Here is a 144,179-nt window from a genome sequence, read left to right on the forward strand (position 1 = left end):
CAGATCATCTGGAAATTGCATACCACTTTCATGACAATTCATAATAATTGTTTTATGTTACAATCTCAGTAACATTTTGGGAAGGATCATAATGCTTTTGTATCATGCTACTAAAATAAATAAATAAAACAAAATAAAACCATACATTTTTGTGCAAATCAAATTCATATCATATTACCAGCTAGTAAAACAGATTAAATCAGGTTAGAATCGATAAACATTCTTTCCACAAAATCCAAAGTTCCGTCATGAAACTCTAGATGGCGCTGTCTGGTAGATTCTAACTCATCCTGATATAATCACATGATCATTCACATGGCGCAGCTGACTGGTTTGTTTTTATATCAGCAGCCAATGAGCTGCTGCTCAACATTTAAATACTCAGTTGCAGCGCAATTCAGAAACCCTCCACCTTCCCCAGCTCCACCTGTATAGATCTGCTACAGGGTAATTTCATGCAAGTTGTATATGGGGGTATTTCATATATGTTATATGAGCAGCAGCATGTCTGTGGATGTAACAGCGGTAGCAAGTATCCATTCTTACTCTGTCGCAGCAGTGTAGCAGATATATTCTGCCCAAACCAAACACATTAACATTGTCATGTACATTAAAATGAGTTGTCATGAAAGAACTGTATTTATCATGGTATTTCTATGATTTTGTCACATATCTCATGTCATATTTTATCTCAAACATGCTCTTCACTGTTTTCTTCTCTGTAAACTATAACACTAAACATAATAAGTAGTTAAACACTGGTCTTGGTGGAAGTGACTCCATAATTAAGGGACACAAATTTAAATTTTTTATAAAATTGATATAAATAATTATTATTAATAACTAACGAAATGGTTTAGGTTTATTTCACTCTTCTTCCATCAACAATAAATGGATTGTCTTATTTACAACTTAGTATAGTGTAAAACAGTAAAGACAGTTTTAAAGTGATCTTTATGTACCTAAAATAAAATAAAAAAGTAACTTTTAATAAAAATCAACCCCTGGGGACATAAATGTAGTTTAAACACCCACATATCATGAAAAGCATGCCCTATTTATGTTGACTATATGTTGACCTTTCCAAGATTGCCACATTCGGATTAGGCCAATGCAAATAGTCATTCATTTCCATGTGAAGTAAGATGCAGACTAGTTCACCCACAAATGTACTGTAAATTCTGTCATAATTTACTCACTATCAGGTTGTTTCAAACCAGTGTGAGTCATCAGTCTTCTGATGAATATAAAAGAAGATTTTTTGAAGAATGTTGGTAACCGAACAATAGCATTTGTAGCCATTGACTTCTATTGGAATAAACATACTATGGAAGTCAATGGCTACCATCAACTGCTCGGTTACACATGTTCTTCAAAATATCTTCTTCCATGGTCAACAGAAGAAAGACACACATACAGGTTTGGAACAACTTGAGAGTGATCAAATAATGACACATTTTTCATTTTTAGGTGAATTATCCATGGTAAGTCACACACGTGTGATTGTTCACCTGAGAGCATCTCATGCTAACGCCGTCTTTGTTGTGTTAATCACTCTCTCAGCATCGAGAACAACCACTCTTCAGGACAACACACGCACACACACACACACACACACACACACACACACACACACACACACACACACACACACACACACATTCTCGTATCACAGACAGGCAGAGCAAAAATTAGCCTCAGTACAACAGCAGAATATTGACGTAGGGAAGCAAACATCTCCCATCCTTTCAGCAAATAATGAGCATTTCCCCTCACAGCCACCTTTTCATTTGAATGGACTATTTTTATTCAGATACAGCAGCAATTTGGGGGAAATTATTTTTTTCTCTCTCTTCTCTTTGCTAAATAACTTGTAGTATTAGCCACTTCACATCGAATCCTCAACCCCATTTGCATTTGCACATCACGATAAGCCGTTTTTGCCAAAAGCTAATATGAACTTGTTGAGAGCAGCTTGTTTTCTTTCTATCTTTGGATCGGAGTTGTTATATTATATTATTGAATGGCTATCGACAGCATGTTGGTGGTTGAGTCATCGCTGACGCTATATAGCATATGCTATTGTTTTCACGCTATTGAACCTAACAGCTGCAGCGCCTCCAATAAAAACTATTTTCCTGGAACACGACTGTCGTTGAGGTTGTGGTGCTGTGCACACTGTGCACAGCTGTGAGCTACGAGCTGCTCCAGTGTTTTCCATAGAAGAGGAGACATCAGGGCTTCCTGCTGCTGATGATCATAGCAGTAATAATCAGCGCTTCGTGCTGATTCATTGTATTCCCCCTTCCTGGTGAGTTTTGCAATGTTGTGTAATGAAAAAGAAGACACTTTGCACAAGTATGGCCCAGTTTGTTGTCCCATTCGTTTTTAGAGAGTACAATTTCCATGTTATTGTTCATCTGACATAAAATGAACCCAACAAAATGACTGTCCAACTTTGGAAAGTATTAATGTATATAGTAGATCTATAGTGATATTCAATTGATTGTAAAACTATTAATTATGCATGGTGCAACACTTATGCAACACTTTCTAGCATGGTGGGTTAATATTAAAATAAAATAAACAACATACAACACACATTAATTAATTAATTAAATATTTTAGTTTTTTAAATTAATTTAATTATTGTTATGTTTTATAGCATTAACATTCAGTACAACCCTTTTAACTGTTCTATTTAAGAATTTAATTATGTGCATGTATATATATATATATATATATATATACACTATATTAAATTTATGCATTTAGCAGACACTTTATCCAAAGTGACTAACAGTGCATTCAGGCAAAAAATTTTACCTAATGTGTGTTCCCTGGGAATCAAACCCACAACCTTTTACACTGCTAACGCAATGCTCTACCACTGAGCCACAGGAACACTAGATCTCTCTCTCTCTCTCTCTCTCTCTCTCTCTCTCTCTCTCTCTCTCTCTCTCTCTCTCTCTCTCTCTCTCTCTCTCTCTCTCTCTCTCTCTCTCTCTCTCTCTCTCTCTCTCTCTCTCTCTCTCTCTCTCTCTCTCTATATATATATATATATATACTAACTACTATATATACTAACTACTATATAACATATAGATAGAGGGATAGATTGATTGTTTCTTTATTTTTTTATTTAATGTTTACTGCTAAAAACACACACACAAAAATAATAACTAATCAAACATTTTTAATACTTCATTTGGTCTCCTATTCACAATAACACTTTCTGAAGATCAAGCACCACTTTCTAGTTTTATATTTTTACATGTGCCAGAAACTTATATTCTTATGTGTAATCCCCAAAAGTGCCAACTAGATAAAGAAAAAAAAAGGATTCAGTTTTAGCCGCATTCATAAAGGGCAAAACTATTTCTCCAATGTTGTCTCAAATGATCTGGCTCAGGGCAGCAGGCAAGTCAAATCAAATGATAGAGCAAAGAAAGGCACCTCAAGATTTCATGTATGAGATAAAAGAAAGTAAAATGCATCGAAGAATAGCTCACTCATGATAAAGAGCTCAGAGAAACACCTGTCGCTCTCCCTGGCTGATGCAGTGGAAGTTTTCATCTATATCGTGCATGACGTCAAAGCAGCCTGTCACAAAAGTGCCCGAGCTACAAATAAATCCCATTCACTGGCTTCTCTTCAACAAACCCTCAGAATCCCAGATGCATTATGGACTGATTCACACGACTGCAGTTCTGTGCTAATTTAGCACATTATTATGGAAATTCTACATATTTCAGTGTTGATTATGTATGTGATATCAGCAATAGACAGTCTTGCTACATACAACCCACCTAGGCAGCTACGTCCTACAGGTGTTGTCACATTAGAAAAGTTTTAGTGTAATTTCTGAGACAAAAAGGTCCATTGTTTATTGTCCATTGTGTAGCGATGCTTGAAGCACAGCTCACATAGAAGTTGCTTTCAAACCAAGTGTGCATAGAGTTGCCAGAGTAAACTGTTAGCAACTCTATGCACACTTGGTTTGAAAACTGCTTGGTTTAATTTTTACAAATTGGTACCACCTCACTCGTATGATTCTTTACAATTTGTCTAGACCCAAGTGACAGGTAGGTTTAGGGGCAGGGTTAGGGGTAGCTCATTCATACAAATTCATATAAAATTAGAAACTTTAGCAAAAATCGTACGAATTAACCACCTCATAAAATATAAACAATTTGCCATGATATCATGTTGGATTTGCGCTAATTGCAATTCCCTTCACAGTCTGCGTTTTAATTTTGGCAAATCAGTTTGTGACCTGAATGTGACCTCACCTTCTAACCGGAAAGAAATCACAAAAACTATCCATTTCAAACACTACATTGGCAGCAAAATCTAAATAATCCCTCTCACATGGCAGACACTGAACGTGCATTTCGACAGATTTTGCTGTAGCATGTTGCTAATAACGGCGCAATGCTCTAATAAGCATAAGCATGCACACCACACACAAATATTGAGTAAATTAATTCATTTGAAAACTAATCAACATTTTCTATAAAACTTCTCAGAATTGAATTATTATAATATTTCTCTCACTTCGTCCACCATCTTTGATTATTTTACTGATTTCCTCTCATTGTATTCTGGGATTGCCTTCTCCGATAAGAATATATGAGATGGTGCTTCAGAATATCGCTAACAAAAGGTATCTTAGCATGCTGCTAAGCTAATGTTAATGTCTTGATACTCTACAAAGCATAAAATATATAGCAGAGGTGCAAATATTAAGTAGTCAATTTTAAATTAAATGAAATGTGATTAAGAGTTTTTATAATCAACAAACTTTCATCATCTTGGAATAAATTTTTGTTTGACGCAATGCATTCTTGGACTGTCTTCTTCCCAAAAGACACATGACATAAAGCCTTAAACGAATAGTTCACTCCAATACGACATTTCTGTCACTATTTACTCACATTCGTGTCGAAAACAGGTATTGTTTCGTGCTTTTTGGACCTCAATGTTCTTCCATTCTTTGCGTGTTCAACAAAAGAAAGAAACTTATATATAGGGTGATATATATAATATATATATAATAAATGATGACACAATTTTCATATTTAATTTCATATTTATCCCCTTAATACCCCCTTCAAATCAGACAGCTGTAGCTCGCTAGATTGGAACACAGCCATCAGCTTCACACAGACTGGAGTGATAGAAGAAACAAGATAAGAAATCAGAGATATCTAAATTGACTACGTCTCAAGTCGCTCTTAATATATCAACTGCAAACAGACACCTGGAATTTAACAGAGATGTTATAACAGTATATTGTGTGAGTATTTAATAACACAAAAGATTAAAAGGATATAGCCTTGGCACTTTGAGGCCATGGACACCTGTTCAATTGTGAGATAATTCTCTTTGATTTTATGGAAGCAGTGCGTTAAAAGGGATGCCAAAATACGTTTTGCCGTTCATTATGCCCCCCTCCCCATACTCTAATTAAAGCTTGGGCTGTTGTTGCTCGCCGGCAGGAGGTTATTAATTCACAGGTGTCCGCGTCGACTGCGTCTCCATGGCAATGCCGAGGTGTCCCATTAATCCCTCCACATTTTATCGATGCTGATTAATCCAGAATCCAAACAATGACTGCAACCTCACCTCACCAAAAAAAAAAAATGAGGAAGAGTTAATTGCAATATGAGCGCTTTCATGTGGAAACAGTGGAGGGTTTGAATACAGTTTTGGGCTGGATTTTGATTTGCACCATTCTCGTTATGATGTGTCAAATGGAAATGCCTTGCAAAGTGTATTTCAGCCAAACCTGATTTGGATACGCAACGGTTCGTTGAGCTCAACAACGCGCCCCATTGAACCTTGTCAAATCAAGTGGAAAGTCCAAACATCTCTTACTTAAAAGGACAGTTGCCCAAAAATTCCCATAAGACCCATAAGTCAATAGGGCATATCTTATAAAAATATCTTAATTTGTGATCAGAAGATGAACAAAGGTCTTGCAGGTTTGGAACAACAAGAGGGTGAGTAAATAAAGACAGAAATTTTGTTCACATTTTTGGGTGAACGCTCCTTTTAAATGCCAAATATACATATAGTCTGTCTTAAACTCTCTATATCAGTATTGTTCTTCCAATGGTGGAAAAAAAAGTAACTGTTTTAATGATGCCCTAAGACTGACTGAAAAATTTAGTATTCGGAGACCTTTAAAAAATCCAAAGCAGTCAAGATTCACAAAAAGTTTATAATAGCAGCTTTAACTTTAAGTGATCAGACAATGAATTTGACAGGCAAAAGAAAATCCCAGCCATATCTGAGCATGGAAACTTAAGAGTGGACTCTTTTGCCTAGTCTAGACCCTAGCAACCACATAAATAAATATTCACTCGTTTCTCAGCATCATTCACTTTGGATGTGCATATGGTGCAATCTTCATTAACCTGAGTGGAGTATTTCACAGAAAGTCCACTCCAGGAATTGCCAATCAGAAAGATGTGCTTTGTTTGCCCCCACAGGCTGTGCAGCTCTGAGTAATTCCTCTGAGAATCTCTTTTATCATGACAGACAATGTTTCCTTTTACTTTTTATACATCTCCGCAGCAAGTGTAAGGTTCCTATGATACTGTACTCTTTAAGTGGTAAATATATAATTCATGACAAAACTGTTAACATACCTCTCAACCCCTCTACTCACAATCATTTTTCATAAAAGAAATAAATGTATTTGAGCACATAAAAATATGACCGTTGAACATGTATTTGAGTTTGCTGCCACAATGGCTGGTTGCTAAGGTTAAGGTAATGTATTGAGTGATTGCTAGGGTTTTCTGGATTGTTGCTAGGCTTGTCTTAATGTTTAGACACTCTGCCTGGTAAATGATAAAAATAGTCTATCTTACAATTCAGACTTTTTCCTCACAATTATGAGCTTTTCTTTTTCTCAGAATTCCAAGATGTAAACTCAGAGTTCTGAGAAAAACGTCAGAATTGTAATATCAATTCAGAATCGGGAGATGTAAACCTGGAAATCCAAGAAAAAAAAAAGAATTCTGGGTTTATATCTCACAGTTTTCACTTGTTTTTTTCCCAAATTGTGAGATAAATAGTGGCAACTACTTTTTGTTTTGTGAAGTGATATTCAGTCAAGTATGGTGACCCATACTCAGAATTTGTGCTCTGCATTTAACCCATCCAAAGTGCAAGCACACAGCAGGGAACACACACCCGGAGCAGTGGGCAGCCATTTATGCTGCGGCACACGGGGAGCAGTTGGGGGTTCGATGCCTTGCTCAAGGGCACCTAAGTCATGGTATTGCCAGCCCGAGATTCAAACCCACAACCCTAGGGTTAAAAGTCAAACTCTCTAACCACTAGGCCACAACTTCCCCTTTGATTTTTGTTTTAATCCTGTTCCAGAAACCCAAGTCATAGCTAAAGACCGTAATATTATAGCAACACCTCCTCCAACCCATACAACCTTATAGTTCCTTTATCAATTTCATGAAACATAACCCATAGGAGCATTTACTAATTTAGCGCCCCTATACAGCAGGACATGCCACAGAACCTTTTGGTATTAATGTATTGAGCCCTTTTATCTGCATTATAATTTGGGTCATGGGTTTGATCCTGGATACCCTTTACCTTTAATGCACTGTAAATTTCTTTCGAAAGCGTCTGCCAAATCCGTAAATGTATATGTAGATTTGTGAATTGAAAATATTGTATGTAGTCTATATGTAAATATGCAAATTGAAATAGGAAAAATTATGAGGGTCCATGTAAAAAAAAAGTCCACTAATGTGGACTTGTGTTTAAACATATCTACATTTTGATCAGTAAGAAGTGCACCTGACATGCATGGGGCAAAAAAACTAAATTGTGCACACGATTTACTAATTAGTTCCCTCGTTTTATTAATCCGTGCACACAATTTACTAATTAGTTCCCTCATTTTACTAAATCATGCGCAGGATTTAGTCATTTGTTTCCTAATTTTACTAAACCGTGCGCACGATTTATTAATTCGTTCCCTTGTTTTACTAAACCGTGTGCATGATTTACTAATTCGTAAGTTCCCTTGTTTTATTAAACCGTACGCATGATTTACTAATTCGTCCCCTCGTTTTACTAAACCGTGTGCACGATTTACTAATTCGTTCCCTCGTTTTACTAAACCGTGTGCACGATTTACTAATTCGTTCCCTCGTTTTACTAAACCGTGTGCACGATTTACTAATTCGTTCCCTTGTTTTATTAAACCGTACGCACGATTTACTAATTCGTCCCCTCGTTTTACTAAACCGTGCGCACGATTTACTAATTCGTTCCCTCGTTTTACTAAACCGTGTGCACGATTTACTAATTCGTTCCCTCGTTTTACTAAACCGTGTGCACGATTTACTAATTCGTTCCCTTGTTTTACTAAACCGTGCGCATGATTTACTAATTCGTTCCCTCGTTTTACTAAATCATGCGCAGGATTTAGTCATTTGTTTCCTAATTTTACTAAATTGTGTGCACAATTTACTAATTCGTTCCGACATTTTACTAAACCGTGTGCACGATTTACTAATTCGTTCCCTTGTTTTACTAAACCGTGCACACGATTTATTAATTCGTTCCGACATTTTACTAAACCGTGCGCACCATTTACTAATTCGTTCCCTCGTTTTACTAAACCGTGTGCACGATTTACTAATTCGTTCCCTCATTTTACTAAACCGTGTGCACAATTTACTAATTCGTTCCGACATTTTACTAAACCGTGCACACGATTTACTAATTCGTTCCCTTGTTTTACTAAACCGTGCACACGATTTATTAATTCGTTCCGACATTTTACTAAACCGTGCGCACCATTTACTAATTCGTTCCCTTGTTTTACTAAACCGTGCGCACGATTTACTAATTCGTTCCCTCGTTTTACTAAACCGTGTGCACGATTTACTAATTCGTTCCCTCGTTTTACTAAACCGTGTGCACGATTTACTAATTCGTTCCCTTGTTTTATTAAACCGTACGCACGATTTACTAATTCGTCCCCTCGTTTTACTAAACCGTGCGCACGATTTACTAATTCGTTCCCTCGTTTTACTAAACCGTGTGCACGATTTACTAATTCGTTCCCTCGTTTTACTAAACCGTGTGCACGATTTACTAATTCGTTCCCTTGTTTTACTAAACCGTGCGCATGATTTACTAATCCGTTCCCTCGTTTTACTAAATCATGCGCAGGATTTAGTCATTTGTTTCCTAATTTTACTAAATTGTGTGCACAATTTACTAATTCGTTCCGACATTTTACTAAACCGTGCACACGATTTACTAATTCGTTCCCTTGTTTTACTAAACCGTGCACACGATTTATTAATTCGTTCCGACATTTTACTAAACCGTGCGCACCATTTACTAATTCGTTCCCTTGTTTTACTAAACCGTGTGCACGATTTACTAATTCGTTCCCTCGTTTTACTAAACCGTGTGCACGATTTACTAATTCGTTCCCTCGTTTTACTAAACCGTGTGCACGATTTACTAATTTGTTCCCTTGTTTTACTAAACCGTGCGCATGATTTACTAATTCGTTCCCTCGTTTTACTAAATCATGCGCAGGATTTAGTCATTTGTTTCCTAATTTTACTAAATTGTGTGCACAATTTACTAATTCGTTCCGACATTTTACTAAACCGTGCGCACGATTTACTAATTCGTTCCCTTGTTTTACTAAACCGTGCACACGATTTATTAATTCGTTCCGACATTTTACTAAACCGTGCGCACCATTTACTAATTCGTTCCCTTGTTTTACTAAACCGTGCGCACGATTTACTAATTCGTTCCCTCATTTTACTAAATCATGTGCAGGATTTAGTCATTTGTTTCCTAATTTTACTAAACCATTGCGCATGATTTACTAATTCATTCCCTTGTTTTACTAAACCGTGCACACGATTTACTAATTTGTTCCGACATTTTACTAAACCGTGCGCACGATTTACTAATTCGTTCCCTTGTTTTACTAAACCGTGCGCACTATTTACTAATTCGTTCCCTTGTTTTACTAAACCGTGCGCACGATTTACTAATTCGTTCCCTCGTTTTACTAAACTGTGCGCACGATTTACTAATTCGTTCTCTTGTTTTACTAAACCGTGCGCACTATTTACTAATTCGTTCCCTCGTTTTACTAAACTGTGCGCACGATTTACTAATTCGTTCCCTTGTTTTACTAAACCGGGTGCACGATTTACTAATTCGTTCCCTCGTTTTACTAAACTGTGCGCACGATTTACTAATTCGTTCCCTTGTTTTACTAAATCATGCGCAGGATTTAGTCATTTGTTTCCTAATTTTACTAAATTGTGCGCACAATTTACTAATTCGTTCTCTCATTTTAAGTAAACTGTGTGCTTGAAATAACAATTTGTTCCCTCGTTTCAAGTAAATTGTGCACTCGACAGTCTCTGTTTGACTTAAGGTATAGTCATGTTTAACGTTGTTCAAGTGGTATCCAGTTATTTCAAAAGAATTTGCACAATCAAGAATTTTGCATGATGTCAAACGGTCCCAATGCAGACTTCGCAACGCTCTGACCAACAGAAAGCTGGTTGGTTTTAAAGTGGATTCTGCAAAATATTAGAAAAATGTTGACTAAGTTGTCACCACCTCTTTGGGGTTGGGCTCAGTATGAGCAAAACATTTTGAATGTAAAAACTTTATTTCAACAACCCAACATGTTTGGATTCAGAAGCCCAATGTGGAGAAGAGAGACCCAGCATAATCTCCACTGCTGTTAAGATCACATATTCATGTGCTTCCCTTTTTCTGGGAGCAAAAGGTAAGGGCTCTTATTGGCTGGGGGATTGCTATGGCAACAACAGAGTCGGGGAACAAGTGAAGGGGCTGCTGCCTGTCCATTATACATGTGCTGGAATGAAATCAGAGAGAGACGGCCATACAAGACGACGGTCTGACATATCATCCAGGATGAACTGCGACTGGAACAGTTTGTTACATCTTGGAGAAATGTGTAGCTTTTCTTTGATTGTTTACAATGAGTGTGAGTCAAGCATCCAAAATGTCATTGTCTCATAGATAAGTTCATTAAAAGATACTAAAATAGTTTTTAATATATATTACATAAAATATATGTTCAATGAAACATTTATTCAATAAAAAAAATACACAGGTCCCAGGCACTCAAAAAGAATTCAGGTGGAGAAGGTAAACGTTAAGAAGCCTTTATTGTGGTATGGCCAATATCAAAATTAAAATGCCGACATGTTTCGACCGCAATGGTCTTCCTCAGGGCAAGGTGATAATCACAATTGGTGTGCTCACACATAAAAACACTCCAAACCACTCCCATCATCAATAAGCAATTAGTGGACTAATTGAGTTCAATATCAAGATACGGGTAATCAGGTGTATGAGATCAGGACCTAAAAAGTAAAAGACAAAAAAGGGACAATGCAAAAAGAACAAAAATTATAATATTAACATACACATATATACATATGTGTATGCTCAATTTACGAATCCTATCACCACCTCTATTTAAAGGTCTAACATGTTCTAAAACCTCAATTTTTAGTAGAGAATCATTTTTGTTATGTTTATGTAAGAAATGTGTGGCCATATGGTAGTCTGGATTATTGGTACGAATAGCATACTTATGTTCAGCTAATCGATCACGCAAACGTCTCTTGGTTCTGCCTACATAAAATACATTCTTACATGGGCAAGATAAACGATATATAATGAAGGTTGTGTTGCAGTTAATAAAATCTCTGATTTTGTATACTTTATTGGATTTAAAATCCACAAAGTTTTTAGATGGGATAATGTTACTGCAATGAGGACAATTCATACATCGATATAAACCAATGGGTCTCTTGAGCCAATTTTCTTTTTTCTCAGGAGGAAGATAACTATGAACCAATTTATCACGAAGTGTCGGAGCTCTACGATACGACACCAAGGGAGGTTGCAGAAAAATCTGTTGAAGTACAGTATCAGACTTGATAATGGCCCAGTTATCTAAAATAATACGTTTGATATGTCTAGCCTCCATACTATATTGTGTGAAAAAAAAAGGGCGAGATTGAGTGTCTGTTTTGTGTACCTTCTTAATAAGGGTGTCGGCACGTTTTAATGATTGGGCTCTAGAACGTGCACGAGCAACAGTGTCTGATTTATAAGCTCTTTTTATGAACCGTTCTGACATATTGTCCGCCTGTCTCTCAAAATCAACATTATCATCACAAATACGGCGTAAACGTTGGAATTGGCCAAATGGTATGTTCTCAATAAGATGTGGAGGATGAAACGAATCAGCTCTAAGAATAGTATTTTTAGAGGTCTTTTTTCTAAAGATCGTGGTGTGTAACATACCATCCACATCAATAGAGATGGTCAAATCTAAAAAGTCAATTTTGTGTTTAGAATATTCAATAGATAATTTGATATTACTATTAATAGAGTTAAGGTATTGGTGAAACTTCAATACCTGAGTCTCAGTTCCATTGAAAATGAAGAGTAAATCATCTATATAACGACCATACCAGGTAATGCAATGATGAAAAGGATTAATCGGATTGAGTACATGTAATTTCTCCCATAATCCCAAATAAAGACAAGCATCATTTGGTGAAAAACAGCAACCCATGGGTACTCCAATTTTTTGTCTGTACAATTTATCAGTAAATGTAAATACATTGTTGTGAATAATAAATTCAGTAAGTTGTACAATAAAATGAGATGGAGGTTTTGTATCAGTTCTCTCAGATATGAAGTGTCTTAGCATGCACCTGAATTCTTTTTGAATGCCTGGGACCTGTTTATTTTTCATTCTATATTGCTTCCCCATTCCCAGAGCACCTACTACAAGTTCTTATCTCACCGGAGCGCCGGGTTGAATCGTTTTCTATTTGAAACATTTATTCAATTTCATAATAATATATACATTTTAAATATTTATTATAATTTTTTTAATTTTACGTTAATTTTTACGACATTTTCAGTGTCTAGGTTGTTAAAAGAGATCAATGTTTATCATTAATACTCTTGCAGACGGATCACTCACATAGACAACTGTGATATTTTCACTTTTCTCTCAACAGTTTTGACCTTTTAAGATGACCTGTACTGTCTTAGATTGTCTTCTCCTGTCTTTCCATCCAGCGTAAGCAATGAAGCTCACTCCAGCGATCACAGGCCTCCTCTCAGTTCAGCTTTATTGCACCTACAGGCAACAACCGGCCAATCCAAATCAGAGTGACATGCGCTCCCATGGAAACCCCAGGAACATCTGCCCCTGATGATAACAGAGGGGAAAAAAACATATGGCAGAGGTTTGATGATCTGATATAAAATTCCAGATTTCTTGTGGACACTTAACCAAAAACAAGTAAACAGAATAAAGACGAATTCAGAAAAGCACTGATTTCCATTCCCTTTCTATCAGTCTGTTATGAACAACGTGAAAAACTAATTCCAGCAGATGTCAAAGAGTTCATGCCGCAACATATATTACCCCAGCTTCCAAAATAATACACAAAAAAATCAATTTCTGAACTGTGTGAGAGGGCATTTTCAAAGAACATCATGTCAGAGGTGGAGAAAGGCTGTGGCGAGTGTAATTCGACACAAAGGCGACTTTAATGTCACGAACAAGTCTTGAACAAATCACCGTGCTGATAGGGACTGAAGGGCTTTTAATCACAGCAAATTGTGAGGAAGTAGTTGTTGTTTGGCCCTGAATAATGTGCCATTTCTTGTGATAAATGAAACATTGTCTTCGGAGACGTTTTATCAAGATGTAGACACAAATAAAGTATCAGTTAGATAAAAAAAAAACACACATTATTCCAAAAAATGCATTTTTGCTACTCTTATCTATCGGATATATTAAAAATAGAAAAATAGACACTTTACTATGCATGGGGTTTATTGAGCGTTAGGACTAATTGTAGCTACATTATTCGGGTACATAGCTAATTAAACATTAAATTCTGATTTGAGTTGAAATGGTTTTATAGCCTTATCTGTGAAGTATTTTAAAGCGTATTCCACAAAAAGTCCACTACAACGTACAAAATCAACTAGAAAAACATTGCAACAATATTAGTAATATTCATTCTATATACTAGCCCTTATGAAAATTTACCATATGGTTTTACTACAAATAATAATAATATTAAAAAAAGAACCTGGTTAAGCTCTTTCCGCGGTTGAAACAAAATACCTTCTGATGTTCATTCATGTTCATCTTACACTTTAAAGGGTTAGTTCACCCGAGAATGAAAGTTCGTCCATCTTCTACTCACCCTGGAAGCATCCTATGTGTATGTGACTTTCCTCTTTCAGAATAATCTAATCGAAGTTATAATAAAATTGTCCTTGCTCTTCCAAGCCTTTCAATGGGGGTAAGGGGGTATTTGTTGTCAACAGTTTAGAAGACGTGAAATAAAGTGCGTGCATCTGTAATAAAACATACCTCACACGGCTTTGGGGAGTGAATAAAGGCCCCCTGTAGCGAATCCATGTGTTTTTGTAAGATAAATATCCAGATTTCAAATGTAATTATTATAACTTCGATTAGATTATTCTGAAAGAAGGAAGTCATATACACCTAGGATGCTTCGAGGGAGAGTAGAAGATAGATGAACTTTCATTCTTGGGTGAACTAACCCTTTAAGTAAATATGAAAAGATGATAGGTTCACGTGGGCCTCTTTAACTGAGGCAATACAGTGATCTGCCACGAGTCATGAGTCACAACACATTAAAAAGCAAAAAAATAAAAAACTGTATTTTTTGTTTGAATTTCTTGAAAAAAAAAAAATTTGAAAGCTGACACCTCGTCTCAAACCAGAACCTGCTCTGTCTTGTCTGTGAGCATGTTGTCAGATTCCTCTTTGCTCTGTAATGTATTTTTTACTGCATGAGAACATGATGTGTAGTGTGTGAGCACAGGGACGTGCAGAGTGTTCCTCAGGGCAATGTGAAAAAAAACTATTATTGATCAAAAGTTTGGAAACATTACTATTTTATATTTTTGCAAGTCCCTTATGGTTATCAAGCCTGCATTTATTCAATCAAAGTTTTAATATACTTTTCAAAACATATTTTATGCCATGCTGATTTATTATCTATTTTTCCAGGATTCTTTGATGGATAAAAAGTTTAAAAAGAACAGCATTATTTAAAATCTAACTTTTGTAACAATATACACTATGGTTTAAAAGCATGAAGTCAGTTTTTTTTATTTTTTTTTGGAAATATATATATTTTTATTTAGGAAGGATTTGTTAAATTGATAGAAACAGTGATAGTATTGATATTGTTAGAAAACATCTCTATTTTGAATAAGTGCTGTTCTTTTTACCTTTTTATTTATCTATGAACCCCAAAAAATATGTATTATTGTTCCAAAAATAAATAAGTAGAAATTTAAATAAAAACAATGGCAAATGACTTCTGAGGGTGTTGTTGAAAATCATTACAGCATAACAATTAAAACTGAATTAAATTAATTTTGTCTGGTGTCACCAGATGATTCTCGTCGCATAAAATGTTATTTTGTACAACCTTTTGATCATAAACTTTATTTACATTTTAGAATAAGCCAATTTGCATGTCTCCATTTAACACAACGTTTAATTGGATTCTATTTCATATGGAATATTTCTGTTTTGTCTCCTAAAATGTTAATAAAAAATAAGGAAAGTATCAACTATGAGAAAATGCACAATTATATGGGGTGTGGTACAATTATATATATTTTTATTAGTTAAGACCATTAAGCATTTTTCACTGACATTCATATTTAAAACATTTTGAGTTAACACAGTGACACAAAACATTTTAAAGAGAAATATCACTTTTTTTTTTAATTTCTATATTAATATATCAGTTATCTTGATTATTAACATCTGGATTTGAGTTTAACAATAAATTGATGAAAAGTTATGAAAATCCTATTTTCCTTCATTATAATAAATTCATTATTCACACATGAAACACTACATCAGATCATGCGTGGTGAATAATAATGAGTCATCAATGCCACTTTCACCCTCACTAGTGAACGTAAAAATGCACCACAGTGGAGTTAAAATGAAGTAGGCTATAAAACACAAAAATGGCCACAAATGTGTTTTTATTATTTTACACCAGTTGAACATCCATGCAGAGTTGCAGAAAATTACACTCCATCAAACAGCTCACACTTCCAAAAAAGGATATTATAGGTTGATTACCACAGTGAAAATATTATCCATGCACACAAGTTACAAACACCATAGCTGACGGGATCCACTATGAACAAATGACGGTAAACGCCAGGTGAACTTCTACATCAAGTACATAGGATTGGCACTTTTTTCTTTTCGCAAAATACACCTGTTAAAACAGGAAGACTCCAGCATTCGAGTGGTTTAGGAAATTAAAGACTTAATGAAACACTTGAATATAAATGAAAAGCTTCATATGCTTTTTGCACTCAAATAATTACTGCACAATCCACAGATCATAAATATAAAAATGTTCTTGTCCATTCCCTGCATCGCCTTTGAAACCAACAAGCTATTAGTTAGTTTCAATGGGGCCATTTTTGATGCTTTTTTTTAGCATTTTAATGAGCACTTGCTGCCTCATTACCTCAAAAATGCCATTTCTGCTCTTTATCTATAAAGCGGAGCCAGAAAAGAAATAAACGTCTACTAAATTTATTTAATTTAATATGTATCAAAGGAGGCTAGATACTCTTTCCAATAATTTAATAGCTATTTAGTCTTGTGTTATCAGAAAATTACCAATATCTCAAGCCAGAAAGGAATGATCCATGCATCCATCCATTCATGATCATGTCTGTGTCCAATTTTAACCACTTTTCTATTCATATGGTTTCTGTCGGTTGAAAAAGCTAACCATTTGCATAATGACACATGCAGCATATACCCTTCAGTTTCCTTTCCATATGATTTTACTGAATTTTACCGAATCATTTTTGGCTATAGGATTGGAATATAGATCTGGGAAGGTGAGTAGATAGTTTACTTGGTACTTTCCTCTGGATAAGTAGTGTGCATGGAAAGACTTTCAAAGAAAGTATTTCATATGGACCCTGTTTCATAAAAGGCTTTTGACAAAGAGTCCAAGCCAGATGATGTCCAGCAAATAGATACTGATAACGAGGCTCTGTCCAAAAATGTTCCAATCTGAGCAAAACTAAACATACAAAAATTGCTCTTTAGTAAGGCTTCCGGGTTTCACCAAATGACATTCTGCACATTTGCAAGAATACGTCATCGCATTTACAAGTTTACGCCAAAGTCTGACGCCGACACATGCAGTGTGACGCAACATTGTTCAGTCTGGTTATTTGTCCTCCAATTAGCCAGCAGATTCATCAAGGATCAAAGCTAACATTAGCACAGAGGGCCATTGTGAAGGTTCAAAGGACTGCGATCAAAAAGGTAAACGCGTAGGCTAAATGCGTAGACCAACCAAAATACGGAAGGCAACATACAAAAAGAGTTTGCCATAGACTTTTCTATATTTACAGGCAACAGATTTAAAGCTATGCTAATGCCTTGATCTGAAGCAGGTGGTGGTTGTTGCTTCTGAATCTGTAAATACTAAATTAACCACCGCTACATGAAAGACAACAAAGCAAATATATAGCACAGAAGAACTTATTCCACCTTTGGAGACACTGTCCCATTCTGTAGGCCTAAAATCCAGACAAGAGCTTGCACAAAGGGACCTCCCGTTCACCTAACAGCATGTCTCTTTTCAGGCTGGTGCCTTTATTCACAACCTTGATCTTCAAAGCTAGGTTCTTAACCTGAGCTGAAGTCACCGAATCAAAAAAGAAGTCCTCGTTGAAGACGGGATTGCGGCTGTTCTTGATTATAGTGCTCCTCTGCTTCTGCAACTTGCCCGGATTGAGGTAGAGCGAGACACAACAGTTGATGCTCTTAATATCAAACACGGGATCATACAGGTCCTCGGCCGCCATAATGCGGATTCGCAGACGGGCCGTACCTGCGTCATAGTCTGCGCAAAGTCGGATGGTGCCTCCTTTGTGCATGTTGATAGTGTGCTCCTTGTATTGACGGTCCGCGCCATGGAGATGGTCCAGAGCCCCACCAGCTTGCAAGGAGGAACAGTGGCTCCTTCTAGGAACGTTAGGGCTGGGCTCCGCCGAGCTGCACTCATCCGTGGATAAGGAACTATGCCTGGCGAATGTCCGCTTGCTTTTGGCAACCCTGGCCTGTGTCTCATGGGTGAAGATCTTCAGTAAAGAGGCGGAACGAGAGAGCAGTGGTGAACTGAAGGGGGACGACTCTGCCGAAGAGCAAGTGTCGCTCTCGCCACCGCTGAAGTATCGGTAGGGGTTTATGTGAGAGGTGCTGAAATCTGGAGGGTTGAGGTGGTTTCCCTCGTTGCTGCTCTTGCCTTGGGACTTGCGTTGGGTATTGGGGGAGGTAACTGGACTGGTGTGGTCGCAGTGGAACAGGGACTCTTTTCGACGGGTGTGAGGACTCTCCATCAACGTGGCAAATCCGTAAGAAGTCTGAGTCTTTGGAATGTAAGGAAGGGACATGGCAGTCTGGGATTGAGGGTCAGCGTTGGTGTCGCCCGCTACGACGTCGTCCGCACTCTCGATCTGAATGATGTGCCGGTTAGCCGCCCTAAGCAGGTTCTTGGTGTCTCCTGCCAACTTGCTGACCAGTCGTGGGCTACGAGGGCAGCTGATCTTCTTGTTGCTGATGGTTTGCTCTGAGGTCGAGGGTCTCAGGCTATCTTTGGACTTGACGTCAGAAGCTTCAGTCTCTGGTGGGCAGCTTACCAGCTTTGGGGGGATGAAGAAATCTGGAATCTTATCGGGTGTGAGGACGTTGCTATAGACAGGTGCCTTCCCCTTGTCACCCACCTCTCCTTGTCGGAGCACATTTGTTTCGACGGAGTCCCGGATCTTTTCCAGAACCCACATGATCCTTCTGGGCTGAACCTGCTGGGTGATGCCTGTAATCACAAGCAACAGAACGTTCACCAATGAGCACCAAGCGATTAATAACTTTCAATTGACCATTGCAACAACAATGTACCATTGTCACACATATGTAAAGTTGTAGGATGAATTGTGCAGTAACCTTGAGGGGTGGACTTTGAGGATTGCAAATAAATCTTAAGTAATCCGAATTGTATTTAAACATTTTACTAACAATACACTAACCTTTTGATGCTATATAAGTGGCAAGCAAATGAATAATCAAATGTTTTGTCAAAAAGTTGTCAGTTTTCTTTCGGTTTTATAATGATTCTAATGAAAAGTGCTTCAGCAACGCACTGTTGCTATGGTTATCTCTTCAGGCAAATACAAACATTCCGTTTCTGAACATCTATTTTCCGCTAGGTGAAAACAGATTAAGACCTAAACCCTTTTTTTTTTGAGGTAGGAGGAGGTTTAAGTCTTAACACTAAGGACAAATCCCCTTGATTTGCATGTGTGCAAATCATTCTAGACTTGAATAAAACTACATACTAGCACATGAAGTTCATGTACAGTTTACAGACTTGGTATGAGATGGCATTTCTTTTAGAATGTTAGAAATCAGTAAGTCTATATTTTATATATATATATATATATATATATATATATATATATATATAAAATTGTTTATGGATTAGGAAACTTTGGACTAAATTGCATTTAAAGCTTATTATGCAAAAATAATGCAACACAAATATAAAAAGTGTACATCAACAAATTATATGATATTTAAAACACTTTATGACTGCAGAGAAAGACAAATGCTTTCTCGTTCTGGTCCTAGATTACCCAATCATTGGACATTTTGTCCTTATGTAACACACCTGATTAATATCATCAGCTTATTAATATATGCTCTGAAAAGATCTTCACTGGGTACTTCAGATAAGGGAGACATCCAAAATATGCAGTCTGGGGTACTCCGGACCGGAACTGAAAACAACTAAATTAGTCTCGCCAAAAATGTTTGATTAAGAAACTGTTCAGATTAACACATAAATGACTAAATTATTATTATTAATTATTATTATTTATTGCATATCCAAACTGAGACTAAATTCACAGGAATGGCAACAGCTTGCATAGAACTTCTCTGACAACTGACACTAATTAAAATTAAACCTGCCATTTCTTAACAGAATTCATTTGAATTTACACTGTTGTCAGTGGTGTTTGCATATAATAAAAAGACACAATCTGAATCAGAATATTTTTTTTACATTTAATATGTAACATCCACATCAGCCTTTCATTTACAAAAAAGAGAAAGAAAAAAGGGTAACCATATAAAGTTGTAACAGTTTCAAATGTGCTTGTAATGAGCCCACACACACACACAAAACGAACAGAGAATGCATGTTAAATGTGTATTTGAACTTGTTGTCTTTGTCTTGTTTTCCAGTAAACCTAATGTAGTTACAAACATCTTAGTTTCAATGTGAAACCTTTTCCTAAATTCTGCTGTCTTCTTTAAAATATAAAATAATCAGTCATTTCTCATTAATATTCACCGTCTACTATAGCTTACAAAATCTCAACAAATCTCCATCCCAATGAAGTTTAAGGAAAGTAAACTTTTAAACCTGTCACATTGAGAGTCATTTACTCACTAGATTCGCAAATGATTTTCCTCTTCTCAGTGAATCCTCCTCACGCAGGCACTTCAGTGTTCATTAGGGTGAGCTGTGCTTCTTGTCCCCAGGCTGCGGTAAGAGAGGTTCAGATCTGCAGGTCGCCTGTTGCGCTTATATAGTCCTCCTGCAGACGCGCGCGCCTGAACGAGCCAATCAGAGGAAACGATGCTCGAGATGTATCGACTCCTGGAAACCGAGTACTTTAAACAATCAACACCGAGTACTGGCTTTAAAACACACACACACACACACACACACACACACACGTCGTTTCAGATTTTGTAAACGAAGATATGTCTGTTGTAATACCTAAAAATAAAGTCAAGTCACGGTTTACGAAAGCTAGAAACGGAGAACCGTCTCTTTATTCAGAATCTTCTCCGTTAAAAACACCGGAACGGAACGATTTTATATGAGTGTCTGTTCCCTTTAATGCGCACAAGTTTCCAAAGTGTTTAAAGTTTATATTCGGTGGCTCTTCAGTGACACAGCTAATAAATTTTTTTGTCTCTACAACTACAATTGTGTTCCTGGTCAAGTTTGTTTCTTTATGGTGGTGAATCAAAAACATATACAGCGCGACAGGTCCGAACGAATGACTCCTTTGACTCGGTTAGTTTTAGTGAATCAAAAACATAAGCTGGAGCTTTTGAAGAATTATCTGGCTCTACTCAGTGTTTCTGGTTGCTCCTATGATAACATGTAGTTAAAGATGTACTTAGTGACTTGTAGTCATTGATATTTAAAAAATAAAACAATTCTAAAATATTCCCTTTCCATACTTTACGTATGTTTTGTATGTTCTATTTTTATGAATAGTCGTTGCCAATTAAAAAAAAAAGAAAATTCCAGATTATACATTTTGAAATGTATTCTATTTATTCTTTTCTGAATCTGAAATGTTCTCATAATTTATAAAAGAAACGAAATCAGATCGTTCAATTGCCCATGATTAATTAATGTATTATTATTGGCCATTGCTGTAATTGTCTTATATAATTAGCTTTAGCTTCAATCAGACAGTAAAGGCTGCAGTTGATTAAATCTGTACTCACAGAAGAGGATGCACGAAATGAGTGCTCCATCATCGCTTGTTAGTTGCTCAGTCATTGCTAAAATTGACTGTTCTGAAAAAGTGAAGTCAGTAGAGCACAAAAGCACTCGACTTAATTTATTTTAAATCACTTGCCCATCTTCTGCTGCGATCTGACCATTGGTTTCCCTGGAGACCTTGCCATATCTATGGCAACAAATAGATTTTTACAGGAGTAGAAATAGAACAGGTTCCAAATAGTGACCCGAGAAACCCCGGGACGATGCCGGGTCTCCAGGAATAGAAGACATTGAGTTATAGACATGTACTCTCAAACTAAAATAAAAATTGTCATTACTTACGTCATTCCAAACCGGTATGACATTTGACATTTGTTGAATAAAAATATAGAAATCAGCAGAGCTCTCCTTGGCAAGTTGAGAAAAGTAACGATTTTCGACCTGTGAATAAATCATTCCATGAATCTGAATGATTCATTCAGGAATCACAGGGATCAGATTATTAGCTCCACTTACTGATTCAGTTGCAACAGAGTTAACAGCTTGATTTTGGGTGTCTCTCACAAAACTATACTCTTACTTCCAAAGACTTGGAGTAATTGCCACATGGATGACATTTGCGACATTTTATGGTGTTTTGTGTAATTTTTAGGCTTAAATCCAACCGCATCAAGGAAAAAATGGTAAATTAGTAGGCCTATGCGTTTAGAACAACATAAATGGTGAGTAAATGTGACTGATGTTTTTTGAGTGCTAAATAGGGTATATATGATTAATTAAGTCAACAGCTGTGTCTCTGTATTGAAACCCTGCTGAAAAAGACAATAGAAATCATCACAGAAATTCTAATGGTTTCCATTACAAACCATCAACTTTTAACCATTACAAATGGTTTCCTACCGTGAGTTTTGGGACATATTCTATTAGGATGTAGCACTAATCAAACCACCAATAGAACAGAGCCCAACAGGCACCATTACAATTCCCATTATAACCAGTAAAACCATTACAAATTCTGTGATGGTGTCTGTTGTTGTTTATTTCAACAAGGAAGCATTTGGTTGGATGGCTCTGACTGTTGGACATATATAAGAATCAGGAATATCGGTAAAAAAAAAACATTAAAAAAAAATTAAAAATGACCTTGAAAATAAATAAAAAAGGTCAAAAGTGAGCAGCCAAAAGGCCCAGAGTACTCCATGTTCCAACAAGTCAACAAGTTATGTAGCGCTCACATGTATTCACAAGGTGTGGAAGTGAATAAACACCACTCACTTATTTCACAGTAGGGCTTTTTTGTTACGCTCCATTCCCCGTCATCGGTTTCCTTGGAGACAACACCACATTCATACCCTCCTGGGAGACTTCAAGTTTTTCCTATCACCCTCTTGTCTGAATCGCTCGACCCACCAATCTGCAACAGTCGAGGAGTGGTTGAGAACAACACTCCTGTCTAGAGGGCAAGGCCTTGTTATAATGGGTTAAAGATGCTTCAAATGCAGTTGTTCTACCTGTAAAGAAACACAAAGTCTCAGCATAACACAGAATGTGGTTATACCTTGAGTTTATTCGCCCTCCAACTGTTTGACCAATGCAGTGATATGGGAATTTTAGCAACGGATCTGGGACGGACAGATCAGAGACTGTAGATCATCAGTGCTTTATGCTGTGGTGCCTCCTATCAAAGAGCTTTCAGTTTAGCTGACCTTCAAGCCAGGTGTGTCGACAACATAATTGAGCAGCAGAGCTCCAGACTGCAATGACATCCTTCAAGGACTTTCATGATAGATCCTGGCATACGAGTGCTGTGGCAAACTCCATTCAGTCTTCATTCAAATGAAAGGTCAACCACCTATGATCAATGCCCTTTAAATGCAAATTATTCCTTCACATCCATTTTTCCGAGCGTGAGCCTATTTCTCACTTACACGCTATGATGAAGTAACTTCATGTATACAAGGGAAGTACATCATACGCATGTTGTGAATTTGAAAGTATAACAATCACACTTTATTTTAAGGTCCAATTCTGACCAGTAACAAACCTTTAACTAAAACTTTTGGCTCAAACTCCTGATTGGCTGCTTATTAATAGTAAGGTAGTTGTTAAGTTTATGTATTGGGTAGGATAAGGGATGTAGAATATGCTCATGCAGAATATGTGCTTTATAAGCACTAATAAACAGCCAATAAGGTAATTAGAGGCATACTAATAAGAAACTTGTTTATAGTGAGAATAGGTCCCTTCACTTAATGTTACCATTTGGACTACAGGCCTGTCATGATCCATTTGGCACACTTAAATATAAAAAAAGCAAGGAAGGACATAATGGCATTACTTGTTTTCATGCTGCTTTACTTTGAATAAAATGCGGCAACTTTACTCGGTTTATAAAAAAAAAAATAAAAAAAAGGAGTATTATCTATATGGTTAGGTTAGATTTATCAGCCTAACAACACCATAACAATAAGGAGGAAGTCCACTGCCGCCCTCTTGTGGCAAAATTTGTATTTTGGGAACAGTTGGCACTTTGCAGTCTTAGCAAAATATACAGGAACTCAATTCATATTATATAATATATATACACACACACACACACACACATTTTGTTACTTCATTCAGTTTAAAATATTATACTCCGTTACCTTACCGTTTTATTATTCATTATATCGCTGAATTTTATTATTCATCAACAATTGCATTAGTTATAAAGATCTTTATTCAGACTTTAAATAGATTTACAAAGCATAGCAAAAAGAAAAATAGGAGATAAAAAAAAAAAAAAAGTACAAACAAGGAGGGTAAAGTGTCCCAAAATACCCTGTGTGCATGAATTTGCTGAAAGGGTTTAAAAAGTCTGTTCGGGGTCAAGATCTCGGCCACAAACACACCAAAAGTCTTGTGTCCATTTTCCTGAGGAGGGTTTTAGGTTAGAGTCACCACAGAGGCTTAAAATAAAAAAAAAGGATATAACTAAACTAAAAATACCAGCAAAATGTCAAAGAGTAGCTAAATATAGTGAAGATTCAAACGCACTACCTCGCAACCCCATAAAATCGAAAACAAGACAAATAAGACCGGTTTGTTGATGGATAAAATGAAACATTAAAGTCCAAAAAGCGGATGAAGCTTAGAATGGTGTGAACTGTATGTGATGCATCCATTTATTAAACCTCTTTCCCCCTTGCCTTTTATCTGAGAAGCATGTTCATTCCTTGGCTACAGAAGCAGAATATGATGCATTGTGGTGTAAGAAACAAACAGCCCTGAGAATGTGTATTAGCTACTTTCCCCCCCCCACCAAAGACGCCAACACTGTTGAATCACAGACACTGAAACCTGAGATCAGGTGCCTCTGAAAGGCGAGTTATCGAGAATCAAATAAACATGAGCTGGGCTGTTTCGCACTGATGGGGCGAACTCAACCTGCCCCCCCAAAACAACAAGAAATAAAACAAAAACAAACCCCCCCCCCCAAGCGTCTCGGCTTGGAGTTGACTCCAGCATTTGGTTGCTACTTGAACAGACTTTCAATTAATTCATCGGGATCCATAACCTCTAAGCAAATCACCTCTCGCCCTTGGTGATGTCTGGGATCTCAGATCTACAAAAACTGAAAAAGTCCTTTTTAACTTGATTTAAAAGCTACAAAACCAAACTGAAAACCGGAAGCGGAGAGCTCGGCTGCTCCTCATCAAGAGTCCTCAGTCCCAGAGTCGTCTTCATCATAGCAACAGTCCTCATCTTCCTCTTCATCATCATCTAACTCATCATCATAGTAGTCATCGTAGAATAAGGTGGAGCCCTCGTCGGCAGGTGGGGCGCGGGTACGGATGCAGTATTCGGCTAGTGTGGTGGGCACTTTCACCCCGTCCCGCTCCGAGTCGGCTTTGGTGGCTAGAACCTGCTTCCTGTGAAAATGACCAAACCAAGCGGTTGAGTGCAACGCACAAAATACAAAATCAAATGCTATGTATACACCTAGATGCATTTTATATATGCATGATGCATCATATTCGCAAAATTAAATCCAATACTTGTTTCACACAAATTTTTGGATGCCAGAACTAGTTCCCGTTTTGCTCTACAACACACTTAAATCACAAAATATGATGTGCATTTTTTAGCATTTTTGCTTTTGATAACCATTTGTATGGTGAAGTAATCTTGTATTATCACTTAATCATCAGCAAAACCACCACAAAGACAAAGATTTCGGTCTTCCTCGGAGCCGGATTACAACTCTATTTGTTCATTTCAGAGCTGATTTTGAATGTATGAATGATTCTGAAGACAATTTTTTGCCTAATCCTGATTTCAAGGATAGAATTATGGCAGCGATAGAAGTTAATGTAAATATTACCCAGATTTTTTTCTGCTACATCTGTGGGTGTTCTACGACAACCAATCAATCAGTGACAGAAAATGGTTATTTATAAACTAGTTTTTTTACAAAGCTATTTCATATTACTTGGAGTATTTGAAATTTTTTTCCACACGTTTGGAGACTGTAAATTAAAAAAAAAAATTGTATTACTTTTTGATAAGTACATCATAGCCAAAACGTATATGATCTGAAAAATCCTCAATTTGTGAAAAGGATGGGACAATTTTAAAAAAAAATAAATTTAAAACTTTTTTTATGCAGGGTTTTGTAACAGACGTGAACAAATGGATGAAAAGGTTTTCCCTCACACCTGATGATCTCTGCGTATTCGCGGTCCTTCCCCTTACTGTCCCTCCATTTGCGGTACATGACGGAGGCGTCCACGTTGGCAGGCGAGGAGGTGTTGGGCTCATTCAGCAGCGAGATAACACTCAGTAAGATTGTCCTGAAAGGGAAGCAGATATCAGCTGATTAAATTAAACTAATTGCAACCGTTTGGCTTAATTCTTGATCTCAAACTGTCGAGGCGTAACAGAGGAGAAAAGGTATCGTGCAAAGGGAGACTGCTATTAACATTGGGATTACGAATATGTAGATGATGGCTTAGGCCGAAACGTGTCTGTGTAAGACATAGTACTAATAAATGTATAAAAGGATATCTTGAGAGTGCGTTTTTTTCCCTCTTATCTTTGGATAACTTTATTACTCGCACCGATTAAACGACTTGGGAGTTGAGCGCGCCTTCTCCACTATAATTACGAATATGTAGAACATTGCAGTCTAAATTTATGAGAGAATGTGTTTTTGTTTTTTAAATTCTGTTGTACCTCACATTCTGTGTTGGGTTCCACCTCTCTGACGGCAGTTCCCCGCTCTGGGGATCGTCCACCGGGGGGTGCAGTATGGAAATACATACATCGCCATTCTGAAATAATGTTAACTTGTTAAACATCTGTCACGATCATCGCCTAGAAATAGTTAATTACTGTCAGATTTAAAATGCCTGATTTTCAACATGGAAATCTGCATATAAGCATATACATATCCAAAATATAATGCATTCAATTTACTACATTCAGTTCCTCATTTAAGGTAACAGATTGTTTTGTAAAGTCAAAGCAATTATGATGGTCAAATTAGGTTTTTAATTTTTTTTTAAAGGTAACACTGATAATGAAAACACTGTTATAATATATTTTCATAATTAAATTAATTCTAGTTTAATTAAGTTATATAAATGTAAGCGTGTTATTTTAAGCCACACAAATGTTGCTCCGGCTTTGTGTAGACTAACCTCATAGATGTTGGGATGCCACATCTTGGTGAGGAATCTGAAGGCAGGGGGAGAGTACGGGTAGTCGATGGGGAATTTGATACGTGCCTGGAAGAAATAACATGCATTAGGGAATGGATGCAATGGCTCATTGTCTTCCAGCGATACGTGATCAAGCACTGAGCCACTCAATGAAGCAATATAATGCCAATATCCACGATCTCTCCCGGTACTGTATAGCTTTGTCAGTCTACTACTAAATACACCTCCATGACACATTTTAATGACATCTCCATTCTTTAAGTGGTTGAAACATGGGTTTATTAAAATAATACCTCATGCACCAACAGACAAGATGTGCAGGAGGTACGTTTTTCATTTGAGAATCTGATTTAACTGAAAGCTTCCATCTGCAACACAGCCAAACAACATATAAACGGATTTGTGGCACAGGCCATTATTTGGACAGAATACTCCAAGCATGTAGAAAAACACATCCTCAAGATGTAGAAATACTACTAGTTGAAAGCATGAACTCTACTGTAGGCTTCATTTGGGTGTTAACGGACAGAATTGGCAGGTTCCAGGTTGTATGCACCATCTACTTTTTGCAGTTCAATATTCACAGGTCCCCTACAGAGCAGGGGTTCCCAAACTTGTTCCAACTTATTTATTTGTAGTGCTAAAATTGTCTGCAGTGCTTGCCGTGCAAAACTTGCTGCCACGATGCCAAAGCCTTTGACCGTTTCATTGTTGGGCTGATCCGGTGTTTTTGGTGGTTAAAGCAAAAAGAGGGCCAACATTTAAGTCTCTATGGTATTTTAGTCCCTAGATAAGACTAGACATGGATTAGCATTAGCTATTAAGATTTTTTTTATAAAAATCAGAAGTAACATTGATTCATTTTGAAATAATGTATTTGTATTATCTTGAATAATCATTTAAACCTTACAGTAGGCGGCACCACATTCGAGGTCTGAACTTGTATTGCTGAATTCTGAACCCAAACAATTACACACTGAATCTGTGACATGCACATCCATATACATTTGAGCATAAACAAACCTTTTATACATACATCCACTCAAACCCTTCACAATCTGTAGCAAGCCGAGCCTGGTGCCTTTCAGTACAGTGGGTGGTGGGCACACATGCATACGGACCATTTCACAACCCCCACAGCACACACATTTGCTGATTTGGCACGGTCAGCTGGTGTGTGCTTCAAAGGCCCAGCTCTCGGAAGGGGTACTGGGGGGTTGGGTCAACCAGCAACCAAACAAGCACACAAACACAGGGGCACCTGTACGTATCAAGTGCTACTCAATTCCTGAAACCCAAGTAGTGTAGGGCAACTTTCAAGCAAGTCAGCCTATTAAACCACAAGTAGGGATCTGTGTGAGAAGGTAACGGTGTTAAGTTTCACCAGGGGCAGCTTACAGGAGTCCTTCGCTGCTGCACATGACCCGACACACAAGAGCTCTTGTGACAGCCTGTCTGCATACTGTCTCGCTTTAGCTACGTTACCTAATAACTAGATGAGCCTCAAACTTTAAGGACAGGGATGTGCAAAGCTACAGATTTTTTTTTTTTTAAATCAGTTTATATTTTTAATGGTTGCATCTTTAAATTTTTTGCGAGTGCAGCATTAACGGTCTTTCAGATTGTATAATATACACCATAGCCAAGATTTTGGTACCAACTGACTGGTTGAGAACCCATCTAGCCATGTAAATTTTAAGTCATATTTTTACATTTAGTGCTTGTGCAGCATCAACAGTATATAAAATGGTACGATATACATGACAGCTTAGACTTTTGCACCAACCGACCTGTTAACCGCGGTCATATTTTTGCAATCAAATACAACATCAGTCTATCAGACTGTACGATATACAACGTAGCCCAGACATTGGTACCAATCAGTCTGCTGAATGCTGAAATGGCAGTTTACAATTTTTACAACATGTTTGAGCAAGAGTAGTCTACCAGAATGTACAATAAGCAACATAGCTAAGAATATTGCACCAGTCAAACGTATTGCTCCTTGAACACAACTGTAAGAATTTCTGACGCTGAAAAAACTTTATTAGAGGCAAAAATTTTGCGAACTGATACTATGAACAACAGATCAAGATTAACACTTTCAGAGTTGAGAGACAGGGACAGCCCACAAGGTAATCATGCCAAAAACTACAATTTTTTTTTCTCAAATTCTCCCAAACTACTCGCAACTCTTCAAAACACCAAAGTCAATTATTTCAAAGTAATTTTTCCCAACCATGACAATAAAGAAAAAAAACAACAATGTGGCTTCACATCTGAGAAGTTATGTCTCTAATCTAAAATTAAAATTCTTTACATTCAGCGAAAAGGAAGTGGACAGTTAAATATGATTCATCAGGATGAGTGCTGTATGATGCATTACTGCTCAATGTTTCTGTACCAGCCGATTTAGCAGATGTTAAACTTCACGAATGAGCCGAGCACAGCATTTGGTTTACATGAGCAACTCATTCTGGAATACACTCATATCCACGTTACGTAATGTATTGGTTTTATGTAAAATGCTAATGACAATGTGGGCCACATGGAAATAGTCGTTTTTGCTTGAAAATCCCCATCTCGGACTGCAACCTAAAAATAAAATCGCTCTCCTACGATCCCATTTGAGAGGAAGAGAATCCCATGGACATTATGTTGGAAGAGGAAATAAACCAGGTCACTGCTGCTCTCCTTGAACAAACGGTCCTGTTCTCCTATACACCCTTTATTCTCCTCATCTTTTAAGTGATCTCACTTCCTCCGTCCCAGCTGAAACATTAGAGAGAACTGGGAAATGGTGTCCTTCAGTGTAAACTACATTAGGGAGAGATGGTCCCTGAGGGGCCAGAGGTAGTATCTTGTTCTTTTAATTCACACCATTGCTTCATCGGACACCAAAAGCTAGTTAAAAATAAACTGGGATCCACCAGAAGCAGGAAATTAGCCTAATTAGTGTGCCATAAAGTTCTCTGTGAAGAACTAGAGCACCTGTCGACCGATCCATCAGATACATTTGTTCAGACTGTGTAGTCTTGTATTTTGGTGTAGTGGTGTTTACATCTGTTGCGAACACCTTGCTGATACCAGTGACAGCTGCTGTAACACTGGAGTGATGATTGACAATAGACTGGGTGCCGCCTCCTGGCTCAGTGGGAAAATCAATAAGCCAATAGATCACAGGAAAAAGAGACAAATTACACATGCACTTATCAATCATATTGTAATCATAATCTATAACCACCATGCATTTATCAATTTTTTCAAAGTTATATTTATGGGCTTTTATGGCTTTAATGGATAGGACAGTAGAGAGCAGACAAGGCGGCACTGGGTTGAGAGAGGCGAGCGAGATCAGCAAAGGACCTCGAGACGGGAATCGAACTCAAGTCGCCACAGTAATTCATTGCATTATTTCCTAAATTCTTAGACAAATCGATCATCAAATTGTGACTTGTACCAATAGATTTCACAGATAAATTCACAATCTGATATTTAAAAGTTGAATATGAAAAAATAAATAAATCAATAAATCAAGGCAATCTGATGGTCAAAAGTTGATTTATCATTTGATAGATTGTTTGATTTAAAAATTTTCATAGTCTAATTTTGTTTATCAAATTGTGAATTTACCAGTGTTTATAATTGACTGTTCAATTGGTCTATGGATTTTCATAGACTTTGAATTTATTGATTTTTTTTTTTATCCGAGTGTCACATTCAGGGCTACACAATTTCAAACTAAATGGTCCTAAATATAATTTCTAGCTTTGAACTGGACATTTTCTCTAGTTTTTCCCAGGTATTGAACACGGAGGCCAACAACTACATTTCTTTAACACACTTGATTCTCACAAAAGATTGTTCATTAGTGGTTCTGAGTCATACCAGACATCTTGAAGTTAAACGGAGTTATTATGGGCTGACTCACTCCAAACACCTTCCAGATACTAAAGGAAGCTAGAACAGGCCTAGTTAGTGTGTCAGTCTGTGGTTTGTGTGACACTCTGGGGTGGGGGGTAACATGACTCAAGCTGCCAGGCCGAGTCAAGCACGGCCAAGCCCAGCTCACCTCACCTGCCACAGGGCCTGGGTGTGTGCACGCTTCACTGGAGCGACCTGCTACCCGTCAGCCCAGCGCCACGTGTAAGAACTTGAAGTCTGCTTACAGAGATCCTACTCATGAGAACTTAATGACTGCACCAAATCTCTCTTAGCTGGAAAATTGAAGCTAGATAAAGAGTGACGCTAGGGGTGGGTGACCAAAATCTGACAAATCGCGAGAGGAGTAATTTTGTATTACAGGAACAAATTGTCAAATTTAAATTAAAAAGCCTTATACAGTCTTATAGATTGTTGATTAAATTCTGATTGGATGAGCGGTGTTTAAAGTTGATGTAAATTGCCTATAAAACACACACCATACATTCTATGCTAAAATGTGTTAAAATAATGAACTATATTAGATATAGTTGTCTAATTCATTGTACATTGGTGTCTGCTATTGCAGTGTATAAAACAAATGTATTAATAATAATAATTATAATGTTTGGAAGCTTCTCATTTCCCATATGACCAAAAAACAATAAATGGTATACAATTAAGTACTATACCATTTTGAAAAAAATAAATAATGTTTAATACAATTTAAATGTTTAAATTCTAATTAAAATTTAGACACCACAAAATAAATATGTAGGCTACGACATGAGAAACTAACAAACAAAAAGGATATTAATTGAGAGATTTGAAAAAAAAAAAAATAAGAATAATAAATATATATATATATAAGCATTTTTAAAGATTAACTTTCGATGACAGCAAAAGTAAAATAAAGTCAAACACATTTTTAAAAGAGATTAAATGGGGAAATTGGCAGTGCAGTTTTAATTAAAAATCCAGTGCTGACTATACCAATTGATAAATGATAAAGAATAACAATAATTATATTAAAACAACAATGTTAAAATACTATATGGGCCATTCTACGGAACTTGGGTAAAGTCAGAGTTGGAACCAACTTGCAAATTTTTTGCACGCGCAAATTGTATAATACCCAAGGTAAACATTTCTACTAATTGTGCAATTAAATCTTCATATTGTATCTTCAGGAAGTTTTGTAATATTTGTCCTCTCCAAATTTGTCACTACTGAAACTCAGATATATATACAATTTATTAAGGCGGCTTATATTGACCTATTAAGATCTTGCTGACATCTTCCTTGTGAATATTAAAAAATCTTTTTCCATTTTATTAAAAAGTTTTCAGAGGTAAATCAATGGCAACTACAATTTGAACAATATTTCAAGTGATTTAAAAGATTCGTTGTTGGTTGTTGGTTCCAACTTTTCTTTGTAAAAACGCGAAAAACTGACCATACTGATTTCCAACTTAAAGACTCTTTTGTTTGAATACACATTGAACAATCACAACATAAAAAAAAAACAGGAAAAAGAATGCAGAAGGGAAACCGGTCTGTTTTGGTGAAGTTCAGTAGTGTGCAGGAAGTCATGGTTACTCATCTCTTCCTGTTGGATGATGTTGAGAAGGTCCCAGACTGACCTACTTCCTTCCTCACCACTAACAAACAGACACGGTTTTCCACTTCAATGCAGGAAAACAGCAGCTATGCATTGTTTCTTAAGTTTAAACAATAAGAGAGACCCTACTGGGCCAACAGATTTGTTTTCAACCCAGGCTGTGACTCAGTAGCCAATGTTCCCAGCAAGTCGTGGCCACTTGCTAATGTCATGATGTGTGGAGGTTGGCTGGCCAGCATGCAAGCCCATGACACACAGGCAGAGCTAAGAAGCCGGGCTAAATATAACTGTTATTGTTGTGGTCTGACAGAGTGACTTTGGTTGGACACAACAGAAGTTATTTAGCAGCAATAGGGTTCAAATAAATTATATGTACATGTTTGTCTTCAGAAAAGGTGCCACTTGAAGGTCATACGGGGTTCAAAGCAAAAATCATTGCTAACTTGATCAAATTTAGACTCCAATGAGACACTGACAGATGGAGCAATAAATATGACTGAGGTTTTCCTGTTGACTAGACACGTTTCAACATGTAGAACACCAAGTGATGCAGCTCCAAATATGAAGACATAGCTATTATAATTTAGATTAGTGATAAATAAGGGAGTTTAAAAAAAAACTTGGGTTTATTGTATGGAAAATAAACTCATATTTTGAACATCCAAGTCAAACTGAGGGAACTTTACAACATTTAGACCCTGTTCCAGTGAGCTGTGTGTAAAAAGCAACTGATGGTAATTCTAGAGAACAACGAGGAACAATGGGGCAACGCTTTTTCTGAACACAGACCAAATTATGGACTATTAGAACGTTGGCGTTTAAAAATTAGAACGCAGAACGTTCTATTTAAAGAAACAGTACCATGAAAACAAATTATACACGTGTCGTTTTTTATATCCAAACCTTAGAGATTTCTTCCGTGGAACACAAAGGGAAATATTTTGTGGCAGCCTAGGCCACATCTTTTCTTCATATTATTCATGTTGTGTTCCACAGAAGATAGACGGTCAAACAGGTTTGGATTGGAACCATAGGAATTTCATTCCTTTAAAAGCGAATGACAAACATTCACGACGTTTACAGAGATCATAAAGCATTATAATAAATCCCAATCACTCGTTTTCGGATGTTGAATTTGACGTTTTCAATTAGTTTGCGCATTAAACCTCGTCAAATTACATTTAAAGATAAGATTACAGCACTTACCTTAAAATAACCCCCCTCATAGTGCGTATTAGGGGGTCCGAAAATCGCGACTTCCCAGTTGTACAAGTCCGACTCGTCGACTAAAGTTATTTTGAAGCCTTCAACTGGCTCGTCCTGGAGACCTTTCAGCTCCAACATTAAAGCTTTTTGGGAACTCGCAACACGACGGTGTCCATGCTGAGCCATATTCCGAAAACAAACGATCTGGCATCCAAAATAACCCCGTAAACAACTTTACTTCGGCCGTTTCACGGACGCCGCTCACGCGCAAGCGAACAAACCCGAGATAAGTCACTCGATGACAAATTACGCTCAGCGAGTAACAGCTCCGGCCGAGTTGCTGTTCGCGTCGGGCATTTGAAGTCCCACGTTAAGCACCTGCCGTCGATATTAAACGTGATAGATTAATCAAGCGATCCGATAGCAGATAAACACGCTAGCAGGGCAGTTTGTTTCAGTCTCTCTCCCTCCCCCAGCGTCACTCTATAGGACACTGTGCCAGCAGCTCAGCGATCACGGCCCGCCCCTTCACCTCCTGCAACCAATGAAGCTCGAGCAGATCAACCCAACGAGAAAAACACAGCGCAGGAAAACATTTCAGCCGCACTTAAATATAGTTTATATTGCTACGTAGTTTATTCCAGTCTTGTATGGTGTACTATCTATCTATCTATCTATCTATCTATCTATCTATCTATCTATCTATCACAATTTTATACGATTTTTAAGTAGGTGTTTGAAACCAAAACAACAATTTGTGACTGTCTGTCTGTCCATCTAGTTATCTGTCCGTCTATATGTCCGCCTGTCTGTTTATCTATTTAACTGTCCATCTTTCTATCTTTCTGTCTGTCCTTCAATCTAACTGTTCATCTATCTGTCTGTCTATCTATCTATATATTACAATTTAAAAGGTTTTTAAGTAGGTCTTTGAAACCAAAACCACTAGTTGTGACACTATCTATCCATCCACAATCAATAAAATGATTTATAAATAACAAATACACAAGTATTTTTAACTTTGTTCACTGCTTGTTCACACATGGTTGCTAACAGTGAACAGTCGATCAAACATTGGGTCTACATATAGATGTTTGAATTTATTGGTGCACGCAGAGAACTATAGCAGCCTTCTCAAACTCTTTTGCGTGGACCTCTCAAAAATGTTGCTTGCACATTATCGGTCATTCTTGTAGTTCATTTATTCATCTTAAAACATTATATTACATCATACAGTCAGAAAATACATATGGAGGAGTTGGACTGTACCTTTAAACGAAGAGCAATGGGTTTATATTTAATGATAAGCCAAATCCAGCAATATCTGCACTACAACTTGCCAGAGGGAAAACCTTATTAGATTAGCTGGGCCACTTCACTTGAATCACATTTAACGGCTAAAGTATTCATAACTAGAGTAGACGGACCCCCTTAATCCCCCCAAACCCCCTCTACTGATATTTATATGTATAATAATTTAATGCAAAATGCTATTTTTTAAAAACATTCCAAGACATTTTCTGAAGTTTATGTACTCATAACAAATATAAATACATTATACCATCAAAAAGTGTAATATGGTGATGCCAACTTTTATGTAAAAAAAAGAAACTAGAAAATAATTGCGACAATCAAGGAATGATAGGGAAGTTTTCTATGCAAGTGTTCATGTATTAATCAAAAACAAACAAAAAGTGGTTTACATTCCTACCCATGCAAGTTATAAATTTCAGTGTGACTTGTAGCAGAAAATTCAGACTTGTTAATAATTACAGTCGCTTTTTTACAGTTGTTTTTCCAGAAACGTTCTTTTAACCTGCTATTCATGTCACTTCTTGTTGATGAACTCACTCGTACGATGGAAAACACTTGCAAGGTACGCTCAGGACAACGTCAGGTTTCATGAGCAGAACTCCACTATTTTGGTTGCATCCTTACAACCGAGCGCTACAGCGTGCTGGATCTGACAGTTAAACACAGGAATTACTTACAGCATGTGCCTGAATTAGTCAGTACAAGTTCATTAGTGTGAAAAAGGCATTTAACAGCATTTAAAAAAACAAACAAAAAAAGATTCATTGTAATCTGCAAATGTAGAAGACTGCAGTTCTAAGAGCTGAAGAACACATGAAGCATGAGTTTGGATGCAGCCACGGTGGCGTTTGACAGACGTGATATAGACAGAGGAAGTGCACATTTAACTTGTTAGGCTCCCTTTAATAGCAATATATCCTTAAGACAGGTATTAGAAACATACAAGGAGTCATTTTACTATAATACTGTCCAGAAATATGAGATGCTGTCAGTGTGTTAAATGGCATGTTTAAGGAATATTCAGGGTTAAAATGTTTAATGATGAAATGCAATCAGAAAAGAATTTTGAATAGTACTTTAGTTTGTAAAATATAATATATAAACCAAATTAATTAATCGCATCAAATCGATTAATCGCATGCAAAATAAGTGTTTACATAATATGCATGTATGCATGCATATATATATATATATATATATATATATATATATGTATGTATGTATAGTCAATCAGATATGAATATGAATATATAAATGTGTCAGCATTTATATATACACATAAATATACACAGTTGACGCACATTATGTAAATACTTATTTTGGATGTGATTCATCGTGACTAATCAATTTGACGCGATTAATCTATTTGAGTACCCCCCCTTCCCCCCCCAACAAACTACAGTACAAATCGAAATTATTCTGAGGTAAACCGGCAACCTGGAGATTTCATCCTCATGGTGTCCATTAGGGTTGTGGAAATTTTAGTAAATATCTGGAAACACACCTTTGCAACCCTAGCATCCATTAACTCGAACATAAAAGTACAAGAATTACTATATCGGATTTGTGAGATGTAAGATAATCCGATTTTGTTCATTTTGCCACTTTCACTAACCGTCATTATCCTGAGCAAGGTTTGTTAGTGTGCGGTTTAGTTAACTATATGCAACTGTAGTTTTATCTCAGAACATCATAGTAAGCATCTCACATGAGGTCGCTAATATCACGTAGGATCACAAGTATAAACGTAGACTAGAATGCAACCCTGTGTTACCTATATGTCCTATGGCCGTGCGACTAAATGTGCAACTGCACTTATAAGTTAAATTAGTGCTCAGAGGCAGTTAGAGTTTGAGGAGGGGTTGAGTTGTTTCTGGTCCGAAACCAGCCCTGCAAGGACTAGCCTCCGAAAAGAGCAACACATACAAAACTGGTAAGGAACAGACACGCTGATGTTTAATGCAGAGAAAGGCGATGGTGGAGTTCAAGACAGAAAAAAAAAATGCAACAAACACCACAACGCAAAACAAAGAAAAAGCACACAACACAAGCATTGATAATGGAAAAAATCCGGTTCTCAAGATGGAAGTCATGGACCGTTAAGACAATGGAAAAACCGTCAGAGACGAAGAAGCATAGCAAGAAACAAAATGCACGTCGGAGGTCGAGAAGGGGAAACAAAGGCTTGAAATTTGTGATCTTAAAAGAAGAACAGCAGAACGACTGATCCAATAAATACAAAGGAAGAGGAGGGACACGAGTCTCAGTGCCATATATGATTCTGAGCGTGTGGTTCAGCCGGACAGGCTGCACTGGGATGGGGGTTCAGGGGGTTTCAGAGCGGCGAGGGGTCTCTCAGACACAATCAGCATTTCGAGAAGGTCTGCTTGAGCTCATCCAACACATTCCCCAGCAGCGATGGCTCGTCGCACTTGGCATCGATGGAGACCGTCTGATCAGACTGGATGAAAGGGAAACGTAGGGTTTTAACGAATCATCTTCGCACTCTGAATCATTACGATTCAGTTCATGTTCCAGATACTCACGGTTTTGACCAGCAAACAGACGTGGTGACCCTGGATCGACCTGCTGTACATGGAGGCGCAGGAGTCAATCCTCTCCACAACTGCAAACACAGAAAACAAGAGAAGAACAGAGTTAAGGGTGCCCATATTTTGAAAGGCATCACAGGCGTCTTTGTGAAGTCGGCGCACCGGAGAAGTGATGGTGGAAGCAGATCCTGGCCAGCAGGTGGTGGAAGGGCATGTTGATCCCCTCTAGCCGTAGAGAGCTGCCCTTCAGGTCGCCCGACTCCAGCAGCTTTGCGTATGCGTCACTGACAACACAAGATATGAACGTTCAGCTACATCAACTATCTTTGCCTTAGTTGTAAACAATTAACAACAGTCTTAAAATAAATAACAAAAACATTTTCATCATCCACAACCAAAAAAAAAATAAAAAAAAATTTAACAGTTAATAACACTTTGTTTTGGGAAATATGGGGTGGAGAAAAATAAATAAATCAGAAACACATACAATTATTTATTTATTTATTAAAATAAAAGCCCCAGGTTTGCCCAAAGTTTGAGAATATGGATTAAAATTCCTATAAAAATAATATTAATAATAATAATAATTATTATTATTATTAATTATATTAGAATTATTATAGAGTGTATATTATTATTTATATTACTACTAAATAAATTTTTTTTTACAAATGCTATTAAATATTATTAGCATTAAAAAATATTTTACAGTACAACTAAATTGCAACACTAATATTTACGGCTGTCTTTACTGATTCAATAATTACTCTATTTTATTTGAGGAAAATGTGGGAGAGGGGAAATTATAATAATAAGATATCTGGGCTGTTACCAAGCAAATTAAATCAGTACTGACTACTTTAAGTATTTTAATATATAAGCACACTCCACATAAATATCTACAGCGTTGGATGTAAGAGAGGTTTGGTAATGTGTTGCTCACCTGTAGCAGGGAGTGGTGATCAGGTATGACGTGCATGTAAAGTGCAGTTTGAAGTCCAGTTTCTCATGAGTAGAGGATTCATCCGACTGCATCAGAAAACAATCAATACACAAGACAACACTGGAAACATACAGAAAAGCATGTGCTGTATGAGAGGTTCTCACCTTAACTATGAAGGTGAGGGTTCCCTTTAGTTTCTGAGGCATGACGATACTCTGCACTGAGAACACGAAGCGGGCCTCGTTCGAAACCCCTGGAAAAAGATGTGAAGACATGAGTGAAATCTGCCTAAATGGAGTCGATGGCGCTCTCAGGAGCGTGGCTCTCCTGACCTGGTGGCAGCTGGAAGGGGACAGTCAGGCCATCGTGAGGTCCGGCTCCCTCGGGCCGCTGCAGTTTGGAGTTGAGGGAATCCAGCACATTGAACTCCATTGACTTCAGGAAGCTGTCGCTCTTGTTCTCGAAGATGATCGACACCACAACTTTGCTCTCATCCTGATGGTTGCCCTGGATGTCGTACACCTAGAGAAAAGAAAAGAGGTTTTGAATGGAGTAGGAAAGCGTTAGGAGGCCAAAACATGCAGATCAGACGCAACACTCGGATTAAAGCAGGCCAGAAGAAATGGGAATATTACTAGCCCAAAACTAGCCCAGGTCAAAGGGAGTTAATGCCTTGATAATCGTTACCATCATCCAAAATGAGGAAAAGATCAGATCAGCTTTAACGACACCAAACAGGTGTATTTAATAACTAATGTTTAGAGTCAGAGCTTGAAGATGATTGGACAGTCTCGCACTCCAAAGACTTTAGTCACAGCAAACACCAGATTTCATTTTACTGAAGTGCATTTCTGTTTATGGTGTTACAAGTTGTCTATGTACACGTTTTTATTTTTTACTCAAGGAAACTTTATACATAATAAATTGCGTGCGCGTGTGTGTGTGTGTGTATGTATATATATATATATATATATATATATATATATATACATATATATATATACATTTTTATATATACCTTTGATATTAATAATTATTACACATTTTTCTTTACATAGTTTTAGATATTTACTAGCTAATTTAGGTTTTTTCATGAATGAAACATTTTATAAATTGTATATTTAATTTCTAGGAATTTTATGTACTTAAACAGCAACACGAAAGATACATAATACTACATTATTAAAACCCATATATAATTTTATAAATTAAATATTTTGTATTATATTGACATTACACGCATATAATTGTATATACATTTATTAGAATATCTATAGTATAATTTTTATACATTCAAACATTTAATAAATTGTATATTTATTAATGATATATTTAACACATGCATTTTGTGTCTATTTTTGTTCACATTTGGGGTCTGTTGTGACTAAAGTTTGAATCACAGCAAATTAGTAGCAGCAACGGTAGTTGTGATGTCACGGTTACCTGCTCAGCATCTTCTTTCATCTTCAAACATGCACACAGAGACACATGAACAATTGATCATTCATGAACTACAGAGCAGAGTCACTTAAAGCAGTGAGAGGCTTCAGCCGTGTGTGAGGATCCTGAGATCTGGATTACAGGCTGAGCGTCACGTCACACTCACCATCTTGATGAAGGAGTTCTCCGCCAGCACAGAGTAGTTGGACATGGGCTGAAACGAGACGGAGGCTGGATTAGTACAGGATGAAGTGCTTCTACTTCCTGTTTTAGTGACACAGAGTGTCCTTCTGTGACAGGGACTGACCGGCAGGGGCTCCTCTTCCTCCACGGTGCCGTTCTGCACCGAATCCTCTCCTCCGGCCTCACCGTGATGGTGATGATGGTGGTGTCGCTTCTTCTTTTTCTTCTCCTTCTCCTCCTTTTCCTTCTTCTGCTTTTTCTTCTTGTGTTTAGAGGATTTCTGAACAGGAAAACAATAGACAGTTGCTGTAATCTGGTTTCAATTGAGCACAACCATTTTTATTATATTCTTCTGCTGACTTTTCAACAAAAATCAGTTCCCAGATGAATAAAAACACCACTACCGTTCCTTGCCTAAACACACAGAAGATCAGGAACAGGTCAAGTGACCTGCTCCTCCCATAAAGCACTCCAATTAACTACATTCAATCAGCAATCCCAGTATTATATAAAACTCACTGAGAATAAGACGAAATTTATTGTGATACATTTTGTTATTTTTGTTAAATTAAAAACAAAGGTCTATTTTTGTGCCTTATTTCTAATGTGCATGTACACAAACATACATACATACACACACATGCATTATATATAATTGTAAAAAATGTTTAACATCTTTCGTTACTTCGTTAAATACAAATAATTTTAGTTGTTTTGTTTAAAGATGCATTTATTTTTGCATTTAATAATGTTAATGTAAATTGAAAACAAAATTCATAAATTGTTAATTACGGTTTAATTTAAATTTATATCATGTTTATTAAAATATAAATACATATATAATATTGTTTGTTATAAAATGAATAATTTGTTTAAAAGATTAAATATTTTAACCGTTTAATTTTTAATGAAAATGTTTTTTAAACAGCATATATTTACAGATGATTAATGCTTAATTCAAAACTACGTCTATTAATTAAGTATAGCTTTTAAAAATATATGTATTTTAATACAAATAATGTACTGTTATTTTTTCAAAGTTTAATGTAATTAAACAGTATAACAGCTTAATGTTTAATTAAATTGTGCTATTTATGTTTCCTTAAAATGCAAATATTTATTGTTGATTAATGTTTAATTTAAATACAAATAAACAGTTTTATCACACATATTGTTACAAACGTGTTCATTTTAATATATTTAATTATTTAACGTTTAATTTAAATCAGTTTGTTTATTTTAAAAGCATTGTTTGTTAATAAAAATATTATTTAATGATCATTGTGTTTATTTTAAAAATATCTGAAGATGAACACAGCACTGCCAGTGAAACAAACAAAAAACCGGTTTAAAAAAACAAACAAAAAAAAGCAAAACTCAAAAGCAGTTGTGTAAGCCCCACCGTGTCCTCTGGCTCGGTGTCTTTAGGCTCATCAGGTTCAGATTCTGGGACGGCCGCGGAGCTCGTGTCCACAGCAGCAGCAGAAGAGGGCACCGTCACCTCCTGCAAACAAACACACATTAAAACACACACTTCTTCCTGCTTTCAAAACCGTCCAGAGACCGAAGAATGCTCAGCTACACAATGAATCATGCAGAATTGAACAATATCATGATCAAGAAGAAAAGCTGATTTGATGTGGTTGAATTGTCACATTGGGAGAAAATGGTGAAGTAGTGCTGAACCTGCAGTGAGAAAGTGACATTTTGGCTTTTTAGCTTTTGAAGCCTGTATTCATATCAAGAGGAACTGAACTAAGATATTTGGGCAGATAAAAAAATAAAATAAATACATCAAGTCCTTTCCATCTCATTTGACCTACATTCGGTTCATGAGGCAAATACTGAACTGTTTGACTGGAACCGCAAGAACTGTCAAGAGTCCTGGCTGTTTATGTGATCGAGACACATTTACACCTCCGCACGTGCACACATGCATCCTGAGCTAAAACAAGGAAACGCTAAACACACACAAATGTGCCAGACCTGTGAAAAACAGCAAAAAATAAGACGGGTGCAACAAAGAGATTGGCACGTCAAGAACAACGAGAGCCCGGAGGAGGGAAAACATGAAACAAAGGCTCATTAACATCGGGACAGACCAGAGGGGGAGGAGAGGGAGAGAGAGAGAGAGCGTGAGGGACCGGACCTGTGCGGCGGGGGGGACAGGAGCGCTAGAGAGCCAGAAATCCAGATCCGAGGCCTAGAAGAGAAAAAGCAAGGTGGGTGGAAAATGAGTCCAATCCTGTTTGACTTGAACAGAACCAAAAATAACAAATGCCCGGACAACCTCAGAGAAACAAAACCAGCACATATTCCATAAACATGTCTGTTACTGCCACTTCAACGGCTGTTCATTTAACAGAACGCAGTTTTAGTATTTTTGTGTTATATTTATTTAAATTAATTTATGCATGTATGCATGCGATTGTAAATGTGGATATAATTAGTGTTTTATGTAAGCAAATATAAATAGCTAGGTTAAAACGGCATTGTCAAATATCATTAAAATTAATGAATTTATCGTTAAGGTTAAAACTGCAAGACGTATATGGAAAAAAGCTATTAATATTTTTTCATACAACAATTTCAGTTAGTGCGCAAAACCTTAATAATTATATATGTAAGCATATGAGTCCCTCAAAGTCTAATTTCGTCGTACTCTCATTACACAGCAAAATAATAGCAGCCTATTGAATGCAGTTCGTCACAGTAAAAGTCACCAAGCCACTACAAGTTTCCAGATTAAAAGACAGATTAGAGCATAACCTAATGATAGTATAATATGATTAAAGTAATGGAGTATTCAAAGTATAAATAAAACAAATGGCAAAAGTTTGTGATGGCTATAAGACGAGCATTTTTAAAGATAATACTTTAATATTGGTCCAAAACCAATCATACCTCAGCAGATGTGGATGTGGGCGGGGCTGCCGCCTCTTTGGTCTCCTCTGATTGGACGGCCTCTTCTGGCTGGGTCTCCAGAAGCTCCTCCTCCACTTCTTTGTGTTTCTTCTTTTTCTTCTTTTCCTCTTTGCTCCTCTGCAAAACACCCAAACCACCTTTTGAATACTAACGAAGCAGAATTACATTAAACACCAATATTCGCTCACAACTGCCTTCTCACCTTCCTGTCCTTCTCCTTGTCTTTCTTCTTCACTTTCTTCTCTTTACTGCTCTTCTTCTTGGTCTCCGGTGGAACGCTCTCGCTGTCTCTGTCCTCAGCAGGGCTCTTCAGCACCTCTGGACGGTGGGTCCTCACCGGAAGCTTCTCGCTGTCTGCAAGCGGCCTGGAAAGAATAAAAGAAACCGAGATAAGATGTACAGAAAGAAGAGGAGAGAGTGAATAAGAGAGAGAACCAGTCACATGGATGTTAAGAAAAGGGTCAAAAGTCTAAAGGCCTATTCGCAACAAGTCTGATGTGACAGGGTCACAAAAGTTTAACATTTCATCAACAAAAATATTTTGCTGCACCAAAACTATTCACACCTTTGGTCTTACAACTACCAATCAGTGTTGAGAAATGATAGGTTTGAAGGAGTTTGCTTTGTTTTACTTGAAATCTTGTTTTGTGTCTGAAACTGAGATTTGGTGTGAAGAGGCCTTCAAAGCAGTACAATATGAACCTGTCCAACAACAAGCAGAGGGGTTTAAAATCTCTGATCACGAGTATCAAGGGAAAAGTCAAAGCCAGGCAAGGCTGTCAATGCTGACATATACACACTAACATTAAAAAGACTGGGGTCAGTAAGATTTTTTTATTTATTTATTTTTTTCTGAAAGATTGTGAAACCCTTTTATTTAGCGAGGATGCATTAAATGGATTAAAACTGACAGTAAAGACATTTAAATGTTACAAAAGAATTTGATTTCAAACGAATCCTGTTTTTTGGGGGGTAAAAACGAGACTTCTATAAAAAATATAAAGTCGTACAAAGGTTTTCAACATCGTTAATAATAAGAAATGTTTCTTGAGCGGCAAATAAGCATATTAGAATGATTTCTGAAGAATCATGTGACACTGAAGACTGGAGTAATCATGCTGAAGATTCATCTGTAATAATATTTCACAGTTTTTATTGTATTTCTTTATCAAATAAATGCAGCCTTGGTAAATAAAGTCTTACCAACCCCAAACTTTATAACCAAAGTGTTCAAGTTGTAGCAATATGACCACAGCCAAAACCCATTTAGCAGGTGAGCTGATCAGTCATGCTCAATGTGTTTTTGACAAATATTATTCGGTCCAACAGAGACATACTGCAGTTGCCAGGAAAAACAGGTGTGGTAATTAGGCAGTTGATTCCACTGGGTCACGTGATCGCAAGAAGAACTTACGCATGCGTGCGTGCGTGAGGGAGAGAGAGACAGATGGAGAGAGACAGAAGCAGACAGCAGCGTGTGTGAGAGAGTGGAGAAGATACAGGAGAACTGGAAAAACTCCTCGATAACAGAACATGGAAAACCCAACAGATGCAAAAGACAACTGGATTCATTTTGCATCTGTACGAACAGAAACTCTAGACTCATAAACCAGCTAAAGGCGGTTTCTAACGAATGACAGTGGCAAGTAGCATTAAACTAAAAACAGTATCTGGAGGGGAAACAAGTGGTGATACTGAAAATAAAGTGGTAATTGATGTTCTCAGATCAACAGAGTGTCTTAGACCAAACATCAGACACAAAACAACAAGAATGTGGAGAATTTCCTAAATTGGATATCAAGGAATGAGAGTGTTAACACATACAGCTAGTGATGCACTGAAATTTCAAAAAGTGAGAAAACTAAAAATTTCGGACAAATTTGTTTTGTAAAGCCAAAATCGTTTATTGAAACTATGCCGTTTTATTTTTACTTCTCTGATTTGACCATATCAACGTCAGTTTCAAACACACAACACTTCATCAGCATAAAGAGTTACATTTCCAGATATTTAAATACTGAAACTAAATACCAGATTCAGTAATTGGCTAATTGGAAAAACATTGTGGATTATTGCTGCAGAACTTTACTTCAACTGGTTTAAACTTGTTAGAATAAAGAGACTGAAACATAAATTTCTGTTTTGCTAAAAAATTCATTTCTGCACATCACTATATGTAGCACATGTATGAACTATAGGTGGTGACAATGTGGTACATACTTGTCCAGATCGATGTCTAGAGCTTTATGAGGGTCATTAGGATCCTTATCATCATCGTCACTTGGTAAGGCATTCTGGGAACCAAGACACACCAACATTATTGTTTGTAGTTTTATGGAGAACAATTTTTAGCACTTCCGAAATAACAGCTTCCCACCTCTGGCATCTCCTCTGTGACTATGTCCACATGTTGAGCGGGCGTTATGTCTTCCTCACTCTCGGGACCCGAATCCGCCTTCCTCCCTTTTCCTCGCTTCTCACGCTTTTTCTTCTTCTCCTTCTTCTTCCTCTCTGCCTTCTCCTTCTGCCGGCGCTCTTCCTCCAGCTTCAGGTATTGGTCGGACATGGGCATCCCTGGACCAAACAAAAGACAGTAAGTAGAAATAAGTTTGTTTTATTCTATATGAAGATGAAGCAGCTTTATTCAATTACTCACCTGGTACTTTGAGAGGCACACTAAGGTCGATCTGCACCACCGGAATGTGTTCTACACCTGGCGCATCATACACCTGCAATTGCAGACAAGTTCAAGTGAACTTAGAGAAGTAGTTTTGGGAGAAACTTAGTTTTTCAAAGCTCTGAATCATTAGAAGCATTTGTTTTATAAAATGGTTCACTGTTTTGAATTGATTATTATGATGTTTTATCAGCTGTTTGCACTCTCATTCTGACGGCACCCATTCACTGCAGAGGATCCATTGGTGTGCAAGTGCATAATGCTAAATTTCTCTAAATCTGTTCAGATGAGGAAACAAACTCTGTTTTAATTTTTATGTGAACTATTCCTTCTAACGAAAAAAAAAAAAAAACATTTTCCAAATTATCTCTGTTTTGCTCATATGTAATGACAATTTTTAATGTATTAATTTCTGTGGTTATCATGCCCAAAAGCCTATGTAAATTGTCCCTGGAACAGAAAATATTTGTATCAACATATAAAATAAATGTTAGTATATCTTATACTCTGCACATGCCATTAACATTGATACAGATTATAAACAGTTTGGGACCTAAGACCGATCCCTGCGGTACACCACAAGTTATGTTTATGTAGATTTATGTTCATTAATTTCTATAAATTGTAGCCAATTTCTTAAATAACTACGCAAAACCAAGGTTGCTGAACTGAATAACATATGATACAAGTTTAGAACTTCTAATCAAACAAAAGATTAGTAAATGGTTCAAATGCTGTTTCGAAAGCAGTCATCACTAATTTCGGCCTGAGGATTATGTGATCATTCAACTGAGTACCTTCTGAGATGATGGTGATGCCTTGATGTAGAACGGGTTGTTGGCCTGTTCCTGCTTCCTGACTTCCCTCCTCTGTGTAAAATCGGACAAGTGTATTAAGATGACTGTATTTTCACATTTTCTGAAGGTCTGAAGGACAGCATGGACTTACCCTGGCCAACTCTTTCTCATCAACCTCGGTGTGTCTTGATCTGGAATGCTTGGGTTCTTCTTTAGCGAACACAGCTTTGGGCTTCTCATCCTCAGACTCGCTCTCTGACGGAGGCTCATTGATCCAGGCGTCGAGATCCAGACTGGAGGGGGAAAACGACAGCTAAAACATATATTTCTATTGATACTCTTGAGATAGTGAATAAATGACTAACCCTTCTGGTATAGGCACTTTCTTCTGGGCCTTGGGGGCCACAGGATTGAGTTCGCCGGCGAAGAGAGCCGTTACTTCCTCGGCCACCTCCACATTCTTCTGCTGCAGCTTCTGGATGTACTTCACCAGCTGGAGGATGCAGGACGCCTGGGGGGAACATCATGGTTAACACTGTCTGATAGTGTGTGTGTGTCTGTTTCAAAGCCTAATAAATCATATTATTCGAATCGCAACTTATGGAAAAAGTTTGACGTTAGCATACTGCTAAGTTAATGAAGTCAGACAGAGTTGGCTGGTTTTAGCTGGTTATCTAGCCTTGTCATAGCTGGTCAACAGGCTGGTTTTAAAGGGCTTTTGACCACTTCTTTAGCTGGTCTTATTGTGTTATTCTTTGGTATTACTCAATACAAATGTGTTATTCTATGTTATTTACTCAATATGCTTTTATATTACTTATAATATTATGCATAACTATGAAAGAAAGCAATATACTGATCAATATGCTGAGTTATTCCCAAATACTGGATGTCATGAAGAGGGTCAGGTGTATAAAGGCCCTCCCATAGGGCAACAGGATTGGTCACATAAAAGACCTCCCACTGGGAGGTCCTGGTAATATTCCACTAAGTTGTATCTGTGAACTAAACTGACCTCTGAAATGCACCTGTGAACTAAAATAACCCTGTGAACTTTGAGTGATTTCCAAATGCTGACATCAGTAGTAAACAGACTTTGGGGGATGTCTCACGTGACCATAGCCAACAAATAGGGAGAGATTGTTTAATTGTTGACTTGGCCGAATTCCACCATTAAGAGAAATATAGTGATAAGGGATGGCAAACTTGGCAGGCAATGCCAATTATAAACCGGAACTACCAAATAAGGTATAGAGATAAGGGTATAAAACGAGTGCGCAGGCAGACAGAAGATTCAGATGCAGTGCACGGCATCTCGGCTTTGTTGCTTTGAACGATAAAGTCTTTATTCTGACACCTGGAACTCCGTCTCCCGAGCCTTATTAATTTGACTAAAGAAATTCATCATCTGCCCTACGACACGACAGTCTCAAACACTCAACAGACCATATCAGACCCCACTGTAAGGTTTGCTGGTCTTAGTGAGTTTAAGCTGGAATTAGCTGGTCTTTTGGTCAGCTAAAACCAGTCAACTAGCATTTTAGCACATCGCTAGCTTGCAGCTAACACAATTTAACATGTTGCTGACATGCTTTTGCTATGTTGTTGCCATGTTTTAATACACTGCTAACATGACCAAGCATGCTGCTTGCTTATTTCTAACATTTCCAGCATGTTTTTAACATGTTAACATGTTGCTAGCATTCTGTTAACATGAATTATCTCACTGCTAGCACGTTTTAACATGAATTATCTCACTGCTAGCACGTTTTTACATGTATTAACACACTGCTAACATTTTAACATGTTGTTTACATGCTTTGAAATAATGCTAACATGCTTTAGCACATTGCCATTTTTGATTGTCACGACACACTAGAAGGATACTTGTGTGACGCCATCATAGATTTGGCCAAAAATGGGACATTTCAAAGTCGCAATGAAACAGAAGTATCAGGAGAGTTTTTCTTCCATGTCGTGAAGGATTTTGAGATTATGGAACTGAATTTCCATTTCATTTCAAATAATTTTGTGGCCTAGTGTCTGGAATAGCCTTCATTCTAGGTGTGTACCTATGATGCCAAAAACACTGCCAGCTCACCCCTTACGAAAAAAATTAACCATGGTTTTTCTATAGTAAAAGTGTAGTAACTATCCTTTTTTGGGCATTTTGATTAACATTTGTACAACCACATTTTTACTATAAATAGCATGGTTAAAATATGGTCAATGTAGCCATGGTTAATTTGTGGTTCTGGTAAACCATGTTTTAACTATAGTAACCATGTTTTTTTTTTTTTTTTTTTTACTAAAACCATGGTTAATTTTCGTAAGGGACGAGATGTCAGAATAAAGCTTCTCCTCACCCTCTCCTGCACTTCCAGGTTGGCACTCTGGACGAACAGCGGCAGTCTGTCTATGAGCAGCTGGCTGGTCTCTTGTGCAGCCTGGCTGTCCGTCTCGCCTTCGTGCTTCCGCAGCACTGTCGCAAACAGCTTAGCTGCATTTTGTACGTACACCGCCTGGATGTGACCGGGCAGGGTGGCCACTTTGGGTCTCAGCATAGCCTCCAGTGTCTGCATGGGGTCTTCCAGATGCCTGTGAGGAAAAGGCTGTTAGCACGCGGTTATATGGTTGAACCTTGAACCTTTCCAGATCGTCATCACGTACTCTGAGAACTCGCCGCAGATCCACGCGGCGGCGTAGAGAACCTCGCAGATCCCGTTGCGCTGCGTGTTGCCGGTCAGCAGGTGTGCGTTGTCCAGCAGAGTGGCCATCTGAGCCACGGCGAAGCCTCGGATGGCTTTGACGCGGATGGCGACGTCCAGCATCTGAGAGGCGATTAGGTGGCCGTGCCTTGTGCCCTCCAGACGAGTCAGTTCTACCAGGATACTGATGTACCTGGAAGAAAGAGATGGCTTCTTTCTGACTTCTGTAGCCAATAACGATTACATAAAATTGTAAAAGTAACTGCTACAACTATGTTTAAGGTCTGGTCAAACAGTATGTGTTTCTGCATTAAAAAAAGGAGGACAGTAGAACAGGGAAAAAAGGTTTGTGAAACTAATTATAAGCGGTGGTTTACACAAAACGTGTGTTTTTACATTTTAAAAATGCAATGTGGTGCAATGGGGGGAAAACGAAAGTTACTAAGACTAATTTTTTTTCTTTTCAAGCTGAGCTTATTTTAACTTGAGCTGTGTCATGCATGAAATGCTCAAGATGCGTGTATGGTGTGTTTTACATAGGGGCTGTTCACATAGAATCTGTCAATTTTCTAAGTGCGTACTTGGCTGAGGTTTAGTCTTACCACTCAAAGTTGGTGATATACTGGTAGTTGCTCTGGCTGCAGATGTCGATGATCTTGGTGAGCAGCTCATCTCGGTAAGTGGTGCCTTCCGCTTTGTCCACATGGAGCATGAGCTTCTTCACAATCTCCATCAGGTTCTTCTTCGAAACCTAGTTAACCGCATTTTCCATCATGTTTTAGTAACCTCATATATTTGAGCTCCTCACAACTTCAAGACTTCAGAGGAATGTTTAAATGTTGTACACACCATGCCATAGAGCAGATCCAGAGCTCTCAGTCGGATGGACTCATCTTTGTCATCCAAACACTGCAGGATCAAGTCCTTGTGCGACTGCACAGACTTGGGGTGCGTCTTTAAGATCTTGGACATGGCCAGAAGACCCAAGTACTTCACTGCAAGAAAATCACAGCATCTAAGTGACTCTTGCATTGAAGCATAGTCTCTCTGTTTGCTAACTTTAGCTATATTGTATTAATGCTAAATTACGTTTTGTCTCAGTTCTTCTATTTAGACAAGTCGGCATGCAACGGAAGTAGCAACAGATATATCTGTCCGTATTGTTAAGTACATCCAAACGAAATGGATTATGAAAAAGAAAATAAATATTGGTTTTCCCCCCCAAAAATTGGGATTGGTTCCCTGGGTAGTTGATTGGATGGAGGCAAATCTGAATGTGAGCTTGCAGACAATTCTGAGTCTGACTGGACAAAATTATTGGAGAAATCATGCATACATCACCCAAGAGACGCCTAGAATTTTACAAGAGACATTGTTTTACAATTATTAGGTCAAAACAAGTGATGTACTGTATAAACAATGTGAACTTCCATTTCGTGCCGACTTTAAAAATCTTCTGAATTTAAAGCCTTTAACTAAACGTACAGTATTTTAGAAATGAAAAATCTAAAATGACTAATTTCTTATTACTAATTAAAAATCTGCATACACAAATATACATGGAGAAAAAAACACACACACAAAGACAATGGGAAAACACAAACACAAAGACAACAAACACACACCCCCACATGAACACAAATGGACTTTTTGCTTTGTTTTACTCTGCCAGATTTGTAAAAATTAAACGCATATTTGATTTAATACAGCCGGTGGTTTAAATGAACACAAAATTTGATTGACTAAATATAGATGCATGACAATTGGAGCCACATTTCTGTGGTCTTGGGCAATTAGGACAGTGCAGGGTCTAGCTTTGTTGATGCAAAAACAAAATGTATAAATACACTGATCTATTTAAGGAACACATGGGGCTTCAGGATTGACAGAATGCCAAAACATTCAGCTGGAAGTAAATATCAAACGGTCCTATGAGGGAACTTTGAGAAACAAAACAAGGCAGTCCAGGATTCACAGAGCTAGTCTACAGCCAGCTTGACTGGGACTCTGATAACTCGAACTCCTGCAAGATAATTCAGATTACTAGATGCATATGTCTTGAAATGCGTTTGATTTTTGGAGGAACCTTTTCCAGTTCCTCAGGCTATAAAGATAGGATTGACTCTCGCCAACTCCCTATTGTAGTACGGAGGTGTCTTCGAGTTATCCAGGATGGAGATCTATCATCTACAGGGCCAGAGGTGGGGCTCAGAAACACACAGACAATGAGAGAATGACACACTGCAGGCATTGACAGAAGGCTCACAGTTCTGGTCCGAGTCCTCAATCAGGATTCGCAGTTTCTGCACACAGAGCTGTGGACGGGAGAGAGAAATGGAAAACAGAAGAAGAGACAAAAGGCATTATAACCATGTTTAAAACCTTTCCACACCATCTTACATCAATGGTCAAAGAGGAAGCCAACTTAAGATGGGTAAAGTGCTTGTTTGAGAGCCACGGATTCAGTTTTAAAACATTAGGTAAGAAACTGGTTAAATGCTGATCTCTAGAGCATTTATATAATATAAGTCAGACCTATTAACTTACTCATTAATTTAGCAGATGGTTTTATCGTAAGTGACTTTTAGTTATGATAATTGCTCAAATTAAATATTAGAATATTATTATTTAGAATATTATTGGCTCAACATGTCCAATATTTACTAAATAAAATAACAACAACAATTATATTTCTGCATGTTAGACTAATAAATGAACTGTAGGAAAAAAATAGGAAAAGACACATAATACTACTTATAATAACCAATATTAAATAACTTACATTTAAAATGTATTAAATTGTATACATTTATATGTATTCTTTTAAGTATTTTATAAACTATATTAAAAACTTCAGGCATTGGCCCAACATATCTAATATTTACCAAGTTCACAATTACAATTTCAATATTTAATATGTTACTGCTTTAGATGACCTGCTTCTTTATTTCTTTATATAATTGAAATCATATGAATGAACAGATAAATAAAACAAAACTATATTCATCAAAGGACCTGAAGTATCAATGTAACGTAAAGAAATCACTCTAGGAATTTATCAGCAAAGCTTAATTATGAATTAACAGACAAAAATGCAAATATAACGTTTAAATTAAATTGGCATAGAAAGTGTACACTTTAATATTGAATATAAATCAGTGATGCGACAATGGCCCACCTGTATGCTAGCACTGTGATTGGGCATCCCAGAGGACAGTGAGATCAACACTGAGGTGAAACAGGAGAGAGAACCGACATCAATAACTATTTTAAGAAATGGGTGCTCTAGTACAACACCGGGTCACGGCACCAAATAATACTGACCTGCTATGACCGTGTTGACACATTCATAGAGAAGCGACATGGCCGAGGTACTGAAAGAGCAAATAAGAGGAAGGACAAGGACAAAAAGAAATATTATATTTAATTTAGTATTTTTGGCCAGCTTGAGCGCTGTGGAGTATTTTAGTATCACTGTTACCTGTGGATGAGATTTGTTAGGGGCTCAATCAACTTCTTTCCCAAACGAGGCTCCAACGGCGTGAGAGCACCAAACTAAAACAGGGAAAGTTCATTAAAGAAACAGACAAAAGTGGAGAATCACTTCCTTTTCCAACCCAACACATATCTCACCAGTTTAATGATCTTGATGAGAACCCAGTTGTTGGTGGAGGAGGTCATGAGTTTGAAGAACAGGGGTGCCAAGGAAAGGTAGTTCTTGGGATTTCTTCTGGCCAGTTCACAGATGACATTCACAGCTGCTGACTGGACACCTGGGAAACACACAATTTAAACAGTTCAAGTGGAAGCCTGAAATATTACCGTTTAGTAGGGCTGGGCACAAAACAAAAATCTATTTTTCGATTAATCGTTGTTGTTTTTCTTTTAAATGACGTTGATTCGGTATTTCTTCTCAAAAGCCGCAAATTGATCTTTTCAGGTATTTATTTCAGCAAACAATCGATGCAAGATCTGATTGATGTGAATCGTATTATTAAGTCTTCTCCACTACATGTCATCCTCTTATTTACCTTGCGCAATGTTAAAACGGAAATCCAGCAAAGGTACTGTTGACAAGAACCAAGAACAAATATGCTTGATATTCAATGCTCATACAATACCCAGCCCTAGCGTTTAGCGAGATGTGTATTAGCATCCGTACCAGGATCTGGGTCCTCCAGCTTCTCTTTGAGGCGTGGGAAGGCAGGACGAAGGGACTCAGGGTACTTCAGGAACACTTTGTACATAATCAGCACCGCCTTCTTGCGAATATACGGCTTAGTGTGGGACATCTGAGATGGATGAAGGTTGAGACTGAATGAATGTCTGCTGAGTGTCAATATTTGCCTGAAGTAAACACTGTAAATGGATTTACCAGAGTCATGATGTCATTGGCCAGGTCACGAGCAAGGTCAGGGGTCACGAAGCAGGAAAGGCCAGTCAGAGCCACGCCAGTGTCATACTGGTTGGGACTACTGAGATCCTGTTGAGAGATGATAAAGCATCCTACAGCAATCAGCAGGGTTTTTATAGTTAACTACAACTAAAACTATTTTCTTTAAAATAAATATTTACTGAAAAAAAAAAAAAAAAAAAAAAAAAATATATATATATATATATATATATATAATAATTTTTTATATTTCAGCTAGTTGTTAAGGCACGGTTTCTCATCTCAATTTCGTTTAACCTGATGTACTAAATAAACTAAAAACAATAATGGTATCTCAGTGATGGCAACCAGCCTAATCAAAACAAACAGAGGTGAACGGGAAGCTCAAAACGCACCTTGCGGATCTGATTGGTCGTCAGCATGATGACATCAGTGCCCTCGTGAAAGCATTGTGATGCTGCAAGGTAGCCAATTCGCTGAAAACAAGAGATAAAAGAGACATTTATGAACCCAAATAAAAGAAATATCTTCATATAAACAAAAAAAGGCTTTGTCTGTGCTCTTTCCATTTAAAATTAGAGGCAACCACTGCATTTTAATCATGATCCAAACAAAGATGCTGCATACATGCAAGATGAGCAGTTTGTAATCTAAATTAGATGAAATTTGAAGCAAAAACAGAATGGTTTGACTTCAGTTTTGTGAAACTATACATAAAAATACAAGCTGAATGAGAGACAGATTCACTCTCTGCCAGCAGGTGGCGCTTAAAGTATTTCCTTGGTTGGTGCTGTAAACAAAGCAGCACTGCACTTATGAACTTTAATATGCATTATACAGAAACAAGATGAAAAGAAAAAAATACCACCAGAGAGCAAGTTCCCCTCAGACATGCATTCATATAAACTTATACTTCTAATAGAATCGTGATTTGTTTGGCATCTCAACCGATTTGAATCGTCATATATTTGAATTGATTTTCAACCGGCTCACGGTTAATCATTACATGCCTAATTAAGTCTTACCAGAAATATGTAAAAAAAAAAATTAAATAGCATATAAATAATAAAAATGTTGTGAACCTCTGGATCTGGTCTGACTGTGCACTAATATTATTTTTCACGTCACCTCTCACCTTGAATGTGAATTTGGAAGAGCTCATCACCTCCACGATGTTGAACGCAGCCCAACTGACATCATAGCCAAGCATCTGCAACTGTCAGGAGGAGAGCGCAAAAGAATCAGTGACGCTTGAGCTCAAAGCATTATGAAGCAGATCAGAAAGGACACAAACGACAGACGCTCTTACGTAGGTGAGCTTGCAGACTGCATTGGCTTTAACAGCGATGTTGTCCTGTTTGAGTTCTTGTTTGATCTCATCGATGCACGTCGAGATGTATTTGGCCTGTAGAAGGAACAAGAAGTATTGTTAAAAAGAGTGAGACAAAATACAAAAAAAAAAAAATACAAAAAGATGGTTTAGCTTCCTGTTGCCAGCAGCATCAACCTGAACTTAACTGAACTTTAACAGAGTGTGCTTTGCCATATTTCTAACAGAAAGTATATCTTGTTCATCGAAATGATGATAGTTAAAGAAATGACATCATCCTTGCATTATTACAAACCCGTTTTTTTTCCTCGTAAAAAAAAAAGAAAAAGATATTTAGCACAATTGTCCAAGCTGCTCTTTTCCATATAACTAAAGTGAATGGAGACCAGCAGCACAAAGGACTGAAATCACAGTAAAATAAAATAAAACATAAAATTATTTTATATAATATTGTAAAACTTATTTTTAGTTACCAAAGCAAAATTTATTATGCTCACTTAGTGTAACTATGTACTAAAATAACTAAAACTATAGACATATTTATTTATTAAAAAAAAAAAAAAAAAAAAAAAAAAACACCCATAACAAAATCACTAAAACTTTTAATAAAATAAAATGAAAACAGAAAAGAAATACTCAAAATAGTACTTAAACCACATTAGTAGTACCTCAATGATACCAAAATAAGACTGGGTCAGCTATCTTGCCAAATTATTACTGTGTTTTACAGTGAGAAAAAAAAGGGATTTTACGCAACATAAGGGCTGATAAACGACAATTTTAAATTTCTTGCATTTTTTAAAATACACAGTATTTTTGTCAAAATAATATTGTGTGTTAACTACAGTAATAATAAAATATTAATGTTTGTAGCACATGCCTAAATAAAACTTTTGGCTTATTAGGAGCAAAAGGAAATCCAGTCTGAACACTTCATGATTTTTCAGCCATGTTCTCACATTACACTATACATAAGCAACAATCCACAGAGCCACAAAGATTTGTTGTTGAAAGCCTAAAAATAAGAATCATGCTTGTCATGTGATACACAGCAGCCAGGTAGCAGTGTACAACCTAAATAATAGTTTCGTTTTTTCGAAATATTTCCAAACGTGTTAACTAGCCTATATCTGGAAATATCTTGATTCTCAAATATGTGCAAGTTTGATTACAAAGTATGATTTTAAGTTTGAATATGATGAAAAAGCTTTTGTTTATTTATTTTTAGACGCTTTTTTCCAAAGCCACTTAAAATTGGGGAATACATAAAGCGATTCTTCTTAAAGAGGCAAACAAACAAAGTAGTAGTAAACATTAGCATTTTTGTTTTAAGTTTATTTACTATAAAATAAACGCATTTGTATTTAATACTAGGACTGCTTTTTATTAGTAATAATATTATCACACACTATTATTTAGTTTATTTACTATTATTTAATTAAAAAAAAAAACTAAAAATGTAATAATATTATAACTATTATTAATTCATTGTTTATAGTTGCATTTAATGGGTCACGCTATATGCAGTGTGAGGACCAAACCAAATCTCCAGGTTCTCTTATGAGAACCAGGCTGAAAAAAATATGTGCACCCATGATTATATGTCACGTTATCTAATGAAGATAAAAAGAACAGTTTTGTCCTGTGTTGAGCATTTTCTTTTTGACTGCTTAAAATTGTACTTACATTCTACAGTTTTATGAATGTAATTGTTGATATTTCATCATAAATATTTTCACAATAACGTAAACAACCTTTAACATTTTGTTTAGAATTTCATGCGTGTTTTTGAACAATATATGTAGTAAAGGACAGCACATAATGTGTTAAATTATACACGTTAACACATCTTTTTGCAAACCTTTCTGACACACATGCTGTGTTAAAATAATCAACACAATGAATGAGTAAAAATTTACACAAAAAAAAATGTTGTTCCATTAATGTGTTAAAATTTGTGTGCCGCACTGAACGATCTAATCACACATGTGTGATTGTTTCAAATATAAGAAATATTATTCTGCTATTTTTGTCTTTCAGAATGCACTTGGCTCAGAAATCTGAGGGGGCACTTTGAACGGGCACGATGCGTCTCAGACTAAAAGTGCTGATAAACCACAATATCTCAAGGCCAGTGTCGTCATTACATTGTGATTTAAAAATAAATTCATTAAAAACACCCAGCACACACACTCTCTTTCTGCATCTCAGAGATACACAGAGTGCTGTTGTACGGGCGAGTGTGCTGGTCATGAGTCTTTAGTCATGAGACAACCAGAGCAATGCCACAACATGTGAAGGGGTTAGAGAAGCGTTACATGGCCACAGAGACGCAGAGCAAGACGTCTTTACTGGGGTAAAAAGTGTAAATATGTAGTAAATGGTTGTTCTCAGAAGATTTTTCAGTAACATCTTTACAAACTCCTGAGACTGAGAACACAAGCTTAACAAAATTTCTTCAGAAGGTTGTTTTTGATGTACTGTGGGTCATTTTCACCCAGTGGGATTCTTTAAAATGTTTTAAATGAGCATTATGGGTGATTTCAACCTAGTAGATACAAAAATATAGGTTCTCCAGAAGATTTTCCAGACCACATCCCTGCAAAACCCCTGTGAATGATGCATTATGGGCAAGTTAAACCCAGACACTGAAAAAACAAGGCAAACAAAGGGTTTTAAGAATTTTTCCCAGGGGTAAACAACGGTTTCTATAAGGTTCTTTTCACAGCTTTACAAAATTATCTTAAATGGTGTATTAGGCCTATAACTTCTACCCAGTGAGATTGAAAACATGGGATAAACAAAGATTCTCCAGAAGGTTTTCTTCATGTAGTTCTTACGATTGATGCATTATGGGTAACTCCCACCCAAAGAGACTGAATCAAAAAATGGTTCTTCAGGTTTGTGTCAAATCTTCATGTAGCTCTTATGAATGATGCATTAAGGTTAAAAATGAAACTCCAGAGGTAAACCAGTTGTCAAATCGTCACAAATGATGCATTGTGGGTAATTTCATCCCTGTAAGAATGAAACGAATGTGGGAATAGATTGTTTGCCAAAAGATGTTCTTGTCCAATCCTCATTCAGCTCCAATGAATGGTGCATTATGGGTCATTTCAGCCCATTGCTGTGACTGAAATATTTGTCAGTTAGCCAAGAGTTGGATTTGACCAGCTCAGCAAACCGTCACTGAAGTATGAAGACGAACTCAATGTCCTTCCCAAGCAAACAAGAGAGCACAGTCTGGAGAACGACATTCATTCCCTCCTTCTTTACAAAAACAACCCAGAAAACAATTGACAACTGTAAAATTAAGCATCTACAATGCACCAAAATGCTTCAACTCCAAAATTGTAGGTTTCAAATTCAACTACGATGTCCAGAAATAGCGTTTAGGTAGGAAGCTCACTAGTTTTGAGCCCCAGCCAGTGCTTTGGAGAAGTACACCCACCTCTTGTGGAAACAAATATAGAGGTCTAACACGAAACCACTGACCGAGAGCGAACAGATCACAGTCTGACGGTTCATTCAGGAGCCTATGAATATTTCACAGCACTGTGCGCTGTTGGCCAGGTGACAGACACCATATCTAGGTACACCGGCACAGGTTACCTCGACCAAGCCTGGCTGATACCTGACTCCAGATGTTTGCAGATTAAACCGGCCAGGTGACCAGAACGGGAACGTTAAAGCAGAGAATAAAGGAAGTTTGAGTTTGAAAGCACAAAAGGTGCGACTTAAACTCAGTTTGATATTGAACTATAATGAAAGTAGGCGACCAAGCAGAGCAAAACCAGACAGACCTGAATCAAGATTGTAGTGAGAAGTCACTGTAATGAAAGGCCAAGTACTTCTGCGAAACGAAACACCTGGATTCAACTTTGAGCAACTTTTTGTGCGTTTACAAAGTAGAGCTGCCAACTAGTACTCGATTATAAAAGTAGTGCTTAAAATGTTGTTACTGATATGTACATTTTAGTATTATTTAAATACTATTTAAGTGTTTTAGATATACTTTAAGTTTTTTTTGTAATTGTTTGCTTTTCAAAAATAAAACAATTTCTTTTTTTTTATCAGTTCTAGTGTTCTGTTACACTAGTTCTAGGGCTGCAACTAACGATTATTTTGATAATCTATTAATCTGTCGATTATTTTTACGATTAATCGGTTTATGTACTTATATTTTAGTTTTGCCCATTTTTTCCCCAAGTAAATTATTAATAAAGGGTCTTTATCATTCAGCATAGATTTTTAAGAGATTTTAACCATTTTGCATCGTCATATCCTCATCAAAAATATACCTGGAGTTGTTTTATTATGTGTTAGTAATCCTTTGTCGAACTCTTCTGCAATCAAAACACTGACCTATAGCAAATTTCACAAGGAGATTTCAAATAATGTTTTCACCATGGCAGTCCTTAGAGCTCCTAAAGTAGTTTAACATCCCGAACAAAGCTTATTAAGGAATCTTTAAGAACATATTTTTACGAAGAATAAGGATAAAACAGAATAAAATTGCAGTACATTGCATTTTATTATTTACTGGGAAACAGCTTTATAGCTTATGCTGTGAAATTGTAAACAATCCTTCGAAAAAAAGTGCCAATGGCATGAAACCTGAATGGAGCTCACATTTTAAAGCAAAATCCATCAGAAGGTTGTCCAGAAAAAAAAATTGGACACACAAAAAAACTGCTGTGTGAAAAAGAGCAGTGAATACATTTACCTCTCTCATTCAGTCATAATTAGGCTGCACGACTGAATTATGAACTGGTAAACGACAAACTGATCACAGAACATGTTTGTAAAGCTTTAAATGTTAACTGTTAAAAAGCAATGTTATTATTATAAGACTAAACATTTGCAAACAACATTGTACTGGAGAATCTGCACAAATAAAAGTCTTAGGGGCCGTTCACATAATCGCGCTTAAAAACGCGTGGAAAACGCTAGGCGCACCGCTTTCTCCTTCTTTCCAAAGCGCTCGGGCAGAAGCGCCCCTGAGGCGTCTGCCTTTGCTAAGCAACCATGACGTGCTCTCTCCACGAAGACGCGGAAATTTCAGCACAGGATAAATGGATTTGCAGCTCTAAAAATCGCACCCGCGGTTCGCTTGCAGCTCTCTGAAAAGTTGAGATGTTTTTAACTCGATCTGGTGCGGACGCGCCTGGAAAAACGGGCGCGTCGCTTCCATTATGAGCGCACATACCTACATTGGAAATAACGAACTTGAGCGCGCAAAAGACGCGATACGTGAACGTCCCCTTAAACAGTTCAGTAGTGCAGAGTTTACAGGTTACTCTTCTTTTTTGAAGGCTTAAATTAAAATACTCCCACATCCCGCTGAATGCTGCAGAGACGCTGTTCGGGAAGCACGTGACATAAAACGAGGCCAGCTATTGGCTATTCGCTACTTCTCCTGCTGTACTGGCTGAGTAAAACCTCCGGTGGCTCATTACTGCCACACTTTGGTCACCGCAGATTTGAAATATGCACGAAATGAGCCGCTTACGGCAAATAAAAGTTATTTAGCAACTAATCGATGACTAAATTAGTTGACAACTATTTTAATAATCGATTTCTAATCGATTAAATCGATTAGTTGTTTCAGCTCAAACTAGTTCCAAAGCCAACATTTCTATATCTTTTGCAACTAACTCTTACATTTTATTTCAGGTTTATTGGAATTAACACTGTTTTAATAATTCATATGCTAATTAATAATGTCAAAAACGGCACAGTTATTTACATTGTCCAACACCGATAAACCGATAATGATTTTAATATTACCTCTGATGATGTATAAATTGCAAATAGAAAAATTCTATACCAATTCAAAAATAAATAAAGATAAATGCATAAATCATTTTAAATGTTCCAAGTGAATTTGGCCACCACAACTTTTTAAAATGATTCATTTTAGGATTTGTTAAAGATAACATTGTTATTAAATTATTAGTATTTTTAAAGATGAACTTAAAGTAACCTAAATGTAAAAATAGTGGAAATGAGCACGAATAGTTCAACAGCCAATATAAAGAGCCACAGACTCAAGGCCACATCGGACAATGCGGGTCATCCAGGAAGGTCCACCCTGCGTCAAACTGACACGTTCACTGGCTATGGCACATCACAAACACTTGACATCAGTGTTCGGAAGGTTTATTGCATTTCATAACATGTAAATTACTGACCTGCTGTCTGCTAGAAAGGCAAACTGGTGACGAAAACCAATATGAATCTCCTAAAAAGGGAACAGTATTGTGATGCCATAAAAGTGGGGAAACCCTATTTTTGATTATAAATGCTAATCTTGTATCCTTTTTCAAATGGAGGGGCGAGGACCAGGCATATTGGAAGAGAAAATTCAGCCTTGTCATTATAGGTAACCAAGCAGCCTGAGGCCTACAACTGATTCCACATTTCATTCATCAAAACGTACATCACAAGAAACCAGCGATTCTCATCCCTGATGCGGTGTTCAAGCTGACAGTTGTGATGTTACATCCAAGATGACGGCTGTCTCCATAACTTCTCAGCTGTCTACCTAGGCAACATTTCTGGACATCACTGATTCATCTAAACATATTTGAAGACCCGAACTGAGCATCATAAGCACATCAGAATGTTTAAAACTAATGCAAGTTTAAATGCTCGCTTGAGTATTTTGTGTTTTATATAAATGTTCGGCTATTTTACCATCACATGAGCACTGGAATGTTTGAAATACATATTTACTGGTATCACCGGTGCGTTCGAACAGTCGAATCGAACATCTGTCAACATAGCAGTATTCGAACATTCGAATCAAACATTTCCAAGCGTCGCTTGAGTCATCACGCGTGTTCGAATCTTCGAATCGAACATCACAGGAGCGTTCGGACATGCCCAGAAAATGTTGTCTAAGCAGGCAGCTCACTGTTAAGACGCGGCCAATCTCATGACACACATAAGTGAGCCCAGCAATTATGAATTGACATCTGTTCTTTAGCACACCCAGTCTGTTTATTACATTTATAATTACACGGTTGATTTGTATCAAAAACAGGACGGGATCAAATCTTTGCAGAAAGCATTTATATAACGTTAAGTGTCTTAACCGTAGCGATGCTAACTGGCCTCATAAACAAAACGATGACAGACTGTTCTTACAACACAGACAGCGGTCACCTGCCACAAAAACACTAAAAAAACATTGAAATTATATTTTATTGTGTAAAAAACAATTGGTTGTTATCTAGGCAGGTTATAGCGGGTTAGCTCACCTGAAATCAGGTGATTTGAGACCACTGACACGAGATCAGCTTGATTCATTTATACCAGCTGCGTTTAATGTACAAAAACATCCGACTCGGAGACAGAGGCAAGTAAATGGAAATAAAGGGATAGAGTGCCTCACCTCATCTTCCTTATGGTTCCTGATGCCACGTACTAAATCCTGCAGGTTTTTATCGAACATCCGATCGATGCTTCCCTTCACGATCTTCAGAGCCATGATGATCTCCCTCCTGCCCTACCGGACCGAACCGAAACACGGGTTTTCTGTGAGCACTGAGCGGCCCGCTGGAGCGCTAGTCTCTCATTCAGTCCCGAACAGCGGCCTGCACAGGACGGCTCTCGCTCCTTCAGTAAGCGCTGATCTGCAGCGGACCAGTGCAGGAAATGGCTGACAAAAATGGCGAACCGATCACCTGACTGACAAACCCAGCCACACTGCGACGCGACGCACGCGACGCGTCCCTGCGTGACGCTTCACAGATTAGTTTCAGATTGCATAAATAAATACTTCTAACAAACTAAACATTACTTTCTTGAGATATTATGTTGAACCAGGCAGTGTTTTCTAACTAAATACTATCTGAATAAAAAAGTAAAAACTTCGTATTTGCTCATTTAATGTACTTATGGATGCATTTGTCACGGAGATTCCCTCTTATTATAATTTATTCTTTAAATAAAATAACTAGAAAAGCCAATAATCCTGATCTGATAATTTGCATAACTCACGCTATTGAAATGACAATTAATCATATATATATATATATATATATATATATATATATATATATATATATATATATATAAATTAAATGAACTAAATTTATGCATTTAGCAGACGCTTTAATCCAAAGCGATTTACAGTGCATGCAGGCTATCACTTTTTATCGATCATGTGTTCCCGGGGAATCGAACCCCCAACCTGCGCTTACTTAATTATTATATATATATATATATATATATATATATATATATATATATATATACTTTTCAGAAGTAATAGAAGATAACATCATAAAGGCTGTTTTAAAACAGAGAATAGCCTACTGTTCTACTCTAGTACCATAAAAAGCAGTCTATACTATGAAATATGTACTAGACAGTACGTTATTATCATATTCTGAACAATATAAAACATGGTCCTTCTATGAAAACATTCAAAGTTGTGGCCATCATGCGGAATTTTTATTTATTCCTTCACGGATACTAAAAAAAAAAAACTCAGACCAAGTTATACAGCACTAGAAACAGGTTTATAATAAGAAAGAGAAGCGTGTTTTATGACATACAAATAAAGAATAGCATTATTATGGGTCAACCTATGCAGATGTAAGCTGTTATTATCAGAATACCAAAACAACGGACAACAAACGGTCTACGGTTTGTTAGTTTAGTGAAAGTCCAAAGACACTGAAGGTTATGAAATCCATACCAGACAGATCAGATGTAGATGTAGCAATAATAATAATAATGATGATGTTGAAGCCTCATGATCTCTTGCTGTATGGCGTAGTGGGTCAAAAAACACAAAACCAGACTGCTCTCTTTCACTTTTTTTTTTTCTTAATTTTTCATTAAAAGAACCCCCCCCCCCCCCCCAAAAAGGTTTACTCATAAAAAAAGCGGCTACATAATACAAGCACAGTCTTCAAATACAATAGGGCTTGGGTGTTCTTCCTCCTAGACGTCAGCGTGGTTCTGAAATAAAACGCTCGCCCTCGATGGACCAGACGTGGGGAGTGCAGAATCATCCGCATCCAACATTTAGATGAAGGCGCTTGTTTCGCCTCATTACGTCCCGATTCAAAAGTGCTAATGATGTTCATATCACGTTTTATGTACAACACGAAAAACTCATGTAGGTCACAAAGGTGGGCAGACACAAGTAACACAAATGAACGGAGGAAGTTAAAGTGTGTCTGTGAAGCGTTCAGCTCTCAGAAGACATCTGCTCGTCCTGCGCTCTGCTGTCCTCTTTTACGTCTGTGTCTGCTGCCGGATCGGCCGCTGGGGAGTCAGCTGTGAGCGTCTGCTGCTCCGCTGGCTCATCTGGATTGGGCCTGGAAGACGAATACTAAATTAATTGGCGAGTGGTGTGATTATTTTGCTTAAGGACCAAGAAGGCGAAAGGTGGCCGCTCTTCACCTGATGCCGTTCGGGGATTGGTTCTCATCGCGTTTCTCTTGGTCTGTGGGTTGGGGGTTGTTTTCCGATTCAGAAACGTCTCTTTTCTCATTTTCTGATTCACCGTTCACTGGTTTGGAGTCGTCTGGAAGGAAGGCACAAGGAACAAGCATGTTTTAAAACAAAATTTGATTACTGCATGTGAAAACGTATAAAAAAATGACCGTTTACCTGTGTTTTGCGCGTCTTGCTCATTGGCTTCTTGGTTCTTTTCATCTGGTTTTGGTTTAGTGGTCTCAATCTTCCCAATGAACTGGAGCTTTAGTTTATTGTAGACCGCAGTGGCCTTCTCCATAACAGCACTGCTAGCTTTGTATCGCCGAATCTAAAAGACAAAAGACAGTCAGAAGCATCGAGGAATGATGGCTTCGTCTATCGGCCCAACCCTAGTTCAGATCGAAGCGTAAATGACGGATCTGCGTACATAACGTTACGTTATTTATCTTCAGTGAATGCTCTCCAAATTGGCGCAATAGGGTGACTCACAGAAAACATAAGTCGTAATTACAAAAACTAATTTCATAGCTTTGTAAAATTACGGTTGAACCCCTGATGTCACATGGACTATTTTAACAATGTCCTTGCTATGTTTCTGCTCTTGTAACTCATCAGAAATATCTAAATTTGTGTTCTGAAGATGAACGAAGGTCTTACGGGTTTGGAACGACATGAGGGTCATTAATGACAGAATATTCATTTTTGGGTGAACTAACCCTTTAAATGGATTATAAATGGCAAATGTTTGTACCTTTTTGAGTGTCGCAATAACATCTGCATTCTTCTGCAAGATTTGAGTGGTTACTTGTACTGAGCTGATCTCGTCCAGGGCCTGCAGGCACTTCTCAATGTCCTACAGATCGAAAGGAAGCAGAAGACACAGAATGATACCAGGGAATTCACACATCACCTCATTTTCACACGTACAGCCTCTGAGATATATATATATATATATATATATATATATATATATATATATATATATATATATATATATATATATATATATATGACAAAATTCAACAGCATTTTGAAAGTTTAGAGTTCATGTGTGGTTCATTAAATAACACTGAACCATATGAACAGGTTTGAATCAACTGATTCAATGAATCAACATCCTAGGAGAGTATGACCAAACTCGTTGCTTTATTTGAATACTAGACTTTGCAGAAAAATTGGTAGAATAATGTTTCCGGTCATTTTAATTTTGTGTTTTAAGTGACATGGGTAGGCTGATGATGTCAGTACTTACTGGGTTGTCAACTTTTAGGGCAAACTTGATTTCTGTGTGGAGCTTCTGGAGTTTCTCTTCTGGAGAGGGTTCTGGATTTATACACGGGGCGACAGAAACAAGAGTTAAAGTCTGACGGCCCGTGAAATGACTCGAAAGGACTGAACAGCCATGAGAACATGTTTCAATTGACCTTTTTTCTTCTCGACTTTCTTCTCGGATAGACGCGTCGGCTTCCGTTTCGGCTTCTCGGCCTTAGGCCTTGAGGGAAACAGTGGTGTTATTGTCAGGGTTATTATAGTTAACTAAAAGAAAAAAAATTTTATTATTAAAAAAAAAAAAAAAAAAATACACCAATAACACATTTTTGTTACTTGAAAAAAATAAACATGAAAAAAAAAGAAAAAAATTATTATATATATATATATATATACACACAAAATATTTTTTTCTTCTGACCATCTAGAAGCTTATGCAACATCTCATTTTCATTTAGTAAACTAATAATAACATCATAAAAACGACATACTTATTTTAAAAAGGGAAAAAACACACAACTAAAACATTAACTAACATTAAAATGAAAACAAAAAATACAAAAATTAAAACTTTTTTAAAATATCAGTGAAAACTATTGTAGTATCTCAATTATACAGTTTTTTCTTAATTTAAACTACTAAACTAATTTCTTTAAAATAAACGAAAATCTTTTTTTATGAATTGAAATACAAATAAAACAGTAATAATAAAAATAAATAAAAATAATATAAAATTTTAGATGAAAAACTTTATAAAGAAAAACCTTAAACTAAAAAAAATTAAAACAAACATTGGCAACATTTGCATTGGCAACTTATTGAAATAAAAGTAAATAAAAAAAAATAAGTGACAAAAACACACAATAACATTACTAATGTAAAACTAAAGGCTAATTCAGAACACTAATAAATACTCCCAAATACATGCCTCGTTTTGTCTTTCTCCTCTGATCTCTGATGCTTCTTTTCTTTGATCTTCTCTTTTTTCTCTTTCACCTCCTTCTCTTTCTTCTGCCGCCCTTTCTGGCTGTCTCGACGTCTGGCGGATTTCTTCGCCTAAAGAGGAAACACAACCCACACAGTCAACATTTTGAGCAGCGACACTAGTAGAAAGAGTCTGGGTGAAGTTCTGCTGACTGGCCTCTGCAGGTGCTGGCGAGTCGGAGTCTGAAGGTGCGGGAATGGGGGGAGGTGGAGGCTTCTTGGATTTTTTGAGAGGGTGATCATCCACGTCATCGTCCGAGCTGCTGCTGCCACTGCTGCTTCCTTTCCTGGCCTTGTTCTCCTTCTCCTTTTTTCTTTGCTCTTCCTCCTCTTTCTCTCGCTCCCGGAGCCGACGGAGCTCTTCAGCCTCCTCTTTCTTCCTTCGCTCTTCCAGTTCCTTCCGCCGTTCCTCGTCTCTCTTCTTCCATTCGCTGACACGGTCTGTCTCGCTGTCACTTTGAATAAAAAAAACTCAATCATCCATGTGTTCCTCAGAAATTCACAGAATACTTGTTATAACTATGTTCTTTCAAGTCATGATCATGTGAATTGTATTTTTGACGTCATATTAAAGGGATAGTTCACCCAAAAATTTTTGTGAAAAAAATTGTCATTAATTACTCACCCTCATGTCGTTCCAAACCTGTAATGGTGCGTTCAAACCAGACGCGAATTAAGCGTTAAGCGCGATTTACATGTTAAGTCAATGCAAACACGCAAATAGACATTTTAGACATGAACAGTGTTTGGAATAACGGCGTTTAAAAGAACGGCGTTAGGTAACGGCGTTATTTTTTCAGTAACGGGGTAATCTAACTAATTACTTTTCCCGTCGTTACAACGCCGTTAACGTTACTGAACATTAAATGCGGTGCGTTACTATGCATTGATTTAATATGCAATCCGAACGCACCCCTGGCTCACACAGCGAGTGAGCAGGTGGGTTAATAACGAGATAAGCGATTATGATTGGCTAAGGCAGAGTCATGTGTTTCATGGTAGCCAATCAGAGCCAGTGTTTTTACACACGCGCCAGCGGCCCCAAACACACACAGTCACACACACGCAACAGCTACACAGAGATTCGCAGCAGGAGAAATGGAGAGTCAGGAGCAATCCGATGAAAAGTTGGCATTTTCAAGGTGGAGATATAAGCACTACTTCAAATTCATTGTAGTCAAAGGCAAGAACGTGCCTGTAATGTGTGACACACGCATCTACAAAGCTAGTGGCCAAAAACACTTTTCTTACAAAGAGTGCAGGATAAAACTCTTGCTGTCTGTTGACGTGCAATAAATCTTGAAAGTTATGTACGAACACCTGTCTGTTCTACTTATTTCAACTGACTTGTGAAAACTGCTAAAAAAAAAAAAAATTCTTTGACATATACCAACTTTTTTTTTTTTTACAGTAATGCAAATAGTTACTTTCCCTGGTAACGAGTTACTTTTATTATAGAGTAATTCAGTTACTAACTCAGTTACTTTTTGGAACAAGTAGTGAGTAACTATAACTAATTACTTTCTTAAAGTAACGTTCCCAACACTGGACATGAAAGACGCGATTTGCACGATAGACGAGGCACGAATTGAGCAATTCGGGCATTTTGACGAGCGAAAGGCGTGATTCAAAAAATCTGAGCTTTGGTGAAATTTCGCTCTGCATTAACCAATCAGGAGCTTGCTCTAGTAGTGACGTGATTACGATGTAGCGAGCGGAGAGAAAATCCGAAACAACAATGGAGGACAAAGTCATCGTCACTGTATATGATACTTCTTCATACTTTTACAGAAACGGGAACAAAAAGGATCTTGCTTGGAAGAAATAGATTAATTGAATAAAGACCAAAAGACCAAATATTACCTGTTAGATTTACCCAAAACAAATTTAATGTTGAATTACTAAAGTAATCAGTTTCAGCGGCAAATGTCAGAAGGACTAGCCGAGTCGAGGCTGCTCTTGGCCGATACATGAGCACTGAGCTCCCGTCTTCATAAATAAACAGCAGATTTAACACCATAACAGTAATATTTTGAAAATAATTAGAATAAATGGTGGTTGAAATCACAATGCTGCGTGAACTCAACTGGCAGAAGCCCCTCCCATAATGCGAATTTGCGTCGTTAAGTGAAGTTGCAAAGTTAATTTCATGCACGAATTAAGCGAATAAACTCAAAATGTTCAAACGTCCAACTACACGTAAATAACGCAATCTATTCACGCAAGTCGCGTCTTGTGTGAACGCACAGTTAGACACCAAATTAAGATATTTTTGAAGAGCTCTCTGACCCTGCATTGACAGCAAGGATCCTTACAAGATTAAGGCTCAGAAACGTAGCAAGGACATCGTTAAAATAGTGCTTGAGATACAGTTTAGAAGATTTTCTTACACAACCATCAATTCACTTTAGAAGGCCCTTGTTAACCCACCGGAACTAAGTAGAGCACTTTTTATGATGGATGGATGCACTTTTTTGGGCTTCAAAATCTCAGCCCCCATTATAAAGTATTATAGAGCCAGGACATTTTAAATATAACTGATTGTATTCCTCTGAAAGAAGAAAGTCATGGCTTGAGGGTGAGTAAATCATGAGGTCATTTTCATTTTTGGGTGAACTATCCCTTTAAATGATTTATGACGGAAAGTAAATGCTATATTCATCATATTCAAACTCACCTGTCGCTGTCTGATGAAGAGGAAGGAGCCCTTTCTGGAGCTGGTTTGGATTTCCTTCCTCGTGGCTTTGGTGGAGGTTTCTCTGCTTGGAGAATAACGCAGAAAGAAAAGTGTCCTTTAGTATTCTGATGTACTTGTCTAGGATTCCTGATATCCGAGGACAATGGTCTCAGGTAATGTTTCCATGCACTGTGCTGCCATTAAACGCAACTACTCAACCATTGAAACTAATTATAATATGTGCTGGATTCACCTTGCAAAGCGCATGTTCTCACCTTTCTTACGCCTTTGTGGGCCTTTCTTTACAGGAGGAGGAGGTGGCTCTGAATCGGAGTCGGATTTGGATCCAGACTGCGATTCGGATCCAGAGACGGCCGGGCGGGGCTTCTCATCTTCTGAATCGCTCCTGACGGCCCTCTGATCTGACCGGGAGCCTGATTCTGAATCGGAGCCAGATGATGCCTTCTACAATAATAATAATAAAAATAAAAAAAACGTGTAAGATCAAGCAAGTTTGTAATTAAAGATGGCCACATGAGATCAATGAGGTGGTCTCACCTTCTTCCTGCCTCTGCCTGCTGGCTTTTTGCCGCCTCGACCGCCTGACTCCTTCTGAGGCGTGAAGTCCTGGAGAACACATCAGTAACTCGTTTATATGATTTCAATGGGCATTTTATTACCTACACATCATTTTTTGGTAGTAATGAAGCTATGGGAGGTTTGAGCAAATTCCGGGCGGGAATACCTGGTCGCTGTTTTTGCCGGAGTCAGAGTCCGAGCTGGGTGATGGTTCAGGTTCTGAGGGAGATCCACTCTCCTCTCCATCTCGATCACTAGATGATGCCCGTGTTCTCTTCACTGGCGGCCGCTGCAAAGTTTTAAATAAAACATGTTTTTTAGGCTAGATAAGACCCTTATTCCTTGGCTGGGATCGTGTAGTGATCTTTGAAGCTGCACTAAAACTGCAATTTAGACCTTCAACCCACTGATTCCACTATATGGAGAAAAAATCCTGGAATGTTTTCCTCAAAAACATTAAATTCTTGTCGACTGAACAAAGACAGACATGAACATCTTTGATGACATGGGTGAAAATTTATCCCGTAAGGCCCGTTCACACCTACAACAAAATCTGTATTAGCATCCACATCAATGGACAATATGTTTTTTTTATTATTATTTTTATTATTATTATTATAAGCACGCTGCAGTTTTGTCGTCAGCCACTTTAAATTCTCAAGTTCTTTAAAGTGGATTCAGATTGGCTGTCAATGTTTTTAGCATCGATCAGCTGGAAAAATCAATCTGAAAGCAATTCTCATGATATTGTTCCTCAGTCGTAATAATTTAATAGGGCTGTCACCTTCCCTCATAGATTTTGAACAATTACTATAACTATCTAATTTAAGAGATAGTACACACAACATGCGTTGTGGTTCTCTCGTGAACGCGCACTGAAGACTGACATGGATTTGAAGCAATTGTTAAATAAAGTTTGTATTTTTGTTTTCTTAGCGCACAAAAAATGTTCTCCTAACTTCATTAAATTACAGTTGAACCAGTGATGTCACATGGACTATTTTAATGATGTCCTTACTACCTTTCTGGGTCTTGTGAACGTGTCAGTTGCATTGCTGTCTGTGTAGAGTCAGAAAGCTCTCGGATTTCATCAAAAATATCTTAATATGTGCTCTGAAAATTAACAAAGTTCTTACAGGTGTGGAAAGACATGAGGGTGAGTAATTATTGACAGAATTTTCATTTTTGGGTGAACTATACTTTTAATGTTATCGTCCTTGGTGTGAATGGCCCTGTACTCTAAGTATAAATGGGATTCAGGCACTCCACTGAACATTGTGCCAAACTACATCCTTTAAGCCCAAAGTATAGTTCATTTTTTAACATGAACATATAGCGTATGTGTACAACAGAATGTAAACATTAAAAAAACATATACTTTAGGCATAGCTATGAATACATTCATAACACAGAATGACTCCACTGCTTAAATAAATACTACTTCTGTTTAACACTAGTGAATGTGTAACTAACTAAAGCTGACATTAAAAGCTTTGAAAAGAGAAATTCAGAGCACCTGAAGGTATAGGTAAGCATAAAACTGCAAGAGAAGAGAGAAATAATGACAGATGAGCTGTGGATATACAAACAATCATGTTGGCTTGTTTCGAGTTTGGATACCTTTGCAGCGGGAGCTTTCCGCTTCACTGCCGTCTTCCTTTGATCCTCACTTCCAGAGTCAGAATCATCACTTCCTGTTTCAGCTTTCCTCGGCACCACCGCTTCCTCGTCATCTTCCGCATCACTTCCCGGCGCAGGCGGGTCATCCTCGCTGTCCGATGATGATGCAGGCTAAACAAATACAAGGAAGATGTAACAAATCAGCATGTGCGGTCATGAAACAACAGACGATTACAGACAGAGAAATGAAGTCTTACTGCAGGTGTGCTATAGGAGGCGTGAGGGTTGTTCTGGATTTCCCACAAGCCTTCATTGAACCCTTTCCTCTTGTTGGGCTTCCCATACTGGTCTTTGTACTTTTCATACGCAAAAAGGTCCTTGGGTGCAAGGAATGCTCTGAAAGGAGAGTTAAAATCAGGACTATAAAGTTGAGATGAAACAGAAGTGGCAACAGATAAATAAAAAATGTAGGATGTAAATTTGGTTCTATGGATTATTGTAAAAATGTCAACATCATGCTCGTTTTTATTGCATTTTAATTCAACATCACTTTTTTACCAAATGAAACCGTACGGATGAAGTGTTTATGATCAGACCTGCAACATGTATTTACATTTAATCATTTAGCAGATGCTTTTATCCAAAGCGACTTCCAAGTGAGAACAATACATTGGGTGGTTTTTCATTTCATGCCGACTTTAATATACAAAGCTCTCCGGTTGAAAAAGAGAAAACAAATCTGGACTAAAAAGGTTCTTCATACTTTTAAAAACACTGAGAAGACATTAAGGCAATGCACACAGCTCATAACAAATAATATGCATCCATTTATCAACATTAATAACCTGGTGCTCATTCAAATCCAGGAAATATACGTACGTTTCATGAGTCCCAAAGAAAAAAATGGGGACTTTATTAGGCGGAGGTTTGACAGCCCCTTCTGCAACATCTTCAATCTGGAGGAGAAATATTAAAATGAGATGATCGCATGTTCTTCAGACGTTCAGTAGTGGAAGTTTATAGAATTAAGTACACATTAATGAATGAGTTTTCTCCTTTGCACCGATTAAGTCACGTGCAAGAAAGTCTCTTCATGTGTAAACATAACTCAGCCCCCTCACTGCATTTTACATGTTTTTAAACCAAATGAATATAAAAGCCCCAAGTCTAAATGTAGTAATTATTCAGATTTTACCTCATTAGGCATCTATAGACGGTTCCTAATATATAAAACACACAAATAAACAGCACTTTGAGGACACGCGACCTTTGCTGCTCCTCCTGTGAGCCTCATACATTCATAACTAGAGGTAATAATATGAAATAAACACATGATTCAGATGTTTAGACTCTTAATTAATATATAATTGGAGTTGGTTTGCAGAAGCTTTACATGTATACATATGCTGCGTGAATGGCTAGGCGCTGAGGTGAGGCTGGTGGGGGTGTGTGCTCTCTCTCACCCGGGCCGGCCAGTGGGGGTAGCCCTTCATTTTAGCAAAGACAAGATCCCCGGGCCGGAAGTTGTGCGGCATCTTGTCGTCCCTCTGTGCACCTGCTCCTCGTCCTGCGCGTTTGTGTTCGTCCGCGGTCCGTTTCCCAGGCCGACAGACACTGAAACCTGCTCCAGATACAGCACGCGAGGAAAGGCGGTTGGGTTTTCTGCAGCGGTTTCCGCTCATTCCATGTTTTGTCAGCGGAAGTCCCGCCTCTCTTTAGATCGATGATTGGAGGAACGGACTGTCACTCTACGCATCCACCAATAAGAATCTACAATATGTACGCCGCTAAAGACTTCAATTTATTATTATATTAACATTTGCTCCGACTTCCTCATGAAACGACGGGGGTGAAAATGAAACGGAGAACATTAAAATAACTTCATATTTGTATATTAAAATATCTACTCAAAACGTATTCACTGGAATGTAAATGCACTTTTATTAATGTATTTTTTTTTATCTAAAAAATAATATCTAAATTAATTCCCGAACGATTATTTTAGTAGTTTTGAGGAATAAATATTTGGCATATACTCACTCTTAAGATTTTGAAATGAAACAGTAAATATTAAACATATGTATTTATTTCTTAAAAATGGTTTGTTTCACAGACTGTATACATACATACACACACACACACACACACATATATATACACATACATACATTTTTCAATAAAAAGTATAGTAAATAAAGTGAATGGACTGGAGAGTATATTCTTAACTATTTAGGAAATATGAGGAATTCTTTTTATTTGTAATATACACACACACACACACACACACACACACACACATATATATATATATATATATATATATATATATATACAATTTGACAGCTCAATTTATGCATAAGAACCCTCTTGAAGGCCACTACATCCTTCAAAATGAAAAAAAAAATTAATGGAGAACAGAAAATTCTTTTATTTTTATTTTTTTATTAATGAAACAGAAATCACGCTACCTTCAGAAGATCAGAAAGGCAAAAAGATTCCCATGTAACAAAGTAGAAAAACATGCATACAAAAAAATGGTAAACAGAAGCAAAGTAAACAAATGAATGAATTAAATAAACGAAAATAAAATAAATACGTTAAATATGATTTTACATAAAATTAGACAGACAGACATACAAGGAGAGGAAAGAAAACCACACCTTATAATAATAATATTAATAATCATCACTAAATTCTCGTAATAACGTTTTTAGGATCTGTCACTCCCCTCCGCTTGACGTCGCTAAAGCCCAAGATCTGCGTCACGATCGATGCGCGTGCTTCCGGTGGAGGAGAATCTCTGTCCTCTTCTGGTTGTAAACACATCGCTTGAGTGGTGGCGTCTCTGACAGTCACAACAAATTCAAAACAACTCGTCTTTCTTTTTTGAAAAACCTTTTTTTTTTCGCACACAGCGTATCGATAAGAATGAAGAAGTTTTTCGACGACATTAAGAAGGATATAAAATTCAAGTCCGCAGGGCCAGGAAATAAACTGACAGAAGACAGCAGGTAACGTTTACCGTTAAAAAACGGTTGATCAGATGTTCTCGAGACATCAACCTCAACCTTAATTAAAGACATAATGGGTTTTTATCATCAGATCACGAGGTTTTCTTTATATGGTTGCGCATTTGAAACTGTTAAAAGTGAAAGTTAGATATTATATTTCACATGAAATCTGTTGTGATCTATGTTACAGAAATCTGAACAGAGTGCATCTAAACCAGTCTAACTACATTTCTAACATAATCATATCTTCAGATGACATATACAAACGTGTAGTGTGTGCTAAATGCATCAGACCTTATCGCTATAATCACTGAGAGGGTAAAGGTCTCGAGCTAGTCACGTAGGAATGGTTTAGTCACGTGCTGCTTCAGTTTTGTTATTGGTTACAACAGTTTTAAGCTTTTAATATATGAGTGGGATATTTATGACAACAAAACAAGTCATAAGGGTCAGTTTTTTTTAATTGAGATTTATACATCATCTGAAAGCTGAATGAATATGCTTTCTATTGATGTGTGGGTTTGTTAGGATAGGCTGAGATACAACTAGGTGAAAATCTGGAATCTGAGGGGGCAAAAGGTTGTCCAAATGAATTCTTAGCAATGCATTTTACTAATAAAAAAAATTAGGTTTTGATATTTATGGTAGGAAATCTACAAAATATCTTCATGGAACATGATCTGTGGTCAATATCCTTAAGATTTTTGGCATAAAATAAAAATTGATCATTTTGACCCATACTGTGTATTGTTGGGTATTGCTACACATATACCTGTGCTACTTATGACTGGTTTTGTGCGTCAGGGTCACATGTCTGGTCTCTCCTGTAGCTCTAAACCTCAAGCCCCACAGGTTCCTCGCGGAGCGCCCAGAAAAGCACCCACTGATGGCGCGCACAGAGCAGGGGCCGCGGCCCTCGCCAGGATCGAGCAAGAGCAACAGCACCGGCCGAAGGTGCAGACGTCCCACGATGCCATAAGGAATCAGGGTAGATCATTAGATTTCTCTGAACTCAGAAATCAGAAAATATTAAATGATTTTGGTCACATCTTGTGGTTGTGTTTCAGTGAAGCGAGAACTTGAAGCAGAGGCGGCTGCCACAGCAGCCAGTCTGAAGAACACTGATGTCGAGGCAAGTCTGGCCAATTTGACTTTACTCTGATCCTGATCACACTAAACCAAATGTTTTTGTGATATGTGGACTGAAAGATGTTGATGTTGGTCATGTGATCTAAACATTGTAGCCACCGTGAGAGAAGATGCTTCGTCCAAACTCTTTGCACTTGACTACTTTGTTTTCCCTGTATTTGGGGTCAAGTGTTCAAGTGTGTGTAGAACTATTCACACTCCTATAGTGTTTACATAGCTTTGATACGTTGCATTTTAAAGTCAACTTCTGAATGTCTGCTCAGTAGTCCCTATAACAGGGCACATTTTTATTTGTGGTGCTTTTAATTAAGTGATAAAAAGCAGTTGCAAAATGTTGTACAAAATAAATATCACCACTACTCATCTTTGAACCAGTAAAATGCGCAACACTTTGTTTTACTACCAAATTATATGTAATATAATGTCTAATTATTATAGTAATATTTAACTTACACTGGAAAGGTTTCTGTGATCTCTCACAAGATCTCATCAAAAATAATTTTTTTTAATTTCAAAACATGATGCGATTTACTAAGGCTCTGGATATATGTAAACCTTTTTTAGGCTACTTTATGTGGGCGGAGCCTATCTCGTGGCAGAAAATGTCAGTTTTAAATGTAGCAGTCTATGGAAGCCGTGGAATAAAATAATAAAAAATAATAAACTGAATAATAACATGGTCATTTTGAGTTTCCCTCAGCTCAGAATCATGAGTTTATATCCCACACTTCTGGCTTTTTTCTCCACAGAATTGACAAACTCACAATTGTTGAGTTAAATCGAGTTGTGAGATAAAAAAAAAAGGTAAATGTTATGTAAAAATGTCAATAAATGTATTCTTTAAAATTAGGGTAATCATAGAAGTTTTCATTCAAAGTCTGTTCATCTAATGTCTGTGTTTAGCCTCAAATGGCATCTTTGTATTTTTTTTTTTTTTTTTTTTTTTAAACCCAAGTTTTACCCATTTCCCTCCACTTGTTGCCAGTGTTTTTCTGCCACCACTGTGTGCATGTGAGTGTACACCTTTTTGTCAAAAGTATTATTAACTTAATTTTTAACTTGCCACAGCATGCGGTCATGACGCGCGAAGAGAGAAATCACATAGTGATGTAGATTACAGGTGCTGGTCATATCATCAGAATATTGTCAAAAAGTTGATTTCATTAATTCCTTTCAAAAAGTGAAACTTGTATATTATATTCATTCATTACACACAGACTGATATATTTCAAATGTTTGTTTCTTTTAATTTTGATGATTATAACTGACAACTAAGGAAAATCCCTAATTCAGTATCTCGGAAAATTTGAATATTGTGAAAAGGTTCAATATTTAAGAGACACTCTAATCAGCTAATTAACTCAAAACACCTGCAAAGGCCTTTAAATGGTCTCTCAGTCTAGTTCTGAAGGCTACACAATCATGGGGAAGACTGCTGACTTGACAGTTGTCCAAAAGACGACCATTGACACCTTGCACAAGGAGGGCAAGACACAAAATGTCATTGCAAAAGAGGCTGGCTGTTCACAGAGCTGTGTCCAAGCACATTAATAGAGAGGCGAAGGGAAGGAAATGTTGTAGAAAAAAAGTGTAGAAGCAATAGGGATAACCGCAGCCTGGAGAGCATTGTTAAACAAAACCCATTAAAAAATGTGGGGGAGATTCAGAAAGAGTGGACTGCAGCTGGAGTCAGTGCTTCAAGAACCACTACGCACAGACGTATGCAAGACATGGGTTTCAGCTGTCGCATTCTTTGTGTCAAGCCACTGTTGAACAACAGACAGCGTCAGAAGTTTTTCACTTGAGCTAAAGACAAAAAGGACTGGACTGCTGCTGAGTAGTCCAAAGTTATGTTCTCTGATGAAAGTAAATTTTCCATTTCCTTTGGAAATCAGGGTCCCAGAGTCTGGAGGAAGAGAGGAGAGGCACACAATCTTGAGGCTGCTTGAGGTCCGGTGTAAAGTTTTCCACAGTCAGTGATGGTTTGGGGTGCCATGTCATCTGCTGGAGTGCCAAAGCTACCAGTACCTGGTTTAAGGTCCATGGTCTCCCTGTTCTTACTTGGCCAGCAAAATCCCCTGACCTTAACCCCATAGAAAATCTATGGGCGTATTGCGAAGAGGAAGATGTGATATGCCAGACCCAAGAATGCAGAAGAGCTGAAGGCCACTATCAGAGCAACCTGGGCTCTCATAACACCTGAGCAGTGCCACAGACTGATCGACTCCATGCCACACTTCATTGCTGCAGTAAGTCAGGCAAAAGGAGCCCCAACTAAGTATTGAGTGCTGTACATGCTCATACTTTTCATTTTCATACTTTTTAATTGGCCAAGATTCCTAAAAATCCTTTCTTTGTATTGGTCTTAAGTAATATTCTAATTTTCGGAGACACTGAATTTGGGATTTTCCTTAGTTGTCAGTTATAATCATCAAAATTAAAAGAAATAAACATTTGAAATACATCATTCTGTGTGTAATGAATGAATATAATATACAAGTTTCACTTTTTGAATGGAATTAGTGAAATAAACTTTTTGATGATATTCTAATTATATGACCAGCACCTGTAATCTAATATAAGATGCATTGGGATATTGACATTAACATGCATATTACCAATGTTTAGTTTCATGCTCAAATGCAATGCCTGATATTGACTGAGTTATTTGAGACGGTCATATTGCTTTAAGATGTTTCTTAATACTGATGCTATAATGCAATAGTGCCTTTTTCATGATATTTGTTCAACAGCAGGCATGCTTAAATCAAAATAGTTTGTATTGCTTCGAAAACATGCAGGCGATTTCAGGAATCACTTGATAATGTAGATGAAAATATAGTACAAATCTGCCATAAACCACATTACAATGAGAACTTTTTAAAATGTGAAATTCCGTCTTCTTTCCTTGCTGCTGTTCCATAAGCGCCACCTGCTGGCAGAGAGTGAATTTGTTTCTTGCAGATACGTTTTATGTGTCACACAATTCTGACTTTACTTCAAATCTCAATCTAATTTAGGTTAAAAACATGTATGCAGCATCTTTGTGTGGATCACGATGAAATTGCAGGGGTTGCCTCTAATTTTAAATGGAAAGAGCACAGGCAAAGCCTTAGTTTGATTATAGAGATTTATTTTATTTGTGTTATTTATTTGATTTGGGGTTTGTATTTCAATTTCACGAAGAAGTGTGTATAATTTGATCAAATATGTTATAAAATCAATATCATGAATCATTACAGCCTTAATAAGAGCCTTTTAGGAGGCCACTGCATCCTTCAAAATGGTTCTCTTTGTATTCCTTGGGGAAATTAAAGTAATATGGGCTTGGAATGAAGTGTAAACAAATGATAGAATTTAAATTTTTGACCTGTCCCTTTGAGATTTCAGATCCATTACAAGCTCATTTAAACAGCAGCATAACTCTTTTAACCAACTGTATTTATTTGTACCTTTTCAAGGGGGCCTGTGTTTCACAAAAGGATCCATCCTGTTTCTCAGTGCCGGGTGTTTTCTTCATCTGTCCTCTCACTGGAAAAACCTTAACAAAGACTGAAAAAGAGATGCACATAAAGGAAGCCATTCTAATGGTGAGCTGATTACAGACAAAATCTTGGAAGAGATTCCATTTGGAAGTTACTGAACATTCTTTTTTCACAGAGGTTCTCAGAGGATGCGATAGAGGCCTCCATTATGATGATTCACACCTTTAATAAAGACAAAGAGAAAGTAAAGGCTGCCGTTGACATCATTAGCAAGTGAGGACTATTTGATTCAAATTTTACACAACAATATCTCAGCGAGTTTGTATGATGTTCAACTGAGGTTACGTTTACACGACAACGGTGTAGTCAAAAACGGAGAAGTTTTTCCCTTGCGTTTTTAAAAAATGTCACGTATACACAACGTTTTCAAAACGATTCATGTTTACACATATCTGCGAAAACGTCCAGAAAGGCTGAATTACTTATACCTGGCCAGTAGTTGGTGCTGTCACCTTGTTAGTAAACAGTACCTGTTGCCCTGTGTATATGATGCATCTCCGCAGTTGGTTGTAGTATTGCTGAAGTAAATCCACACTTTGCTGAAAAAGCGTTAATCAACAACACTACCATGTATTCCGCCATATGTTTGTTTGGTTTGCCTTTAAAATCGACATGTACTGTGCTTGTCTACATACCTAACACATACTATGTACACACGACATCACAGTAAAAAAAAAATGCCCGTATTTGATGTTTGCACGGAAACGGTAACAGTGGCGTTTTCAAAAATGTGTTCAGTCCCCAAAAATGCCGTTGCTGTGTAAACAAACAGACAAAACCTATAAAATTTACGGTTTTTGGCTGAAAACGTTGTCGTGTAAATAGCCCCTGAATTTCAATGTGTGGACACAGGTACATCGAAAACATCTGTAAGAATCCGACTGAGGAAAAGTACAGGAAGATCAAACTTAGCAACAAAGTGTTTCAGGTATGAGCATTTTCAATGTCAGGATTGAGAGAGAAAAGCAAATTCACTCATGTGTTGATGTTTTAATCATTAAGGAGAAGGTCAGTGGGATTGAAGGATCTCGCGAGTATCTTCAGGCGTTGGGATTTGAACGCACCACTCTGCCGGTGGACGGCGAAGGTAGTATATGAATAGCATAATAATTAAATGTAAAATGTGCAATATCTCTTGACGCCAAGTCCTCACATGGATGAATGATGTCTCTCAGACAGGACTGAGGAGTTCCTGGTGCTGCTGGCGCAGGAATCAGAAACTCTGGAGCAGATGAAGGCTCATGTGGAGCAGCTGCAGAAGGGCGAGCCGCTCAGAGCGAAGCTGGACCGTCAGCCGCAGGTCTTCAGACCCTCACAGCACGCCACAGACTTCCAGCTTCCTCCAGACTTCTACAATCTGACCGCGGAGGAACTGAAAAGAGAACAGCAACAAAAGTAAAGAATCAACAACAGTAGCGGTCATGCTGTCTAAGCCAATAAAGTCTTACCATGTTTTTCTGATCTTCCTTCATCGCAGGAGTGAAGTCGTGGAGAGAAATGCAATGCTGCGAACGAAAGCCATGCGTGAGAAAGATGAGGAGAGGGAGAGAAGAAAGCACAACTATGCGCTTCTGAGAGTGCGCTTACCGGATGGAAATATACTCCAGGGTTAGTAGTTTAAGTGTATATTAGGGCTGTCAAAATTAACGCGTAAAAACGCATTAACACAAATACATTTTAAGTGCACTCATTTTATTAACGCAACACAAATTTCCTGTTTGAACCATGGCCAAGCCCGTAGTTGGAGAAATGGAGATGCACAGTGTTGCGAAATAGATTTAGCGTTTTCAGTTAAAACAGATATTATGTTGCTTCTCTTATTTTATATGCAAGTATAGCCAATATCACAGCACAGCTATTGTCTTTATCTTATGTGTAGCCTGTTTGATTTTATCAGATGACGGATCGATTATAAGTCAGGATTTTGGAAGGGAGAGCTGGTTTTGTAGTCTTAATGGGTCGCATTTCAGTCACTATTTCATATGCATTCCATTGTATGACAACAGAAAGAGTCAAATATATCAATGAAAACATTTTATTGAGAATTTGGGGGCATCAAAATAATTTGTGTGCACAGAGAGGCAAACAAATGTAATAATAAATAATAAATGTACAGCATGTTCCCGAGCCTCCCTGTTGTGTGAAAATGTAAACAGACTTGTGTAAGTAAATTGATCAGTCAAAGAGAGAGAATGGGAACTTTAGAGTATTAGAGTATTTAAAACTTGAAAAGTATTAAAGTACATTTAGAACAGATAAAAATGTGATTAATCACGAGGTAACTCATGACAGTCATGCAGTTAATCACAATTAAATATTTTAAGCAAATGACAGCCTTAGTATATATACGTAAAACGTTTTAAATTAGTTCTATTTTATTCTAACCAATTTTTTTCCCAAAATATTTAACGCAACTTTATATTTTTATAAATTAATTTTTTATATATTTTGTATTGTAATTTATTATAATATAGTAAACAGCAAAGAAATTGTGTAAAAGTAAATAAAATAAGAATTATATAAAATGTATAAGATTTTACTTTATAAAATGGTATTAAAACAATTATTGTACTCCATAGTTTAACCAAATATTTTCCCTATACCATTTAACAAACATTTTTATTTATATATTTATTATTTTGTATTATAGTAGTACACATTAAAATTTAAGAAAAATGAAAATATATAAAATTAAAATGTTTTATTCGTTTAGCAGCCAGAACCACATATTTTTTTATGGTATTTAACACACATGTATGTCTTTAAAGACATTATATTACATTTTTTATAGTCTTATATTATAATACAGTATTAAACAGAAAAGGAAAAAAGTTTTAAAAAACGTAATTGTCAAAAATAACAATCCTGAATATAAAATTAGATTAATCTAAATTGTTCTATTCACAGCCATTGTTCTTCAAATAAATAACATAATATTTTCATTCTAAATTAAAAATTTACTAAGTTTTGTAGTTATATTGGATTGTATCTTATTTATAGATTGATAGATTTTTAACAAAGGGTGTCTTACACAGAGGCTCCTGGCATAAAAAGTTTGAATGGTCTCAAATAAACTTTTTGGTCAAATGTTTCACAAAAGTTGCACATTGAAGCATTTAAACACTCCGGAATGCTTTGCCCCATAGAAGTCTATTGTCTTTTGACAAACTTGTTCTTCAGCTTACCTTCAATTTGAAATACTCTGCAGGCACTTTCCTGGCATGGGAGAGGGTGGCAGCGTTGTACCAGTTTGTGCGTGATTCTCTGGAGAACGGCTGGCAACCCTTTGATCTGATGGCACCCGGAGGACAAAAACTAAAGGATGATGAGGAATTGGCTCTGAATGAGTGCAACCTGGTAAGTCCAGTTTAAACAAAACAGTCCACAATGTTTGATTCAACATAAATGATCAATACTTGAATCAAACATTTGTTTTCACCTTCCAGGCCCCAGCAGCTCTGCTGAACTTCTCATGGGACGCCGCAGTGCAGGCAGACATCGCTGCCGCTGGAGGAAAGACAGCTGTTCTGCTTAAAGCTGCACTGTTAGAGAACATCAAGACCCTGAGCTGAACATGCAGTGTCCCCAGTCACTGCTGTCCCCACCTGTGCTCTCTCGCGAGTTACTCTCCCATTGTCCACCACCAGAGTCCCACACGGTTTCACAGGATGGGCCTGATGCATTGATTGTGTCCTCAGCTTGTGTGCTAGGTGGGATCATATGGTGCTAAACGCAAGAGTTTTTCCTGTCAGTGATGTTATGAGAAGCGTTAGCACCTTATGGGCCAATTTCAAGCAGTCCTATTATAATGTATTGTTGTTTGAAGTAGCATGACCAGTCATTATATGATGAGGGAAGACGGTCAGTTCGATTGGAAATGGTCTGTGAGAAGATCTGTTGTAATATAAAGCACTTTTAGCTACTGCTGAAAGAGAGGAATCTTGATGTACCATGAAATCTCACTGTGGCAACTGATCTAACATGAGCTCTACCAAGTTTTCTTTTGTTGTATTAATGTTCTGTTTCCTGCTTAACATAAATGAATCTACGCTACTTAAATTAGACAAAAAGCTCTGGTCTCCAGCAACAATCTACCTCCTAATGCAGATAAATGTCCACTTGTTACCATGTCATTTATTGATTAAGCCCAAAGTATACTTACGTTTTTATGCATAAAGCACACGCAGCATAAGTTTCATCCAGATTTTCCCTCTAAAATCGAACAATTTTTTGCACTAATTATTTACTCTGACCCGGCCTATTGGTTCATAGTTAAAAGAAACTCATAACATGGAACGTTTTGCAATTCTGAAGCAATTTTCTGTAAATGTGTGTGACTTCCGCTTCATTAGCTTCTGTGTGTAAACTAGAAAAATAAAAGTGCAGTAAAAGGTAAAACTATTTGCGCTACAAACCAGTGTTTTATGGTTAATATTTAAATAATATGATTTGGAATAGTTTGAAATATTAAGCAGCATAATGCTGCTTTTTGTACAGGTAAAATAACTGTTAGTGATTGATATTGAAAGTCTTGCATATTTACAAATGTCCATGCACTTACATTAAAAATAAGATGGATAACTTCTGGAGAGAAATAGCGCAGACACTAGGTAAGTTTTAATCTTTCTAGTCTGTGTTCACACACACTAACAACACTAATAAATGAAATGTACCATAAAAGGCTACATGATGGCGTCAAAGGTCCACCTTATTTTTAAACGCAAAAACCATTTACTATGAATGTGCAAGACTTCCACTTCATTAGTAACTGTTGGTAAATAGCTTTAATATAGTGCAATAAAAAAAGCTACAAACCAGTATTTAAATTTACGATAATAAATGTAACAATATTATAACAAATACTCATTTGCAATTTTTTTTTTTTAAGTGGCTGAAACCAGAAACCTTGCACAAGTTAAAAATGCACCCAATTTTACGTTAAAAACAAGGTGATTACTTTGGGTATTAGTTTGATTCTGTTGCAGAAGATCATGGTCACATGCTTGTTTCTTTATTAAATCATGCCATTTAAAAAATGATCAGTGCTGTTATTTTACACTATTTTTGTAAAGTATAAAACGTTCTGTTGCATGTGATGTATGAAATAAAATGCACTGTCAGATGAGATGTGTGTATGTGCAAGAAACCAAATGTCATGTGATCACTTGGAAGGAAAATGTTCGTTAACATTAAAAGTTGTTCATTTTTAAATAATGCTTTATTTAAACAAGCTTTGTAAGAAACCCATTACAACTGCAAACTACGGTGCAGTTTATTCATGACTAAGAAAACACGTCGCAAAAAGAAACGCCAATGCTGCTGTTTTTTTCCCCATATTGGACGGCCACCTACTATTTCTGTTTCCTTCACCATTTTAAAAACAAAAACAAAAATAGTATTTACACCGCACATGGCAGCCTGGTCAATGCAATGCTGTTTTTATACAAAGCCTCTTGGAAAAGAATACAAGGGAAAGACATCTGGTGGGCAAAACAAGTTACGATGCGGGTAGAAGAAAGAAAGAAACAGAAATGGTATATAAAAGTGCAATATATTTCAATTGTCATTATTTTTGAAAGAAATACACCAGTTCAAGTATTCTGAATGGGAAAAAAAATTATAATAAAGGATTTAAAACAAGGTGCCGAGCACTGAGCCCAGCAGAGAGCATCAACCTCCTAAATGGTGTCAGTCTTGAAGAATGTACCAGCAGAGCTTTCAAAAACTGGGACCTCACCTATGAAGAATGGTACACCTCTAACAGTCCCCCACTTAGAGAACAGGAGACAAATGATTCATTCAGGGGACCTTTAATACGGTGTGATCCCTCAAACTGTAGATCAGATTGTGAGCATCTGGTTCACGGTTCACGTGCCCAACGGGAAGGGGTCAGATCTCAGGCGGTGGCAGGGGTGAGGCAGGGTAGGGCAAGAGCAGCAGTTTCGGATGCATTCGTGTCCATGGGCTCTGTTTCTCTCTCGGTTTGATGCAAGGATGTGTTGGCATCCTGTTCAGAGGATCCTAAGAGAAAAAAACACCTTTATCAAGCTTATTCTGGCAGATTTGTTTGTTGTCGAGCTTTATTAGCAGCATATACCAACCAGATTGTTCCCCGATGATGATACAATCATCGTCTTCATCATCTTCAGTGTCTGCTTGGAAGCCATCGGTCTCCATGGCCTCAGTCTGAATTTGTGGTGTAAAAAAAAAACAAAAGTTAGCAGAAGACAAGTAAACAGAGGAAAAAAAAAAAACAGGTTTTTGACACTGCACCTGTTCGGAGTTGCCACATTTCTTCATGTACTTCGTGATGGAGTGGCTGCTGGCGCTCTTCCTCTTGTTGGAGGGAGTGGTGGAGCTGGACGCGGTGGGCGAGTTGCCCTGTGAGCTGGCGTGCTCGTCGCGGGTGATCTGAGCGCCGGAGGTGAGGTAGGTCCACTGGCAGGGAACGGGCAAGGCCTCCTGAGAATGACGGGCCAGAACTTCTGGATGCACGTACCAGCAGCATCTTCTGTAAGTGGAGCGCTTTTCGTACACAGCATGCTCCTTTATGATACGCCTGATGTGGATCCTTTTGGCAAACCAAGAAAACATGCTTAGAAATGTGCTTTTTGTTGCTTTGTCATATTCTGACATTCTGCAAAAAAAATAAAAATAAAATAAAAAAAACGAAGCCAATGACATGTTTTCCAGGCATTAGGCAAACAAGTCATTGATTTACACAGAAATATGCACCAAAATAACCACATATTTCCAAAGGAATTTATCAATAGTGTGTTGCAGGAACGATGAAAACTGAACCCCAGTTCAAAAGTCTAGGAATATAAAAAATGATATATTAATCAGATAATCTCTTTACAACAAAACAAGTAAAAAACAAGCAACCGTCTAGGCATAATTATTATTATTAATAGAGACATATTATTATTACTACATAGAGACATAGCTAAATCTACTGTAGGCTACAACAGTAGTAGGGCTGCAACAAGCGATTATTTTGATAGTCGAATAATCTAACGATTAGAACGATTAGTCGACTAATCATTATAACATTATAAATATCTATTTAAAGCATCCTTGCTAAATAGAAGTAGTAATTTCTACAATAACCCCAACAACCCCCCACACCCCAATAAAAAAAATAAAAATGATATTGACTCCAAGCTTTTGAATGGTTTTGCGTATAATGTTACAAAAGCTTTTTATTTCAGATAAATTCTGATCTCTGGATCTTTAGATTCAAAGAATCCTGAAAAAAAAAATTACTCAACTGTTTTAAATATTGATAATAATAACAATAATAATAAATGTTTCTTGAGCAGCAAATCAGTATATTAGAATGATTTCTGAAGATCATGTGACACTGAGGCCATCCTTAAAAATATTTTGGTTTGCAGTAACAGTAATTTTTAAAAAAAAAAAGGATCAGTAGGTCGGTCTATATTTTTTTTTCCAAGTTTCAATGTAAAAAAAAAAAAGTACATTTTTGTGATGGTGATGACGTCGGTATGAATTTAAACAAATTAGCATATCGTGACGTCACTGACTGGGTCTTCAAACCGTGCCTTCGGGCGCATCATAGCAAACCTTATTTTGATGCAGGCTATATAGACCACAAACAAATTTAAATATTTGTCAAAAACATGTTTATTGCATGAATTTCAGGTGAGAAAAAAATGGGGTACTGTTTTACTTGCATCCACCGCTACGTATCAATGCGATCTACAAATGAGAGAACGTTTACTTTGCTTTCTTGGGTTGTCACTTCTGTGAAAAAAATCCTGTTTGATTTGAGTGACGAGTGTTTATTGAATCGATTGTAAAATCAATTTTGCATGTCTAAAGTTTTATACGGCAAATAACACCAAATATAGATAAATCCACGGACAACAGGCAGGAGGAATGTAAAGATTCAATATATTGGCAAAGACCAATATTTCTGATGATTTATTGGCGTGAAGTTACGTGCAAAATGACAAATAGGAGTGCAACATTTTCGAAAAACAATAAGCAGAGTGGACTGCCATAATGCAAAACATTTACTGCAGGCTTCAACATGGCTGTGTTTAGGATTAAATTTCAACAACAAAAAAAAAAAAATAAATAAATAAAAAAATCGCATAGGCGATTTTCTTAGGCTATCAAAAAAAATATTTTTTTGAATATTCGTTGAATTTAAAATAAAAATCCACATTCGAATGCGCATATGAATTTTAGGTGTGCATTAAGAAAGCTGCCTTATGAGCCCCGGTCCGTGTTCCATTCCATCTCGCCGCGCACAGCTGTGTCTACACAACTTTTAAAGGCAGACGAGCTCGACACGCAGTATCTGCTTTCTCATCTTGTCTGCGCACGAGATGCGATGACAATATATGTGTCATTGCATTATAAGGTTATGTTAGCCTATCCAGTTGAAGCCACTTAAAAAAAAAAATCAATGTGGAGAAGATCTTATTTACATCAAAACTGAAACCAAGCCATTCACACAGAACGCATATTTCGCGCATCTCATGTTTTTAAACGAAAAAATGTATCCTGTGGGTCCGTGTATATTTTGGTCATTTGATTTTCTATTTATAAATAAATAAAAATAAATGAGAAACGGTTTGATTTTCGTTTTGTTTAAGAAACGGAAAACTAAAATTTAGCTGGATTTTTCGTATTTTTGTTTGTGGGTAAAAAATGAGATTATGCTTTAATATTTGTTTGAATGTGTGGGCGGCGCTGAAACGCCCCTTTCATCCTTCTGTACTGCACCGACATGCGGCAACCGCAAGCTCAGTTCATTTTCAGGAGAGAAGCGGCAGACACAGTTTATTAATCCTGCGGATTCTTTGCTAGTGGCAAATATATTTATTTATTTATTTATCTATCTTTGAACAAACAAATTAATTTTTTCAATGACATTTGAATTTTACTGTAGGCCTATGATCTATGGCATGAAATATGCAGATTTTTAGCCTACTAATTTTATTCTATGCCTATTTAAGAAAAACCTCACAGGTAGCCTAACATGTTTTCATTTGCTATTACAAACAACAGCAACTGAAGCTTTATCTTGTAGAGTAGTCTGCTGCACTTCTCCGATCGGCGGATCCCGGTCCACACCTTCCTTTCCTATAACAGGGGAAAGAGCTTCAGCTCCGTCAGTTTGGATCGTGAGACACACTAAATAACATGAAAACCTTACAAAACTCAACAGGATGTGCTTTCTGCTATCTCGGTCTACATTAACTTCTTTCTGAAACGTCAGAAATGAACCAGGCTCATGCATCAGACGAACCATGTCTAGCTGGACATGTCTACTTTTAAAATAATCAATTTAAATAGAAAAATAATAATAATAATTTTATATTTAGGCCTATGTAATTCAAATGAAACCAACGAGAGGTGCAGTGTTTCCGTCTGAACTCATTATCTGTAATGATGTCACACCATCACTATATTCATACTGTCATCTACAGAATTCGTGAATTCAGTTCATAATTCTAAGTAGCCTATAGCCTATAATTAAAACATTCAAAGTAGAATAATTATGGTGAAAACTTAACTTATTTTAATATAAATTTTATTATAAATGTGGGGTTGAGTTTTTCCCATTTTATTTTTTTTATGAATGGCCTAGAATAAAATAAGCAGGCAAAAAATTAGTAGTAGGCCTATATTTTATTCCATGTTGTTGTAGATCACAGGCTAAAGTAAAATTCAAATGGCGTTTTATGAATAAAGTTGTCAAGTCTGCTTTGTCAATAACATGCAGCAGCTGGAAAATATAATATTATTTTTTATTTTATTATTAATTTAATTAATTAATTATTATAATTTTATCTTGCAAGCACCACTAGCAAAGAATCCGCAGGATTAATAAACTCTGCTGTCTGCCGCTTCTCTCCTGGTGAAAATGAACTGAGCTTGCAGTTGTCGGTGCAGTACAGAAGGGATGAAAGGGGCGTTTCAGCGCCGCCCACACATTCAAACAAATATTAAAGCATAATCTCATTTTTTGACCACAAACAAAAATACGGAAAATCCAGCTACATTTTCGTTTTGCGTTTCTTAAACAAAACGAAAAAAAAAAAAAAAAAAAAACGTTTCTCATTTATCTTTATTTATTTTTAAATAGAAAATCAAATGACCAAAATATACACGGACCTCTGTGTGACTGGTTTTCCGCCTTTTTATTTATTTAACAATGCATGCATACATGATGCTATTTTGTTTATAGTTCAAGCAACTTAATAATAATTGGTTCATAAACATTATTTTAAATATTATGTTTTTTTCACAGTCATGTATTCTAATGCTTTGAATAAACATGCAGTAATATTTTGCTCGATGCGCTATCTTGAGCCTCAGAAGAGAAGCAAAAAGCTTTTCTTCACCCTAACTGAAATTATGCATTTAAAATTCGAATTTATCATATTTAAGTAAAAAATTCGAATTTAGTTTTTTCAGCTATTTTGACAGCCCTAGGCGATTCAAGCCCGAAACTGTATGAGACTGAATACCAGCTGAATTCAAATTTCTGTTGTAAAAAGAGAAACATTGTGCAGCAAGTATTATTTGCTATGCGTGTTTGTCCGAAGCTGCAGTTGCTTTGTGACGCCTGTTCAAAAAAAAAAAAAAAAAAAACCTGGACGCGCTCCGAGAAAAGGTCGTTAAAATCATTTTCTTATTTTCGTTTTCGAAACTTGTGTTGGTTGATTCGTGCTTGATTCGTCCAATAGATTTTCGAACATAAAGTGACAGTCGACACGGTCACGGTTTTAGACTAGAGAAGGGATGGGAAAAGATCTGGGCACAGTTTTTCCAGAACTTTGTGCCAAGTTAAAGCGGTTTCGAGCTGTTTTAATGAATTTTTTTAGATGTATTATGGTGCCCGAACCCATATGACTTTGAACAGTGACCACGAACATTTAGTTTACTGCAGCCGCAGCCATCATTACCAAGCGCAAACCGTTGACTCTGACAGTGAGTGAGAGTATGAGACGAAGCGAACGCACAGGCCACAGTGTGACATCCGTGTAAACACAGATGACGTCAAGGGTTTTGTTTTTTATTAAAGAAGATAGCCTTAATTTGTATGTAGGCCAAGGCAATTTATATATTTACAATACTTAAATATAATTAATAGTATTTTATTGCGTTTGTATTAGTTTTTCGAAGAGTAAAAAAATAATTGGTCGGTCTTAACGCAAATTTACAATCGGCAAGTCGGTCGGACTAAAAGCAAAAAAAAAAAAAAATTGAGTCGGTGCTAAATTGACAGGGTCGTCGGGTTACGGCAAACAAGAATATTTTTAAGGATGGCCTGAAGACTGGAGAAAATACAGCTTTGATCACAAGAATAAATTACATTTTAAAATATATTCAAATAGAAAGTTATTTAAAATCTTAAAAATATTGTACAATATTACTGTTTGAGCTGTATTTTGGATCAAATAAATGCAGACTTGTTTAAAAAAAACATTACAAATCTTAAAACTTTTGACAGGTAATTTCTCTTAAAATACCTTACTGGATTATGATAATCAAAACAGTCCTGAGCTAGATTAAGCTTTGATCTCTGCAAACCAAACTATCACTTTAATCAAATATTTAATAATAATGTTTAATACCGTAAAGCTGCTTGATACTATAGACATGACTTGAATGCTTTACCGAGCTCGTGCAAACATCCACATCGGTGTAATAAGATGCATTTTTAATTTCTGCTTTCACACTGCTGTGATTTTGTTGTTGTTTATTTCGTTATTGAGAGGAAAGCGCGCGTCATATACTTTCATTTGGTTCGGCTTGGATGCGTTTCTCTGAATCAGCGCTGAGCGAGCGCTGTATCTCTTCTTCTCTTGAATTGGATCAAGAGGGCAGAATTACGGTCTTGCACTACAGCGCCAAACCGCATTATTGCAGGCTCTAAATTAGGTCAAATTAAATCAAACGAATACTCGACAGCTAAAATATTTGTCGACAATTTTTTATTGTCGACATTGTTGATAATGTCGACTAATCGTTTCAGCCCTAAACAGTAGCTTAATATATTGTCAATTTACTCACGTTAAACCGAACATTTATTTTGATGGGTTTCCATGAAGATCTTTGAGTGTCTGTGTTTATGATATGACAGTTTTCTCAAATGAAACGGTAAATTCTCATGAAGTGATGTTTTATGCGTTTGTGTCCTCGTATAGTGACACACGGCAGAGACTACAAAACAACGAGCTCTCGCGCATCTGCGCCCGTCACCCACAGAGATGTAGAATTTGCAGGATGAATATTTAAATAGTATTTTGCAGTTTAATATTCACAGACACTAGTATATATTCGGGTACAGTCTGGAGCCCTGCGCTTAGACTAACACGGAAGTGACTGAACGCAGCTGTGGGTACCGAATACACTCGGGAGTTGGTAACTTACTACCGGTACTACAGAGAAGCTGGTATCATAATATGGTATACCGCTGGTATACTGCTAAACAGCGGACATACTGCTAACGCGTTTTCATTTCTTCTTCGCTGCTCGAAAACAGGGGTTGATTGTGGCAACACAGCACAACTTCCTGTGTTTACAATGCATTCTGAGCAGCGAAGAACTGTGCAGCGGTTAGGCAAAGCTAGTGGTCATAACTAGGTCTTGTTTAAGAAAATTGTATCGGATCGGTATATGGGTTCATGATCTCGCCGATGCCAGAATTTGTTGTGGTATTGGTGATATTTCCGATACTAGTATCAGAATCGGAACAACTCTACTATCGGGGACATTAAATGTCATCACACAAAACAGGAAAACTTATCTACTCACTAGTCCACTTTTACAGGCTCACTGTTTACAATCACACTCTTGCAAACTACTCAAACTTTCCAACTTGTCTTTAAATAAAGGCTGAAAGTGTCAGAAGCTTAAAGGATCAGTTCACTTCCAGAATAAACATTTCCTGATAATTAGTGATGGCCAAGGGGTTGAAGGTCCAAATAGATGAGCTTTTGTGGTTAAGAGTATATAATTATTTTTTTTTTTTTTAGAAAATGACCGATGTTTTTACTAGATAAGACCCTTATTCTTAGCCCTGTGAATCTGCACGGATACCGCAATTTGGACCTTCAACCCACGACTCTTGTCGACAGCAACATAACTGATATTCAACATGGTAAGCAAGCTCTGCTTTGTTTACGTTTCTTATATGCGTATATCCTTGTTTCAGTTTCTCCTTTTGAATGACGAATAATTATAATATGAACACTGATAAATCATATATTGTCATAGCCCTGTGTTTATTAGCTATGTAGAATCTATGAAAGCAGTTAAATCTTCGGTTTATTCAGCTGCAGTGATGGGTATTTCATGGGTTTCTTCGGGGTGTATTTGGAGTTTTAGCACAAGAGCGCCTTCTGGCCTTTGGATGGAGATTTACTGCTTATCACAGAACTGTGCTTCACTGAAAGATACGCATGGAAATTGCAGCTTCTGCCTTATCGTGATTGCGATTTCATTTCGATTTATGGTGCAGCCCTAATAAATTTACATTATTGATAGCTGCTGATATAGACGGCTAACTCCTCTCACACAGGCGCAGAACGCACATGTTCGTTTGTAGTCGCCTGCAGTGTGTTCAAGTGCAGCTTTTTGTCCAGATGCTGCTGACGCGAGGTGACAACACTGAAGGCTTTCATCGCTGCTAGTTCTTTGAAGTCAGCTTGGTGTGTCCCAGCCTTTACAATGCGGTTCCATGTGTTAACAACAGTTAACTACATTTGTTAAACTAATAATGAAAAACAGTTCCAAAGCATTTATTAATCTTAGTTAATGTTGATTCCAACACTTACTAATACATTATTTTAAATCAATGTTAATCATGTTATTAAATTGAACTTGATTGTATTTTTAATGATAAAGATTAATAAATACAGTAACAAATGTATTGCTCATTGTTTGTTAAGAGCCCCTTTCACACAGTAATACCAGTAAATTGCTGTAAATTTTCTGGACGAATCACCAGTAAATAGAAAAATGAGCTGTTCACACAGGGAATGTCATTACATCTCTTTACCAGTAAAGCCTCATTCACACATCAGTTTCAAAATACCGTGACGTAACTGGAATTAACCTCTTGACTGCTGTATTAGACGACTTCAGAACAAACTACACAGGGCGGTGTAAATGTGTCATCTGCGTCAGATTGTTATGATTGGCCCACAGTAGACGCCTTATGTCAGCGTGCTCATACCAGTAATCTCATTTTGTTCACACAGAGCACATTACCGGTAATGGTCTACTTTTCTTACTGGTAAATTGTCAATGAATTTACCGATATTTTTGAAAAGGACCAGTTCACACATGATCGCTTAACGGTAATTAACCAGCAAAGACTGTATATGTGAGAGGGACTAATGTTAATGCATGAAATAAAGTTGGATCCAGGCTTTTTGTCAAGAGAATCAGTCAGAGGCTAACTTTGGAATGGCACTGTAAGGCTGGGTTACCTGGGTGGGACATTGTCAGTAAAACTTCCTGTGGGTGAGGATGCTTGCTGGCGACAGAACTCCAGGAACTCGTTGATTATGACCTTACTGCTGTTCACATTCCCATGCAGCAATGGCAGCAGCTGTGACAGCACTGAAGAGAAGTGAAAAATTCATTATCACCACAACAAAACATGTAAGAGGTTTTGCGGTGTGACTGTATTTAAAGCATATAGTGAAAACAGTTCCAAATTTGTGCAAAGTGGACAATGAAAATATTAATGTGTGCCCATTTTTGGGTGTGAATTTTTGCTGTTGATACACACTAACTTTGTTGCACCACTCATGGTGTGTGTGAATAGGCTGAAAACAGCCTATAATATAGTGCACTTCATCACAAAGCAAATTCCATCCTTGTATGTTCTTTTAGAAGGCTAATTTTAACAATAGAGTTTCATAAAGCAACACAGATGAGAACACTTTAGCTTCTAAACGTGTCTATAATCTACCAAGCATATAACAGACAAGCTCACTAGCTGTACTCACGTTTCTCATTCCTCTGTTGGCGTGAGAGGTCCTGTTCAGGGGTGCAGGGCTCGTCTCTGGGTAAAGGCTCAAGCATGCAGATAGCGTACGGTTGAAGGAGGTCCAGCACAGGCTCTTCCCCGTCCCACAGGCAGCCACGGACCACCGACTCCAACACCCTCACCTTCCCTTTAGACATCAGCTCATTCTCCCATTCACGCGCCTTCATCCTCTGACGCACCTTCTGCTTCTCTGGATCTCCACCCTCCTGCAAGAGCAGCCCATTAGCATTATGACATGACTGATTGGGGCGACTGAAGAAGCAGGACTTTAAAATACCTCGTCTTCCTCAAGTGCTCCTTCCCCTTCAGACAGATAACCATGGGGCACAAAGAACCCATCATCGTCATCATCATCATCTCCTCCTTCATCGTCATCATCCTGGACGGAAAAGCCCGGTTGAAGTCAACATCATATTCTCACATACAGGCAACAGTGGCTAATCTGTCACTACAGAAACAGTGAGGTCATGTGACTCACCCCCTCACTGTGTGACAGAGACTCTCCTGGCTCCTCTTCCTCCCACTCTTCATCACTGTCCACCTCATAATCCAGCAACTCCTGACAAGACAAAAACTTCAGGTTACTATGGAAGCTCTGGTAAATAAAGTCATAATTATAAATTTAAGAGAAAACCACCATGTTCATGTTTAGAATGCTAATGCCTTCATGCCTTACAGTTGCATTTAGCAGGATAGAGCTGGGTAATTTTAATTTTGCTTATTCATGCAATCAAGCAGCTGTGATTGTGGTCTCTCCCAACATGAGTATATCACATGTACATGAATATACTTATATATATATACACAACGTTAAAGTTTAGGGCAATAATATAGTTACATTTTGTCACAGTGAGATAAAGACAATTGACTGTTCGCAAAGACCTGCCCTTCCTTAATTACAGTTGTCATCCCCGACAAACAATGCAGCTCTCACAATAGACTAGTGTTGGGCGATATGGTAATTTTTCAAATCGTCATATCGTCAGCCCATGAGATCGACGATACACGATCTTATCGTGCATGGATGGAGCAAGAGAGAGACTCTTTGTTCTCGTGTTTTAAACCGTGCAGGTGCGTGAGAGAGCCTATGGAATCACCAATTATTGAAAAAATATACTTTAAAACATACTGATAAACTAATGTTAAATATAAAAATACTGTATTTAAAACAGCTACGTTCATATATATAGTCAGACACAACTGTCATTTCGTGCGTCCTGTGACAATTTGCCGCATCTGTGTGTGGAAGTTATCAGTCTAAATGTTCTGCATAATCAGTAAACGGTGAAAATCAATATTAGATTTCATTTAAAGTCCAACAGTTTAACACTACTATTGGGCATAAACGAACACGTTAAATAAAGTATTTAAAACAGGTAAGTTGATATATTTGGAGTAAGTTTAGTTGAACTGATGCATCAGTCACACAGCGCTCCGGACCGCGCACCTCATGACGAGCTCGACGCACCGCAACAGAAACAAGAATGAGATGCATTCTAACATAACTGTGGCATTAAACTCAGTGAGGGCTCGTTTAAAATAGTGCACATATATAGGCCGTTCAGATTACTTTTTAAAGTGCAATGAAATACCTTATAGCTATCTGCCGACGATGTACGTCTGTTTGTGGATGGTGACTTAGTAACGGCCAAAACTCTGTATTTTGCATGCATCACATTATAGTGCGGTGTGCATGAAAATAATAACAAGGCTGCAGAGCAAACTTATCCATAGTGGTTCTCACCTAGTCCTTCTACGTCATCACCACATAGTGAGTGTTATAAGTGATAAGTCTAATAGAAGGTCTACGTGAGAACCACTATGGATGATAAGTTCGCTCTGCCGGCTTGTTAATATTTTGTCTTTACTTTATTTGTAACGCCAAGAAAGAGTTAATCTGTAATGTAAGAGAAGAGCGTGTTGTCGTGTAGCAGCCATTAAATGTGTGGGACACCAACTCCTCGTTTTCTATCCCTTTCATTTCATGGATTTAACGAGTTATCAGAGTCAAGGCGGACAGTTTCAGTGACTACAGGCTCTAATCCTCCTGCGCTCGCACGCACTGTGTGTGCGTGTGTGTGTGTGAAATGCGATGCTGAAATGAAATAGCTGGGCAGTTTTATTTTAATAAGCAGCCTAATAAAAATAATAGTTATTATTATTATAATCTAATACATTTATAGGAAAATGAGCCTAATATAGTCTTGATTATCGACAGAGAAATCTGCTTATGTCGATATCTCTGACTATCGTCGATACACAATACTATCGTCCCAACCCTACAATACACGTTCTCACGCTAGTGTTGGGCAATACAATACACGTTCTCACGCTAGTGTTGGGCAATATGGTCATTTTTCAAATCGTCATATCGTCAGCCCGTGAGATCGACGATACACAATATTATCATGCATGGGGGGAGCAAGAGAGACTCTTTGTTCTTGTCATAGCATAACTATTTGGTGTTTTTAACCATGCAGGTGCGTGAGAGAGCTTGTGGAATCACCAATAATAAAAAAAATATACTTGCAAACATACTGATAAACTAACGTTAAATATAAAAATACTGTATTTAAAACAGATAGTTCATATATAGTCGGACGCAACTGTCATATCACGTGTCCTGTGACAAATTTGCCGCATCTGTGCGCGGAAGTTATCAGACTAGATGTTCTGCAAAGTCAGTCAACAGTGAAAATCAATAGTAGATTTAATTTAAAGTCCAGCAGTTTAACACTAATATTGGACATAAACGAACACGTTAAATATAAAGTATTCAAAATAGGTAAGTTGATATATTTGGAGTAAAGTTGAATTAAACTGATGTATCAGTCATACAGTGCTCCTGACCGCGCGCCTCATGACGAGCTCGACGCACCGCAACAGAAACAAGAATGAGATGCATTCTAACATAACTGTGGCATTAAACTCAGTGAGGGCTCGTTTAAAATAGTGCACATATATAGGCCGTTCAGATTACTTTTTAAAGTGCAATGAAACATCTTATATCTGCAGACGATGTACGTCTGTTTGTGGATGGTGACTTCTACACCCGCTACAGGCTCTAATCCTCTAATCCGCGCGTGTGTGTGTGTTGCTGAAGTGAAATAGCTGGGCAGTTTGATAGCCGAATTATAATAGGCCGTCAAATAAAAATTATTATTATTATTTAATACATTAATAGGAGAATGAGCCTAATATCGTCTTGACTATAGACAGAGACATCTGCTATCGTCAATGTCTCGGACTATCATCGATACAAAATATTATCGTACATCGCCACAACACTATCTCACGCTGCGCAAAATACATCGCAGAGCAGAGGAAACTGAAAACTTGCCGACAGACAATACAGAGCAGGTTACTTCTGCTAAGAAACAAGGTCTCCGGACTCTCAGCTTTTAAATTTGGTCAAATCACAAATCACAAGGGGCCATAGTTTCATCACTTTATAGTGTCACAATGACTGTCTTTTTGCAGTAAAGCAGTCCCTCCAGGATTTCGCTGAACTGACTTTTGAGGCCTAAAATGACTGATTTTGCTGTGGCTTTTCTCAAAATTTGCGGTGATATTTGCAGCATTTCTTATTGTTTTGCAGTGAAAATATACCACAGAGAACATTCTTCTAACACTGTTATGACTTTTCTGACTTGGAGAGAGAACCATTTGAGGACACCAGCACTAGTGCAATTAAGTTCTACAGAAGGTGGCTCCAGCACCTGACAGTAAAGCACTCACCCTAATCACACATGTACATCTCAGAGACAGCTAATGTCTGTATTTACATATGCAAGATGTCTTTTTAAGAGTGCTTGTTCATCTGCAGTACGTCTCTAAGATGTTTCCTGTCAGATAGACATTTATTAGAATGCATGTAAAACTGCTTCTGAGACGTTTTTTCGGAGTAGCTACACAGCAGATGATTCCCAGATCTTTAACAGACAAATATTACATCTGATAAAATGTTTTGTAGTGTCATGCCATGCCACATCCAGTGTAGACAGCATCACTGATTATACTGAGTTCTATTGACTGCTCTATATATAATGAATATCTATTATAAATTTTTTATGGTTTTATAGTATTTTGTCACGTTGCACCGCGCCACTCACATCCAGTGTAGACACTGTGTTAGGAACCACTAGTTGTTTTCTCTTATAAGGATTCACGCTTCGGGCAGTTAGTTAAGTGGACTCTCGGGCCCTTGACAGTGAGTAATGAACTTCTTTGAATGCTAAAAAACTGACAGGCCACTTTCCTGTTCAGATCTCATTCCAAACTTTTCCTAAGTAAACAAAGCCACAGACCTTATCCATGGATTATCTTATAAGAAATCACATTTTCCTTGATATTTTAAAAAAATGACCTCTTTCAAGAAGCACAGGAACAACACAAGTCTATTTAGACAGTAATCAAAAGCACAATACTGGTGCCACAACAACAGTAAAGTTTAAGGTGGCTCTGTTTTTTACCTTGTCCTGTCTAAGTGGGCAGCGCGGAGAGATGTGAGTGCTCTTTTTGCAGCAGGTCCCCCAGTAAGCTGGACGATAGTTGTCATGGAACTGCAGGAGTTTCATGCGCCCATAACGGTGACGGTCTGGGATGTCATCTGCTTTTTGGCTGTCAGTTATGACCACGCAATCTCTAATAACAGGGAACAAACAAAACGAACAAAGAATAAGCCTTTTCCTCTCATATAAACTGCAGCTGGTGTTTCCTGCACAATATCTTAGCAACAGGTTCAATGTGGCTTTACCTTACTGCACTGTGACTGGGCCTGGTTGGACCTGAACTGCGAGGTTTGTGCCCAGTCCAGTCCTTCAGTCCATTAAGAGTGCTGTCAGGTTGGGCAAGATAATGGTCCAGTTCCTCTAGGACAGCGTCTTCACATTGCACTCGAGTCAGTGGAGCAAGAGACATGTTTGCTTTAATCTCAAAGGGAGCAAACTTCCCACAGGCAGACGCCAGAGTCTGAAACACAGAACAATAGTGACAAAACATGATTGGAGAAGAAAAGCAAGACAGCCGTCACACTGGGAAAGATTTCTATCATTTCGATTTTTATCTATCTCATCGGTTTGTCCAACAAAGCCTAATTCTCAATTTATGTCATCGGTAAATGATTTGAAAGGAAAAGTTTGACAAGCTAGGCTTATTTCAGTTAGTCTGACTTATTGTCAGTTGATTTGATTTTAAATAAGTCAGACTAACTGAAATAAGCCTGGCTTGTTTGGTAAACTTATTTTATGAAACAGGCCTCTGGTCTTTATTCCACACTGAATAATGTGAATCTTACCTTTGGTGCCAACTGGGTCTTGGGCTTCTGTAGAAACCGTGTTATCTCAGCCTTCTCAGCTTTGATTCGCTGAACAGATGCACAAACACAATGAGGACCTGAACAGTTTGCAAATCAGATTTGAAGCTCTCAGGGAAAAAAGGCAGATAAAACCACTCACTTCCTTCTCTTCTTTCAACCGTTTTTCCTCCTCTTTCTTCCTCTTCTCTTCCAGTTTGGCTCTTAATAGGATTTACACCAGATTTTAAAACTCATATCCTTTATGAAATTAAGACAAACACCAGAACTACTGACACTCACTCGATTTTCATTTGCCGCTGCTCTTCTTTAGCTTTTAGTTTCTCTGCCTTTTCTTTCTCCTCCCTCTCCTTTTTCTCCCGCCGCTCTTTTTCATCCTTCTCCTTCTTTTCCCTCTTCTCCTTCTCCTTCTCTTCCTTTAGTTTGCGGGCCTCCTCTTTCTTCCTCTCCTTGGCAGCTTTGGCCTCCTCTTTCTGGCGCTCTTTCTCTTCCTTTCGTTGCCGCTTCTCTTCCTGCTCTTGGACACTCTGAGGGACAATAAGACAAAGAGCTATTCAAATGAAGTGCAGAATTCCACAGTGACAAGACTTTAAAACGAAACAATCAATCTTTCTTGAACCCTTAAAGGGTTGGTTCACCCAAAAATCTAAATTATGTCATTAATAACTCACCCTCATGTTGTTCCAAACCCGTAAGACCTCCGTTTATCTTCAGCACACAGTTTAAGATATTTTAGATTTAGTCCGAGAGCTCTCAGTCCCTCCATTGAAGCTGTGTGTACGGTATACTGTCCAAGTCCAGAAAGGTAAGAAATACAATCAAAGTAGTCCATGTGACATCAGAGAGTCAGTTAAAATTGTTGAAGCATCGAAAATACATTTTGGTCCAAAATCAGCAAAAACTGCGACTTTATTCAGCATTGTCTTCTCTTCCGCTTTCCAAACCAAAGCAGTTTGTCATATCCGGTTCGCGAACGAATCATTTGATGTCACTGGATCTTTTTGAACCAGTTCACCAAATCGAACTGAATCATTTTAAACTGTTCGCATCTCCAATGCGCATTAATCCACAAATGACTTAAGCTGTTAACCTTTTTTAATGTGGCTGACACTCCCTCGGAGTTCAAACAAACCAATATCCCGGAGTAATTCATTTACTCAAACAGTACACTGACTGAACTGCTGTGAAGAAAGAACTGAAGATGAACACCGAGCCGAGCCAGATAACGAATGAAACATTGAATCGTTCACGAGTCAAGAACTGTTTCTGTCAGATGCGTCCGATTCGAGAACCGAGGAGCTGATGATACTGCGCATGTGTGATTCAGCGTGAAGCAGACCAACACACAGAGCGTCTGAACCGAACTGATTCTTTTGGTGATTGATTCTGAACTGATTCTGTGCTAGTGTTATGAGTGCGGGTAAACCGAAGGCTTGAATCAAGGGCAATCATCGCAAATGACGCCATTACGTCGAGCGCAAAAGAACCGGTGAACCGTTTTCTTCAACCGGTTTATTGAATCAAACTGTCCAGAAGAACTACTGGTGAAAACTGGTGAAAACCGATGCAACCGGTTCTTGACTCGTGAACGAGTCAATCTTTCGTTCATTATCTGGCTCGGCTCGGTGTTCATCTTCAGTTCTCTCTTCACAGCAGTTCAGTCAGTGTACTGTTTGAGTAAATGAATTACTCCAGGATATTGGTTTGTTTGAACTCAGAGGGAGTGTCAGCCACATTAAAAAAAGTTAACAGCTTAAGTCATTTGTGGATTAATCCGTATTGGAGACCCGAACAGTTTCAAACGATTCAGTTCGATTTGGTGAACTAGTTCAAGAAGATCCGGTTACATCGAATGATTCGTTCACGAACCGGATATGACAAACGGCTTTGTTTTGAACTCTCTCTCACAACAGACACGGAAGAGAAGACAATGCTGAATAAAGTTGTAGTTTTTGCTATTTTTGGATCAAAATGTATTTTCGATGTTTCAAACAATTCTAACTGACCCTCTGATGTCACATGGACTACTCTGATGATGTTTTTCTTACCTTTCTGGACATGGACAGTATACCGTACACACAGCTTCAATGGAGGGACTGAGAGCTCTCGGACTAAATCTAAAATATCTTAAACTGTGTTCTGAAGATAAACGGAGGTCACACGGGTTTGGAACGACATAAGGGTGAGTTATTAATTACATAATTTTCATTTTTGGGTGAACTATCCCTTTAAAGTGCAAACATTCCCATTGTGATAAAACTTGGTTTGAGACTTTTGGAGGAGAAATAACCCACACCAACTACTAATATTTCAGCTTTGGGCGCATGTGACAAAAACCTGACTCAAAACCTGATTAACACTACACTACAAATGTTGGTTGATAAATAGAATCAAATACGTGATTTTACCTTAAGGGATCTTCTCTTCATTTTACTAGCTGCATCAATCTATGACGTCGGCAAAAAGAAAAGAGACTGATCAATAGGACAAACTTTTAAGCAACAGAAGAGATAAAATGATAAAGCATTAATTCATGTCTCACAGAGGCAGGGGTGGTGGGTGCACTCTTGCTGGGCTCTGGTGAGCTCTCTACCGCTGAGAGTGAGCTGGTAGACTCGGTCGACAGCACAGACTCATTCCCGTGACTGACTTCAGTCTCTTTCTGCTCCTCTTCCTCAGTGTCAGAATCCTGAGTGATGTCCAGCAGTGGAAGGGCGTCTTCGTCCTCCATCTCGTTGTTTTTCAGTGGCACGGTTGGTTCTGTGGCATTCTTTGTTGTTTCTTCACTAAGGGGGCAGGTGGTAGCAACTGGAGGAGCAGGCTGCTGTCTGACAGCATCATTTGAGTCTTCAGTGAGGTCGATTGTGGCTTCAGGGCCAGAGCGGACCGGGGAACGCTTCTGTCTGCTCATGAAGCAATCAAGTGGTCCGCGGCCATTAACCAGCGCTGGGCCATGATGCAGCGGGGTGGAGGAGCTGTCCATTTCATTTTCTCCATCTGATGCACTGGGTTCAGAAGACTTGGGGGCAACCGGACCTTTGGTTCTTTTGGGCTCATTGCATTCCTTGGGTTCTGGGTTGAGCCTTTTGAAAGGTAAACGTGCTGTAGGGAGGCAACACTATTAGTTAATCTGAGCCTGTGCTCAATGAATCTCTTATTTACATTAGGTCTACACTTTCTTTGTTTTAGTGAATGTTCCCAGTGTCTGGTTACAACTCTGCATTAATGAAATCATCAGATATGTCTGTGATTGGCTATATTGCTCAACACTGCTAAACCACGATGAAAATTCCCGAACCTACGGGATGTTTTGCTGCGGATCTAACATGCAGCCCTCTAGTCTATCCTTACAGTATGTCGACATGTTACTTAAAAAACTAGACCGGTTGAACACTGAGGTAGGCTTGCTTTATATATATTTTTTGTCTGATGGGAAGAACAAGACCAGTACCATTCTTCAAAGCACACAGAAGAGAATTATTTAATTTTATATAGATGTATGTATATTAGGGCTGCACGATTATGAAAAAAATCATGGTTGTCAATTATTCCCTTGAAATTGTAATTGCGATTATTAATTACGATACCATCGTTCGATGCAACTGCATGCAGTATTTTTATATGAAAATAAACAAGCTGAAAACGCTTTAGTGCTTTTCTATAGTATTAAACCTCAAATGTCAACTATACATCCGATTGGCCTGTTTTAAATTATAAAAAAGTAAAAATATGAATGGTATTATGTTATACTAAAACTACAAATTAAAATAATGAGAAACACCCAAAAGATAACATGTAGAAAGAAAAAACTGAAAATCTTAAGGGTGCAGAATAGCATAAGTGGACTTTGAACGATTACGTAATTGTGTCATCCATATTTGTAATCGCGATTAGAAATTTGATTAATTGTGCAGCCCTAATGTATGAAGTGTAGGGTAGGCCTATTTATTTTATTCAGATGTCCTCTGTTCTCAGAAGCTCTGCTGGTGCATGATCATTTGAGGATGTGTGAATGCAGATTTTGTTGTGGCTCTGTATGCTGCTGTTTGCATGTTAAAATAAAATGTTTGTTTGTATTTTTTTATATGCATCATAGATGCTTGTTCAATCAATTTTTATTTAATTAAAATTTTTTATTCCAATTTTCTCAGTTAACGGTTAATATTCGGATAACGAGCAGTGGTTCTCGGTCATTAACAGAAAAAACATCCCTATTAAATCACACATCCCTTCTGGATGGAATCTCAAAGTGCATCCCAATTTGCATATTTGCGCACAATAGACCCTTTGCACGTGACACCACCCTCTACTTGTGCGAATTGTGAACGCCATGATGGACAGCAGAAGAGCTATGCTGTAGGACGGACGGCAAGCCAAATGAGTTTGTTCGTGTAATAAAATGTTTTTATTTTATTTATTTTTTTACTTTCTAAGCACAGTGCAGTGTTAATGGTCAAACTGTGCATTTACAATGTTAAAGTGGCTGACAACAATAAATATTCTTATTAGGAATAAAACTGCGTAGTTTTTTTTAAATGTGCAGAGCAATAACGTTAGCTGAATAGTTAGGCCTACTACGCTACTGTAATTTTAATATTTGTTATTGTGGTGGTACTTGGACAAGTATTTTTATAACTGCATTAGAAAGTTGCATTGGCACACCCAGTGAACAACGGTAACTTAAGTGGGTAGCCACAAACGACCAGGTCCTCTAAAAACAGGTTACGTGTTATATAAATCTTTACTTAAGTAAAGAATAGATATTAATACAAAATAAACCCTAGAGTGACGTCTTACCTTTGCCATTATGAGGTACCTCCCTGTGCCGTGAGCGTAGCGTACCTGTAACCCAGCCAGCTACAAAGAACTGGTAAGCATCCAGACTTTTAAAAGCTTTGACATCAGCACCAGTGTATGGGGATACCCCGTTTACCACATAGTGGTACAGAGCGTGTTTGGAATGAAGTCGGGTAGACTCTGTGATTTAATGAGGTCCGTGAAAACGGAGGAAAAAGGTAAGGATCGGTATCCAATCCTGCGATCTCCAACTTCTCCAAATACCATTCTTTGTGAGCATCTACCAGATGCCCTACCTCGACCTATAACGTCACGACAGCTTGTTCAATAGAAGAAGCCATAAAGTTTAGTGTTATTTATTTTAAACTGATTGAAACTTCCCGCTCGTCCACTACTATTTAGCTTGTGCTTCCGGTGATTCTGCCGTCCATCATGGCGTCGTCATGTGGTCGTAGTCACGTGTTTGCAAAGGGTCTATACTCTGCGTTTTTTTTTAGTAAAGTGCAATTAACATGTTCACACTGAAAGTAAAAGTGCCCTTTAAATACCTGAATAAGTATCTATTTAGACTAATTATATGTACAAATTTAAAAGACTGTATAGACTCAGTGGCTGCAGGTTTAATTACATAGCTGAAGGAGAGGGGCTATTAGACTTAAAGGATGAAAAAATTTACTTATGAAGCTCATACACTAGACTGGAGTGCACATAGTTTATCATTTCGGGGACACACACACCCAAAAAGATTTTGTGAAATCTGTCAACTCCTCCAGACTGGGGCAAAAATCTGGGCAAAAGTCATGTACTGTATTCCAGCCAATCAGACACAAAAGAATCGATTGTCAGTCTTACAATCAGAAAAACAATTGGGTTTTTGAATTAAGATATATAACTAAATGAATTTGTTAAATACTACTCATTAGATTAGGTTTTAAGACATCAAGTTTTTATAATGTATTCTTATCTTACATTACTGATAAACTGGGAACATGTAATCTACCTGTTTAATCCCCATCATCCAACAGTACAGTTATATAAACATAATCAACATGAGAAAATAAAACTATAAATAAATGTGAAAATCCTTCCGTCACTAAGTGTTTTAAAAGCTAATAAAGCCCAAAGACAGTGACACTATAAGAATAACTTTGTAAAACATATTTGGAAATTGGTTTAGTGTATTTATTCTTCTCTTCAGCAGTAATGCTCATTGATGACTCACGAAAAAGTTTGCTTACATCTCATTACAATCATTTCCTACCCTATTTAACGTTAAAATTATATATATATATATATATATATATATATATATATATATATAATAACCTCACAAAAAAAGAAACCATGTAATAAACTAGGTCATCAAAGTATGAGTACACATATACCAATATCATGTGTTTCTGGTTGGGGATGGTTTTACATTATTGACTAGAAATATTAACACTTAATTATAATTAATTAATATTAATTCATAATAGTTTATTACATAAGTGTTAACTACGTATTAAGTTAATATTTATGTTACGTACCTTGAACAAGCTTCTTGCTGGCATTAGCTTTACCCACACAGTTCATGCCTTAAATACAAGAAGAGTTTAAGGTCAAATCCTTTATCAGAAACACATATGCAGGTAATACACAAAAAATAAATAGAAAGGCACTAGGTAATGCAAAACAATACTCGTTGTCATAGTAACGTTACGTCTCATCAAAACAAAGGTAACGTAACTGAACTGCTACCACTGCAAGCTAACTATTAGTTGACAGTCACATCGAGCCCAAAGATTTGATTTTCGAGGTTAAGTAGTAACTTTAAACTATTTAAATGTCAAAAAGTACTAAACATGAAACGCAGAGCGCGCACAAACTCCCAAAGAAAAACTTGAGGCCGAATGTAAGTTATAATGTTTAGTTCTGATCTCCCGCCATTCGGTGAATGATGGTCTGTAGAGGCCTGTGGCCACTGAACCTGTGTCTAGGAGCCATAGTTCATCAATTAGCATAAGTCTGAGCAACAAAGACCTCGACTGGGCTGAGAACAACACAAACGGGGCTTATTTCGAGAAACCCACTCGAATACAGAACAAAAAGCAAAATTACAAGTAATGAAAGTCACTTCTTGAGCGAGTAGAAATCAAGATTGTCAACAACAAATCTGAGCTCACCTGCTAACATGCTATTTGTGATCCCAAAACCCTCGACAACCCCAAATGCTGCTTTGAAAGCCATTGAAGTTACATTTTTATAATCTCTACGAAATACTAAACCCATTTAAGAAGTACTATCCGGTAAACTAGGGAGTTTTTCCGATCTTTTCTGTTGTTAGCCACCTAACTTATATGAGCTTTATTTACTGTATTATTCCCTATACATCGAGTTTAATCATGCATTAAAGCGGTTTTATTTCACATTAAGCACCAGACCTCTTCGTGGTGTGGAGGCCAGAGGCTCTTCGGCCGCGAGCATCACGACCACCATCCGCGCTCGCGCTGGAAACGTTAAACGGAAACGAGGAGCGCTGTTTTTGACTCCGTTCGCAGCTCCTTAAGGCTAGTCATCGACTCCACGTCTATTCCAGGTGTGACATTAACGTGTCAACGGCAAGCTCGCTGGGTTTCTGTTAGTTTTGGAGTTGTAGGTTGTGGTTTTTTCGTGTGTAATCCCGGTCCCGTCGATCCCGTCTCTTCCCCGGTCAGACTCCCTCGCGTTCCCCGCTCAGAATTGGCGGGAGCATGTTGCGGGACTGGATCGCAGTTTGCGATTGGTCAGCGACGTTTTGCGTAACATCAACGAAAAGTAACGTTATTGGATGTCATGGTTAGTTCTGCCTCGCAACACGTGCCTTTTGCGCTTACGATGCCTGTGATTGGAGAGTGAGTATGATTCTCGAATAGGATTGGTTAAATAAAAATAATAAGTCGAAAAGTTATTCCGTGTAACTAATTTGACTTGGAAATTTGGTTTAGGGGTTCAGTTGACCGAAAAGTTGAAAAGCTTTTTTTTTTCTAAATAAAACTTCAAATGAGTTCGTGTTTTTTTTTTCAAGAAGGTTTTGAGAAGCTTGACACATTTCAAGATTTATATTTTAATATATAAACGTACAAACTTCATTAATTCTGCTAAAGTCCTTGAAAGAGCCACGAAAATGTTCACAAGCTTCTGCCAAAACAACAGAAAGGTGTCATATTCATACATTGCCTCAAGGCAAGGAAAACTGATAAATTATCTAGTCACAAGCACCGAGACCACACCTTTGATCATCTTGTAGTGGGTCTTGTAGTATTCAACAGTTGCAGCTTCCGTCCGCTACGTGCAAAACAGGCCACTTTAGAACTACAATTCCCATAATGCACCCGAACGCTTGTCCACCACGGGATTTCTAGGATTCAATGCGGATTGCAGTCGTATCCACATTAAGCTATTTAGCGGTTCACAGGTATCGTATGATTAAGAATATAAACCTGAGCTTTTATTGCATTATTAAAGCAGTCGTTTTTCTCTTAAGCATATGAAATAGTATTTATGATTGTATAGTTTGGCTATCGGTCTTCAGTTGTGTTGGACGTGGTTAGCTGTTGGCCTGTACTATGTTTTCAAATGCCACTAATACTGTGAAATATCGATAATATAGATATATTATATTACAAATATTATATTATATATTAAATACAAAATTAGCATTTATGTTATTTAAAGACAACTTTATTTTTCATATGTGGCTTGCGGTGTTCAACAGTTATGTATCATTTTGCTAAATGTGATCACAAGGCTGATTATTATTATTATTAAGAATTTTTGCCTGTTTTTACGATTTTTGTTTTTCTTTTTGCACTGGAAACTTCAAATCATCAGTCCAGAGAGGGAAAAGTTCACTAGCACAAGAAACATAAACATTTTTCTCAAAATTGAGAATGACAGGTGGGTGAATGAATGTCACTGTTTTCATTTTCGTTTTAATGGAAGACTGTTTATGCCATGGAATTAAAAAAAAAAAAGTATAAAGTTTTAATAAATATACACGCATGTATTCCAATTCTGAGTTTTTATCTTGCAATTCTGACTTTTTTCCTTGAATTCTGAATTTACATCTCACAATAATTTTTTTTCTGTTTTTGCCACAAAATACAAAATGAAAAAGTAACTGGGACTTTTTCTTGCAATTGCGAGTTAAACCACAACTTTTCTTTTTTAGAATTGTGTTTCCCATGTTTCTCTCACAATTTCTCGCAATTCCATGTTTATATCTCTCAGTTCCATGTTTTTATCTCACAATTCCATGTTTTTATCACAATTCCATGTTTATATCTCTCAGTTCCATGTTTTTATCTCACAATTCCATGTTTTTATCACACAGTTCCATGTTTATATCTCGCAGTTCCATGTTTATATCTCACAGTTCCATGTTGTTATCTCACAATTCCATTCTCGCAGTTCCATGTTGTTATCTCACAATTCCTTGTTTATATCTCGCAGTTCTAAGGGAAAAAGTTCTGAATTGTGAGATTTAAAAAAAAAAAAAAAATTCTGTGTTGAAAGACAATAGTTCATACTTTTCAGAATCCTGTTATTGCTTTAATTAAAATGAATCATTTCCATTTCTGCCTGACAGATCGAGCAAACAACTTCCCCCCTCTGCCAAAGTTTTTCCGCATAAAGCCATGTTTTTACCAGAACGTGGCTGAGGAAATTCCACAACCCCACCAGCAGCTTGTGCGTCGTGTTTACAGTCTTTGGATGTGTGAGTAAAGAAATGTAGCCTAACCTTTACTGTGAATAGTTTGATTTCAGATTTCCAAAGTTTGACTGAAGCATCTACTGACTGACTTTTCTGTTTTTCAGTGTACTGTATCACACTGTGTGTCAATGTGGTGGCCTGCATTGCTTGGTGGGCCGGTGGGGGTGGAGCGATCAACTTTGGGTTTGCGCTCCTCTGGCTGCTGGTTTTCAGCCCATGTAGCTACACCTGCTGGTTCAGGCCACTCTATAAAGCATTTCGGTAAGGAGACCATTTTGGGAAAGGACAAATGATGCTGAGGTTTTCACTTCGATTTAACTGGTTTTGTCTTTTTTAGGGCTGATAGTTCCTTCAACTTCATGGCATTCTTCTTCATTTTCTTTTTGCAATGTGTTCTTGCCTTCATCCAGAGTCTTGGAATATCAGGTTGGGGTGCTTGGTGAGTAACATTTCATTGTTATTCAGTATTTGAAGAGATAGTCCAGCAAAAAATTTAAATTCTGTCATGCCCAAAAATGAAAATTCTGTCATTAATGACTCGCCCTCATGTCGTTCCAAACCCGTAAATAGGGATGTGCAACAGTGATGATCGATCACGTAAACGATGATCGAATTTAAAAAAAAAAGTTTTTTGATTGGTTATACCAGCACTTTGGGCGGCGCCCTGAGCTCTGATTGGTTAGCTTCCCACTTGATGCCTCAAAAGACGTAAGAAGACAGATAATTATGGCCTCAGAGTCACGTAGTGATGGCTGGCTTCCCTTTGAGAAGAACAATGAAAATACAGTTCAGGGTAAGCTGTGCAGCGCCAAGCTGTCACACAAATCTACAACAAATACAATGTGCTATCATCTAACATTTGTACGTAAAATGTCTGGCGATAAAATTGAATTCCCATTGAATCACTTGCCGTAAGACCTATAGCCTATGCAACACAGGCAGAACCGAGAAGACGACACAGCTATTCGCTGAAATGGTGGTGAAAGATTTGCTGCCCATTAGTTTCAGGGACAGAGAAGGTTTAAAGTTTTCCTTAACTGTGGTGGAAGGTAAATGAGAATCGGTTTACTGGCTGTTCCTGCAACATCTGTTCCAGCGGAGTGAATTTATTCCACTAAATGTGAACAGGCTGCGCACTCGGCTCTCATCTGAGCACGTAGACCGCCTTATCTTTTTGAATAGACATTTGAATGTTTGACCGGTCGTAGTAAATATAATATCCATTTTTTTTTTTAAATAATATTATTATTTTAGTTTTGAGTTTTAGCCATATTTAAAATATCTAGGCTTTTAGATTAATTAACATGAACAATTATGCTGAAAGCGCTGCATATCAGCGATTCGTTTCATGCTCATATAAGCAATGCCCGATAAAGATATTGCTCTTAAATGTTTTATTTTTCTATTATTATTGTTATTATTTAATTACTGATGTTATAATAACATCACTTTTTTGTGGGCATAATTCAATTCAATATGGCTTCGAAAACGCTCAGGTGGTTTATGGAAAATAAAACTTAACTTAAAAATATCACTTAATTATAACTATTACACTTATTAACGTAGATGAAAATATAGCACAAATCTGCCATACATTTATAATGAGAATTTTATAGGAATCTGTCCTTGCCCATCTTTCAGCGAGAAAATGAAATGAAAACACATCAGCGGGATCTCGCGCTCTCTCTCTCTCTCTCTCTCTCTCTCTAAAGCATAATTTGGCATCCTATTGTGCTGATACAAGTTGTAATGCTACGTCTGATATGTATCTCAGTTATCTGATTTATCATAGGATGTGTCATAGAATTAGCTTCCGTTTATTGGTATACTCTTCACCTCAGGCAGATATTTCTTGCTCCTTTATTAATAACATTGTTCATTATAATCAGATTTTTTTTTTTTTTTTTTTTCATAACAATCTTCAGATTTTTTCATTATATAAATTATGGCTATGCCTATGGCATTTTTTGGTGAACTATCCCTTTAATTACTCACCCACATGTCGTTCTAAAGCACTAAGACCTTCGTTCATCTTCAAAACACAAATTAAGATATTTTTGATGAAATCTTTCTGACTCTGCATAGACAGCAACGCAACTGAAACGTTTCCAGACCCAGAAACGTTGTAGGTACATTGAAAAAAAATTGTCCATGTAACATCAGTGGTTCAACCATAATTTAACAAAGCTACGAGAATACTTTGTCTTAAATTTTTTTTATTTGGATGTTACAGTTCGGTCAAAAATTAAAATTCTGTCTTTACAGTTACCGTTAGCCATTGATTTCCATAGTATAAAAAAAAATACTACGGAAGTCAGTGGCTACCGTCAACCACTTGGTTATCAACATTCTTCAAAATATCATCTTCTGTGCTCAACAGAAGAAATTCATACAGGCATGCAAGAAGGTAGATTAGATTGTCCTTATTTTTCAATTTGTGGGGTTTTTACTGTAAAAATTATCAGCGCACAATTTTTTAAATTTATTTTTAAGGTGAATTTTTGTCTGTATGGTGACTAGATTTTGGTCCGTCGCCTTGAACATATCTGATTTGCCACATACAGTGGCATGCGAAAGTTTGGGAACCCCTTGCAGAATTTGTGAAAATTTAGATATTTTAACAAAATAAGAGAGATCATACTAAATGCATGTTATTTTTTCATTTAGTACTGTCCTGAGTAATACATTGTACATAAAAGATGTTTACACTTAGTCCACAACACAAAAAATTGCTGAAATTATTAAAATAACCCCGTTCAAAAGTTTGGGAACCCTTGGTTCTTAATACTGTGTGCTGTTACCTGGATGATCCATGACTGTCTTTCTGTTATGTGATGGTTGTTCATGAGTCCCTTGTTTGTTCTGAACAGCTAAACTGAGAACTGTTCTTCAGAAAAATCTTTAAGGTCCTACAGATTCTTCAGTTTCCCAGTTTTTTTTTCACATATTTGAACCCTTTCCAGCAGTGACTGTATGATTTTGAGATGCATCTTTTCACACTGAGGACAATTGAGGTACTCAAACAAAACTTTGTTCACTGATACTCAAGAAGGAAACAAGACCTTTTGTCCAATACAGTTAATCACATTAGAAAGAGACCGTATCTTTCCAAATTGTCGTAAGTATAGTACAGTGTAGGAATGTTCAGCGAATGTGCCATGTTAAAGAGCTTATGGTTGGGTGATGCATCACTTCTACCTCTAATCAGCAATCATTGGATTCATAGTCTTAATTCATAATCTTGTTGATTGAGCTTAACTGATTCAATGATTTCAATCTTTGAGTGGGAATATCAGTTGCTTCCATTGATGTTAACTCACCATATTTTTCTCTTTTTGCAGTGGTTGGATTGCCACAGTGATGTTTTTCGGCACAAATGTAGTCTCGGCTATATTCATGCTCATCTGTACTCTGCTCTTTACCATAGATACAGTTCTAATGGTGTTCATTCTTATCAAGGTATGATTTGCGCATATATATATACACACACACCACCCTTAATGAGTAAACCCTTAAACCAAAATGAAAGTGACATCAGTTTTGTTTCCTAAAAGGTTCATCGACTGTATCGCGGTGGAGGAGGCAGTTTTCAGCAGGCACAGGAAGAATGGAGCACGGGCGTGTGGAAAAGCGCCCCTGTGAGGCAAGCTGGATTCAACGCCATCTCTGAAACCGGCCCCAGCCTGCCCCAGTATCCAGCCGCAGTGCCCAATTACCCAGAGAGCGGGCCCTGGTGATACCTCTTCTGAACTACAGATGGGGCCAGAGCACAACTGCTTGTCTTAACATTAAAGGGGCAGTTTGAAGTGGGACCCCAAGAAAACACTTCGGCCAGATCACAAACTTGTGAATATTTCCATTGTTTTTGAACAATGTGGCAAAAAGATCTTATGTTAAATCACTCCTTAAAGAATAAGTATAAACCTAATTTGTTTTTGTTTTTTTTTGCCTTAAAATAATCAATTTTATGTGAATGACGATTGAAAATGTCAAACCACTTTCCTGGGTGCAAATTCTGCTAAAACGCTAATAACCAAGCCAAATCAGCAAACTGCTCCTTTAAAAACTCTCTCAACACATACTACTCTCAAACGGATGGCAAAATGGTGGACCGTTAGTAAAAAATAGCAAAAAAATTACACTTTACATTTACGAATTCATCTCAGTTCATCTTAGCCTTGATTTTTCTTAGCATTGCGTTGAATTGTTTGAGAAAGAAATCAAAATATTTGCATATCAAATCACTGAACTGTGTAGAATACAAATGCAGATTGCATCACGTACAATCACATTAGCGTTTCATGGTAAGTGAATTTTAAAAGAGTAAAAAGCATGTCAGAATTTTTTTTCTCTATCATGGCAGCTTTTCTATTTACTTCATGAAATTAGGTCTCACATTTCCACATCAGTGCTTCTGCAATACACTTCAAACTTTGGTTAATTATTCCCTCACTTTTAAGACTCACAAGCATGTCTTTGTAAATAGTATGATTTGCATGACACCTTTTGTATATTGCTAATAAGCATTGCAGATTTTTTAAAGATCTATGACTGAGAATGTTTCTTGCAAACACATTGTGTCTGCTTTCTTTTCTGTTCAAAGCTTTCCACATCTTCGAAATTAAAACCGCCTTAATTCTTCATGCAAATGAAGCATGTGTAAACCAATAGCTTTCGAGTTTCCTTAAGTGCTACAAATTAATTAGTCGATGTGGCTACATCCTCTGCTATTTTTAATACTGGCTTCTAAGTATGTATTACTTTGCAATTATTCCTGGTTTTACTACAGTAATCATTGTGCTTCATATTAGAGCATTGTGATTACAAATGCGGTTGGCAGAAGGCACCCATTATGAACGTGACTTAATCTTTATTACTTCTCATTTAAAATCTCCCTCCACCGAGCCAAAGGAGGCTGAGTTTAAAATGTTCCATGACTTTCCTCGTGTAGCCAAAGTATTTAAAAGTGCTGTATCTAAACTGTGACCAGAATGGCTCTCTAACTAACTTTATTTCAATAAAAACATTCCTTTTCAGACTGAAAGTTGTCTTTATTGTTGTCACTCCCTGTTTCTAGATATGCATACTCCCTAATTTATAGTAGGCGAAGTTAGTAGCATGTCAAAAATCACAGTATTAAAGGGATAGTTCACCCAGAAATGAAAAGTGCCCCATGATTTACTCACCCTCAAGCCATTCGAGGTGTATATGATTTTCTTCTTTCAGACGAATACAATCAGAGTTATATTAAAAAATATCAGAGGTGGAAAGTAACGAATTACATTTACTCGCGTTACTGTAATTGAGTAGCTTTTTTGTGTACTAATACTTTTTAAAGTAATTTTTTAAATCTAATTTTACTTTTACTTAAGTATATTTTGTTTAAAGTATTGTACTTCGCTACATTTTAAAACACAATTACTGAGTAAAAAAAAAAAATCGCTCCCTGGAAACTACGTCAGTAAATAATGGGCAGGAGGGCAAACTGGCGCTAAAATCACAAGAAAGACGCTGAAAACGAAACCCCGTCATATTCTGAAGTTGAACTCGAAGGAAATGAAGTGAACCCCTGGCCATATGTATGCTCTATTATGCAGTGTAAGCTGTACTTGCCTAGGAAGACCAAACTAGCAGCTTATAAAATCTCGACAGGACATCAACCCTTCGCAAGAATGTAATGTTAGAGGTAAGCTAAATAATTACATCGTTGCATTGGTGGTTAAAATGAAGCTTTGACATTTCAGCAAGAGGTTTTGCACAAATTAGCCAAAAAGACAGTGGTGTGCGCGTGCATTTATAGTGCGTTCTTTCACTGTGTGATTCAGTCTCCTAAAATGCATTTAGAATGATCACAAAATTGAAGATATGGGGCAGATTTCATAAATTAAATCAAAATCACACAAAGAATGCCGTCTTTTCCTCCAAAAATAATCATGAATATTTACATACATACATACATACATACATATAACAGTTCAGTAAACAAGTTAATTAAGAGACTTGCGTTTTAGACACCATATTGCCTTTTTTAGCTCTATTTCTACAACAGAAAATAATTCCAAACACAGCCACCAAAGCACAGTTTTGCGTCTCTGAGCAAAGTGACAGTGTTTCGTTCCTGAATGAATCAACTGTTTAAATGATTCGGTTCAATCGCAATGACTCACTTATTAACAGTGACTTGCTGACACATACTGGCCATTTTAATTTCACATTTAAAGTATCTTTTGATTTTTTTAAATAATTAGTTTCTTATCATTTCAAATGAGTATTCAACATTTTATGTCTTGTATATCAAAACATTATTCATGCATTTGTAACTGCAGGTTAAATGCATTCTTGTCCTGCACTAAACAGTGTAATACATCTAAATGCCACTTCCAATGAATCTTCTGCATTTCCTCTGCATTTAAAGATGAGTTTGTTGATACTGATTTGCCTGGTAACAGCCCAAATGTTTTATTATTCTAAATAACTGATTCCTTTAATTAAAAACAACTAGTTTGAGATTAATAGACCTGTCCCATTTTTGACTCCCTCCCACTGTTAAAATGTAACTAAGTAATTTTTACTCTGAGTAAATTTTAAATGAGCTACTTTTTACTTTAACTTGAGTTGATTTTTAGACTGGTACTTTTACTTGTACTTAAGTAAAATTTCATTAATGTAATGGTACTTTTACTTGAGTAGAATATTTTTGTACTCTTTCCACCTCTGAAAAATATACTGGCTCTTACAAGCTTAATAATGGGAGTGAATGGTGGCCGAGATTTTGAAGCCCAAAAAAAAAAAAAAGAGCATCCATCCATCCATAAAAAAGCGCCCCAAACAGCTCCGGGGTGTTAATAAAGGCCTTCTGAAGTGAATCAATGTGTTTGTGTAAGTTAAATATCTAACTAATAACTTTATGCACCATAATAATCTATAGCTTCCAGTCGTAAGTGCGTTTACATTCCAGTGGATGGCGTAGGACGTAGATGAACGTGGAAGTGCACAAGAGGGAGCAAAACAAAACAGTTACGAATTACAAAGGAAAGTACAAAGGAAGATTTGTAAAGAAAAATGTTGGAGGATTTTGATATAAGCCAAGAGGAGACTGGTTTTCCTTTGCTGTAAACAAAACTTGGTTCTCACGAGACTAGCATATTCTCACCGGAGCTTACACTACCCTTGCATTCTACGTCATCTGCTGGAATGCCACTCTCTCGTGAACACGCATACGACAGTTAGCGGAAGCTGGAGATCAAAATGATGTTCTTACACAAATGCATCGATTTTCTTTAGAACGGCCTTTATTAACCCCCTCCAGAGACGTGTGGGGCACTTTTTATGATGGATGGATGCTCTTTTTTTGGGCTTCAAAATCTCTGCATCCATTCACTGCCATTATAGAGCTTGAAAAATCATAAGGTAGTTTTCATTTTTGGAAGAACTATCTCTTTAATTGATCTGAAACAGAGAGAGAACAGACATAGTTGCTAAGAAATGTGTACTTGAGTTCCACACCGGATTACAGCACCAAATTCTGATCTGAAAGGCCAAGGTACTGAGAGAGGGAATGTTGCAAAGCACTTCCCTGTTAAATTTAATAGCTACCAAACACTATTTGATTTTGGACAGCTACTAATTGGTAAGACGTTTATCTTAATTTTTTTTAACAGGGCAGCAACTGTCTTTTTTCAAATGTACCTACGTTTTTTAAAAAATTTTAACTGAACATTGTCTTGATAAACTCTGATTCCGAGTTCTGATTCTACTTAGCATTCTAAACAGTAATTATTCAAAAACATTATTTTTTATTATGAATAAAAATAAATAAGTATAAAAATGATACAAAACTATCATGTACATTTTTTTTTTTTTTACATCTTAAATCTCAGACTCGTCTGTAATGTACTTAAAAACACGAACGTCCGTTGGCGTATCCCCTTTGTTGGCATTCCTGTGGAAGCTGGTGGCTTCTAGACCACTGTTCGTCGTGACACACAAACTGACCATGTGCTGTTTACTGTCCACAGCATCATTTCCTGTGTGCATGTATTCCCTTTCAGGAAGATTCCTGGGGCTTTTGATCAGTTGCCTCCCACAGCACATAAACGGAGAGATGTGGCCCATGTACAGGTTCCAGATCAGCAGACACGCCATCATAACTGACAGCACGGCCAACGCCACTTGCATTACTATCCATTTACTCTCACTGCTCTGTGTTTTTGAATACCAAGGAGGCTCTTCGGATTTTTGCAAACCTGACGATGTTGTGTGGATTTCAGGAAGGATTCCCAGTGTGGTCTTGATCTTATCAGTCACAACTACTGCTGATTGTTCACGCAAGTCATAAATGGCCAACGTTTGGGTGTAGTCTCTCCCTTTCACCTGCTCGACTGACGTGCAGGTGTAGCGTCCAGCATCAGCGACAGAGGCATTGTAGATAAGGATGCCATCATTATAAATAATATACTTCCTGTTTGAGTAGGGAAGTGGCTCTCCAGGAAAGTTCCAACTGACCTGGGCCAAGTTAGATTCTGGATAACACGGCAACCTTATGTTGTTTCCCAGCACTAGGCTGAAGATCTTTGGTTCCATGGGAGCTGACAAAGAGAAAAAATACATTAAATATAACCCTAATTTTAAAAGCGAAGCCAAGATTATTTTTTTCTTTATCTGAACAGATTTGGAGAAGTTTAGCATTACGTCACTTGTTCACCGATGGATGCTCTGTAGTGAATGGGTGCCGTCAGATTGAGAGTTTGAACAGCTGATAAAAACATCACAATAATCCAAAAGTAATCCACACCACTCCAGTCAATCAATTAATGTTTTGTGAAGCAGAAAAAATAGAGTCCCCCTCTTTCCACAGTGAAAAAAAATCGTATAGGCTGAATCAGGAAAGACATCTGCACAGATCAAGCTCTGTTTACAAGCAAAAACTGTTCTAAACAAATATGTGGGTGGATTTTGAAATGAGAGGACGACAGATGGACCTTTTCAGTGCAGGAAATCTCATTATGGATTGCGGCCTCGTATTTTGGCCAGAAGCAATGGTTTTCAAGTTAAAAACATGTTAATGATTGATTTGTTTCTGACAAACATGCAGTTCTTCAATTTATAAGACATTAATTGATGGAGTGGAGTTTTGTGGATTACTGGTGGATTATTGTGATGTTTTAATCAGCTGTTCAGACTGACGGCACCCATTCACTGCAGCGGATCCACTGGTGAGCAAGTGATGTTATGCTAAATTTCTCCAAATCTGGTCTGATGTGGAAACAAACTCTTGGATGAAGTACATTTTCAGCAAATCTTCAATTTTGAATTAACGATTCCTTTAATATTGAATAAAGAAAAAAAAAAAAAAAAAAAAAAAAAAAAGAGGATAAATACCTGTTGTTGGGCATCGAGTGGCATCCCCGTCCTTTAGACTTTGTATCAGATTGCTGAAATGCAAAACGTTTGATGTTAATTGTCTGTATTATGTTATTTATACACATATATAGTCAAGTAGATTTTAGATATTCAAAACAGTGGTTCACAATCAATAAAACATTTTTGGCGTTTTGTCCTTGATATGGGATTGTACTTGTGTGTGAGTGCTTTACCTTTTTCCGTCCTCAGGTGATGTGGGTAGTCTAGAGCACCGTTGGGATGGGACGTCCCAGGCACAGTAAGGGTCTCTGGCCAGCACACAGTCCAGACAGGATGAATAACGACTGCAGTTGCTGACGGGCATCTGGACAACCCCAGACGCAGAGCCCGCATACAACTGGACAAAACAAACAACTCATGCTGATTCGTGCATTGTTTCTTGATAAACATGCAACAAAAAAATATTCCTTTACTTTGTCTTTCTAACAATTGGCACTTAGAATTGTTACAAAAATCTATTTATGATATGGAAATGACTCATTACTTAATCCTTTGTCATTTACGCTTTTATTCAAAACAAAACACATGTGACCATGTAGTTTAACAAGTAATTAACAACTGACCGCTTCTTTTTAGACAATCAAAAACATGCAGCACAATCAGTGTAGCACAATCAATTCCCAAAATGTGCGATTCATACAAGACAGGTCTTTTACTTTAATAGTTCGAAATTTGAATCAGTGCCCTTTATAGTATATACAGTATTAGCAGAGAGAAAACTCCTTTCATGTAAAAAAAAAAAAAAAGAAAAAAGAATAATACCACAATTAATCAGAACAGAGTCTGTGAAACTAATTGAATCAGCATTAGCAAGGAATCTTTCATCTATAAGCAAAATTTACATTAGAACTGAATTAGACCCAAATTAATCAGAATCCAATCAAATAGAGTCTGTGAATCTAAATCTAATTCCACACAGAAAGGCATCGTGACTCAGCGTGGACTCGAACCAGGGACCTTTTTACTGTGAAGCAACAGTGGCTACCCACTAAACCACTGTGCCACCCCTGAATCAACAAATTTATACAGTATTAGTAGAGAGAGAACAATCTCTTTCATATATAAGCAAAATTTATTTTACAACTTAATTATACCCAAACTAATAATCAGAATCAAATCAAGAGGCATGCGAATCTGAAAATAATTGAATCAGCAAATCTCTATCTATACCCAGTCCCAGTTTTGTGTACCTGATTCTGGTGAAGTCTTAAGACGTCAATGGACTCAGCATTCTGAAACAGTTTTACTTCTTCAATAATGTGCATTTCTCCGTCATAGTTCACTGCTTTCTGCACATAACCGTTCTCTGATTGAAAACAGAAAACGATTGACTTGCATTACAAAAACATCTTTCTATATGCAGCTTTTCAACATTATTTAACGTAAAAACAACAAATTAATAGGTTGTAATTTAAACAGCTCAGTCCAAAGTACAATTAACATTCCTGTGAACAACTGTTTACACACACACACACACCCCCTCTAACCGACAGTACAGAGCTGCTCTGTTCTAGAGGTGAATGGGAATCTCACCTGTACCAACAAACATCACAGGATAGGACTGTCCGTCCGATACAGTAACGTGGTCTACGACGAGGCGGGTCAACAGTGGGCCTCTCTTGAGCAGCAGGGGCTTGCCTGTGATTGGTCGGACGGCGTCATCCATGAGGGGCCGGTCTCGGATGAACTGAAGGGTTTTATCGGGGAGGTCCAGTGACCGCATTATTTCTGAGCTCCTCGCTGCATTGTTGATACACTGTGAAGATGAGTACCGGCAGATCAAAATAAGATTGGAGCGGTCAGTTGATTCAAATTTGGAATCTAATTAATCACGTGGCATGGTGATTAATTCATCCAATTAAATCACAAACTAAATTTGGCTGTGAAAACACCCATAAAAGATTAGTTAAAGCTATTATGTGTTAAATAAGAAAGTATCAATTAGACATTACAAACAGCAGCTTTATATAAAAAAATATTTTATTTGATTCAACATAAACATTAAGGCTACAAGTGCCTAACATAAAATTAGATCATTTGAGAAAAATCTCAGTATTTTGTTCATGCAATTAAAAGTCTCTGGTAACCAAAACAGCTTTGTTATTATTAACAACAGTCTTCAAAATAGCTTTTTTTTTATGTAGCGCAAAAGAAAGCAAGTCTTTCAGGTTTGAAATTACATGAGGGGGAGTAAATGATGACCAGAATATTTTAACCATTCCTTCTTGCCTTAAATACATGAAATTAAACTCTAAAAAAGAAAGTAAAACTGCCAGCAGGTGGCAGTAAATGTCTTTGAGACATTCATTCATTTGATTCGTTCAAACAGCTGATTCATTCAGGAATTAGGTAAATTGTTCTCTTTATGAATGGTCTTTGAATCATTGGTTCACACAATTCATTCAGAAACGAATCACTGCTGTGTTGATCTGAGACACACAACAGTTCTGCAGTGGCTTCATAGGAAATATGAATTGAGCAAAAACACAATATTGGGTTTACAACATAACACAACAATATCTTCTTATTTACTGAACTTTTATATAAAATCATATTTGCACTCGTGTGATTGCTCAAGTGATATCGCTTACGTGATATAAATATGAGACAAATACTCATACAGGGACATTCCCTGCATTATATTTGTTAACAGTCAACTGTATGAAATCTAGGATGATGTACAGGTCTGGGGGCGGGGCCAGCGCGTTAACTGCATTAAAACATTTTAATCACGTTATTTTTTTCATAACTAATTATAATCATGTTATTTTTTCATAACTAATTAAGTTAACACATTAAACTGACAGCCCTAAAATATATTTATTTTGTACCATCAGATTATAATAAAATATTCCATGAAAACATGCTTTTTGGATTCTGTCAGTATTTTTTAATGTTCTCCACAGAACAATTTAACAAAGAAAAAAATGGCATGCATCCCCTATAAGGTTATGCAAGACCACTATTGACCACTCACAGCTCCTGGTCGAGGGACAGGAAGCTCTCCGTTGTACGTGACCCACTTCACATCAGACATTTCCACAGTCACCTCAGTCTTAAATTTGCCACGTGAGAACACCTCGCTGATATCAGTCACATCATATGCACACACTGCCGAAGACCGATCTGTTGAGCTCCTGCATACACAAACAGATTATCATTTTTTATATGCTAAAAATATAAATATCAAAACTGTGACTAAACAGGAGGAAGGAGCCAGACTATCCTTTTATTATCAGTCCTACCATTAAACAGATCTACTGTATATGACATGTGACTCGTATCCTTTACTTAGTCTGCAGCTGTTTTACAGTGAGTTATACTGATGCGGATGAGGGTTTTTTTTTTTTTTTTTTTTTACTGTATTTTATTCAAATTGTTTACAATGTGCAACACTAACAAAATTCATTAAATCCAGTTGTTACAATTCACATTGCCTTTATATGTGGTTTGAAATCTGATTAAAAACGTTTTCTATAAATGTTGCAGCAGATCATACAACTTACATAAACTTTCTGAATAAGTGTTATTTAAGCATAATTTAAATACTACTATATAGTTTATATATATATATATATATATATATATATATATATATATATAGCTTTAAATCATTTTTAATTTTAAATAGTTTTTTGGTTTTTCATTTAGATTTTTGTTACGTTTTAGTAATGTGTGATTTTGCAGTTTTATTAAGTATGTCTAAATAGTTTTTTTATTAATAATAATTTTATTTCAACTAACACAAATGTTTTTTTTTTTAATAATAACCATAGTCCAAATTCATAAATTTTCAGTCATTTCTAAGGCGTGGTCTAATTAACATTTGTCCTGTGAATCTTCACAGGTGAAATACAGTAATTTCAATAGTAATCAGGCAAAGGTGAGAGATTTCTCATGCAGATTTCACATGTCGGTTCAAGTTGGTCATACAGACTCACAAAAAGCTGCTTGGTTTGAAATTTCATCAACCTTTCCTTAATGTGACTGCACCTGTTCTCTACACAGTGAACTATGTGGTGAAGACTTTATAGGAAATAGTAAATAACTAAACAACTGAGCATATTCAGATATAGGATGTGCAAAAAGACTAAACTTACGACTGAGAGGTGAAAACGGCATAAAAGACACTTTTCCTCCATTTCTTGTGGCGGACTTGAAAGACGTCCTGTATGATGTAGGGCAGGCTGGGTTCAGGGACAGAGCAGTCCAGACGAGCCTTCAAGAAAGAGGTCCATTTCCTCTGGAGGGTCCTTTGACCACCCATGTCACCCTGCAGAACAGGGAATGAAACGTCTTTATAAAGATCAGCGCTAAATATGCCAAGGTAAAGGGATCGGTGAAGAACTACCTTGCAGACTCTGGCAACACGCGACACCACAAGCTTGTTGTAAAAGTCGTACTCCACGGCGTACTCACTGAAGAACATGTAGACTTTGTCATCGTCACCCTCAGGACTGTCCTCGCTTTCAGGGACCACATCCATGTAGACGAAGTTTGGCTCTTGAGTGGGTAGAAAAAATTTGATTTTCACTTTGTTCGAAGCAGTGCTGAATGATATTGAGGTTTTGATATGACTGAACTATTTGTAATGGTAACTAAAACAAAATTGTTTCGGTAAGGAAAATAAAAGATGAAAAACCTAAAATCTTGTAAAAATAAAAAAATAAACAAAGAAGAGGAAACTAACTGTAATAAGTTTAAGCTGAAATGTTAGAATAAAATTAGTAAATAGTCAAATCACAATTAATAAAATAAAATACATAAGAATACAAACATAAAAAAAAAGATAATTCAAAATAATGATAAATACTGCGACAGCATGTAAATAATACTAAAACAACACTGATTCTGAGACAAATTTCTTATGTCAATGAACAATAGATACCTTTTTTGACAATTGGTTTTTACTAAAAAGTTTGAAACAATTTTTTACTTAAAGGTGCCATATATATACTTTTGACTCTACTTAAGAATAAATACCATGTGCGTGCAGATATTTAAGAAACATGCTAAGATAACATACTTGTTTATCTGAAAATCAATGCTACAGTCAGTTATTCTTCTTTGAAAATGTGTGTTCTGGGCTGGAATGTCTGTCTCTGTTTTGGTTTGTGAAACCTGCCTACTGACAGTTTATCCAATTGCCAGTTGGTGGAAAACAGTGCATTTAATTTCATTTATCGTCAAGTGCGCTTGTTCCTGTTGTTGTCGTCAATCTGCCAACCTGCGTGTGTGTCAAGTCTAAGGAGGAGTCTGGTGAAAAAAAACTCTTTCCAATATTTTGAATTTGGACTGCAATTCCTAGTTCAACCACTTGGTGTCAATCCTACAGACAGCACCTTTAAATGTTTATCAAATGATATAACTGATATGACAAGTTCTGTTATTAAAGCTAAATATAAAATAGGATATTCACACAAAGCCTTTCATTATTTTACTAACAGAATTAGTCTTTATTTTCTAGATGACGTTTTGTCGTAACATCTGACATACCATTGAGCCAAGAGCTCTTAAACAGTGTCCGCAGTGAAATGGGAGAGGTGCGGAGAATGACCGGCTCCGAACCCAGGAAGTTTAAGGACGTGGCAGAATACAGGTCTTGATCTGTGTCAAATATAAATCAAAATAAATGAATACAAATTATTTTATATACAATGTGTATGTGTGTGTGTATATATATATATATATATATATACACACACATACACACATATACACATAGTAAAATAATTTGTATTAATTATATACCAGCCATGACGGAAGAGGATCTCTGGAATGGATCGAAAGGACATTTCCCCCTCCCGTCTTCCTGCTTTCCCTCTAGTTTCAGCTGCCCGTCACCAAACGTCTGTTCAAACACAATGAAAACAAGCTGTTTTTTAATCTTGTTTTTAACTGCATGACACTAGCACCTGATGGATCACATGATTCCTAATCTCACCCACTCACCAGGAAGAAAGTGATAAGATTACGAGATGCAAATAGTGAGTACAATGACAATGTAAGGCTATGTTTTTACATTTTGGAAACAATTATTTAATTTTGTTGTCTTTATAAATTTTATGTTACAAATATGAATTAGTATTTTCTGGTCATGCCACTTACCATGTAATCGCAGGTGGGGCTAAAAGCATTTGTCCCACACATGTACATCATGCTGTCGTTCATCTGATGCAGCATCCGCACATAGTTTCGACAGTCGATCTGAAAAGATAATCAATCAGATGCATCAAATTTTTGGCCATTTTTCAGACTATTGGCATGTGTTTGAGTGTCAGTGAGCATGTGTGGGAGTTACACAGATATTTACTCACGTCAGGATGTTTTCCTTTAGAGGTGCATTCCTTTTGTTTCTCCTCTGTAACTTTCCAAAGCACCTGATGGGTGGAGAAAAATCAGTACACACTATACTGATGTGCCGTTTTGAAACAGAGTCAAAGAATTGTGTTATATTGTTGCCAAGAGATAAAGGAAAGGAAACCAAACCGGCACCTCAGACTTGGCAACGCTTATATCTTTTATGTCAAGGGCATAGACGGCCTCTCTCGCCCCCACTACCAGCAAGCCCAGATCCTCCCTAATCAGCATTGTGGAGTAATTCCAAACACCTTCCCCTTTAAACGTGATCACATTGTTATCTAAGGACAAAAACATACATGCACGTTGAATAACAATGACTTATCTACTTTGTCTAATTCAATTCAATTCAAGTTTATTTGTATAGTGCTTTTAACAATACAAATTGTTGCAAAGCAACTTTACAGAAAATGATGACTGTCAGTTATTGTACATACGGCAGAAATGTATGGAAAAATCTATTAAGATGTAGTCAAACAGGCGATGAACACTATTAACACCAGTTATTATATGATGCAATCAAACAATTTAAATTGTTTTATATAAATATATTTGTAAACAATATGCGAATAATTTTATTTCCATTCATTTTCTATGAGGATTGAAATTGTTCAACCCTGTTACCAACAATTGGGAATTCAAATATCTAAATAATTAAATATTTGTGAATTTTTTCTTCAATTTTTTAGCAACAAACCTGTATATTAAAAATACATTTATACAATTTATCAATCAATCAATAAACTAAAATGCGTTGCAAGTAACACGGTTGGAAATTAAGCAGTTACATGAAAACTAAATATTTTTCATAAAGCAAAATATTTGTTTGATGACATTCTTACAGGAACTGGATGAATGCACTCAACACTACAATTTGTGTAAATATTTAAGAAAACTGAATTACATTTTTTAAATTGTCTTCCTATTATGGTGTACAAAGTGACTAAAAGATGTTATTTCCTGGGTGTCAAAATGATAGGATGTTTATATTTTTGGTAAAAGGGGAAAATCATTTGGTAACGGGGTTGCAAATTGTGCACAATATTATCAGACATGTTTAAATATTGTTAGTAGGTTTTTGGCCATTAAGTTTAAACAACAATGATTTTATATATATATATATATATATATATATATATAATTTTGATAGTTTATGCCAAAACTGTGATTTACATTATCATATTATAATTATTATTTTAACTGTTAGAAACAGTCAAAAAGTCAAGACGTCAGAGGGTTAATGTGCAAGTCACCCTAATACAGACGTCCTGTGTTAAAAAGTAGCTATTTTCATGTTAAGCAACTTTATATAATTGTTTAAAATATATCAAATGAAGAAACACATGATTTGTGTAATATTTCAACATATGCCAATGCTAACACTTAGCTCATAGTTGTACATAGTTATATATAGCCTAAGGTGAATCTGACCTTCATATTAAAAGTGGCAAATAACAGGGTTGCAAATTAAGCAAATACTGTACTAGTTTGACACAACATTTTCAGAGTAAACCAGCAGTTATATAAAAACTAAATATTTTCAATAAAGCAAAATATTTGTTTGATCATTCATGCTTACAATAACATAGGTAACAGGGTTGAAGACTGAACTAGATGCTAATATTTATCTCACAGTTGTAATCTCAACGAAGATTAATCTTGCCTTCATTCTGAAAGTTGCAGGTAACAGGGTTGAAAATTAAACTAATACCTAAATATTCTTGATAAACTAGCAGTTTTATAAAAACGACATATTTCCCATACAGCAAAGTACTTGGTTGGCCATAACGTAGGTAACAGGGTTGAAGACTAGATGCTTATAACTAGCTTTATAAACTCAATGAAAATTAACCTTACCCTCATACTGAATGGTTTTTCGTGGGATACTTTTCAGACTGCTCCATGCATTGGAGGCACACACAAGGAAGATGCCATGCAGGACGATGAAGAACAACAGAGGAGAATACATGGCTCAAAAAAAAACAACAAAATTGATACTTCAGAAAAAAGAAGAAGAAAAACGCTTTTAAATCATGTTTTCCATAGTTGACTGCATCTATGTAGGCGTCCGTATCCAACATATATGTTTATCGCTTGAGTTTTTTCGTGGCTGGAGGTGGTAGTCCATGATTCGGGATGCTAAAGTGCTGGAAATGAAACTCGTCCGTCATCCTATCTACATCTGTAGAACAAAAACAGCATTAAACTCAGATCTGTTTCAAAAGACACACATTCATTTGATCCTACTTCCCAAATATTCACCTCAAGGCCTGTTCCTGCATGAACTGCACTAAAGCGTAAACACAGACAATAGAAAACTAAACCCCCCACTTAAACTCATCAGTAAACACCTCGACTCAAAGCTGCTTTGCCTAAACAGTCTTCGCAGTATGTTATTTAACATCAGGAATTCAACGGTGACTCATTGGTGTTGTTGTGCCAAAGCAGCACGCTGACAGATCACAGCAATTTGAGCTCTCCAATCGTTGAAAACAAGAAACACGGGTCGGGTTCGCACTCAGTTTGAGCTGGATGTGTGCAAGGACTTAAACAAGGAGGCAGGCTGAGACATGTGCGGATTGGGGTACGAGGATACCTGAAATTGTTGATGCCTGAGGGAGCAAACGAACATGTTGCAAGAAAACGAACTGCTGCATGTTCGCATGAGGCTGTGAGCGATGTGCTTGAAATGTTTACATTCAAGCGATGAAAATTTCAGTCTAAGATCAAGCCATAATGACCTAAAACTGTCAAGAAAATAGCATTCAAAATATAAGTCTGGCATGGTTTTCTGAGGAAAATGTGAGTGCAGCAAAATAAGCGAGCATGGTTTTATTCTACTTTGCCTAATTAAAAAAAGTTACACTGGTTAGTCAGGTACAGGCCTGCACGATGAATCAAACGAATCATTAATTTCACTGCAGACAGGTTTTCTGTTACTCATGCCTTCAAAAAGTGTGTTCATCAGTCGAATTATTGCTGAGTAAGGACTTATTGGATGAGCCTTTCCCACATGTTCATATTCTCACGGGGCTGGGACACTTGAACGGTTTTAAACACAACCAGGATTTGCATACTTGCCTACAGTGTGCAGCATTAACTGTATTTGATAATAAATGATAAAGACATTAGTGCTGTAAAAATGATTAATGGCGATTAATTGCATTCAAAATAAAAGTTTTTGTTTGCATAATATGTGTGTGTTTATATTTATGTATATATAAATACACACACATACAGTATATATTTGGAAAATATTACACGTATATATATATATATAATATATATTATATAAAAATATCTTTAATATAAAAAAATGATGAAATATATGCATACATGTTTGTGTGTGAACACACACATATGTACAGTAAACAAAAACTTTTATTTTGGATGCGATTATAGCCATTAATCATTTGACAGCAGTAATAAAATATTAGTGTTACTAAAAAATAAAAAGTATATTAACAGTCTAACTGTACAATATTAATATGAAAAAAATAAAATGTATAAATAATATTTTAAAACATGTTTTCAAATGATATATTAAGGCACTATTCCATTGTTTTATTGTATTGAAAAACCTTAAATATTGTCATCCAATATATATATGTATGTATACATGTATACACTAGCACAGTAAAGTAAGTTAATTAATAAATTAAGGTGATTTTTATTTATTTGAAAAATCAAATACCTAATTATAGCTACCTATATATAACATCTTTAGCATTAACTATAAACTAATAATAATGATTATACCTTTTAAAAAGGTTTTGAAATATTAAATAGAGACACTATTTTATTTATTTTTATTGAAATGTAGAATTTTTTTTTATACATTTATCATATCATACATTCAATTTGTAAATACAATTACTTAAATGCAGCTCTTCTGAGATAAAAAAATAAATAAATAAATATATATTTGTAATATTTTTGGGCAAATAATGTAAAATGTCCTGATATAATAAAGCAAAAGCAAAAAAAAAAAAAAAAAAAAAAAAGCCTCATTAAAGTAATGCAATTCTTGAAAAGCAGTGTGACATATTTCATTTATTTATTTATTCGTTTGCCAAATCCAAAGTCATGTGATACAAACAAGATGCACAAGGAAAAAACTAAAGAAACCAAAACATGAAACAGGAAGTGATATCAATGACAGCTCATCTACACTCCATGTGTCACTTATATTGTGAAATACTTTTACGTTGAAAAACACACCCAGCTCATGGGGTTAGGCCTTTGTTCATTCAATTCCCTAAAACAAATACGCTTTATTATCGTGAATGCTGGAGGTGGCGTGCATCAGTTAAAGCTTAAAGCTCTTTGTAGAACAACAACAACAACAAAAATGCAATTGTACCACTACTATAGCAAATATTTCGCCAACCATGGCAGTGAAAAAATATATTTAGCCTAAAAGTGCAGGTAGTTGGGTAAACGGACCAGTGTGAAAAAAGCAGCATTCCCTTCTAGCGTTCAGGCAAGTCTGAGCAGGACGTGAGGAGCTGTTGAGATTATCTCAGTGTTTTAAATGTGATGTGAATCATGCTTAAAATGTGTGTCTCAACAAAATGTCACAAATATTTTTCTAAATCACTTTTCTGAGTTATATTTGCAATTACATTCACGCAGCTGCTGATTTTCAGTAGATATATTAAGTCAGTGTATCTCAAGTCCTCACAAGTGTCCTATTAAATGCACCAAAGGTGAATTTCATAACATTAACTTAACAGCATCATTTGACAATGACTAAGTTATTAGTTTCCTTCCTCATTCTGGACAATACATATATAGTTTTATTATTTAAAATGCTTCAGACTTGTGCTTGTGCTATTGTTATTCAAAAATTAATGCAGTTTGGTTTGATACTCTGCATAAAAATAAATGTAATGACATTTAGATATATATATTTTTTAAGTGTACACATATTTAAAAGGTGAAATATAATATTGTACATCTATTTAGTTGTCGTTTCTTCTTTCATTCATTCATTTTTCTCTTGACTTGATCAATACATTTAGCACAAGTAAAGTGAAAGCAGAATTCACAATTTGAATCGCGATAAACCCTGAACACACACTAATATACACCTTTACAGAAAGACGAGTGCCTAATTAAGTATTAAGTCTTTATTTCAACAAAATTAGACTAAACGAATATTCATAGGCCTACAACTCGCCCAAAAAACATAAACGAACTCACCAGAGATCTCAGAAATGCTCCTGAATGTCTGAATAAATGTCTCTCGTATATCGTTTCAGACAGCATGTCGCTTCGAGACACAACCTTTCTTTTAATGTCTATGGACACAACCCACACCTGAGCGATTAGCGATACGGTGTGACGTCAACTTCCGGTCGTGAGTCACCTGTCCAAGTAGTCAGCTGCTTCAAGCGATCTCGTAAAATATCAGATGTTGTAATGTAGGCTAGAAGAGGACTTGTTCTTATTCACACTATTTTATTTGATACTTTTTACATTTGATTTTAATTTTGCATTTAGTTGCGTCTCAGAATGGCAAAAGTAAATGTACAATTATATAATAATATCAATTTTAATTATTTTATAATATATATTTATAATGGAATTTACTACAGCCAATCAGAAGGGCGTGTGGACGGGTTCTCTCCGCAATCGCCCTGTAGATGTAAGTAGGCTACGCACTCAAATGATTACTGATTAAACAATTTTAACATCATTCTAAATACATACTCAGTGACTGTTAGTCTTTGTCATATGGTACACTTAACTGTTGACTCATAGGTCACAGTTTGAACGTTTTTGTTTCCTTTAAGTTATTTTCGAGACCTGAGGTAAATCTTGTCGCTTTCATTAAGGCTGTTGTTAGACTCTTGAACAATGATATACGAACTCAAATTAAACCATTTTAGTATTATTAAATACTCATTTGAAAGTTATAAATCACTGAGGCTTTAAAAGTGTTGATGGAATTCTAAAATTTAAGAAACGTTCTAAAAGAAATCCACAACGTTGCCTTCAAACACCTTGAGTCATGCGAGAGATTTTTTTAATATTTTCTCCTAACAGGACATATAGGCATAAATATTTAAGAGTGATTCTTAAAATAGCCACTTTTGAGTGTAGAAATCCTACTAAAATAGTTTATTATTATTCTAGCACTCACACTTCCACTCAAGTGTGCAGTGTTTCCAGTAACTACAAAAATGTTAGTAGGCTATATATACATTGTTGCAAATATTGATGAAGTCTTATTACATATTCATTAAAGTCAAACAATAATCAGCAGGCTTGCACATGAGGCCATGCGAAATTTATTGAATGCAATTGAAATCTAACATGTTACTTGAACAATATGACAGCACAGCGCCTGAAAGAAACAAAATAAGAGAGAGAGAGAGAGAGAGAGAGAGAAGTGCTGGAGAGATCAGAGAACACACACTGTACAGTTTTCTATCGTGCTCATTTACAGCTTACTAACCCTTGTTTGTGGCTCGAAATGGCCAAATCACATTTGTTTCCAGTTGTGCCATTCTAATGGATGTAAGATGTCAGCTACCTTGTATTCAGGGCTGTGCACATATTATTTCAATTGCAGACATCGACACATCACTCAAACTACTCAAGAAATATTTGAATGGGAGAACAGGTGTGCAGTCTTTACAATTCCTTCTGAAATAAAGGGCACAAAAGAAAGGCCGTTTTTTTTGTCAGGCAACAAAGCCTCTACCCGTATACAGCCACATTCTGCCTTAAAAGGATTCAAGGGTTAGCTACCATAGTTAAGTAATTTCGTTACTGGGAACACCGCTTGCAGATTTCCCAACAGATTCACACAAATGTTGCACTTTGGCCAATAAAAAGCTGCATGGTTTGACAGTGCCTTCTTCATGGTTTTACTGTAACCAGTGGACCATTTTGCCAACGAAAATTTGAGCCCAGTCACATTAAAAAAAATGCGTATAAACAGTACACCAAATAAAATTTGGAAAAATTTACTTTGGCGTACATACGATATGCATCTACCCCACAACCCTAAACATACCCATATGCATGCCAAAGTCAATTTTTGTGTATCAATACCACAAGTTTTTGTTTTTATTTGCTGTACTGTTTATACACGCTTTCATGAGATCGGGTTAAAAATTCAAATTTTCACAAAAATTGCGATAAGATAATCACACTTTAAGGGGACATGCCAATAGACTGAGATTCGTAACATCTTAAAATGCCACACTGACTCCAGGCGTAAAACGTGGCATGTTATTAACCCCTTATAAACAAGTCCAAAAATTATTTTTATTTAAAATAATTTACAAATCAAATGATTTAGCCCTCGCAAAACACTGAAATGGCTCCAACAATCGGGGAAAATATATAATTTGCCAAACTGCTTTTAATGCTCTTGCGTGACCCTGGACAGGGAAATACTTCCGTTCAGTCACCACAAGCATACATAACAGTACAAAAGTGTTTGGAAAATAATTATGACTCCAGCACATAATCTTATTCATCTTCATCCATGTAAATATCATTCAAACAATTCAGTCCACCTGATTTTTTTTTTTAAATCGCACCGACATAGCGGTTTGGTTTTCTAACCCCTAGTCTTATTTAAGACCTTTTACGAAAGATAAATATTGATTAAATAGAGCATTATGCTGAACATTTCCATCAGTCGTTCCAATGTTTTAAATATATACATAAAAAAGCAAAACCACCTACAGGAACGGAATGAAATGTATTCACAATCCTGCTGTGAATCAATGCCATTAGATAATGTTAAAACCCATCAAAAGTGGGTTCGGCCTGCAAACTAAACCACTCACTGCACATTAGCACACTGGTTAATGTATACTAGATATGACAGGATTCCCTTACAGTACTAAACACAAGCTATGCATGTGAGAACCTTTCCACAAGCAGCTGTACAATCATATCAGCACAGTCGTAAAAAATAAATCAAATGCAAACATAGACAAAAAGCAACATAAGGCCACACGTCAACATATGTGCGAGATTTCTGTACAAACCAAGTACATTCAGTGCTTTAGTGTAACAAATAAAATAACACGTCATCCTTTTTTTCTTTGGGGGGGGGGGCACATTTAAATAAAAACAACATGTACGCGGTGCATTAAAACAACTTGAATCACACAGTCTCGGGTGATTGACACATGGGCCACCCCCATAGAGTTTTACATTCCAGTTGTGCATAATCTTGTGTGTCCAAACCACAACTGACGGAAGAGTGTAATAAGTGTTGTAAGATTATGTACAAGCAAGTGCATTGAGATTGTGTACGTCCGCCCTCGAGAAACACTAGGACTTCACGGCCGCTACTTTCTTCGGCGTCCCAGGTTTTTTGGTCTGCCACAGGTGGCCGTGGATCGTGATGGCGTCGACGCTTGCCGACATGGTCTTGGCTGGAATTTGGCTGAACTGCTTCCTGTCTGAGTTGTACTTGTAGAGGCCGTCGATCATCTTGCGCGAGATGGTTTTAGGACCGATGCCGGCCAGTTTGGTGATCTCCGCGGTGTCAGGGCAGTAGGTGTAGAGCGAGCGGAACTGGCAGCCCGAATCCCGGAACAGGATCAGGAAGTGGTTGGCCCCTGATTTCTCCATTTCCTTGAGAAAACAAATGAATATGATGGATATGATATAATATAAATGTAACTTCTATTAACTTAATAAATTTGTTTAATAAAAATAAAAACAACTTTTAAACATGACAAGTTTTTAATAAAAACATTTAATTAAATGCACAAATTTAATGTATTTTTTAATTCATTTAATTTATTTGTTAAATAAAATATCATGTGTTTAATACATATAATAACTATATTACTCAATAATAATAGTAGTAGTAAAAAAAGGGCAAAATGGACATGCTTACTTCCAAAATCTTGTTTTTCTGTCCTTCATTGACTTTGCCAGCCAAACAGCAATGTGCCAAAGCATTCTGAATTATATGCTTGTTTGACTTTGCACTGGGCTCCTTATATAATTTGGGACCTGCAGCAAAGAAATAGAGGTGGTATAATGTAATTTTTATATCACAGTATAAAAGTTATAAACCCCTTCAGAGCCTGCTGTTCAACCTCCGGTCCTTTAGAGGGAGCTGTCACCTGAAGTTCTGAGCAAGTTTTATCCACCTTATTCTTCCTGTAAAAATGAGCGCGGACATTTGGAAATTGTATGGGTCTTGCTTCCGGTCGTTTTGCTGCTTGATATTGCAAATTGATGTGTCTTACCATATTATTTTAATGTATTATCTTGTTTATGAACACAATGCAATGTTGTAATTCTTTACGTTATTTTCCTATAGTGGCTAATGAACTGTAAATTTCGCCCATAGGCCAACTTCCACTTTGAAGAATAAGGTGGATACATTCAAATGTAATTATGTTCAGTATGTTTGAAAAACTTAGATGTAGAGAGTATACAGGCTTCCTTTGCTGGACTGGAGGTGGAGCTGCAGCTCATAAATATTCTGAAACATTTGAGTATTTTAACCTGTGTATTCGGTGTTGGATGTCAGTGAGGATGTGGTCGAACCATTCTCCCAGTCCTTCTCTCCGTTACGGCTGCTGGAGCGAGTGGGTGACAGGCAACCATCTGCTGAGTCAGGCCTACTGGGATGACATGAAGAACTGAGTCCTGCAATCCAGCAGATTCTGATACATCTACTAACAACAACTGCCCTCATGCACAATTAAACAGTGACTGGTTTAAAGCTCATAATCATAAGTAGTGTTTTTTTAATGCATGTAATTTCCCTGGTATCAGCATCAAATGAAACAACAAAAATAAAATACTTTTAATGTGAGGCGTTGGAGAAAGCAAGAGAATATCACATGCATGTTAAGACCAGCAACATGTATTAAGAAGTTTAATAAAAAATGTAGTTATTTCAATGACATTATGGAAGCTTCTAAATAAGCCTCTAGCAAAAGTGTGAAATGCAGATCTTTATTCTTGTGTTTTTGAAGTTTTAGTGCCATTCAGTGCCAGTGTAAAGGGTAAGTGACCTTAAATCTTTGCTTGTTTAATAATGACAAAATGAAACAAAAAAAGCTGTGATGGGTGAGTTATAGTAGCCATCTTTATTGTTCAAAGATGGGGGATCGTTTCTCGTGTTGCTGCCGAAATCAAAGCAAAACAGGATGTTCTTCTTGAACAGAAGATGGAAGCACAAAGAGTCTTATCCAGCTACGACTGACCTTCTATTTCTCACACGAGGAGAGCTCAAAAAGAAGAAAAGACTGCCAGATGCTAAGCTATTGCTTCTAAGAAGCAAGAACATTCAAGAACAAGAAGGAAAGAATACAGAGAATTCAAAGGACACTGGGTTAGTATTGTTCAGTAAAGCTAGAGAAACATATATATAATCGCAGGGAAACAAGGAAGTAAACATATTATTCTGCTGACTGCTTGAAGTGCTTCTTACCTTTGTGTTTTCTTATCCGAGCTGACGCTGTCATTATCACCAAGAGATGCCAGAGACAGGCTGGACACTGAAAAAACACGAGGTCGTGAGCCTGGATGCAAAACAAAACGGGACAGGACCCACAGCTACACAAGATAACAGCAAGCCCACCAAACTTTGTGGTACCCTCATAACAGTACAGCTCTCTGCAATTAAGTTATTATCTTTCTAACTTCTTCAAACTGTCTAAACACACTCAAAAGAGTGTAATTTGCAAGATTCCTAAAATAATTCAGTCAGATTGGTTACATTAATTCAAAACAGTAGTTTGAAATAAGTTTGAAATTACTCAGAAAGTTAATAAACTGGTTAGAATAGATATTTAGAGCAAGTAAAGATCTAGAGTACTTGTTAGAAGGAAATACAGAGGGATGCAGTGAGCTGGACAGGAAACGGCTGAGAGTAACACAAAGCATGCAGTGTCGGGCTTTGCCAGTAGGGGACGCCCTTTACCTGCCGTGGCCCTGACAGGAGTCCTGGGGGACTCCATCACATCTCTGTGGATGGACTTGGGCCGTGGTTTCCTCTGTTTGGCCCCCGCAGGACGCGGTTTGACAAGTGTGTCCATGTCCTCCATAAGCTTCAGCTGTTTTCTCCTCAGGTACTCCTGTTTGATAAATTCCCGTCGGGCTTTGTCTTCTTCCTTCTTCATGCGGTCTTCCTCTGCTTTCAGTCTGTGGAAAAAGACAGATATTGAAATTAAAGATGAGGGGGAGGAGTCTAGATTTAGTGACTGACAGCTGGGCTGGGTGTTACCTGGCCTCTTCTTTCTTTTGCTCAAGCTCCGCCTCCAGCTGTTGTTTCTTCTGCTGGCTCTCCCGTTCTCTTCTCAGCCTTTTCTCCAGAAGTGCTGCTCGCTTTATGGCCATGCTGTCCTCTTCCTTCATATCATCCTTACAACATGAACACATTATCAGGATGGACATTAAGAATCTCTGTTAATGTCTTATGTTCAGGTCTATCAAGTATCTGAATGAGGAAACTGAAGGCAATAAACTGATGTCGATGTGACCAGTCTGGATGATCCAGATACGCTACACTGCTCAGACTTCCTGCAGAACACAAACACCATAAAATAAATGATTTATTTGACTTAGTTTTCTGACCTAGATCAAACAGCTGCATTTTCCAGGGTTCTGTCCCTAGCTAGCCTCGTTCTGCGACTAAAAATAATTTAATATGTTATAGTCTCACAGCATTTTCCGGAGCTAAAGCTATGATAATACGCCAGTTTGGGTTATAACTATGGCCTTTAACATATAAAACATCTAGATTTAAATTTTTTTTTAAATAAAAAGTAGCAGGCACTGGCCACCACACTGCTTAAGTGCTCTGGGTAGCTGCTAGGGCATTGTTAGCTGTCTGCTAAGTTGTTCTCTCTGGTTATAACAAATTGCTAGGCTATTGTTAAGGTTCTCTAGGTGGTTACTTGCTGGTCCAAGACAACATAGCTCACCATCAAGTAAAGAAAACATCCTCAACAAAACATAATTTAAGTTAGCATTCATGTTCATAAACCAAGTGGTGTGTGACAAGATTTGATCACACCAAAATTTTCGCATGTAAATTACATGAACACGTAATTAAATGTAAACAGATGTAGCAAAATTTACAGTTATAAAAGGGGTCATTTGCATATGGTTTTAAAGGTAAAGTAGCAAAACAGGCTGTTTAATTCTAAGGGCCAGAGAGAGTAAACATTGTCTAAATTACAAGACAAAACACATTACATGTGGAGATCAGAGAAACATTATGCTACAAAAGTGCAGAACATTGTGTCTTTTATATCGCCAGCATAATGTTCGCCAGAAAGATGAAACTATCCTAGTTCACCATTCATTAGTTATTCACCCTTTTGTCGTTTCAAACCTGTAAGACCTTCGTTCATCTTCAGAACACAAATTAAGATATTTTGATGAAATCCAAGAGCTTTCTGACCCTCCCATTGACCACAATGCAACTGATGTGTTTAAGGCCCAGAAAGGTAGTAATGACATGGTAAAAATAGTCCATGTGACATCAGTGGTTCAACCTTAATTTTATAATGGCATGAGAACACTTTTTGTGTGCAGAGAAAACAAAAATAACAACTTTATTCAACAATTTATGGCGTGTGCTCACGATGTGTGTGCTCAGAATGATGTGTAAATTGTTGAGTAAAGTAGTTATTTGTTTTCACAAAAGGTTTTTTTTGTGGCAAAAGAAGGTTCTTTAGATTATAAAAAGTTAACAAAGAGATAATTCTTTAAAGAACCTTTGACAATGTTTTTTTTAAAATTGGTTCTTTGTGGAACCGAAAATGGTTCTGTGAAGAACTTTAAACTTTTAGGCACCTTTATTTTTAAGAGTGTATGTCTTTCAAACTTTCAGCCTGTTATTCTTTATTAGAAAATGCTCCTCTTTATGGTTATTTTTCTAGCTAACTGATGAGCTTATGGAACCTTCTGCTTTTCTGCATTTTCACTTCTGATGTCTCCGTCATTTTGATCTTTCTCACGCTGTTCAAATGAGCTGAGTTTATCAGGTGTGTGTCAGCGCTGCTGCGCGGCAGAGATGAGGACTGTTTGATACTCTTTTTTTCTGCTAAAATTTTGATGCGCATAGTATCAGTTTAATACTTGAACAAAGCAAATTATGCAATTGCAAAACAATCAGGAAAAAAGGCATTACATTCAAATGTTTAAGTTAAAACATGTAAATACACAGGCCTAGTCACCAGTGGCGTCCTCAGCAAAAACCTTACTCGCAATTTATTATTTTTGGTCACAAATGTGACAGTTTTAGTCACAGTTTGGAGCCCTGTTGGTTGATGTTTGTAAATCCCATGAATAAAAATATCACCTGGGCCACATCAGAGTTCCTGCTGCCAAAGCACATGCAACCAGGAAAACAGCCAGAGGGAAAAATTGGTTCTCCGGGAACCACCATGCTGGCTAGTTCCTAGAACTATGTTGTGTGAAAGCATCTTATTTTAACAATGTCCTTAACTACCTTTCTGGGCCTTCAACATGGTAGTTATGTTGCTGGGGGTCAGAGAGGATTGCATTAAAAATATCTTTATTTTTGTTCTGAATTTTTGAGTGAACCTTCCCTTTAAATTCACATTGCTAACAATAAGCCTATAGCAATAGTGACACTTGCCTTAGCATTCTAGTTGTAGATTTTATTTACGAGCTTTCTTAATCTACAGATTAAGACAAGGATCCTCTGACATTCATATCTACCTTGAAAAAGAATCCACAGCACATTTTCTGCTCATCATCTAGATTTTCCCCTGAAGTCTCCTTCTCGCCTTCCTCTTCCAACGCCTGTCCATCCAGGGGCTTGAGAACAGACAGGGGAACCTCAATCAAATTTTTGTTTGTCTGATGGGTGAAGTCAACTGGCTCAGTGGGAGTGACAATGACGGTCTCCATTACAATCTGCGACAAAACCTCTGCCACACTAGATTCCAGAGCTGGCTTGATCTCGTTTTTTGGCTTCTTCAGCTGTTTCCTTTCCTCATTTGGTTCGTTCTCCATCTTGCTCTCTCCTCCCCTATCTACTGGCTCCTTGGCTGACAAGTGAGCGTCTTCAGTTACAGCCTGTTGGGTTTCTTTGGTTGGGGATTTGATGGTACCAGCATAACATTCAATCGACAACAACTCAAGGCCTTGTTCTATGTCCTTGTCTGTGGCTTCAGCTCCTGGTGGTGGTTTCTTCTCTTTTCCCAAATAGGAAAATGAGCAGGACACAGACTGAGATGGGGAGAACCTTCTCAAGCGTGGTATGCTGTCCACCGACTGTGGAGCGGTCAGGACTCGGTTAAAGGGAGCGATCTTTAGCTCACTGGGTCTGGGTGTCCTTGGTGTCTTGGAATGGAAAGAAGCAGACTTCCTCTTAAGGTTTGTAGGGGAACGGTGCGTAGCTCTAGGAGAATCTGCAGGTGAGGGAGAACCTGAGGAGCGTGCCCCACTCCCTCTGAGCTCTCGCACTTGCTTCTGTGGTGAAGGTTGAGGTGGCGACACAACCCAAGCCTGTTGCTCCCGCATCTGCATGATTACCTCCTGCTGCTGGGCCAGCCGCTGCATCTCACTCTGCAAGAAGCTCAGGGAAGCATTGAGCTTCTCAATGGACCGTGTGTATTCCATCAGGTCCGCCTCGGATGTACCGTCCTCACCCGCAGACTTCACCGGAGACTTGACGGGCTGAGGTGTCTCCACTGGCGTCTTGCTTTCCTCTGAGCTGGGAGTGTCCTCTTGAGAAGGTGAGGTGCCATCTACTCCTTTCCTCTTAACAACTGTGAGAAAAGCACTGCGTCCCATCTTCTGACGGTGCCGGGTGAAAGCCGCCTCTACTTTCTTCTTCTGAGCCTCAATGGCTCGACGCTTCTCTTCAAGTCTCATGCGTAGCTGCACCATTTCCGCAGCCATGGCCTGGGCTGGATCCTTGGATGGCTGATGTACAGGGCTGATATCAGGTGAAGGAGCCCAGGAAACAGAGTGAGGAATGCCGAGATCTGAACTGTCTGGTGTTGTACTTTGGGATGCAACACCTTTGGCCTCCATGTTTGGATTCAGTTTACGGAATTTCTGCTCAGCAAAGCTGGTCATCTTAATCCCAGGTGTAAAAGTAGGGGTACTTCCGGCAGGGGACTTGCTGCTTAGGCTGCTGGGACATGGGCTTGTAGAGCCCTGGCTATGGCAAGCTCTTGCCTCAAAGTCTTGATCCGTATCAAGCTCCATACTGACAGTACAGTCCCTAAGAGATGAGTCCTCATCTAGGGTCTCTTGGATATCCTCCGTCCGCACATGTATGCCGGTGTCTACTTCAGTGGTGGATGTGCTAGCAACCCCATTGGACATTTCTGAAACTGAGTCTAGCTCGGCATCCTTTGCTTCAGGGTTCAATTCACTTTTATTCTGGAGGTGAAGAAAGAAGCCCTCACTGGGTGCGTGGGCCCTGGGGCTTTGAGATTTCTTCTCTGTGCTGTGGATGATCTCAAGAGCCTCTTCGATGCTAGGTGGCCCTGAGCCATTTAGACGGCCATTATGATTTCCTGAAAGGCTAGCAGGACAGCCTTCCTCCTCGATGCCCATGTTCTTTCCATTGACTGGCTGAAAGGACAGGTTTCTCTTGATGCCCCTGGTGCCATGGGGCATCTTGAAACCAAAACCTTCAGTGCTAACAGACCGAGTCATTACTCTGCCAGTTGGTGTTTGATTGGTGCTCTCTTTATCAAATGGGATTTCAAAGGACACTCCCTGAACAGCAGACCTGGAGAAAGAAGAGAGGATGGTATCCAATGCAGTTAGTTTCAATTTTGATGTCTTTAATTCTCAATAATGAAATTATTTTGCACTTACTTCTTCTCTTTGGGCCAAGTACCCATGAAGCTTTCCACAAATGACATTGAGGTTGATCGCTTGATCTCACCTGTACAGCACACATATAACTTGTATAGTACTGGGTGCATTTCAAATTAAGACTTATATTTTGTTATAATATAATTTTTTTTTCGGCTTTTTAACTTTACCTGAGCCTGAAGTCTGTGGTTGAGGTCGGAGAGGGAGACTTTAACAAGAACATAAAAAAATTGAATATCTAATTTTGCATTTGAATTTCAAGAGGCATTCAAAGAAAATAAGTAGAAAAGGAAAGTTTTCAATAAAAGAGACTTTTGATATACCTTGGTCTGTCCGGACTAGGAGGTCTTTCCATGAAACTTCTCTTTGTGACTTTTGAGATGGGCACAGACGGCAGATTTTTCAGTGAAGGGTCTGGTGCTTTAAAGGACGAAACAAATGTATCAGTATTTAAACGTAAACACCATTGGCTAATTATTCTGGGAAATACATTCTATTGTAATACAAGTCTACCTTCAGTTTCCAACACCTGAGGCTGGACGAATGATGGCTTAACAATCTCGAACCACCAGAAGAGCTCAGCCATGAACACAAGATAGTTATTCTGTTGAAAACAAACAAACACATTAACTTGCATTGCAAGCATTTGTTTCCCCAAAATAATTTGCATGCTCGTATAAAATTAGCATGTGTAATATTCCTCCTCTCCCACAAGATGTCTCTGCAATTCTCTTAATCCTGGTAGTGCATGAACATACACCACCTGGAGACAAGAGTACCCTTTTCCTTCAAATTTAATTAAATATATTACATATAAGGAATGCTGTGGGATTTTATGCTGTACAGTATATGCATGTGACGAGTGGGGCGGGGCCGAGGGACGTGGGAACAGGAGCGAGGCCAGTGGAGTGATTGGAGATGAGCGACACCTGTGACACTCGCCGGTCTCGAGTCCCAAGGAGGAGATGGAGGGATATAAAACTGGAGCGACGACAGTGACGGACGAGAGAGGACCAGGCCTGGACTTTATTTTGTGTTTTGATTTTTATTTGTGAGCGTCAGTCGTCCGTGAGGGGCTGATGCGCTGTTTTGTCTTTATTTTGATCATTAAAGTATCGTTTGATTGTCCGCCGGTTCCCGCCTCTTTCTTCCCGATGATTAGGAAGGTTTAATTCGTTACAATGCAGTATAGGTTTGGACCAATAATGCACACAAACTTTTTATACTATGAACAACATCTTTATGACAAGACTACAGAATTCATGACCTTGAATTCATAGAGGGTACCTGACATGATGAAAAATGCCTTTAATATACTGTTCCAACTTTGTTTTTTTTTTGTTTTTTTAATAATTTATTCTAGAATTTACATCTAGCAGTTTAAAGGCACAGGGCAATTATCCGAGACCACTTCCAGAAGACATTACCTCAGCATTTCAACTGACTTTCAACAAAGAGTCCTTACTCTCTTCTTAGCCTAGAGTAGCTATAGACTCTCAAAGCCATATCTAATGCATATAACCAAATGAATAAAGTATTTATACATTTAATCCAAGGAATCAGTTGTTAACATTTGCAGCCGCCTTTAATAATATAATATCATTAATGTCACATACAAATGAACAAAGACACAAAGCCACCCATTGTCAAAATGCTCCATGGTGAAACGTACACATTACACAACCTCACAAATTTTATGGCATATCATGAAACCCAATCTACCATTGCTACTGGCATTAGCTAAAAGAATAAATAAACTGGCAACATTTGTATTGAGTGGTTGAGGGAGCCGGAGCAGGCGCGTGTTTGTACCCAGATGGTGTTTGGCACATGTGTCCTCTCCCCCATCTGCCTGTCTACATACTTATTCACACAAAAGGCGTAAATGTATAATTAGATGGCTTATCTTTAGTTTTAGAGAATTAAATGTTGCTTTTAATCAAGGATATACATTTAAAGTGGTAATTTGGTATATACAATTATTTTTTTAATAATGTTAAAAAAATTAATCATGCTTCCTCACCAGTATGCAAATTCCTTAATAACATCATGCCAACAGAATCTTCAAACACTGTTTTCAAAATATGCAGCTTATTACTGGTGAATCTTGGAGAATCAAAAAATAATTGCATAAATCAATATTCATTGAGAAAGGACCCAGACAAGTTTGCAAAAAAAAAAAAAATATATATATATATTAGTGGTGGGCTGTTATCGGCGTTAACGTGCTGCGTTAACGGGAGACTCTTATCAGGCAATAAAAAAAATATCGCCGTTAATCTATTCTCAAAGTTGGGAGCTGGGTCTATACTAAGCAAGATGATGACTTTCACCTTGATATTTTATATAACCGACTGGCTGAGGCCAGCCTAAAAAGATGCTCAGGACAGTTGACGGACCACTGCTGCGCATCGTCACGAAAGCTTATCTTTTTCACATGTTTTTAAGCCTTACCGCTTGTCGATTTAAACATTAAAGCATCCAAAAACAAGACGCGGAAAAGCTGAACAGAGTAGCTGGTTACTCGCGCGCTGTGTTCGGTGCGCACGCGGAGAGAGAGAGCCGCGTATCACGGACAGCGACACTGAACCGAGCTCTCTTCTGCGAAGTTCTCCTCGAAGTCCCTCCTGCACCTGAATGAACAAATACAAATCGCAGTTTGAACAAACAAAAAGATGTGAAAGAGCCCAATTCAGTACTCGCGGTGTTCTGGTGTTCAGGGCTCACGCAGAGAAAGGCGTCTCAAAACACTTGAACACCAAATTTGCTTATTTTTGCTCTTGTGCCGACAAATACATACAAAATATGTCAAAATATCCACCTTGGAAATTATGCTCGAAAAAACTGTCAGTTATTTCTTAAGTGAAGGTAAACAGTTGAGGAAAAAAATGGGATGTGCATTATATCGGACGCGTTCATCGTCTCTTAAAGTGACCGCGCCTAATTTAG

At 37.3% G+C, this 144,179-nt stretch overlaps 9 protein-coding genes across 18 annotated transcripts in view; 2 read left to right on the top strand and 7 right to left on the bottom strand.

Annotated features, from left to right (window-relative positions):
* Positions 1 to 16,129: 16,129 nt before the first annotated feature.
* Positions 16,130 to 20,864, bottom strand: LOC132159927 (C2 calcium-dependent domain-containing protein 4C-like). Its single transcript, XM_059569598.1, has 2 exons — positions 20,658 to 20,864; positions 16,130 to 19,019 (listed from the first exon to the last, which is right to left on the bottom strand). Exon 2 carries the CDS (start codon positions 18,985 to 18,987, stop codon positions 17,722 to 17,724), a length of 1,266 nt encoding a protein of 421 aa, XP_059425581.1. The 5' UTR covers positions 18,988 to 19,019; positions 20,658 to 20,864; the 3' UTR covers positions 16,130 to 17,721.
* A 4,163-nt stretch (positions 20,865 to 25,027) lies between these two features.
* LOC132159928 (ubiquitin-conjugating enzyme E2 R2-like) lies at positions 25,028 to 34,659 on the bottom strand. The gene is made up of 5 exons (XM_059569599.1): positions 34,185 to 34,659; positions 27,416 to 27,502; positions 26,949 to 27,046; positions 26,432 to 26,566; positions 25,028 to 25,645 (listed from the first exon to the last, which is right to left on the bottom strand). Exons 1-5 carry the CDS (start codon positions 34,368 to 34,370, stop codon positions 25,429 to 25,431), a joined length of 723 nt encoding a protein of 240 aa, XP_059425582.1. The 5' UTR covers positions 34,371 to 34,659; the 3' UTR covers positions 25,028 to 25,428.
* A 2,281-nt stretch (positions 34,660 to 36,940) lies between these two features.
* On the bottom strand, positions 36,941 to 63,181 carry LOC132159929 (AP-3 complex subunit delta-1-like). Of its 2 annotated transcripts, XM_059569600.1 has the most exons (33): positions 62,846 to 63,181; positions 55,426 to 55,521; positions 55,252 to 55,332; positions 54,512 to 54,592; positions 54,099 to 54,206; positions 53,886 to 54,015; positions 53,357 to 53,496; positions 53,205 to 53,278; positions 53,048 to 53,097; positions 52,902 to 52,951; positions 51,990 to 52,038; positions 50,573 to 50,718; positions 50,326 to 50,474; positions 49,686 to 49,916; positions 49,382 to 49,613; positions 47,381 to 47,526; positions 47,167 to 47,308; positions 47,016 to 47,087; positions 46,198 to 46,270; positions 45,919 to 46,115; positions 45,762 to 45,835; positions 43,744 to 43,906; positions 43,521 to 43,658; positions 42,766 to 42,819; positions 42,019 to 42,120; positions 40,741 to 40,896; positions 40,600 to 40,647; positions 39,326 to 39,515; positions 39,158 to 39,246; positions 38,994 to 39,079; positions 38,213 to 38,334; positions 38,045 to 38,124; positions 36,941 to 37,959 (listed from the first exon to the last, which is right to left on the bottom strand). In XM_059569600.1, exons 1-33 carry the CDS (start codon positions 62,939 to 62,941, stop codon positions 37,864 to 37,866), a joined length of 3,741 nt encoding a protein of 1,246 aa, XP_059425583.1. In that variant the 5' UTR covers positions 62,942 to 63,181; the 3' UTR covers positions 36,941 to 37,863. The 2 variants fall into 2 exon arrangements, with proteins under 2 accessions (XP_059425583.1, XP_059425584.1); XM_059569601.1 differs by lacking the exon at positions 42,766 to 42,819.
* Positions 63,182 to 63,955: 774 nt separating this feature from the next.
* Positions 63,956 to 73,736, bottom strand: LOC132159930 (hepatoma-derived growth factor-related protein 2-like). Its single transcript, XM_059569602.1, has 16 exons — positions 73,498 to 73,736; positions 72,914 to 72,990; positions 72,292 to 72,430; positions 72,035 to 72,205; positions 70,581 to 70,703; positions 70,394 to 70,462; positions 70,111 to 70,300; positions 69,836 to 69,920; positions 67,308 to 67,613; positions 67,103 to 67,213; positions 66,330 to 66,397; positions 66,158 to 66,228; positions 65,657 to 65,758; positions 65,080 to 65,233; positions 64,870 to 64,993; positions 63,956 to 64,784 (listed from the first exon to the last, which is right to left on the bottom strand). Exons 1-16 carry the CDS (start codon positions 73,714 to 73,716, stop codon positions 64,655 to 64,657), a joined length of 2,139 nt encoding a protein of 712 aa, XP_059425585.1. The 5' UTR covers positions 73,717 to 73,736; the 3' UTR covers positions 63,956 to 64,654.
* Positions 73,737 to 74,806: 1,070 nt separating this feature from the next.
* On the top strand, positions 74,807 to 83,965 carry LOC132159931 (UBX domain-containing protein 6-like). Its single transcript, XM_059569603.1, has 11 exons — positions 74,807 to 75,045; positions 75,876 to 76,033; positions 76,113 to 76,177; positions 79,656 to 79,784; positions 79,855 to 79,952; positions 80,592 to 80,667; positions 80,742 to 80,826; positions 80,915 to 81,134; positions 81,217 to 81,347; positions 82,948 to 83,096; positions 83,186 to 83,965. Exons 1-11 carry the CDS (start codon positions 74,963 to 74,965, stop codon positions 83,309 to 83,311), a joined length of 1,320 nt encoding a protein of 439 aa, XP_059425586.1. The 5' UTR covers positions 74,807 to 74,962; the 3' UTR covers positions 83,312 to 83,965.
* Positions 83,966 to 84,935: 970 nt separating this feature from the next.
* LOC132159932 (chromatin assembly factor 1 subunit A-like) lies at positions 84,936 to 107,665 on the bottom strand. Its single transcript, XM_059569604.1, has 16 exons — positions 107,320 to 107,665; positions 106,426 to 106,473; positions 102,642 to 103,201; positions 102,508 to 102,546; positions 100,382 to 100,626; positions 100,242 to 100,302; positions 100,082 to 100,150; positions 99,542 to 99,756; positions 99,258 to 99,429; positions 95,264 to 95,344; positions 95,063 to 95,164; positions 94,745 to 94,991; positions 94,220 to 94,352; positions 86,013 to 86,310; positions 85,841 to 85,925; positions 84,936 to 85,760 (listed from the first exon to the last, which is right to left on the bottom strand). The coding sequence occupies exons 1-16, from the start codon at positions 107,372 to 107,374 to the stop codon at positions 85,636 to 85,638; spliced, it is 2,535 nt and encodes an 844-aa protein (XP_059425587.1). The 5' UTR covers positions 107,375 to 107,665; the 3' UTR covers positions 84,936 to 85,635.
* Positions 107,666 to 108,261: 596 nt separating this feature from the next.
* Positions 108,262 to 114,675, top strand: LOC132159934 (secretory carrier-associated membrane protein 4-like). Its single transcript, XM_059569605.1, has 7 exons — positions 108,262 to 108,331; positions 108,725 to 108,814; positions 109,506 to 109,634; positions 109,736 to 109,892; positions 109,969 to 110,070; positions 112,973 to 113,090; positions 113,186 to 114,675. Exons 2-7 carry the CDS (start codon positions 108,808 to 108,810, stop codon positions 113,366 to 113,368), a joined length of 696 nt encoding a protein of 231 aa, XP_059425588.1. The 5' UTR covers positions 108,262 to 108,331; positions 108,725 to 108,807; the 3' UTR covers positions 113,369 to 114,675.
* A 2,291-nt stretch (positions 114,676 to 116,966) lies between these two features.
* LOC132159935 (semaphorin-4E-like) lies at positions 116,967 to 130,697 on the bottom strand. 3 transcript variants are annotated; one of them, XM_059569608.1, is made up of 15 exons: positions 127,677 to 128,091; positions 127,272 to 127,596; positions 125,550 to 125,671; positions 125,372 to 125,434; positions 125,163 to 125,261; positions 124,806 to 124,905; positions 124,551 to 124,661; positions 123,406 to 123,557; positions 123,155 to 123,327; positions 122,032 to 122,191; positions 120,588 to 120,810; positions 120,245 to 120,360; positions 119,228 to 119,391; positions 119,013 to 119,065; positions 116,967 to 118,219 (listed from the first exon to the last, which is right to left on the bottom strand). In XM_059569608.1, exons 2-15 carry the CDS (start codon positions 127,381 to 127,383, stop codon positions 117,501 to 117,503), a joined length of 2,367 nt encoding a protein of 788 aa, XP_059425591.1. In that variant the 5' UTR covers positions 127,384 to 127,596; positions 127,677 to 128,091; the 3' UTR covers positions 116,967 to 117,500. The 3 variants fall into 3 exon arrangements, with proteins under 3 accessions (XP_059425591.1, XP_059425590.1, XP_059425589.1); XM_059569607.1 differs by lacking the exon at positions 127,677 to 128,091 and adding an exon at positions 130,620 to 130,697 and having other exon boundaries at positions 116,968 to 118,219; positions 125,550 to 125,695; XM_059569606.1 differs by having other exon boundaries at positions 116,968 to 118,219; positions 125,550 to 125,695; positions 127,677 to 128,089.
* A 2,980-nt stretch (positions 130,698 to 133,677) lies between these two features.
* The window catches only part of LOC132159936 (calmodulin-regulated spectrin-associated protein 2-like), a 39,117-nt gene continuing 28,615 nt past the window's right edge, over positions 133,678 to 144,179 (bottom strand). For 2 of the 7 annotated variants that reach the window (XM_059569615.1, XM_059569611.1), the window contains 11 exons: positions 141,744 to 141,834; positions 141,554 to 141,650; positions 141,401 to 141,438; positions 141,231 to 141,300; positions 139,110 to 141,141; positions 136,642 to 136,778; positions 136,339 to 136,559; positions 135,847 to 135,937; positions 134,913 to 135,031; positions 134,293 to 134,411; positions 133,678 to 134,024 (listed from right to left, as the gene is read on the bottom strand). In XM_059569615.1, coding sequence (XP_059425598.1) covers positions 133,719 to 134,024; positions 134,293 to 134,411; positions 134,913 to 135,031; positions 135,847 to 135,937; positions 136,339 to 136,559; positions 136,642 to 136,778; positions 139,110 to 141,141; positions 141,231 to 141,300; positions 141,401 to 141,438; positions 141,554 to 141,650; positions 141,744 to 141,834 — 3,321 coding nt within the window. In that variant the 3' untranslated portion in view covers positions 133,678 to 133,718. Of the gene's footprint in view, positions 134,025 to 134,292; positions 134,412 to 134,912; positions 135,032 to 135,619; positions 135,686 to 135,846; positions 135,938 to 136,338; positions 136,560 to 136,641; positions 136,779 to 139,109; positions 141,142 to 141,230; positions 141,301 to 141,400; positions 141,439 to 141,553; positions 141,651 to 141,743; positions 141,835 to 144,179 lie in introns of all 7 variants that reach the window. The other 5 variants (XM_059569609.1, XM_059569610.1, XM_059569612.1 and 2 more) reach the window with 5 other exon arrangements.

This window comes from Carassius carassius, chromosome 16, assembly GCF_963082965.1.
Source record: "Carassius carassius chromosome 16, fCarCar2.1, whole genome shotgun sequence".
Lineage (NCBI taxonomy): Eukaryota > Metazoa > Chordata > Actinopteri > Cypriniformes > Cyprinidae > Carassius > Carassius carassius.

Coding starts and splice junctions, on each gene's coding strand:
- LOC132159929 (XM_059569600.1), bottom strand. CDS start 62,941: ATGGCTCTGAAGATCGTGAAGGGAAGCATCGATCGGATGTTCGATAAA. Junction 49,614..49,685: donor ATCTGCGGCGAGTTCTCAGA/GTACGTGATGAC, acceptor TTTTCCTCACAG/GCATCTGGAAGACCCCATGC. Junction 38,125..38,212: donor CTTCCACCATCACTTCTCCG/GTGCGCCGACTT, acceptor CTGTGTTTGCAG/TTGTGGAGAGGATTGACTCC.
- LOC132159931 (XM_059569603.1), top strand. CDS start 74,963: ATGAAGAAGTTTTTCGACGACATTAAGAAGGATATAAAATTCAAGTCC. Junction 76,178..79,655: donor TGAAGAACACTGATGTCGAG/GCAAGTCTGGCC, acceptor TACCTTTTCAAG/GGGGCCTGTGTTTCACAAAA. Junction 79,953..80,591: donor GCCGTTGACATCATTAGCAA/GTGAGGACTATT, acceptor GTGTGGACACAG/GTACATCGAAAACATCTGTA.
- LOC132159928 (XM_059569599.1), bottom strand. CDS start 34,370: ATGGCTCAGCATGGACACCGTCGTGTTGCGAGTTCCCAAAAAGCTTTA. Junction 27,503..34,184: donor ATGAGGGGGGTTATTTTAAG/GTAAGTGCTGTA, acceptor TATTTCTTCCAG/GCACGTATCAAATTCCCCAT. Junction 25,646..26,431: donor GAATACGCAGAGATCATCAG/GTGTGAGGGAAA, acceptor TCATTTTCACAG/GAAGCAGGTTCTAGCCACCA.
- LOC132159932 (XM_059569604.1), bottom strand. CDS start 107,374: ATGGTGGTCGTGATGCTCGCGGCCGAAGAGCCTCTGGCCTCCACACCA. Junction 100,627..102,507: donor TGAAGAGAAGATCCCTTAAG/GTAAAATCACGT, acceptor ATTGTCCCTCAG/AGTGTCCAAGAGCAGGAAGA. Junction 85,926..86,012: donor AATGTGGCAACTCCGAACAG/GTGCAGTGTCAA, acceptor CCACAAATTCAG/ACTGAGGCCATGGAGACCGA.
- LOC132159935 (XM_059569607.1), bottom strand. CDS start 127,383: ATGTATTCTCCTCTGTTGTTCTTCATCGTCCTGCATGGCATCTTCCTT. Junction 125,262..125,371: donor CTAAAGGAAAACATCCTGAC/GTGAGTAAATAT, acceptor TTATCTTTTCAG/ATCGACTGTCGAAACTATGT. Junction 119,066..119,227: donor TCACCTGAGGACGGAAAAAG/GTAAAGCACTCA, acceptor TTTGCATTTCAG/CAATCTGATACAAAGTCTAA.
- LOC132159930 (XM_059569602.1), bottom strand. CDS start 73,716: ATGAGCGGAAACCGCTGCAGAAAACCCAACCGCCTTTCCTCGCGTGCT. Junction 69,921..70,110: donor CCCACAAAGGCGTAAGAAAG/GTGAGAACATGC, acceptor TTATTCTCCAAG/CAGAGAAACCTCCACCAAAG. Junction 64,994..65,079: donor GCAAGACGCGCAAAACACAG/GTAAACGGTCAT, acceptor CCTTCCTTCCAG/ACGACTCCAAACCAGTGAAC.
- LOC132159927 (XM_059569598.1), bottom strand. CDS start 18,987: ATGTGGGTTCTGGAAAAGATCCGGGACTCCGTCGAAACAAATGTGCTC.
- LOC132159934 (XM_059569605.1), top strand. Junction 110,071..112,972: donor ATATCAGGTTGGGGTGCTTG/GTGAGTAACATT, acceptor CTCTTTTTGCAG/TGGTTGGATTGCCACAGTGA. Junction 113,091..113,185: donor TGGTGTTCATTCTTATCAAG/GTATGATTTGCG, acceptor GTTTCCTAAAAG/GTTCATCGACTGTATCGCGG.